At 38.9% G+C, this 113,049-nt stretch overlaps 6 protein-coding genes and 1 long non-coding RNA gene across 16 annotated transcripts; 4 read left to right on the forward strand and 3 right to left on the reverse strand.

Annotated features, from left to right (window-relative positions):
• Window positions 1–11,335: 11,335 nt before the first annotated feature.
• Window positions 11,336–63,372, forward strand: ano1a (anoctamin 1, calcium activated chloride channel a). 7 transcript variants are annotated; one of them, XM_032561459.1, is made up of 26 exons: window positions 11,336–11,456; window positions 21,667–21,821; window positions 28,531–28,896; window positions 31,267–31,365; window positions 31,508–31,659; window positions 33,969–34,023; window positions 34,560–34,611; window positions 36,248–36,303; window positions 37,168–37,209; window positions 38,701–38,765; window positions 39,097–39,231; window positions 41,428–41,588; window positions 42,907–42,992; window positions 43,827–43,838; window positions 44,987–45,058; window positions 46,016–46,090; window positions 48,752–48,953; window positions 49,398–49,509; window positions 49,656–49,713; window positions 50,283–50,383; window positions 51,575–51,717; window positions 53,470–53,622; window positions 54,546–54,598; window positions 54,784–54,959; window positions 55,430–55,535; window positions 60,766–63,372. In XM_032561459.1, exons 2-26 carry the CDS (start codon window positions 21,729–21,731, stop codon window positions 60,997–60,999), a joined length of 2,859 nt encoding a protein of 952 aa, XP_032417350.1. In that variant the 5' UTR covers window positions 11,336–11,456; window positions 21,667–21,728; the 3' UTR covers window positions 61,000–63,372. The 7 variants fall into 7 exon arrangements, with proteins under 7 accessions (XP_032417350.1, XP_032417345.1, XP_032417346.1 ...); XM_032561454.1 differs by lacking the exon at window positions 11,336–11,456 and adding an exon at window positions 13,604–14,143; XM_032561456.1 differs by lacking the exon at window positions 11,336–11,456 and adding an exon at window positions 13,606–14,143 and having other exon boundaries at window positions 28,549–28,896.
• Window positions 63,373–64,179: 807 nt separating this feature from the next.
• Window positions 64,180–69,574, forward strand: fadd (Fas (tnfrsf6)-associated via death domain). Its single transcript, XM_032561492.1, has 2 exons — window positions 64,180–64,551; window positions 68,431–69,574. The coding sequence occupies exons 1-2, from the start codon at window positions 64,251–64,253 to the stop codon at window positions 68,718–68,720; spliced, it is 591 nt and encodes a 196-aa protein (XP_032417383.1). The 5' UTR covers window positions 64,180–64,250; the 3' UTR covers window positions 68,721–69,574.
• LOC116719106 (uncharacterized) lies at window positions 65,487–66,440 on the reverse strand. Its single transcript, XR_004339073.1, has 2 exons — window positions 65,681–66,440; window positions 65,487–65,593 (listed from the first exon to the last, which is right to left on the reverse strand). It is a non-coding gene; the product is annotated as an uncharacterized LOC116719106 (long non-coding RNA).
• Window positions 69,575–70,123: 549 nt separating the features above from the next.
• Window positions 70,124–75,193, reverse strand: LOC116719092 (low choriolytic enzyme-like). Of its 2 annotated transcripts, none has more exons than XM_032561479.1 (9): window positions 75,015–75,193; window positions 74,695–74,698; window positions 74,532–74,609; window positions 74,257–74,412; window positions 74,021–74,141; window positions 73,611–73,789; window positions 72,727–72,808; window positions 71,960–72,084; window positions 70,124–70,392 (listed from the first exon to the last, which is right to left on the reverse strand). In XM_032561479.1, coding segments are annotated over exons 1-9 (852 nt in total). In that variant the 5' UTR covers window positions 75,120–75,193; the 3' UTR covers window positions 70,124–70,390. The 2 variants fall into 2 exon arrangements, with proteins under 2 accessions (XP_032417370.1, XP_032417369.1); XM_032561478.1 differs by lacking the exon at window positions 70,124–70,392 and adding an exon at window positions 71,234–71,406 and having other exon boundaries at window positions 75,015–75,192.
• Window positions 75,194–81,442: 6,249 nt separating this feature from the next.
• LOC116719095 (high choriolytic enzyme 1-like) lies at window positions 81,443–86,024 on the forward strand. The gene is made up of 10 exons (XM_032561484.1): window positions 81,443–81,572; window positions 81,725–81,755; window positions 81,899–81,964; window positions 82,111–82,263; window positions 83,683–83,800; window positions 83,906–84,084; window positions 84,208–84,289; window positions 85,111–85,235; window positions 85,433–85,494; window positions 85,856–86,024. The coding sequence occupies exons 1-9, from the start codon at window positions 81,525–81,527 to the stop codon at window positions 85,483–85,485; spliced, it is 855 nt and encodes a 284-aa protein (XP_032417375.1). The 5' UTR covers window positions 81,443–81,524; the 3' UTR covers window positions 85,486–85,494; window positions 85,856–86,024.
• A 2,730-nt stretch (window positions 86,025–88,754) lies between these two features.
• Window positions 88,755–102,231, forward strand: mtch2 (mitochondrial carrier homolog 2). The gene is made up of 13 exons (XM_032561477.1): window positions 88,755–88,892; window positions 89,547–89,631; window positions 92,550–92,656; window positions 93,273–93,299; window positions 94,157–94,213; window positions 95,005–95,062; window positions 95,157–95,208; window positions 95,288–95,347; window positions 99,494–99,587; window positions 100,683–100,730; window positions 100,812–100,879; window positions 100,947–101,022; window positions 101,851–102,231. The coding sequence occupies exons 1-13, from the start codon at window positions 88,806–88,808 to the stop codon at window positions 101,935–101,937; spliced, it is 906 nt and encodes a 301-aa protein (XP_032417368.1). The 5' UTR covers window positions 88,755–88,805; the 3' UTR covers window positions 101,938–102,231.
• A 2,465-nt stretch (window positions 102,232–104,696) lies between these two features.
• znf414 (zinc finger protein 414) lies at window positions 104,697–110,275 on the reverse strand. 3 transcript variants are annotated; one of them, XM_032561481.1, is made up of 6 exons: window positions 110,022–110,275; window positions 109,070–109,091; window positions 108,828–108,944; window positions 107,440–107,545; window positions 106,907–107,370; window positions 104,697–105,285 (listed from the first exon to the last, which is right to left on the reverse strand). In XM_032561481.1, exons 3-6 carry the CDS (start codon window positions 108,859–108,861, stop codon window positions 105,116–105,118), a joined length of 774 nt encoding a protein of 257 aa, XP_032417372.1. In that variant the 5' UTR covers window positions 108,862–108,944; window positions 109,070–109,091; window positions 110,022–110,275; the 3' UTR covers window positions 104,697–105,115. The 3 variants fall into 3 exon arrangements, with proteins under 3 accessions (XP_032417372.1, XP_032417373.1, XP_032417371.1); XM_032561482.1 differs by lacking the exon at window positions 110,022–110,275 and adding an exon at window positions 109,190–109,657; XM_032561480.1 differs by lacking the exon at window positions 109,070–109,091.
• Between the last annotated feature and the right edge of the window lie 2,774 nt (window positions 110,276–113,049).

Here is a 113,049-nt window from a genome sequence, read left to right on the forward strand (position 1 = left end):
CTAATTTCTTAACATATTGGTATGAGGTAAACCATACCATCACATCTTAAAGACTTTCACCCCGTTGCATTAACATCTATCATTATGAAGTGCTTTGAGAGGGTGATTAAGGACCACAACATCTCTATACTGCCTCCGTAATTTGACCCATTCCAGTTTGCATACAAACCTAACTGCCCGACTGAAGATGCCAGAGAAAAGAAACACCCATTTACGGATGCTGTTTTTGAACCCAGGATCTGGTATGCAAACTGGGCTTCAACACTCCACTGTGCAACTGGCTGCTGGACTTCCTCACCGACAGAACTCAGTCTGTCCGTGTGGGTAATAACACCTTCAGTGCCATTTCTTTGAACACTGGCTCCTCTCAGGGCTGTTTTGAGCGCCTAACCTCAGGGCAGCCAGTTTCTGACAGAAGTGAGGCTGCCGTGCACCAGCACCACCAACCCATCTGACCACCACCAGCTTTAAATTCTTTTAATAACATATTTTACACTTAACCCTCCTGTTATATTAGTTTATGAGGTACAGTAATAATGTTTCTGGGTCAATTGACAAGCTGATTTAAAATCAATACAAATGAGTCATGCACAGAGTATTTTTATGTTTCCCCACACACAGCAAATTCAAAAGTGTTAAATGTTTTGGTGCTAGTAGACTTTATGCAACAGCAGAGTTAATTTTACTCTAATAGAGTCACATTCTGTTTATGTAACTCTAGGGTGTATATTATTAGTAGTAGTTAAAATCCAGTGTTAAAACAAAGTGTTTGCGTATCAAATCTAGAGGTGTTCAAATGGAATCAGTAACTCTTGACTTCTTAACTCTGAACTCCTACAGAGGCTGTAACACTGAAGGAGTTCATTCACTGACCCACAACCACAAGTTCCCACCGAAGTGAAGCGAAGCCAAAGGAGCCAAATTATTTCAGGACAATTTACTTTCCACATGTCTGAGTTATTCACTGCGCTTGGTAAGTCATTTTTTCTGAGATGGTTTTTAACTATTATTTTGAGTTGAGATCAAGCTGTATGACAGACATCACGTTCGCCTTCACGGCTCGGTGTTAGCATATTTAGCTTAGCATGCCGAATGTTTGCGGAGTATAAGTGTTGAAAAAAAATCGAGCCGGTGAACATTCAGTCAAATTCTTGGCCAACAAACAGATCCGTAATAATCTGGAGTATATTTTTTCCTGATGTTGAACGTTTACATGAATATTGGTCAGATTCATCAACCTTTCTGATTATTTTTTTTCCTTTGAAAAACTGTAAAAGGCTTTTTCATGTTGAAAGCATTATTCCTGCTGTTGTGTCTTCTTATATACATTTTGCAGCATGTTTTAATCCTTTTATTGCCTTTTTCTATATATTAGTATCAGTATGGTTGCGGAAGAATCGCCAGTCGTCAGCATCAACCTCCTGAAGCCTCCATGGATTCTTCGAAGATTCAAGCTCCAAAAATGATTATGTACGTAAGTGTTAATATCTCTGAAACTCCACATTTCTGTAATTGAGGCTTGTTGTTAGAGTTGTAGTAAAAATGTATTCCTTCGTTCCAGTTTTCATTGTTATGTTTTTTGTTTGTTATGATCCAGAGACCAACACTGGTTATCGTAGGCCTACTCGGATTCTGAAGACTGTCCAGCGCAGTAGAGGAGCACGGTGATGTCCCCGGTCAAACTTCACCAACAGCCCAGCAACCCGAAGACAATCTGTGTTAGTGAGTGGACATAGAGGCCCAGTCTCTTATCAGCAAAAACATAAACTGGATAAGAAGTGATGGATCTGTAGTAGTGATTGGTAAACGAATCTACCTGTTAAAAGAACATTTACTCTATCATATTACACAAACTGCTTGCTTTACTTTCTTCACCTTGTACTTTGAACAATTTCATGCATATTGTATTGAAGAAAATGTATTAAGCAAACTGCATTTTGTATTGCACAGCTTATATGTCAGACCTTTTGATAAGCAATATGTGAATGAAAGAGACATTTGAAACATGCACATTATTCCACGTTGCAATATGTTTTGTAATTATGGTGCACGTTTTGAAATAAATGCATTTGAGAAAATCATTCCCTCTTTATTAAATGTGTATTTTCCAAAAAAAATTACAATTTCAAAACAATAAAATACCTACCATATTTAATATTAATGACAAATAACTCTTATGAAGTTAAAAAAAATACTCTGTGAGAGCTAATATTAAGATCTAACACTGAATTAGTTTTAGTAAGTGTTAAATGATTAACTCCAGCAGATTTGATATTTGACACTTAAATAGAGTTAAGGTACCAACTCTCCAAAAAGAGTTAAATTAACACTTTTTGGTGTGAGCCCAGATAGACATTTTAAAAGTGTTGAAATCAAATCTGACAGAGTTAATTTGGGCCTTCTGGATTTGCTGTGAACTCTGCTGAGTGTCCACTCAGTGTGGGTGGAGTTTGCCCACGGGAACAGAAAATGTTCCCATCAAAAGTTGTATGAACACCTGCTTTCTCACAGTTTTCTAGTGAAGTAAAGAGAATAGTGAGAAAGTGGGCTTGTGTGTGTGCAGTGCACATGTGCATGTATGTGTATGGTGGGGTGTGTTTGTGTGTGTGTGGTGAAATATGGTTCATGGCTGCAAGGAAACATAGAATTGGAAATTTTTAAAATCTTTTTTACCCTTCAACTTGACTGCCGGGACAAATTGACCCGAACATTATCTATGTAAAAAGTAGACACGGGGAGTTGCAAATGTGTAAAATGAATAAATGTTCAGTTTATATGTAAAGTGTACCTATTAAGTAATTTAAGTAATTTCCCTGCTGGGATGAATAAAGTACTTCTATTCTATTCTATTAAGACAAATAGAAAGTTTCATGCAAAAACAAAAATACTTCTAACAATTAAAAAAAAAAGTAAACTTTAAAACGGGTCAATTTGACCCGCAACATAACAGGAGGATTAATTGAAAAATGTATATAGACAGGAACAATTCAGCTTCTCCACTGCAGTTTCACATATCAGTTCTGAAGAACACTTCTGAAGTGAGTTGAAGACAAGGGTGAATGATGGTTCAGAAGTGGATGTTCAAGAGAAATTGAAGAAAGAGATGTTGTACCAGAAGATTGCAGTCATCTTAGCAAATGTGTTAATAGTAGGGTTATTGTTGCTGCAGTGATTCTACAGGAAACATGTATTTTACATCCAATGTGCATAAAACTAATGTTTTTTTTAATGAAAACAATCCTACAGCAGAACAATTTATTCAGTCATATAAGTCATAAAAGCTGCTGGACAGCAGCACAGAACAGTGACATTTTAGAAGGTTCTGTTGTGTGCGTCTTCATGTGGAATCTATAAGTCTCCACTTGATGGCAGTGTTCAGTTTCAATCATCAAGACACACAAGGCGGCATTCCGACACCCATACTGTTAAAACCTGCCTGTCAGGTTTCTTCCTCCGTTTTGAATAAACAAGTCTGTTCTGACATGGTGGTAGTTTTCCACTTGGCAGAGATTGCTATTAAAGCCAGCTGTCACTTGCATGTTACATGTAGAAAATAACTCAGTGAAACTCGACACAGCAACAATGACGTAAGTGCTCTCATCAACTGAGATACGGGTGAGACTTTTGAATGTGTGATGAAAACAGGGTGTTTCAAAAACTCAAATGCATCAGGGAAATGATTTTACTATATTCTTGTTCAGCTAAAACTAATTAATCAAAAGGTAAATATTACAGCATCATCTACAAAACAATGCTTCTTCAAAAATTTGTCATGTTGGCATGTATTACATTATATTTAACAGTTCTTGAGGCAATACCCCTCAAAGTCATTACCTGGAGAAATCATTAGCTTTGGTTAAGGCTTTAATGCTGAAAATGATCAAATATTATAAGTCATATACGTAGATGGAACAGATACAAAGTGGCATTCAGTGTCCAGTGCTGGGCTCCACTTAGCTCATCTTAAGAGTGACACCAAGTGAAGCAAAGATTATATATGAGTTCTGCTCTTGTCTCGTCATTCTGCTCCCTCTCTCAGAGATGTTGGCCTGCTTAATCAGTTTTTGTTATGTGTAACATTGAAGACTGTAGCCAGTCTTCAATGTTATGGCTATGTAAGCATGTGACCAGATAAAAGAGACAGAGGAAAGACACAAGATCAAATATCCATAACAACATTCTCAGATCTAACTGTCGAAATTTGACAGACTTTTAGTGGCATGTTGGTTTTGATGAGGTGATTTCTCCCACCAACTCGTGAAACTTTTCTGACAATGAAAAGACAATTCTTCTTCCTGTGTGTTCTGGCTGAGGTGAAATAAGTTCATGTTTACAGACAGTAATCTTAGGAGCCATTTGAGCTCAATGCCTAAAACTGGCTGTCTGCTCCTGACTCCTCCCTCTAGCAACGTGTCTTTAAAAGTTTTTTGACTTGTTATTGAAAGCCTTCTGGTTGAGGTCTTTTAAGCTGTACTTAGTTTGTGAGTCCAGTTATCTGAGGTGTGTATTTCCTGTCTTTTTTAACAGTAAATGTCCATAGAGGTTAGATTTTCAGGTTTCTTTGATTTTGCTGGTTAGGACCTTTCAGTCTGAAGTTTACCTATTTTGCCTTGGCTTAAGTCTCTTGTCTCACTTAAAGTTGAAATTATTGTTTCTGTTTAAGAACATATCAGCTCTTGAAAGGTAAATTATGATGTTTCTCAATAATTATTCATTCACATTTTGAGTCTTTTTATTGAATTTATGAAGTACTGACCGTATGCTAAGCAACTCAAGCAGCATTATTATGTAATTTGAGATTTATATTTAGTTTTATTGGGATCTTTTAAATTGTTGATTACTCTGTTAATTCAGATCTCTGTATTGTTTCCTTTTGAATTGTTAATGTCATCAATAAAAAAGGTTGCTTTTGCCTTTATGAACTCTTGTGTGACTTTATTTTGCAACACGACGAACAGATGTTAGTCATGTTCTTTTCTACTCTTCAGTGTTGTTTTAAGGGCGTCGTCTTTTTGATTCATAAGTAACCTTACCTTCTTACTTAACCTTGGAGTGACATATGTAGGTCAAATACCATTTTTTTGATGTTTTATTTGACTAATTTCAAGTTGTAGTTCTTAAGACAACATGAAGAACAGTATAGGTTTAGTACAGTTATCAGAGCGATATTTTGTAGCTTTATGCCAGAGTGTTTGTGACAGCAAGCTTCCACCATGCTACTCTGAGGTTTCATGAGGATATTAAACCAGGTGACAAAACTACCTGACAGGAGAGTGAGACGGAAAATATTTCTGACATTGCTGGTTTTAAAACCAGATGAAAATGGTAAGGCTCATTAGTTAAATACTTGGATAAAAAATAACAAATATTTCTATTTCAATACAATTCAACTCTGATATAGCAGGTAGAAAATACTAATATGTCACCAGTTCTTACTAAAGTTAAACAGTTTTTTATGGCTGAATGTTAACATGCTTATAAAATCAGTCAAGTTCTATCTCATCTATTAAGTCAGTGTTTGTCTGTCTGCATAAGGCTGTGAGAAAATGCCCCGAATCATATTCCTAGCTGTGGAGGGGTCCAAGCTAACAGGCTTTTTTAATTTAAGCCTTGTCATGACAGGAAGTGTGTGTGTGTGTGTGCGTGCGGGGGTGGGCGTGTGTGTGTGCATGTGGGGGTGCATGTCTGTGAGAGAGAGGAAAGAAAAGATACAGAAAGAGGGGGAGTGATACGGGGAGTTTGGGGGAGTGTGGGGACAACAGGAAATGGGTTGTTTGGTGCATGGGAAACAGAGTTATTTTGTGCAAGGGACATCATTTGACAGTGATCCTGTTCACACTGATGCTAAATATAGAAAATGTGTGCTAAAATTAATATTTTTATTGGAAATTAGTAATGGTCTAGGAGTACCACACCTCTAGGCCAATAATTCCTGGGGACATGTAGTCCTACCCTGTAGATGTATATACAGTATGTGGATATAAGCAATAGTTGGATGGATTATTGACTATGAAGTTTAACAGCCTAGAAATATGACAAATGTTATGAATAGAATAAGCAGAGTATGTAAACCTATCTATTAATAATGAGCTCATCTTTTGCATGTGTTTAATTCATTTTGATAATTGCTATGAGTGATAGTTTCTTTACTCGAATGAAGAATCATTGCTCAGGAGATGAGTGGTAAAAATAAGAAGTTTATTTACAATATTTAGTGTTGCGCAACAACAACTTTGGATATGAATAACTATTATTATTTGCTGAAGGCAAATACAGCAACATTGGTGATTTACATTGCAACATTCAAGTCAGAGCACCACTTGATTATCATAAAATAAAAGCCAAATAGTCCAGTCTCAGTCCGAGAAAGTCTTAAAATGATAGATAAAGGCATAAGACCAGCCCTGACAGTTTTGAACAATAAAGGACCACATGTGTGGAACAAGCACAAATAATTTTTCTAAAATGTGCAAGAGTTCATTAACAAAAGAATTCAACTTTCCAGTTAAAATATTTCAATTAACAAACTCACTAAGCTTGTAAAACTCAGCTAAACTAAGTCAAACTATAAAAAAATAATAAATAAAAAAAAACTACCACAATGTTAAACAGTAAAATATTTGCATAGAGTAATACAGAGTATTATAAATAAGAGCAGAAAAACACATTTATTTTAGAGTAATCTGGAAATTAGCCAAATTATTTTCCAACAAATTCATTTTTTTTCCCCAACACAATATACAATGTAAAATGTATAACACTGCCTATACCACAACCCTAGCAGCATTTTTGCACCCAAGCAGTTTGATCGATAAAAATCTTGCAAAGCACAACAAAACACTCTGAAATAGACAATCTCAAACATAATGACATTGTGTGACCTAAGCTGACTTATCTGCACAGACAATTAAGGATGACTCTTAATTGAGTCATCCTTCAGTACCTGAACGAGAGGAGCATAGCGGTGTGGTCAGAAGATTGATCTAAATATTGAAACTATCAATACCAAGATGAGTATTGGTATTAGATCAATACAAGATTGCTACTTTTGTTTAGTTTCTTTTCCATGTATCCACCAAATAACTCAAATTTCTACAGAGTTCATGCAACTACAAATGCAGGAATTAAAATGCCAAATACCATTTTCAATTTGAGAGAAAGATTTCAGACCTTCATAATGCTTGTGCTCAGAACATTGCTTTCTTTATAGTACAGTCTGTTTATTTCTTTCCTAACTGCCAATTTTTACAAACATATAAAAGCAGTTCACCCTTAAGAGGAATCTAAGCAGCAAAAGAGGAGATCAAAAATGTATTTTCCTCTGTGACAGCAATCACTTCCAAAGCATCATGAATGAGAGAAACGGTCTTAAAATAATCCAACCCACTGTTTGTAAAAACTGGCAACAGAAACTAAATGTATCTTAAGTTTTTAAGGACAATGACTGACTTTAATGTAGCATCCATGTCCTCCATTGTTGTGTTGTATTTGTGTCATGTACTGATCACCTCATGCTACTTTCTGAAAGACATCACTCTGGTCTCAGTAGGGAACATCCCACAAGTGATGATTCACAGAATCACTATGTGGGTCATAAAACATAATGGTAACTATTACTGAGAAGGTCCTCATAACAATTTATAAACATGGAACTCCCAACTCATGTCAGAGCATCAGGTGTCACATTATTGGGACATATTGGCTCATTTTACACATCCTTTTAAGCCATCAAGATTAAGCTTGATGGCTGAGAAACTGTCAGACGTTTTTCATTTCTGAGACAGCTGATCCATCCTTCTATTCTCCACAAAGTCATCATCACAGAGACTGGAAGGCAGACGGACAGCTGTGGAGCTGATAACAGATTCAATGATGTATGGACCAATGGATCGCAGAGTGAGTTTCATGGAGATATACTTGAAAGGAGCCATACCTTCTGTCCAGGTGAGTACTGGGTGCTGGGGTGCATTTAGAGTCAGTGAAATGGCTGCTTTGTTCAGCTGTTTGTAGGAGTGCAGAAACACTATTGCTTGCAGTGACATAAGTGGTGATGGACCAAGATGATTGAAATGTCTTTTTTATCTGCTGGGAAGAGAAGAGGTCGGTAACCAAGGGAGATCTCAAAAGGGGACAGACCAGTGGCTGCAGCGATACGTCCATGTATATATCTTTAGTTGCATTGATTACTGCAACAGTGATCAAAAAATTAATCCTCCAGCTGCAGCTGATCCAGAACGCTGCTGCTGATGTTCTCACCAAAATCAGGAAGATGGAGCACATTACCCAGTTCTACAGTCCTTCCACTGGCTCCCTGTAGCTCAAAAAATAGACTTTTAAATACTGTTCATAAATCAATGAACGACTTATCACCAAAATACATTAAAGATCTGCTGGTGTTGTTTCAAACTTCCAGGCCTCTCAGGTCTTCTGGTTCTGGTCTGCTCTGCAATCTCAGAAACAAAAAAAAATATGGAGAAGCAGCTTTCAGCTTCTAAGATCCACAAATCTGGAACAAACTTCAAGAAAACTGCATAACAGCTGAAATACTAAATTCATTCAAATCAAGGCTAAAAACCCAGCTGTTTGGAATTGATTTTTGACCATAATTAATGGAACATTGACCAATATACAGTATATTTGCATTTGATTGCTCTTGACAAAATGTAATGTTTACTGACTGCGTGGTGTCTTTTATGACTTTGTATTTTTGTGTTTTTATGATGTAAAGCGCATTCAATTACCTTGTTTATGGTGACAAATAAGCTGTGCAATTAAATTTAAAAGCAAATCTCTTGGAAGTGAAAATAAATTTTAAAAATGTGCAGCAATCAAGTTTAAAAACAGATCAGCATCAGAGAACTATTGAGTACTTGAAGCTGATCCTTTTGAATCAGTGGATCACGATCAAAGTCTATCACAGGTTAAAGTGGAAAAGGTGATTAGAACAAAAAAATCCACAGTTTTTCCTGTAATATTAGCTGTTCAACAAAAACAACACTAAAAGGTTTCATGACAATGTTGTTCCCTACACTGAATGAGGGCTAACATGAATGCTGCTAAGCCTGCTGGGTTGACTGTCCTTTGGATAATCAGAATAACTTCCACAGACAAAATTGAAAGTCCTTATCAGATTTATACGGAGGCAGGAACAACATTACATAACATTGCATTAATGAGGTGCATTTCATTTTTGTGGCCTATTTTTTTCTACTTGTCAGACAAAATCTAACACATTACAAGATCAGTGGGTTTCTTTTCATTATAGTTTAGTGAGAAATTCCTTCTTTCCTGATCTGCAGAATGAGTCTTAAGGTGTGATCTCTGTAAATCTACACCCAAGGCTATGAAAGTCTAGATGTTGCTGAGAAACACATTGTTTCCTGAGTTGTTTATTCAAATATACCTTAGTGATCCCTGCTCTTACTTTTGATTGCAAATCTGGAAAGGATTTCATTCAGCCACTTGCTAACATTTAGTTTTGCCACATAGTAAAGCCAACTTAAGACTTAGTTTTTGGAAACAGCACAATTTAAACCCTGTAGAGCATGAGACGGCAAACAGCCAACAGGCTTTAAAGCAGGTGCTTACACAGAACCTCCACTGATAGTGTAAGTCAGGTTTGCTTGCTTTCTGAAATGCAGTCTGTCTGTGATGGATTGACCAATGCAGCTCTGGTACCCATGTGTGTTTGCTCAGACAGGCATGCATTTGGACACGCCTGTTCACACAGGTAACCCCTTCCTTACAGTTTTTCTCTGGTCCTTACATGTAAAATTCCACAGTCATTTGACACCCACCCACTGGCGGCCAGCAGCCTCTGAGTATTGGTAGACGTAATGGCAGTCCATGGCTCCAGACGGGAGCTTTCAAGGCAAATTCTCAATAAAGCTGAATATTTCCGATGTAAACTCACGGAGACTGAGAAAGGTGAGGTCATGGAGTCATAGGGTGAATTCACACCAGCCATGTTTAGTCTACTTTAACTGAACTCTAGTTGTTTGCCTAGAAAGTCCGGTTTGTTGGTGGAGATGTGAATGCGCAATCGAACTCGGTCTTGGTTCGGTTGAAGTGCATTGGCATTTCGAATGCCAATGCAAATGCCAAGTAGACCAGAGACCACTCCAAAAGAAGGAAATGGACTACAACCTAGGGCAGGGGTGGGCAACTCCAGGCCTCGAGGGCAGGTCTCCTGCAACTTTTAGATGTGTCTCTACTTCAACACTCCTGAATCAAATAATGAGGTCATTAGCAGGACTCTGGAGAACTTGACTTCACTTGGGGGGTGATTCAACTGTTGGATTCAAGTGTTTTGAACCAGGGAGACATCTACGAGTTGCAGGACACTGGCCCTCGAGGACCAGGATTGCCCACCCCTGACCTAGGGGATTCTGGGTAAATACAACCAAAACAAATGTGAGAGTCTAGTGATAGCTGGAGAAATGCCAAAGACAAAAGTAAAATCCTCCAACCGCTACAATCTGACACCACTTCATTTTTGTTCACATTTAATGAAGACGGAAGTTGCACTCAGTGTCTTTTTTTAATGTAAATTCTTTCATTTGTTCTTGGTGCAGCGCCACCACAGGTGAGAGTGGGAACAGATTGCTCAAAGGGTTTGGTTGGTTTGGTTTAATCCAGAGTGAAAGAGAACCACAGCAGCTGAAAATGTTCCAACTTTAGACCCCAAACCAATTGAGTGTACCAGACTAACAGGTGTGATAAAACCCTCAGCCCCCCAGAGACATGGATGGATGAATGGATAGATGGATAATATTGTATATTTGTTTTATTGTTCATCATTGTCTTCTTTAAATCCAGATTTATGATTTAAAACCTGATTTTAGTTACATCTAAATGGAAGGGGATGTAAAAATGCTGTTCCTCGAAAAATAATTTTTTCCTCCTGACCTTTAGCAGCTGAAGCCGTTCTGACAGAACCACAGGACCAAAGTTTGGTCTGAAATTCTTTGTCCCACTGAATGCCTCTAGTGGTGCTTTTTCCAACTGGTAATTACCCAGCAGCCTACTACAAGTCCAAACATGTTGTCTTGGGAATGTCGGACTGTTGCAATGCGGCTGTGTTGTGATTACCAGGTAGTGTGGTGGGAAGCATGTGTCTGTTTCTCAGATCATGTTTCTCAGATAATTCCCGTTTCCCAAAAGGAAAACAATAACTGCTGCCAGACCAATAATCCTTTATGAGCTGGTTTGGGTTTATAAAAGTATTGTTCCTGGCTTCCGGTCATCCAGCAGCCCCGGCCCTGTACCCCAACCTCTAACATGATCACCTAATGACCTGACGGTGCTAACCTGGGCAGGCGAGTGGGCGGAGTCTTTCCTGTGGATACCATAAGTGCTTCCTCTTCCACCTTGTCTATGAACAGGTGAGCACAGGTGAGAGGAGGAGTCCTGCGTTCACCTTCAGCAAAGAGCTTCAGCGCACCTGAGGACTGAAGGTAAATATCTGGAGTTTCTTTTCTTCTCTTTTCTCTCTCTCTTTTACCTTCTTATTGTGTTTTAGATAATCGTGTCAGCTGGCCAGACTCCTTACTTTATCCTGCTAGTTAATTATTTTTTGAAACATTTTTTGGATTGTCTGTGCTGCGCGCTGATTGTGTCACGCATGCCGCTATCGCCTTGTAAATGAAGCGACTGTACATGCTGGTGGCTTTGTGGGACGCGGTCACTGAGCTGAGCAGGTGTTGGAGCTTTGGATCCACCATCATGCGAGCGCTCTGCTGAGCTCTGAGCGCCGGTGGGCGGCCCCTGCTGGCGCACCACAGCTACAGCTCAAGCTGCCTTTATGCGCAATAGGAAACCAGGCTTACGACCCCAGTCTTCAGTAGATTGTCTCTCCTCTCACAGTTCACTAGAGCGTCTTGTTTCCTTTTCATGTGACTGGATAAGGTTTTTAGGAAAGAACGTTCTGTCTGTCAAAGAGAGAGAGAGAAAATCCAAACCAGCTCTCTGTTAAACTGTGATTACTGGTAAATTTGAATAATTGAATATGATAAGCAGGGATTCTGTGGGGAAAGCAATAATTTTGATAGCAGCTCAGAAATTCTTCCTTCAACTCTCTTCACTTCATAGAGTGATATCTGGTTTGTATCAGTGGATTCTACAATACAGAACATGATGTCCATCGATTTCCTGTCCCCATGTAATCCTGTCCCAGAGTTGGGGTATTTTAACCAGCAGGGGGTTGGTTGCTGCTTGGTTTATATAATCAGACCAGTTGCAGGCAACTGTGGCTCAATAGGAAGAGTTACCACTGGAATTGTAAAATTGAGGGTTGATTCCAGCTTCCTTCCAACACATCAATAAGTTGCAACCCCAGATTGCCTCTGATCTGAGTGGCAGTGCGTGAATGTGACTGATGAAAAGAGTTTCAGTTGATCAGTATGTCTATGAAAGATACATCTGACCTTTAAACGGTTTTATGTATTGTAAGGTTAGATTTAATGTCTGTAGCAGCTGATGAAGAGCGTCTGGTCCTGCTTTCCATGCACTCGGCATGCTTCAGCCCTGGGGGAAGAGCTAGTCCTTCAACACTCAGAGTAAAACATTCTGCAATTATTCCTTAGAGGAATTTGAAGATTACATTTAAACTCAAATGCTTAGAAAATGTCTTCAGCCTGAGAAGAATCCACAACTTCTAATTATTCAACTTCCATCGAATAATTGTAAGTTGAATAATTACAATTACAACCAGTGGACTGTAGCCTAGATGTGTATTGTCTTATTTTACTGATCTCTGCTTTGTTTTTCAAGGCGCTCCCAGTAAAACAGGAGACAGAAAAGAGGAGCAGGCTTTTCTGAGGAAGATGCTATGAACTTTATGTTAGCTCTGAGGTGATTTAGTCATTATTTTTTTTACATTTGAGTTTGTGGAGGTTGATGCTATGACTGGTTACTGCTGCTCCCAGCATCAGGGGTTCACTAAGGGTTTTATCAGCATTCCAGTCCAAAAAACTATCATGGCATGTTGAGTCAATATATTAAACTACTAACAATATTACCCCAACCACTTCAACACCGTATTGTATTTTTTAATAACAGGAGGAAGCCTGTTGTTTTCTATCAGTTGGAAGTTATTAAATGAAATAAAACAGTGAGAAGTTCAAGTCTTCCTGGATCTTGTGTCTGATCACAGTGCTGCTCAGGTTTCTCATTGACCAGGATGGGAGGAAGCAGTCAAACAGATTCACACCAAATGCTGTGAAACTGTTTGGATCTGTGTTGGCTGACTGGGATATTAAGTGATCTTTGAATTGGACATATTTTAAGTGTTTTGAGATTATGTTTTGTTGTGATCCAATGCTAGATTAATGAAGTAAATCTGACTGAATTTTAATTAAATACATAATGTTTAATCCTAATAGGAGTGATCAGATTTAGTGATGGAGATTTATTGCTCAGTGAAAGAGTTCCTTTATGCTGCCGTCTGCTCTCTGCTTCTTTATTTGACGTGAATTTATTTTAAAATGAATAACTCAGGATATGTAGAGGGACATTCCCCGCTCTTGGGAGACAGACATTAGCTGACGTGTGAACAGTTTCACATGAACTGAGACGTTGGGAGCCTCACAGTTCCGTCGTTCCTCATTTCTCCCTTGGGAATTGAATGCAACACGTTTTAAGAGAGTTTCGGCACGATTTTCGCGGCGCTTCCCCCAGCGCAGAGTCGGTGCGCAGCAAATGTCGATTTAAAGAACAGCGTCCTTCCATGCGGTTAGGAGGCGTGTTAGCCCGGAATGCCCGCATCCTGACAGATAATGCCATCCGGGCGCGTTTTCCTGAGCCGCGCATCATTCCCACTGACCGTCTCCTGGAGAAATGCAGCCTGCTGTGTTTAGATGCTGCCTCTCTGTCATTAATTGGAGCTTGTGGTAAAATCAAGCAGCAACTGGTTCCTCGGTTGTCTCCGCTCGGAGCTCCCGAAGAGATGGGAAGCTTTCCGTGCAGCCTCTCCACGCTGCAGCGCTGACTGTGCTGGCTGTGAGGAGTGGATGCTGCTGCAGAGAGCCGGAGCTCCGCTGATCTGCTGGGGAGTCTTCTCTCCAGCCAGTCCCCCTAATCCCAATGGAGCAGCAAGAGGAACAGGTTGGGGGCTTGTCCCACCATGGCAGTAGTCGGGAATTCGGTAAGATGATTTCCCTTCATTTGCGGAGAGAAAAAAAATCAGGCGCTTATTTCTGACCTTAAAGTCCATTTGTCTGATTCTAGACAAAGCTTAAGCTTTTTGCATCAGAGCAGCCACGAGGTCAACTTGTTCATGTTTTTACAAGTCGTTGCTCATTTCTTCTATTGAGTATTAATAACATTCAGTTAATGCTTCTGCTGCAAAACTGCCCAACTCCCATCATATTGTAATGGTTGTCTAGTCACTGTTTGGTCTAAACTCTGTGGTTTGTCTGCTGGCACCGGGGGTGAAAGTAAGTACGTCCATAAGATAATGTCTGACCAACAACCTGCTTACTCTCAGCTGGCCTGGGAACACCTGGGGATTCCCCTGGAGGAGCTGGAACAAGTGGCTAGGAAGAGGGAAGTCTGAGCCTCCCAGCTGAGGCTGACACCCCACCACCTGATGAAGTGGAAGAAGATGGATGGATGGTTTGCACTTTGCTTTTAGAGACACAGAGAGAGAATATAAAACAAGTTACTAACAATTTTTGTCATTGTACCAGCAAGAATCTAAAACTCCTTCCACCCGTAGCTGGACCTGAATTCAGTTCAGTTCAGCTGCAGGTGTTAGTCCTGAAGGGAAACAGTAGAGCTCTCATTACCCACCTGTCTTCAGAATTATTCTTCATGTTTGGAGCGAATGTATGGCTTTGAATGACGGGTCACATATTTTCATGAGTAAATAACTTTATTACCTTGTTGTTATGCAGACCAGAAGTTGAAGTGATTTGATGCAGGCAGGTTTTTCCTCTCCACCTCCTGTTTGGTCTGATTTTATTTTTCACACCCTATGCTGCTGTGCAGTTTACATAGACCCAATAAAAATACACATACACATTTTCCTCACGGTCTAAAGTTAAATCAATTATTTTGTTGTAGGTCAGTTAGAATCAGCAAAATTGTTTCTATTTGATAAATGCCACAATAATGAGAATATGTCAGATTAAGTTATTAACGTCATCAGTTTATATCCAGAATTATCCTTGTCTCTTCCTACAAAGAGCCCAGATGATGATGATGATGATGATGATGATGCTTTGGGAACGTCTGACGGGTTCTGATCTAAAACTTGAAACTTTGGAGCTCGATCGCAGGACAAAAGCCAAAGACCTTGTGAAGATGCTGCTGAAGCTGTTAGGACAGTGAAACATGTTCTTACTGACAGACTGTTGGCCTGGGAACACTATGCTAACTGCGAAGTGTGGCAGCATCATGCTGTGGGACCGTTTAGCTGCTGGAGGAACTGGTCCACTTCATAAAATAGATCATGAGGAAGGAATATTATGTAGAAATATTGAAATAAGCTAAAAGACATCTAAAGACATCAGTCAGGAAGTTGATGCTCAGGTCCAACTTCTAACTATGGGGTTATTCTAACCCCATAGTTATCCTCTTCAGGATAACAATGTTTTGTTGTAGCCGTCACAAAGCCCTGATCTCAGGCTAGAGAGAATTTGTGTGTCTGGGAGAAAACCCAGAAGAGTTGACCCAAGTTATCCTGTTCAAAGGCATTCCTATAATAAATAAATCTCTGACATATTCTCATAGAATTGTAGTGTCATTTACAAATAGAAATCATTTTGGTGATTCTAACTGACCTGGAGCCAGATAAGTTTATTCTTATTTAACTTCAGACAGTGAGGAGATGAAGGAGGATGTGTGTTTTTATCCTGCGTATGTTAACTTCTGGTTTCACTATGGGCTCCGTCTCAGGCGGCTGTCTGGATGATGCTGGGATGTGAAAGTAACTTTGTGGCACATTGCAAAGCAGAAACGCCCACTGTGGTCAGAGTCTGGTCCTGCAGATACCGTCTTCCCGTTTCCACCAGCCCACAGCGATCCCTCTCTCATCCTGGGTGCTTTCTGTCCAGTCTCCTCCATTCGGACTCTGTGTTCCTGACCAGTGCAGAAGAATCTCTGCAGCATGACGTCTTCATGGTAGAGATACTTAGCAGGCAGAGCACTGGTTGTATTTACTTATCAGAGCAACAAGGAAGGAACAGATTTATGTCTTTGCTTGATGATTTTTTTTAAACCTATAGTGATCAGGACTTGTATCATCAAATTACCTGGTTATTGTAGTTCAGGTAAATGGAGCCAGTGTGTTATCTGATGGCTTGACCATGATAGCTGCTAACTCCTCATTCTTCCTGATGTGAGTGAACGTAAAATGCAAACTGGTTGCTGCGTCTCTACGAATCTGCCATGATGTCTGGGAGATAGCATGAAACCAGCAGCATTTTGTTGCTTTGGATGATGTTAGAGATGGAAGGAAGTATGAGTGACGCAGACTGCATGGAATGATTGAAATGCATATGTCACATGTTGAAATGCTATACACAGTAACTTCTGGTATAATTTGCTTGAAAAATCAAACATATTCTCATTATGTCTGAATATTGTGGCAATAATTTGCTTTTCTTAGATTAAGCAGTCAAAAATCATCCAGACTGTAATTTCTGGTTTGATGGTCCATAACAACTTTATCTGCATTTAATACAACCCCAAATCATATTTCCATAAAACACTTTATTTCATTTTATTATATCATATTTAGATATTTAAACCAACCATATTTAATAGATAATAGGGATGGACAATATGGCTGAAATCACAACATAAACATTTCATATTGGTTGAAAGCAATAATTATTGATTAGTCTTTTATTTTAAATATCTGAAATACTGTCAAACTGGTGGCATGGTTTTCGTGTTTTATTCACAGTTTTAACTCCACACTGTTCTAGTTTTTTATTTTTAAGCAGTCATGAGGCGCGGTGGCAAAACCTGAAACTGCTGCTGCTTATTGAGCAGATTGTTGCTAGGTAACCAAAGAGTGAGTGATTTAGTTATTGCCACCAATCTTTCTTAGCTGGTTGTTAGAGGTTGAGCGGCTGAAGTCTTTCCTCTGCCTACATCCCCCACAATGCTGTGTTGTATATTCGACTAATTCAATGACGAAAAGGAGTCGGATGGATTATTCAGATGAACTTTAGTGAATAAAAAAGGATGAACGAATCGTACATAATAATATACGACAGAGTGTAGGCATTCAGCTAACATAGCTCTTTTCTCGTAAAACCAATGGTCCTCAATTCACTTCTTCCTCTAACCTCAAGTTCTTCTTCTCCTAGTTCTAAAGCATCATGGGATATAGAGTCCATTCTGTTAAAGGTCCACAATAGTCAGTTTTGAACCAGATACTAACTATCAAATGCTAACTAGATTTATGAAACAACTGCAACTAAAATAGTTACTTATATTAAATTATAATATCCCAAATAATAAATCTTAAGCAAATCCTGCTTAAACCCAAAACAAATTCTCAACATGCTGTGTGATTCTGGATCAGAAATCTGGGAAATTATTTAAAATTCTATCAGATGTATTATCTATTGATATTCATCATATGTCTATTGCGATACATATTGTTGTTGATTTATTGCCCATCCCTAATAGAAGCACAGCAGCTTATTTATCTGTTATACCAGTTCATTTATAATCTGGTAAAATATACAGAAAGTTAATCAAATATTACATAAGAACGATTCAACCTGAAAAACCAAAGAGATCTGTTGTGGTATTATTGATGTGGAAAATGACATGCAGCACATAAAGGCTGCTTCAGTAAACATGATCAAATTTGCCATGTGACATCAAGTCTGTCTTCTCAGGAATTTGAATCAGATTAAGTCTTTGTCATGGTTGCTGCACAGATCCTACCAGGCAGAATCCTGTCTCAAGTGACACAGGACACATCAAGGGACGTTAGCTTAAAACAATTCTGTAACCCTAAACAGAGCTGCAAAGAATATAAACTTAAAAATAATATCTGTTTGTGCCTTTATTCCCACTTTTAGTATCTACTTAGTATTTTATTGTCATTAAATAGCAGTTGCCTTAAACGAAAAACCTCCAAAGTGGTCAGAGTAAAATTTCTCAGTTCTCATATCTCAAAAGCAAAACCTTTGCTAACTTGAACATTTCTTCTGACAAAGGGAGAATATTTCAGGTGCAGCAGCACTGAAAACTATTCCAACCCCAGTGCAAGTAGGCTACTTGACACAATACAAACATGCAGCTGCTTGCAACACAGCAGCTTCATACAACCAATATTAAAATTTAGTTCAAAAATACTTTATTCCAAAGAGAAGTTAAATATTGTTGAAATTCATATTCATGTATCTTCGGAGTCCCTGTGGATGGTGACCTTGTGGAAAGGAAGGATCTCCAGTAGCAGTCAGTATTGCAACAAAACGAGAAGGCCTCTAACTGAAGACTGTTGCTGTATGTTGTGACATGCTGAGAGTCTGGGATATGATCCTTGATCATCATGATGAACGGAAGAGTTGCTCTGAACTTCCTCCGTCTCTCTCTCTGGTCCTGCTCTGTTTCCATGAAGCCTCAAATTCAACTCCTTTGGGATTTGGGGTCAAAGTTCAGGCTTAATCTAAGCTTTTGAGATGATGATCAACTGCTCCCAGCTGTAAAAATGATACACTGTTGTTATATTTACACATCAAATGTTTTGCTTTACTTTTTTTACTCAGAAGGTAAAAAAGTAAAAACAAAAATCCTTCAGGCTGCACAGGATCCAGGAGGGAACACTCCAGAGGAAACACTGTCCACACATTCAACACCTCAACCAAAAAATTGTAAACAAAAAGAACAAATGCTTCATAATTTCAGGATCCTCTATCCTTTCTGACTAAATTGAATTGAATTTGTTCACAACCGTAGAAATTAAATTATATAGCGCCAATTCACAACAAATCTCGTCTCAAAGTACTTTACAAAAAGGAAAATTCAAGCTAGCTGTTCTTTTTATGCTTGTGGGTCAGTAGGTGCTGGAGTTTGAACAACAAGCCCTTCAGCACTTAGTTTATGTTTTACTTTGGAAAAGAAAACCTCAGTGGTGGGTACAGACGCCATGCCCCAAGTTTCCTACTAGGAACATCCTTTTCAGATCTTTCACCTTGTTGGTTGCATCAGGTGGCATAAGACCTCTCTCTTCCTTTGAATATCTTTTTCTTCTAAAGAGGTCTTATGTCAGATAGTTATTTATTTTTTTCAAACTGAATTTAGCGTTGATTTGGAAAAAATGACAGTTATAGAGCGTCACATGTTGCAAAGATGAGAGCAGCGCCCCATATACAGAGGCTACAGACCTCAGCAAGGCTGTCCTATCTAATAAAGGCCACTAATGCCAAAAAATAAATACAAATTATTATAGGCTTCCTTAACTATTTTTAAGTGTTTTTGTGTAACTGAAAACACCCAAACAAGTTAAAATATGACTAATAAACTTAATTAGCGTTGGAGGTTGAATCATTTTATGTGCATCTTTATCTAAGTTACAAGACTTATTTCCAGTTTTTTAGTCCCTATGTGTTTTTTTGCTGTCTGGCCAGTAAGTAAACACAATGATGGACATCAGTGGTGGAGATTCTCTTCTGGCTACTCTGCCTTCCTGTCTTTCTCCAATATCTGCATGATGGCTGGATTGATTGGTTGTAGTATTGAGTGTGACCCCCCTGTGACCTGTGGTGAAGTGGAGATCCTATAAGACTCTTCCAGATCGTTTGCCTAATAGACCTGCTGAAGGATCTTCAGTGTAGAGAGTACAGGAAGATGGAGAGAGACTGCAGGCTTCGGGATGGAGCCGCAGCTCACTTCTATCAACTGGTGCATGGTATTGGGATCTTCTGGTCAATTTACTTAGCAACGTTTTTGAGCATATGACAGTTATAGTTGTACATAATTTATTTTATTGATAGAGATGAATATATCTGCTTTTCACTCTTATCACTCATATTCCATTTTTGAATATGTTAGCTATTGGATACCTAACAGCCTTTGGCTTTTAGTGACTGTTTAAATTGTTGCATTGCTTTAACAAAAAAGAGGACGTTGGCATCACCCCATTATGAGCAGCTTCTTCATTCTCAGGTTCCCCCTTGGAAAACATTGTAATTTTAGTTGAGCCTGAAAATTTGTGAAGTAATAACAATAAGTTATTAGGAAGTCTGTTTCAGTGCAAAAATAATGCAAAAATGCCAGTGGCTCCCAAAACTGAGTCAGATGTCTTCTTTTTACTGCAGGGATTTTTTCCATGAAACATTATGTCCATCATGTTGGGGAAGCAGCATCAGAGCCGGTGGCTTTAAGAAGCAGCTGATGGAGAAGCTGGTTCTGTTTTAAACTGCCTCTGATACCTTCAATGACTCTGGAAGAAACTTGTCTAGTTTCTTCCCCTAGGAAGAAAAAGTATTTGGCATTAAATTGAATGGAATTTACATTTATTTGGTACATGATTGAGCACAACTTTAGATCTTAATGACGACAGTCAAGAATCATCACCAGGAATAGAAAACACAAGAAAGTCCAGTTATTGTAGATACTGATGGCTGTGTGACAGTCTGTATTACAGCAAGTAGGAAGGTTTCATTTGTTCAGAATTTGTTAGGTTAATTGAATACTGTAAATTGGTATTAGATGGTATTAGCACAATCATGTCCAACTGTGCTAACATCATCAGCCAGACAGATGATGTTAGCAAATAATGTGGAAATTTCCTAATGCTTCCACACATCTGAGTCTTCCAAATGTTGAGGTGTGGAATCGTTTCCAGAATTTATCCCAGGTTGTGGTCTGAGATAAACAGCTTCTGTGAGTAAGGTGCAGAAAATACTCTGATTGTAACGGGAGGTTGGGATCTTCTTGAGACAATGTAATTCATCTAATCCAAGCTTGTTGTGCCATATCTGTTCAGACATGCATTGAGAGCATGGACTACTAAGGCATGGAATTATTAGGATAGCCCCAACCTAGCCAATGAGCACAACTGATTTATCAAAGCATAAACCTCTACAGATTTGCTGTGGCATCTGATGTAAAGCATTTGGCCTATTAGTGTTGGGATTAGACTTCATCGGTCAGCAGATGCATGATTAGGTTGAAATCTGGATGATTTGAAACTGAGACAACACCCCAAACTCATTAGTCTGTTCATCAAACCATTTTAAAGCCTCTTTATTATGTGGCAGAGATCATTATCCTGCTGAAAGAAGACACTGATAGTTGCAGGGGGAAGAGAAGTATTTATTCATTAGGGATTTAAGGAGTAAAAAACGTCAGCAGCAACCTTCAGCTGGATAGCTTTGGATATCCAGCTATTAGCTATTAGCTACAACACCACCAGTTGGCCCATCATACCTTCTACTTCATTGTCTGTGGTTTCGCAAAACCACATTACACACCATTTTTCTGCTATTTATCTTTGTACACCATGCTGATTTACAAATCAAGACTTCTTTTGCTGAAAATGGGTAAAATATCATATTCATGTCACATTTTGGTTTGTGGAGGATTTTTTTCTGCCTTTAACTGAGGAGAACAGGAAGCTACGATTTGACTTCTTGTCTTCTGCACCTGCACAATTATTTTTATTATTTCTAAATTCATTGTTTGTTCTTCTGCTAGGTTCTCCATCCATCTCCTCTTTTGAGCCCGGAGAAAGCTCTCAGCAGGAGGAAGGTACAGTAATGATGAGGAGTGAGAACTACCTACCAGTCCCTGGTGAGGACAAAAACCTGGATGGAGACTTCAATGGGAAGACCACAAATGATAAGTCCGTGGTAAGACTCTTCTGGAATCCTGTAGGCCAGGAGTTTAACTCTGGAAGGTTTCAGACTCATCTAGAAGGGAAGTCTACCAGGTTAGGACTGAGTCTTGTGTTGGACTGCAGGTGTAAAGTTCTGGTCAACAGAACCGTCTGCGGGGCTTGATAGGCTTAGAGGGTGTGAGATAATTAGAATGAAAACGGATTTAATAATGATTGATGTCAAAGTCATTCGACACACATCGCTGTGCACTGCTACAAATTAGTTTCTTTAATATTTAATTTTTCCTTCCCTGTATATTGATACAAAATCTGTCTATGATACAATCTGCTTTGCACATTAGTGCCAGGATGAAACTAAACTTGAGCTCATGGTTTAAGACACCTTTAGGATTTTCCTGTAGTTTACTGTTACTACTGGTAGAAACTAGGAATTATGCAGCTGGGAATTCACTGGTTCCAGGCTCAAAGGGAAGGCTTGTTTCCAGCTGTAAACCTGCTCAACTAAAATGAAGGCAGCTTTCTTTTCAGCTTGTTGGGTGTGACATTTCAATGTTAGACATGAGTATTTTTGATCCTGAAAAAAGAGGCTTACTGTACCAGATAAAATGGCACATCTGTCACTGAGATTTTTGGATTATCTAACATGACATGGTCACATTTGCAGCAGCTGTTTTAAAATGATCATTATTGTCTGTTTGATGAATGAACTGTTGTAAAGTGTGGTAGTTTGTACCTCATTACAAAGTCTCCATGTATCAATAGTGACAAATAGACCATTGAACATTCATATATTGAATAGTGGGAGAACAAGGGGAAACTAGTCAATTATTAGAGTTTTCTTGGTAGAGGAATGTAATCCAAATTGCAAATATTCAACTAGTCCTCATATTTCAAGCTAAAATGTACCACAAGAAGAACTACTGTAATGACATGTAGCTTCCTCTTTGTAATGGAGGCTAACTTGTATTATTTCTTCTTTTTCTGTAAACATCAGGCTCCTGAAATGGTGTCATTTTCCGAGCTCCATAAACACACAGCTGCAACTACAGGAGATGTAAAATTCTAAACATAAAGTAACATATTTTTAAAACTGCAAGGAGCTTTGATGAGCCATTGATTTAGCCATTGATCACCCGATGACAAAAAGTAGTCCCATTTTGTCAAACTTAACCTGAGCCGGTTTGATGCCAGATGATCTTAATGTACGCAGCACGGAGATCCAGAAAGACCAAGACCGAAGTTTAATGGTTAAGATTTCTAGCATTTTAAATTTCTATCAAGGTCATCTCAGTGCTTTGCAGGGGTTTGGTACAAAGCAGATTTGTTTCATCAACGAGGAGTACAATTATTGGATTTATTAAAAATCTGTGGAAAATGACAAAGAAAATATTTATTATCTGCGTCATGTGAGGTGGAACACAATGGAAGAGCATTAGTCACTGGGGGAAAAGAAAATTCAGATTTTAATCTCAGAATGCTTTTTTGTCTTTTTGTGGCCCTAATCGTCTTTCATTCAATATATCCAACATTTTTTCTGTCAAAAATACACAATTCAATAGATAAAAATAAAATGAATGCATAAACGTTTCTAAAGGCACAGGAGAAATAAACAAGCCACTCAGACTGGTACCACATACTGTTTATTTACTCAGTATTGATACATTCAGAATGTCAGAATTACAGAATTACATAAACAGACTTTTCATTGTTAAGGCATCATTTGTATAAAGTTGATGTGTGTTATTACAGAAGCCTTTGAAACTTGTAAATTTCTTATGAATTATTTATTCAGCCTGCTGCAGCAAGAGAGGGACAATGGGTAACAGCAGCTATGATTATAGTATGATATGATATGAAATGATGATGATGTTGAAAACCCCAATGTCTGAGTGATGCACAGATCAGGCCAGAGGGAGCTGGAGGGGAATAATCAGGGATTTTAGAAAACACACACAGCTTTGATGAGTACAATCACCAGCCTCTTTATTAGGTACATTTTGCTAGCGCTACTTGGAACAACCTTTGCCTTCAGCAGAGCCTTCATTTTGGGTCTTAGATTCAACAGGAGATCAGAGATCTCCCTCTCCTAGTTAAACTTACAGAAAGACATTTGTCCTACTTCACATGTAGCATTTGGTTTGGGTGTTATTTTTAAGGATCATTGTTTCAGGTGTGCTCTGCAACGTGTTCCTCTTTTAGAGAGGGACTTTTTCACAATAAGGTGTTTTTGCCATCTTGATGAATTGAGATTGAAATTTTAGGCCAATAATTCAATCATTTTTCGACTACCATAGAACTCCAGTACTTTCTAGTATCCAACTCTTCAGTGTTTGGATCGCATCAAATCATACACACACTCAAGGTAATGCATCATTATTAAATTCATTTCTGTACAGAAAGCAGGTGGGTTTAGTGGGAAATCAGAACACACTTGTGATGATAGAAAATTGGGTCATTACTGGTCATTATTTAGAGAACATGTGTTCTCTAAATGTGCTCTGAGCAACATGTTCTGTTAGAACTGACACACACTCTCAGGTCCTGTTAACATGCTTCCTAAGTGGACAGCTGTGAGCCTACAAACACATCCCATTAGCTGTTTGTTTTGACTTATGTTTGGCAGACGTATTGACAGTGTTACTGAGCCGGATGCATACATCAGCTCCTTGTGAAAATGTTCTGATTTCATATGCATACCATGACAGCTGCAGCTTCCACGTTATTTCAGAGAGGCTGTGAAATGCAGCAGGGAGCCGGAAACTGCTGAGCTGATGGTGGCTCAGAAGCATTTGTTTGTGTGTGTTGTTCACATATGTGGGGGCGGTTGTGTGTGTGTGGAAGCCCGAAGGATAGGAGAGGCTCATTTCCCGACAGCTTTGTGAGAAAGGCTCTCCTATTGGTGTGTGTTGCATACACCACAAGATCCTCATCTCCCCTGTGAGATGTGGCCTGTGACCTTCGCAGCTATGACTACTTCCTGTTTAAAAAGGGCTGAATATGCGTGTGAATCTGTGTACATCATACAAATGCAGGACATGCACACAAGCTTCTCATCGGGTAATAATGGTAATTACAAAAACACAACAGCAGGAAGTTTGGGTCTCAAAGAAGTATTTTTTTTTTCGGTCATCATAATGTCTGCTCTTTCAATGCTGGTTTAGATTTTATTGCAGATCCACCACCTGAGTTCCTCAGCCTCAAACATACTGACTCACCTGTGGAGGGCTTCTAATGAAAACCCATCATCACTTTACAGCAGGAAACATTTCTGACTTTTGGACTAGGGCCGGGTGATATGGTTGAAAAATGGTCCGTGATATAAGCATTTCATATCAGTCAAATGATTATTATTGATTAATTGTTTTGTTTTGAATAACCAAACTACTGTCAAACTGCTGACGTGGCCTTTCCTCTTTGGTCCACAATTTCCTCTTAAGCAGTTATGAGGGATGGTGGTGAAACATGGAACTGTTCCCTCAGACTCAGCAGCAGTGTGTGTATTCTGTGAACCTTGCAGTCCCTGTGTGCACTGTCTGAGGGCTGAGATTTTATAGTCAGGTGTACAGTTTGCCTACATTTCTTGTGAGAAATTCCTTCATTTCTCACAATCTGAATGGATACTAGCATGTGTGATGAGCATGTTTGTGCTTTGCCCAGTTTTTCTCCACCAGGGCAGCCACCACATCAACTGCTAGTGCTACACAGAGAGCGGAAGTTGCACTACGTGTCCTTGCGACTGGTTGTGCTGACTCAACATTATCAGCTCAGTGTTGCATACTAAACAATGTTTACTGCCGAGCAGTTTCCTGTAAGTCAGTGTGTCACCGATTATGCGTTCGTACAGGTTGACCTTTGTTGACCTTTGTGCAAATGTGACCTGCTGAAGTCCGCCTCCAGTTCACACAGACCAACAAGGAGTGAAATATGACAAAGTATGTTGGGGACAACATAAAACTGCTACTTGTTGCTCAACAAGTTGCTGCTAGGTAACCAATGAGCGAGAGTTAATTGATGCCACATACTTTTCCTGGCTGGCTGTGAAAGGTTGTGCGGCTAAAGCCTTTCTTCTGCCTACATCCCCCAGAAGGCTATGCCCTTCTGGATCAGAGTTCCTGAAATTATTAACATTTATGAGATATTGTCTGTTGTCTAAAATAATCATTATTATTTTATCATTCTACCTTATTTTTGTGCACAAACAGAGCCCTAATATGAAACATGGCACAAATCAAAATCATCTTTGATCATTTTGCTAGGCTAGATTTAGTTTGGGTAAGCCACCACTAATGAGGCTTTGAGTTTAACTGCTGTGCTTCAGTTTCTAACCAAATAATGCATCTATCAAAACAAGATGAGGCGATGCTCAATGTTAGGATCACAAGTCTACACATATGGGAAAGCTAAGAATCCCCATTTTATTTTACATGAATGGTGTCGATGTTTAGAAACAAAATAGTTTAAAAGAATTTGGAGTCTGTATGATGATTCAGTTTAGTTTTAACAAGTCACTACATTGAAGTTCTCATGCTTGTTAACTCTTGGGTAGTCCTAATTCTCTAGAATTAGGACTATTGAAAATGAAAATGCTATTGAAAATGCTCCCTTTTGTGTTGTTTTTGTAAAACAGTGTCGTAAGGAACATGAGTGCATGAGCCTGTTCTGTTTGGATCATTTTAAGTGTTTCATATTTTGTACCCGAGAAGATTAAATTCTGTTCTATCTCAACAAAATTTGAAGCAACCCTGAAGCGTCGTTTTGAAACACTCTAACACCAACTTCAGCATCACTGGCAGCTATCGGCTGGCTGACTGTGGGATCCTCACAAATCTTGTTTCTCACTCTGTGCTTTTTTTTTTTCTACAGTGCAGCAAAGCAGGTAGTAACATCAATGTAAGGGTTTTAAACTGTATAGTTCCAACAGGTTTCCAAATAGAGTCGCACTCCTTCGTACCTGGCACACACTTACCAGGCAAAGTCACATACTGACAGCAGCTGAAGAATGTTTTGCCAAACTGTCTTCACTTTAGAGAGAAATGACTCTAACCTGGAAACCCTTTACACCCGTCTCACCCCCCAAAAAACTGCTTTGGTGGAAATTTGTGCAAACCGGCAGCTATCAAATAAATAACTGTACTTTAACTGTTTGAGTCTAGAATAACTTGGTATACAGAGAGGTTAGTTGTTAGGTTCACAGGTCCTGTGATTATAAAATGAGCCAACAAGCTACCTTGAATGTTTCCTACTGTAATTATTCTCATTTCATAATGATGGAGTCAACAGACATTGGAAACTGCTTGCAACAGTTTGCATTTGCGTTACACATAACAGTTCACCAAAGCCTCAAGCTAATAAAACTTTAATCAAAACTTTTAATACTTGTAAGTTAATCCATGAATTTGATGAACAGGGTTTGTCTGCTAATTAACCTTCTTTTATGGAGTCTGAACACTGATTTCTTTTAATAAAAAAAACATGTTGATTTTCAATAATTTTATGTGGGTTTGGTATCACCCTATTTAAATCTACTGTCATGAGTTGACTTCTAAAAGTTAGTCTAAAATTTTAAGAATTTGAATTAGGAGAATTTCTTTTTCCTAAAGGCCATCAGTTTTTAACAAACCAAGATGTTCCGCATAGTTTCAGGTGATCCAGTGATGCATCACCCATCTTGATGAGCTCACCCTGGAGCTCATCAACGTCACCCTGTACTGCATCCGTCACTTCTAAATCATGTTGTTTTCGTTTGAAAGGAATTATACTGGTAATGAGATACCAGTCTCATTACCAGTCTGTTCAACCAGAGAACTCCAAATAACAACATCCTTCATGTTTACCACATAGAGAATATACTGTACATGATTGTTCAGATGAAACAATAGACAAAGTTAAGAACCATGTCGAAATCGGTTTTATTTCCCTCCATTCCAAAAGATTTTTCCGCTTCTTTATAATTTAAGCTAAAACTGCTAAGGGAACTACTACAGGAACATGTTTAAAACATATTATTTACAGGCCTTTCAGCCTTCCATTTGCTGAGTACTGTAGCAAAATGGACCATCGAACATTTTGACTTGTTTACTTGCAACTTTAGCATAACTGAACTTGGATAAAAAATGGCAGATTCACAAAACTGATTAGCCGGATTAGCCATGTCCTTGTTTAGCAGTTCCACAGCAAATGGGGTGATATAAAGAAAAAAACATTATAGGTAATAGAGAATAAACAGACTGAAAAATATTACCCTACCCTAACCCTAACCCTATTACATTATTAAGTTTATAATGATAAACTTTAATCTTCCAGGAAAGAATAAATGTATATTTCTTACACTCCTAGACACTTAAAGTATACAAAATATATATTTAAAGGCTAAAAAAGTGAATTTTGCATGATATGTCATGCTGGTGTTTGTTTTGAAGTATTTACTAGAATTTTATTGAAACCTGAAATCATCTTGTGCAGTCTACATTAGCTGGGCAATTCAGATTTTGTTTGAAGGTTTTTTCCAACTGTCAACAGTTGCTGAAAATGTAGCTGATTTAGAGAAGTTAAAAAAATTAGGGAAAAAAATCAGTATTATATGAATTTTGAGCAACTCTGTGCAGGAAAAATCTCTTCCTATTTCATGTTTTGTGTGAGATCAAAATGAAGGTATGTTTGTGAGTCTGATGGCTTTCTTGTTATTAAATAACACTTTTGCTGAATGTGTCTCTGATATTCAGCCTCTGTCCTCTATCCAGCCAATGAAAACTCTCTATGCGAGCGATGGCTCGCTCCTGCATCTGCCCCTTGGTCCGTACTTCTCTGATGGACAGCGGCGTGTGGACTATGTTCTGACCTACGGCATCCAGAAGCCCAGCGCCGTCCGACGCCAGTCATCCAAGCTGAGTGACAACGGCTTCTTCCATTGGCTTCGGCACAGCCTGTGCTCCAGGAGCAGCCGAGCACCGCTGCAGCCAAAGGAAGACCCAGAAGTTGCAGCCACAGAACAACAGGCTAATTATCATGAGGATGACAAGCGCTTGAAGCGGGAGGAGTTTGAGCAAAACCTTCAAGAGATGGGACTAGAGCTGGAGAAGGACGAAGGGGTGAGAGTGGTTCAGCTTTTATGTAATGGCACATTTTTTTATGATATTTTTTATGTTTTTAGATGAAGTACTTGTTCCACTGGTAGATTTTTTTCACCTATGAGAAAAATGTCTTGTCTTAAGTGAACAAATCTACCAGTGGAATTAGAAGTTTTTAAAAAATTTATGCTAAAAAATTATTTACTTGAAACAAGTTCGTATATCTTGCTGAAAAGTTACTTTTATGTTAGTTTTGTCTTTTTTCATGTGTCCAAGGATATTTGCACTAGAAACTAGATAGAAATACTTGGTAAGATTTTGTGTTTTTGCAGTGTAAAGAGGCTTGCTGCTGCCAGACACACACTTTGATGAGTATAACATAATGATGATCATGTCTGCATTCCAATTTTCTTCAGTATAAATTGGCCTTCGGGACTGTTTTCATCAGGGGCAACATATGCTCTATAGATCGGATTTATCACCTGCTGCTGCTTCCTCAGGATGGATTAAACACTCTGGTACCACAAAGACATGGATGCTGCTAGCAGCTTTGTTGTGGAGTTCTGAGTACAAAAAATGTTTTGTATTTCAGAATTACTCCAATTGATATTTCTAAGATTTTGCAATGAGTCATTTGTTGCTGCAAAAAGTGTGTGCTGTCTTGACAAGATTAATATATCTTGTCATAGGCTATTTTACGCAAGGGAATCAAAGACAAACTTGAACCTTCAACAATGTTAACAGTATCTAATATCAAAATATTAGGAAACGAGTTACCAAAAACAAACATAAGAATTAGTAGCTGAACATCAGTAATGGTTATCCTAACTGAAAAGCAGAAATCCACCATGACAGGAAGAGGATCGGAAATGCAGGACATCTTAGTAGCTGTAGACTGATGAACTGAGGTTGATATTTGAAGCCTTTTTTCTTATACATATTACCTAGAATAAGAAGTGTGCTGCATGAATGGAGTCGTGGATCCAAGGTGGTTTGTACCTATTAATGCAGAGTGTAAAGATTTTCAGAAAATTTCTGTGCAAAAGATGAATGGAGTTGAATCGTCTTCTTGTCAAACAGCATTAAAATCGGCATGAGTGACCCTTTGCAACAGGGCCATCTTTGTTCAAAATCGACTTCTGGGAAAGGCTTTTAGCGACTCGCAGTGATATGCAGCCTGTCTTCAGAAGTCACAGTAAAAAGCCTGAGACTGTATAATCATCTTATGGTAAAGTCTGTGATCTGGACAGACCTCTTGCTGTATGGAAAGCAAGCAATGGGATTTCTTTCCAAGTACATAAGCAATTATTATTGTTATTATAGAACTTCTTACACCCTCATATTTTATATAAGTTAAAATAAAGCTGATAGGACTTTATATTTTTGGGTTTATACAGGTTCAGTTTTTCTATCAAATCCTTTGCATTCCTTATCATATAAAATTGGTATTTTTGCTCTATACAGTGATGTTTGCATTTGTTATAGAGTTTTAGTGCAGAACTGTTTTATTATTCATCACTTATCTCCTAGAAAATGTTTTTTTTCACAGATTGCACACATAGCAGTTCTCCATCTCTTCACCAGACAGGTCAGAGGTCAAAGGTCAGAACTGAGGGGCTTGAAGTACGTCTGACTGTGTTAGTGCTTTTATATAACATTACAGGCTGCAGGCCGTTTACAGGCAGTGAGACAGACGAGTGTTTTACTCAAATAGATGCAGATGATTTTCATCAAACTGAAGAACTGATCTGATGCTTTTAGAAGCAGAGTGTTCATTTTGTATTTTTTTCCTCCAGAAATCCTGCCACAATGTGATCATTAGTGAATTTTTCAAAGCTACATTTAACATTTATTGCTAAAATTTAATAAAGGATTAAAGCAGGAAATGGTCTATAACAAACTGTTTAGCATAACAAATGTGAATAAAAATGAAGGCCATTATTTATGTGTTTATAAAAGAAAGTTTTATCATTCAGGATGTTGGGAAAATCATCTATGATGAGACTGAGCTGGAAATAAAGGAGATCAAGGCTCATTTTAGTCAAGAGTTTGACTAAAACATTTTTAAAAACGTATTATTATTAAACCTGGTTCAATATTTTACTATGGGGATTCAAGTTTCAACTTCTTTGATAATAAATGTGGCATTTATTGGTTTAACAGAGTCATTAAAGTCCCTTTAGGCCCCTGAGTGTGAAAAGGTTTTGAACCCAACAGTTTCAGCACTGATGCAGCCTCTTCATCACCATGTCTGTTTCGGTATAGTTTGAAAGGAACTAAATAGTAAATAAATACTGTAAGTCACTGGATTATTATTATGATCATTGATTAGATGGGCAGGTTGGAGCACACAGAATCACACTCTGTTCTGTCTAATCTCCTGTGTCTCAGGGTAAAATCGCCGGAATTGGCTTCTTAAAGATCCATGCTCCCTGGGCCGTTTTGTGTCGAGAGGCTGAGATCATGAAGCTCAAGATGCCAACAAAGCAGGTATTCAACCCAACATCCACTAATTCCATTCAAAATTTCATCTGAGGTTTTTTTTAACCATCAGTTCCATATTAATTCTGTCAGTGATCAGTGGAGAACAACAACTCCCTTCAACAGCAACAATCGTCTTTCATTTCCGCAGGTTTATGAAGTGAAACAAGGCAGCAACCTGGTGGAGAAAATCCGACTGTTCATTCACAAAGTTACTGATCCTCTCCACCCAAAAGTGGGTCCCAAACGGCCCGGAGATGCCAAATCGCTCTCCCTTCCTTTTTCAAAGGAGAAGCAGCACCTGTGAGTAAAATCTCTTTTCTTTATCATTTCTAAAGACACACTCCAAAAAAAGGTCACTTTGATGATGAATCACTTTAATGAACTTTTTATATCTAAAAGCAGAAATGAGAGCACTATGGGATGAGATCAGGTTCTGATGATTAAACCTGGTCTGAGCTTGGGTTCCTTGACTCTCAAGCTGTTTGATCTGAATTGTGAACCTAATATAAGTTGTGCCCTACAGTTTCAAGCTGCAAAGCAGAATGAAAACTGGACATTGACCCTGAACTGCAGTTCATGTAAACAGCAGGGGAACCTAACTGTGCAGGTTTTCCTGATGGACAGGATACCTTCAAGAGAACATGATGTAGGGAACAGCTAATATTATAACTAGGGGATTGGAATAAGCAAATATATTTAATTATTAAACACAATGTGGTAAAAACATTAACAATGTAATGGAAAGAAATGCCAGCCAGCCTGCAGGCTGAGGATGCCAGGAACGATGCAGAGTGATTCAGTCTTGGTAATGTGAAAGCCCCTCGCCCCCATCCCTCAGCTTACTGCACGCAAACAAACACAAGTCTGACTCATTGAGGTCATCTACATCCTCTGAACAGTGACTGAGGTTTTAATGTCGCAGTCTAAGCAGACATGGGATGGATTCTGAACTTTGAGACTCATGACTTCATGGACACTCTCTTTGGTCCCAACCAGTCAGCTGGTTTTCACATCCAGTGTTTGCATCAGAACATGTCTTCCCCTCAGCCTGCTGGGATGTATGGAGGAGCGAGTGGGCAGCAAGTAGCTAAATTTATGCTCTGACTAACAGCTAGCAGATCTCCCTCCACAGCTTCCACATCTCATCTGTTCTGAAAACGATCTGGGGCGGATCCCTGAGATAAAGCCTGATCACAAAAGCTCGTTTAGTGAGGTTTTCAAAGCAATCACCCTTTTTATTTTTGTGTTTTTGTTTTTCTTCTCCTAGATTGTGAAGTTGTTTTAGATTTGGTTCATGTGCAGCCAGCGCCTCTTGTCTAAAAGTGTTCATACGGTCGTTAAAGTGTCCCCAATCAAGAATGAATAGAGATTTTCTAGGTTCAGTTTGGACAACCTGTCAGAACCAGAACTTCAAAATTAAATTGTCAGTCATCGGATGATGACTGACAATTTACAAGAACTTCTTGTTGATCTATCAGCTTTGCTTGTTTGTTGTATTTTTGGTTATAGTTCAGTTTTGTGTGAACACTCAGCAGAAAACATCCAATCCAGTTTTTTTTTTTTTACATTTTATTTTTTGTAAATGGATCTCTAAAGCAATCTTCCAAACATAAAAGCATGTCTTAGAACAACATTTGTCTGGCATCTGAGTGCATTTGGAATAATGTTCATTCCCCATCCATTTGAATGGATTTCCATCTGATAAGTTGAAATGTGTAGTTAGTTTCCAGTCATCCAGTATCTCTATTAATGCTGCTTTCACTTTTCTCTTGTTTGCTGTTCTTCTACTTGGCTTGATGCTAACTGCAAGAAGGATCTCTTCAGACTTTCATGACCATTTCAATGAATGCCAGGTGGAATGTGCAGCTATAGTTGTCAAGTTCTCCCACCTGAACTCTGTTATTCTGTACATTATAACTAAGCAACAGTTTATGTTAGTTTGTTGCACATGATCCCAGTTCAGTCTAACAGTTTGAGGCCTGACATGCAGACAGGTGATGGCGTCTGAACCGTTACTGGTGCTGTATGGACAGAACCTAACGTTCATCTTTACTCTACATCCTGCACTTGTCATTCATGTTTTTGCTAGCGTACAGCTCAATTGGATTAACTATTTAACCAGTAAGCTGGAGCATTTTTGTCAGTATAAGCATGCACCCACAGTGGTTAAATCATGAGAAATGGGACGCTCTTCTAAGGGTTTGGGACATAAACCACCTGCAGAGGTCATCAGTTACTGATACTGTACATTTTCTGTTATACCAAATGTAATTCCTATACAATGACTAAACGTTGCCCTTTTTCAGTTTTTATATCCTATGAACATATGTTTCATATAGAAACCCCATGTCGTCATTTTTCTCTTCTGTTTTGTCCTGCTTGTGTGTAGAAATTAGAAATGAAACATAATACTGATGCACATCATTATGGTTGGGTTAATAATAATTGATTTATAATGCATCTCAACTTCCTTTCTAACTCTGGCATCTCTAGCCCATTTTTTTTCTTTTACAGCTTTATATCTTATCTCTCCACTGGTCTGTGAATATTTATTTTTTCCGTTCCTGCATCTTTAAATAAAACTGTCTGTTTTTCTTCTTTTTCCCCAGTTTTGACCTCTCTGACAGAGACAAGTTCTTTGACAGCAAGACAAGAAGCTCCATTGTGAGTATTTCAGTAAGATCAATGTTGGAGGGGATCACTAGACAACAATCTGTTTAAAATAATAACTGTAAACCATCTTTCATAAGCAGATGAACATGCTTCCTCTAGCTCAGTGTGCTTTTGTCTCAGTTGAACGTCTTGGTTTCGGGCAGAGGAGCGATCTTTGTATTCTGTTCTATGCTGGTTCTTCGCCTCCACATTGACTCTCTTTCTTTACACACACACATACACACACACACGCACATACCAATATATACACCTCCACAGAACTGCCCAGAGCTTCACTAATGACTAGATAATGTGATTGAAGTCAGTATTGGATGGAGGCGCTCATGAGCACATGAATTAGACTCAGTGGAATTGTTTTTACTGCTGCTCTGAAACTCTGCAGTCTGTCTGCTTCCATTTTCCCTTTGCATTATTTTCATTTTGTTATCTAATAAGCAAATAAACATTCCCTCCAATCATGTTGTAGTATACATTTTCAAACATGCTTAGTTTTCATATTTTAATGATGTCTGTTCTTGGATTCCCAGGTCTATGAAGTACTGAAGAGGATACGATGGACCAGACCCAACTACTCCTTTGGTAAAGGCAGCACACAACTTAATATGGAATTTTCTTCTGGTTTAGATGATGAGCACAAACAACAGACATTACACTTCAAAAACATCAAATATCTTACTTCTTATTTCTCATATTTTTTTGTCATTTTTACTTGGTATTAATATAAAAAGGTCTTAACATGTGGACTTAACATGACTTAACATGGACACTAAAGTGTTGGCACTTGGCAGGCACTAAGTCAAATACATATGTAATTGTTTTTTTCCCCTTTGATACAGTAATAAGTTTGTTTATATGTTTTAATGGCCAAAAGAAGAGATATTAAAACATTTCATACACTGCAAATATTTTTATCAAACGCATCTAATTTATGTGAAGAGTCAATATCTTCAGTGTTGACACTTATTTTAGAAACTTTACTGAATGTCGCCAATGTAGACCCAACCTGGACCCATCTTATCTTGTCTCTTTATGTATTTTTGACAAACAGCCACTGGTTCTCTATGATGTTTGAAATTTTCTGACTCCTGATTCAAAATTTCAGTTTTTTGTTGGTTTGTTTTGTCAGTTTTGACTTTTGATATGAAGTTCAATTGTGCTGGAAAACACAAAGATCATCACCAGTATTGTTGGAAAAAAGTTACTCTTGGATGATGGGTAGTAATGCCATTTCTTTCAAGGTTAAGACCCAGCTCCACATATGGGTTATAGGAGGAGGCTTCCATGTGTGCCCACTACGTAGAACTGTGTGTTGCTATGGATCTGGGGAAAAAATAGTTTTCCAAACAATCGCAAGGAGAATTCATCAGTGAAAATAACAGCTCCAGTACTGTGTTCATATTTTCCTGCAGAATTCCAGTTTGTCCTTGACATTTTCTTTAACCAGAAGTGTCTTCTTTGCTGTCCTTGTGTCACAAAGCCATTGCCTCAAAGTCTTCATTCCACACTTCCAGAAGGAGATAGTCACTGTGCTTGTTGCACAGTGCATCCATCAATGTCTTGAAAACTCTTCACTGCATCTGAACCTCTCACCTCAACGTTTAGATGATCCAAAAGACCTTTCTTTCACTTAAAATGTACTTATCAGTAATTGTCCTTTTTGTGAATCTGTTTTAATACAAAGGGATAATGGTTGCACTCTTCTTAAAGGTTATCATTAATAACACAAGCAGTCAGCAATTTCAAGCCCGGTTAGGTTGTTAATGGATTTAGCAGAACTCTTCCACAGTGGGTTTCATCATCAAGACAAACACATTTTATTTTTTAACATTATGTGCTTATATTTCTCTGCAGTAAATTAAAGTGCATTGATGTAAGTTTTTAAAACAAAAACTGATTTGGATCATGTATTCATTACTCTGTTAGCTGAGGCAGGACGACATTAGGACTGCTAACAAGCCTGTCAGAAACCCAAATCATTAAACATGACTCGTGGTTTAGAGCAGAAACAACAAAAAATACCTTTCATTTCTCATATATTTTTTGTCACTTTTCCTTACTATTATTATAAAAAGAAACAACTATAAGTTTAATGCCTCTATAAACTTGGTATGCCACCCTGGCCAGGCTGTTAAAGGGTTTTCTCTCAGCTCTTTCTCTGGGTGTTGCTGCTCTGGGAGTGTCTCATTTTAATCCTGGTGATTATTCCTCCTTATAGGGATCACCAGTCTGCTAGCCAACGGTGTCTACACATCTGCTTATCCACTGCATGATGTGAGTATCAACTTCATCTTTCTCCTTTCATGTTGGTGGGCCTCCTCCCTCCTGCAGGCCTCCAGCCATCTGTTGGCACAGCCACAGCAAAAATAATTCTGGAAGAAAGATCATTTTATCATTTTTACCATCGCTTGTTTGATTTGTAGCCATTTAAGTCCAACATTTTGATATGACACAAAGCAGCAACCCAGTTCATGGCGAGCTTGGAACAGATCCATCTGATGATATTAAAGTGATCTAAGAAATATGTTGATCTGCAAAATCTGATGCAATAAAAATATTGGACAACCATAGTTTCCTCTTCGCAACCATCATGATAGCTGTGACACAAAGCTCACCCAGATATAGCAGGAAATTCAGACACACACACACAACTTCCTGCATCCCGATTCTTTCAAACTTTATTCTTTCAAACCATGTGCAGACTTGTCCTGCGGTGCTGAATAACTCCTGAGTCTGAACAAAGTGTCGTCATTCTATTGAACTCAGAGAAAGTCTGTTCAGTGTTCTTGACTTCATTAATGGAATAAGCCAGATCAGACAAATAAGAACTTAAACTTTAAGAGTTTCTTTTCATTTGTGCAGGTCTTTAACATCGTTACCTCCATGTGACTGTAGGTAATGATGTTTAAGATTTTAACCTATACTACTGTTTCTTTAAGTTTCTATTATTTATTTCTAAAGTTGTGGAACTATTACAGAAGTGGTTTTAAGTGAATGTAATATGATGATTATGGTTTTTGGATTATGCAGCAGTCAGTGTCTGCAGTGAAGACAAATTTCCTTTGGAACAATAAAATCAATCTAATCTTGTATTCCTCGTGATTAGGGTTAGTAAACACATCTCCATTTGTCTTACAGGGAGACATTGAGGGGGTTACTGCAGAGCCCAATGACAGGAAGGTAAGTGGAGCAACTCTATTAGTTAATCTAACCCCAGCTGTAACCATACTGATACCATTTTGCCATGGAAACCCTCCTAACAGCAGCCTTTATGAGTTGGTCCACATAAACCATGTCAGAGGCTTTTTTTAGGAACATCATTTTGAACTTCTCATCCCTACTCTATCGGAGGTAAAAGTTCAGTTTAGGGTCAGTCACACCTGGGATTTAAGAGCAGAACCAACATACCTCTCATGGAATATCAAGTTGGGCATTTTGCTCTTTATCTCTTGCCGTCTAAGTCCTTGATACTTAACATTGGATCAGCCAGCCTCTCCTGCCAGGATGGAGTTACTTTATTCCCGATTGATTTTCCTGAAACCAAGCTGATGAGAGATGAAACTCCAGATCGTTGTTCGACACTATGTAATGTGCCTTTTGTGACTTTATATACATTCAGTACCCTTCTGGTAGAATAGTCTTAAGAGCTTAATTAGAAACTGATCTCTCCAGCTAACCGTCACTGTGACCATCTGGACATGTCTGGGTCTGTTCCTCCTCCTATAGAAGCATGCAGTTGGAAATCAGAGTTCATGCTTTTGAAGTCACATCCATCCTTGCTTCCACTCTACATCCATAATTATATTGTGGGATGTGAGTCACTAAGGCAACAGCTTAATAAGCCCTCTTATGTTCTGGAGGATCAGAAAAGCAGCTCTAGTCGGCTTCATTCTCTCATGGACCTTTAGATGGAGAGTGGGAACAGGAGTGTGGAGAGTTCTTGTTAGTTGGGTGTCGCGCTCAGCCTGCCATCTAGGCTCTTCACTGGGCTGCTGCTAGCTCATAAAACGACTTTATTTGTTGCTTGTTGCATTGCCTGTAGATGGAGGGTGTAATTACAGTATGTGTGAAAATGTTCCACTGGCCCCTCCAAGTGATTTGTGATATTCGCCTACCAGTAGTGGGATCAGAACATGCACACAGAGCACTGCCGCTGCCAGCTGCTCTCTTCTGTTCAGCATGAGGACAGGATGGAGTTCTGCAGGATTCTTGTGTTAGGATGTTTTACTGCAGGAAGCTTCCATCAGAGCGTGATGAGGGCAGCTCTGATGCATTCAGGTCAGAACTCAGTAGCTATAACTGATGACACTTGTGAATCAATTATGAGTTGTAATAATTACTATGATTAAATTAGTTATGGTTAATAAGACAGTTTAGAAATAAAATGTCTGTAAAATCCATACAGACATTGTTTTAAAGAAGCATTTCCTAAATCGTACCGATGTAGACCAAGACCAGAAAGACTGTATGAGATCAAAACAAAAAGTAACTCACATCCGTTTGAATGGACATGTTTGCATTAGTCTGTCTGGTTTTATTGTCTTCACTAACAAATATGTTCAAGAAATGATCATTGTGCTTGTTTGCCATCCAGTTCTTTATTTGGTCGGCTCGACTCTTCACATCTGTAGAAACCTGACAGTAATCACTGACTCTGACTTCTCTTCACAGTTATTGTTCGAGGAATGGGCCAGCTACAGTGTTTTCTACAAGTATCAACCTATTGGACTGATCAGGTCAGAACCTTCTGAATGAACCCATTAAGTACTGGATCATGTCCCTGTAAGCTCAGGTTTTCTGGAAACATCCAGTGTCTGGCCAATGAGAGTCAGGACCAGATCTGATAGGAGTCTCCATTTATTTATGGAGCTGAAGAAGAGCCAGACTGTAGCACCAGTCTGACCAGTTACACGTAGTGATGAAGCTGTTCCAGTCAGAGACATGTTGAGTCAGCAAAGAAAGGTTGTTGGACTCCAAAAAAAAATGAAAAGGACAAATTTTTAATATCTGACTCTCTAAAGTCACAGATGACCCCAGTCCTTTAAGCATTCATGTTTCTTCCAACAGGAAGTACTTCGGAGAAAAAGTTGGCCTCTACTTCGCCTGGTTAGGAGTTTATACCCAGATGCTCATCCCAGCTGCCATCGTTGGAGTCATTGTGTTCCTTTACGGCTGCGCCACAGTTGATGATGACATACCTAGGTACACAGCACATGCATAAAATGCCATATTAATGTTAAAAACACTTTGCCGATCTTGCTTTTTGTCTACTTTCATTGTTTGTTCTTCATTCATATAATCCATTGCAATGGTGATTAAAAACTTCCAGAATGTAAGTTTTTCATATTGTTGGTCTTAGTTCATTAATTCTAATGAAGTGATTTTCAGCCTCAAGCAGTCCCACATGTTAAGGTGTGGCTTTGCAAAGAGAGCCAACTCAGTGAAAACATCTTGCAGACTAGAGTCCGTCTCAGCATGCACCGAGCTTAGACCAAACCCTGGAGAAATATGGAGCTCAGCTCTGTGCTCTGTTGCCACACAGTCACTTGCTAACATGCATGACCAGATCATGTTGGCTAATGTTGGGCAATGCTGTGAACTGGCCTTAATGGGAGAATTAAGGTTTCAGAAAACACACACAGTGAGGGAGCTCCTGCAGGACTGGGAGGGTGTGCTCCAATAAGATGCAATCATTTTTCTCACAACTCCTGGGCAGCTCTGTGTTCCTACCGTTTACTGCTGGCTCTTTTTCTTTTTTTTAAAAATGGTGATTAAAAATGTGATTCTGTGGCAATACTGAAATTTCCCATACTCTTTGAAGGCAACACAACCAAAACCAACTTAATGTGCATAACATACCAGTGTTCTAACTATCTGTGCTACCCATATGGCAGGAAAATCTGTCGAGGTAGCACAGATACCTGTTCTGATCACATGGCACCGTCAATGCCGTGCGCACCACGGTGACGCACAGAGTGGCAGGTTCATGGATTTCAGATTGGAGCAATTTATCAAGAAAAAAAAGACAGAACAAAAGTGAAAAGAAACAATGACTCCTCAGAGTTTAAATTAATGACAATATTTATTATCGTTATAATAAATGTGCGTCAGACCCATTGTGTATAACCTTTGAGTGAGTTTTAATTAATGCGTCATATTCAAAATATTTAAAGGTATTAATGTTTGAATATTGGTGTTTAAATTAAATGCCTTCTTAAGAAGCAGGGATGTAACCAGGACGTTTTTAAAGAGGACACCACAACCCACAACTAAATACATCCAAATCTGAGACACACAAGTAAATTGTCCTACGTTTTAAAATTGTCCTGCTTGAGACACTCCCAGCTCGGCCAGCTTGGCAGAGGGAGCTCATAAGTTTTCTGCATGAATAACTTCTTACTACACTTAAACATTGTTCAGTTCTTACTGACATATGAAAGAGTTGATACAGAGTACAGGCCACACCTAAAGACACTTAAAAATAAAAACCTTAGGGACTAGGAAAAACACAGTTTCTTTATACCACTGCAATGTGGTATAAAGCTAATCTTGAAATTGCTGTCAGGCTATTTAGAGTGATGATGAGCTTAATTTGTTAATTAATTAATCTTAATGCTGAACTGGTTCACCACTCCAGTTTCCAGTTAGAGAGACTGGTTCCATGCAAACATGAAGCCTTTTTGTCCTTCCTTATGCAGAGAACCACACCTGCTGTAAATAACCATTAATGTTTCATGTGAGAAGAAACACCAGTTTGATTTTTAGGTTTCATTCACACCAGACCTCTTTAGTTTGCGTTAATCAAACTAGTTTGTTTATTTAGAACCGGTTCATTTGGGAAGGTGAGAATGTGTTACTGAACTCTGACGCAGAACAAACAAGTGATTTCTGGGCTACAAACCTCGATCTCGGCTCAGTGGAAGTGAACTGTGATTTGGGTCAAATGCATATGTGAACACCAAGCAGAAGTGGACTACAGAGCAGGGCATTCTGGGTAAATACAGCCAAAATGAACACGAGTCTATGACTCCTTTTCTTTTACCAAAGACAAAAGAGAACTCCTCCAACCATTAAAATTTGATGCCACTCTACATTTTGTGAAGAAGTTGCACCCAGTGTCTTCTTCTGAGGTGATCATGTGGTTTCCTTCAGTGGTTCTTGGTGCAGCGCCCCCGCAGGCGAGGGGGGAGCAGGTTGCTCAGTGCAACATGAAAGAGAACCACAGCAGCTGGAAATGAAACAAATGTTACAACTTTGGTCTCCTATCAAACTGAGACTATGAAGTGTAAAGACAGCATTAACAAAACCTCTCCTCCCTCACCATCGTCCCCTCAGCGTTAATGAAGCAGACCCTTCTGATGAACATTCAGTAATCCAGGTTCTCCGTCTGTTTGTCAGCATGGAGATCTGTGATCCCAGGAACAACATCACCATGTGTCCGCTGTGTGACAGTGTCTGCAGCTACTGGAAGCTGGAGACGGCGTGTGGCACAGCCAGAGCCAGCCACCTGTTTGACAACCCAGCAACAGTCTTCTTCTCCATCTTCATGGCTCTTTGGGGTAAGTGTGCACAGATAAATGGTGCAAATTATAACTCATCTGCATCCGCAGGCATGTTGTGAAAAAAAATCTTTTTTTTTTCTACCATTCAAGGTAAGATTAGAGAAGACCTTTAGCTGCAACTTGAGTCCTGATTAGGAGAAATTTCCAAAACAAATCCATAAGGCCAACACACAGACTGCCCTCCTCTGATGTCCTGCCAAATCTTCCAGCCATCTGTCGGCAGCAGCAGGGCTTCAGACTGCAGAAGTGTTGTGTTCATATGAAGCTGGTGTCTGACAGTGTCTCAGCACTGCAGCAATCTGGAGCTGGCCTCTCGCTCCAGATTAATTATGGAGCTAAATAACAAAACCTGCATCTGATCTTTACACTTAAACTGCAGCAAACATGTGAATAAATCAGAACAGAACTGGAGCTCCAGCTGGACATGGTGATGAACCTCAGTTAAGTTCGCTGGGAAATTGCAATATTGACAAATATGGTTTTTGTGGGTTTTTTTGTTTTTGAGGGTGGGGGGGGTTCGGGTCAGACATCCAGACATCTGAAACATGCATACAGATTCTCAGTCAGTTCAGGTCAAAATGAACTTTAAGAAATGACAGCTGGATGGCCCACCAGAGATCTCTTCTTTAGTGTCATTACACTCAGCTTAAAAATCAGTTTTAGTTGGAAGACAAAGATTTAGTAGTTTACGAACAACAAGAAAGAGCTTTTGTATTCATGGGGTTAAATTACGTTAAATTAAATGAGGAATTATAACAAAGTCTAAATGTAATACAATTTAAAAGGAAATATAAAGAGGTAATTTTCACAAGATAAAGAAATATGTGTGAGTTAGTTTACACATATTTCTGTGGGTATGGATGTGTGGGTACACACACGCATATGTGTGTGTGGGTATGGATGTATATATTTAGACATGTAAGCCCAGATAAAATGGAAAATTAATTAACCTGTTTGTTTTTACGTTTTGATTGGATTTATTAATGAGGGTTCATCTGAAAATATGGTATGAGTTTAGGGGCTAGCAGTTCATAAGTTTCTTACTTCTTCCTACTCCTTTTTGAGCATGTTAAGATTACTGTGGTACAAAAATATGTCTTTTGCATTCCTTGTTCTTGTGTATTATTTTATACTTCTGTCATGTTCAAAATATAGTTTCATTTCATTTACACAGTCCGTGTTTATCATGACAGTAACATGTCCTTCACATGTCATTGAAAAACTCAGATTTATGTTCAGAATGCTGATAATATTCTGATGTTCAGCTGGAGTGAAGTGTGTAGTGACTGTATTGTGTTGCTGCTCACCTCTGCAGCTGTTCTCTTCATGGAGCACTGGAAGAGGCGCCAGATGCGGCTCAACTACGTCTGGGACCTGACGGATTACGGAATGGAAGAGGAGGTGAGATTACCCGGAGAAATTGCTAACCTGTCCTACACGATGAGGGAAATTTATGCAAATGGCTGAAAACATGAGCATTTTTTATGGAAAATAGAATTGAAAGGTACCCTGAGTCTGTCAAAGAATTTTCATTCATCTAAACCAAAACTTTTATAGCAAATAATGACTCTTTCACCCCTCAAATAAAGTTTGATATTAACTTATGAAATAATTGCATAATAACCACTCATTTTCTGTTAAATCAATTTTTCTGTTTAAGAAATAGCTTTAATTTCATGTTCATGGTTCTTTAACCAATTAGAGCCAGCCTTCACTCTGTTGTTACTGATTGTGATAACAACAACCGAGTGTGGTGAGACATGAACTGGCAAACTGGAAGGACATGAGACAAGAGGACAGAACTGAACTTGAATGAAAATGTTTTAATATATTCATGCTTATAAATACATGAAACATTTTTTAATGTTGTTCTCATAAAAGTTTAAATAAATCTTAATATTAGAATAAATGAATTGGTGTCAGTAGAAACGCTAAGATTACAGAATGCCCAGCAGTAGATTTCTCTAGACATGTTCTGACATGAAGAGTCAAACTGACTCTCAACATGAAAACCTGCAAGATGTTCATGTACATTTTTTTCAAAGCAGTAACAAGATGTTTGAGCTCTAACAGGTGAAAATGTCACTCTTCTATAAATGTTCTGTAAATGCCCAGTGATGTTCTGGCTCAGATTGTGCCTGCAGCTCTGCATCTTCTGAACTTTAGAACAGTTTCATCTGCAGACACTGACTTGTGTTTGTGTGTGTGTGCGTGTGTGTGTGTTGTAATTCACAGGAGCACTATAAGGTTTGGATCTTATTCCCTTTATTTCTTTTTAATCTGTGCCTCTTTGTAAGCAGCTGCTGTTGCCTTACCCCCCTCTGGCTCTTGGGAGCCTAACCGTCTGTTTGGGCTGGCCCCTGTTTTCTGGCCCTGTAGAGTTTCAGCCGTGGCTCCTGGGTGTTCCTCTGAGGCTCACGCTGCAGCTGGGCCTCTTGCTGCTCACGACTTTGTGCAGACTCTTGCTCTTCTTTGTGCCTTTTTCCATCACTTTGGTTTTTAGATCAACAGTTTCTTATTAGCACTGAAATGTCTCAAATGACCAGAAAGGTATCTTGATCTACTAAGGAACCAGCTAACTGTACCTTTTCTAGGTGCTTGTGTTGGATTTCCGCAGGTTATTTTAGTCATCCAAGGAAAGTCATTATGAGTAAAGCTCTGCTGGCTCATATAGAATCACATGTTGGATCCTAATGAGGAATTCCACAAACTTCTCCTAAGTCTGGTCGTCCCGCTTCCCTTTCCAGGTTTGTCATGGGTGCCACTGGTAATGACCAAGCCAATAACATTTATTGACAACAAGGTTGATGATTTTATTTTGTCCGACCAAATACCTAAAATTGAAATTGTGTAGTCATCCCATGTTGGTGAACAATAGTGCTCATGTGGTAAGAAGAATGTCCAACATCTGCTTCCACCTTTAAACAAAAAAACAAAAAGTTGCAGTAATCAGAAGACACGGTAGGGGATGGAAAAGACCAGGCAAACATTAAACTTAAACAGAGTTGAGTTTTACTTCCATCCTGTTAGCTGTTATCGCTGTTATCAACCTCGCCACTGACGTTGATGCTGACAGTGAAAATCACAGATCAAATCTCAGATCAATAATGTTGCATTAAAGCTGCAGTATGCAACTTTTTTACATTTAGTTCCCATCAGTTAGCTGTAGCTGCAGCTTTATTTTGGATGTGCTCCTCTTCATCCCTGATGCTGCACTGTTCTCTTTTACAAGCGAAGCCTCAAACACACATTGCTTATGATGCTCATTTCCAAAGCTCACATGCTTCTTAACATTCCTTTTTCCAGTTGACAGTCCTTCCAGGACATTCATCTTATGCTTGCTCAGTAAATTTCAATCTGATTAAATGTAGCAGGCTAACTGCTGTCTCTTGCAGGACCACAACAGAGCTGAGTATGAGCTCCGGGTCGCAGAAAAGACCATGAGACAAGACCAAGAAGCCCCAAAGGTAGGACTGAGGTCAGACTCTGGAGGAGTCTGATGAAGCGGATCCCCTCTGGAAAATCACTTTAGTGATGTTTGTCCATAAGCATACCTTCTGACCAGTGGGGACAACAGCAACTCCTTGAAAATAGGAAATCTAAGAAAGTACTGATATTGAATCAAGAAAATTATGGACTATCATACAACAGCAAAGTGTCTTCAGTCAGAGGCTTCTTCAGATTTGCTGTAATACAGACTGTTACAGGAGATCCTTCCTTTGCTCAGCCGTCAGCACTGCAACCTTTTTGAAGGATAATTTATTTTCCCTTTGGGATTAATAAAGTATCTTTTAACTTTGAATTATTTTTTTTGATTATTATATTTACTTTTTGGTTCAATCAGAAAAAAATCCACCTAAAACATGAGGCCTCTTTTAGCTGCAGAAATCATCAATGGGAACTTTTAATAATTACCCAGTTTTCCTCATGATGTATTAATATGATCACAATAAACAGCACAATAAGGACCAGTTATTCTCTAGCAGCTCAGACACATGTAATGATGTTTAGCAGCAGCTTATTCTTAAGCAGGAAGTGATGCGGCGAGTAAAGAGACTCATGTTAACACATGGTAGGCCGACAGCTGAGGCAGTTGGTTAGCAGCCCTCAGCTCTTCGCCAAGGTTACATCTTCCTTCCCTAACACACACACAGTGGCCCCAGCACCCTGACCTTGTTCTGTGGGCTTAGATATGACATGATGGCTCGGGGTGGCATTAGCTGTGCTCCACTGCAGCTGGAGCTGCAGCATGCACACATTTATGTTGCCTGATGTGTGCAACTGTTGGGCCATTCTGAAAGGAGCTGCTGAGAACAGAAAACATGACAAACACACAGGTCCAACACACAGTGAAGAGATTTTATGTATTCATACTTTCTGTTCTTTTGCTTATGCATGTCTGTGTTTGCTTTTGTGTGTTTTAGGATGAGAAAGTGAAGCTAACGTGTACAGACAGAATGCCAGCTTACCTGACCACTGTGGTCATGATGGGCTTTATGGTGAGACTCAGTCTTCCACATTCATCCACTGCTTCAAGACAAACCAGAAAACAAATCATTCAGATGGGTTTTTAACAAAACATGGAAGTCCTGGGGCGTGCTGTGGTGGCGCAGGGGGTTAGCAAGCCCCACGTTTGGAGGCCTTAGTCCTCGACGCGGACGTCGCGGGTTCGACTCCCGGTCCCGACGACCTTTGCCGCATGTCTTCCCCCTCTCCTCACCCTCCTTCCTGTCTGCCTACTGTAGAAAAAAATGCGAGCCACTAGCGCCGCAAAAACTCTTCAGAGAAAAGAAATGGAAAAAAAAAACAAAACATGGAAGTCCTAACATTTAGAGGATATGTATACAGTTTAAATATTAAGCAGAAATGGAAGAAACTGTTTCATGTTTTGTCTCAACTCAAGTTTAGTGTCTTCCAATGAGAACAACACATAATTACAATCTGTGATTATTTATAGTTAAGCTCAAAATTGTTTGCACTCCTAGAAGATTAATTTTAAAATTATTTGTATTCAACTAAGAATGTTTTCTTCTATTAGGAAAATATAAAAGTGTCTGAAGGCAGTATCTAAAAATAGCTTTGTTTTTATTTACATTTTATTTAGAAAATGGTTTGCTGAAAACTTTTTATGCTATTCTTATTAATCACTCTAGCATTGCAGTCAATTCACATGAATTAATTTAGTTATTCATATAAACCTCCATTCTTTAGGTGGATCAGAGGTTTGGGGTTGAACTGCATGTTCTGTTACAGCTGATCAGTGTAAAGTTGGAGATATAAAACTGCGCCTGGGGTCTGTGTGGAACTCCATTAAAGGGGTCTCGACCTTATGAACATGAAAAACATTCAGCATTTTCCTAATTTTAAGGTGCTTAAGTGTAATTATTATTGTAGTGCCTTAGTAATTCATGTTTTCTGCTGGTATCAGCCTGTTTGAGCTGCACTCACTGATAACCTTCAGCAACAGAATACAACAGGTTGATATGTAGCAGAACCACTGAGCTGCTGCTCTCTGTGTATGTATATTACACTGCCTGGCCAAAAAAAAAGTCGCCACCAAAAAATGGTCACACTCTCTAATATTTTGTTGGACCGCCTTTAGCTTTGATTACAGCCCGCATTCGCTGTGGCATTGTTTCAATAAGCTTCTGCAGTATCACAAGATTTATTTCCATCCATCAATACAAGATCTTTCACCAAGATCTTGTATTGATGATGGGAGACTCTGACCACTGCGCAAAGCCTTCTCCAGCACATCCCAAAGATTCTCAATGGGGTTATGGTCTGGACTCTGTGGTGGCCAATCCATGTGTGAAAAAGATGTCTCATGCTCCCTGAACCACTCTTTCACAAGGTGAGCCCAATGAATCCTGGCATTGTCATCTTGGAATATGCCCGTTCCATTTGGGAAGACAAAATCCATTGATGGAATAACCTGGTCATTCAGTATATTCAGGTAGTCAGCTGACCTCATTCTTTGGGCACACAATGTTGCTGAACCTAGACCTGACCAACTGCAGCAACCCCAGATCATAGCACTGCCCCCACAGGCTTGTACAGTAGGCACTAGGCATGATGGGTGCATCACTTCACCTGCCTCTCTTCTTACCCTGATGCGCCCATCTCTCTGGAACAGGGTAAATCTGGACTCATCAGACCACATGACCCTCTTCCATTCCTCCAGAGTCCAATCTTTATGCTCCCTAGCAAACTGAAGCCTTTTTTTCTGGTTAGCCTTACTGATTAGAGGTTTTCTTACGGCTACACAGCTGTTCAATCCCAACCCCTTGAGTTCCCTTCACCTTGTGCGTGTGGAAATGCTTTTGCGTTCACAATTAAACATACTCCTGAGTTCTGCTGTTGTTTTTCTTCGATTTGATTTGACCAAACGTTTAAGTAATCGCCGATCACGATCGTTCAGGATTTTTTCCCGACCACATTTCTTCCTGGAAGACGATGGTTCCCCACCATCCTTCCAGTTTTTAATGATGCGTTGGACAGTTCTTAACCCAATTCTAGTAGTTTCTGCAATCTCCTTAGATGTTTTCTCTGCTTGATGCATGCCAATGATTTGACCCTTCTTAAACAGACTAACGTCTTTTCCACGACCACAGGATGTGTCTTTTGCCATGGTTGTTTAAGAAATGAGGAGTTACTCATTGCATCAACTGGGGTTAAATAACTTGTTGCCAGCTGAAAGATAATCGCCTATGCAGTACTTATCTTGTACCAAATAGGCTTGTACCTATTTGCTTAGTTAAATCCAGGTGGCGACTTTTTTTTTGGCCAGGCAGTGTAAATTCAGTTCACCTCATCTATTTAGCTCCAATTCACGACAAACAAAAAATTATTTCAATTCAGTCATACATACACATAGCTATCAGAAACTAAAAAAAACCAGCATGCATAATTAATTATTATACATGAAACAAGTATTGTGAATTTTTCAGAAGTCCTTCAGTTTTTTTCCATAAAACTCAGAAAATATTTTACATGAGTGATGCACAGAAATAACCTATGATGTTCTATTGGGTTGTGAAGCATGTTAAAACTGTATTACACTGTCAGATACCTGGTTACCCTCCAAATTGCTGAGGCTAGAATCGGTCATCTCCAATGATTTCTGGTTGTCATTGATTTGTCTCCCTCCTTCCTTTCAGATTTTCGTAACCCTTGTGATCACCTTTGGGGTCATCCTGTACCGGATCAGCATCAAGACTGCGCTGCACCTGAGCACCTACCCTGCTGCACGCTCCAACATCCGAGCCACCGTGAAAACCACCGCCGCCATCATCAACCTTGTCGTCATCATCATCCTGGATGAGATCTACGCTCTCATCGCCCGCTGGCTCACCACTCTGGGTGAGCAGCCTTCAGGAACTATTACGGTTTACTGGGAGTAAACTGGAAACATGACTCCATCCATTAAATATAGTACATTATGTTTGCTCTCTATATTCTGTGTGTTTTTATTTTTTTATTTCTGATTCTTGGAAAAAATCCGCAAGCCATTAGTTAAACTTTAGTGTGGCACATAAAATATGGAAATACAGTATGTGACTTGAATTATTGGAGGTCCTCTGGACAGATGATCACTGATCATTCAAAGCTTGGTCAACAAGTTGAGACATTGTCAGCTTATCTGAAGTGCTGTTTGTTCTGTCTTAGAAAATCATGGTAGCATGTCAGAAATGGCATTGAATGACTTTTATTGCTAATATTAAAAAAATAATGATATCACTGTAAAGCATTCTAAATTCCAGCTGAATGTGTTGTTATCCAGTCCAATGCGATCCTTTTTTCCAGAGGTTCCAAAGACAGACAAGAGTTTTGAGGAACGCCTCATTTTCAAAACATTCATCTTGAAGTTCGTCAATGCCTTCACACCCATCGTCTACCTGGCTTTCTTCAGAGGAAGGTAAAACACCACCCTCTCCTGCTTCCTTGTTTTGGCTCTTGTCTCTAACTGGTGGTTTAATTCAACTTAAAGCATTACAGCATCAACACCAGACTGGATTCCCTATTCATCCTAAAGTGTCTGATGGATGCTTGTTTTGTCCACAGACTGGTTGGGAGACCTGGAAAGTATCTGTATGTGGTTGGCTCCTACAGGATGGAGGAGGTAATTCACTTTATCCACATGGTGTGTGTGGTAATGTTTATACTAAATGGAGTAACAATCAGATTTGTTCTTCATCTCCTTCCTGCGGTTGCAGGTTTTATCTCTTGAGTCTCATGAATTAGATGAACAACAGTTTTATCAGTATACAGTGAGGTGTGGAGTGGAGTCATGTGACTCATGACTGCTTTAGACTTGTGTTACCAATTTAATGACTTTAGGCTAAACTTGATAAAACCACAAAGGACTTTGAACTTACAGTGTGGACAAAAAGTATTCACCCTGTTGAATTTTTTACATTTTTATTGCCTTTCTAAAAATCAATGATGGGGGGAAAAAAATTAGAAGACAGCTCTTTTTGACCAGAAGACAAAAAAAAATCTTCAAAAATATGTTGCGTAAAATGAGTTATTATAGAAGCAATAAAAAAGTAAGGAGCTTCCTGTGTGGGACTAATCAGCCCCCCTGAGGAGACTGGATCACCGTTGCTTTGTTTGCTTTTCTGCCTTCATGATTCACTGTGAGATAAAGTTTTTCTCTGCTGTTTGGTTCTGACTCGTCCCTTTGCTCAGTGTGCTCATGCAGGCTGTCTCATGGAACTGTGCATACAGCTGTGCATCACCATGCTGGGCAAGCAGCTCATCCAGAACAACCTCTTTGAGATTGGCATACCGTGAGTACACTTCTACCTGAGACGCACTGAACACCAGCATAACAGCACATCCTCCCAGGTCACAGTGTGTGGGCTGAGCAAATCACAGAATACATTACGCACACCTACTCAGCTGTACTTACAGAAGTCATTTGAATGTCTGCTTTTCAGACACCAGTATTCAGGATAATTGCAAAAGCAAATCCATAAAAATAATCTGACTGACGCTAAATGAAAACTAGCCGACAACCTGCAGACAAAACATGAAATGTGTCCACAGTCATCAAAGCACATTGTTTTCTCCTGGGATATTTTTAAATTCTTTGTTTTTTTCTTTATTTCTCTGGGGAACAATTAAAACAAGTTTCAAAAGCTTTTATTGGGAAGTCACTCAAACATGTGCACACCATCATACATGGATGTGCAGATTGGCAGATTAAGTGCCTTGCCAAAGGGCAGATCAACATGTGGCAGGAGGAATTAGACAATGATATTTAAGCACATCTGCTCCTTTTTTCTACTGAGGTCTGATCAGACTGAGTGTTTTCAGACTCACAGCTCCACCTCCCTTAGTAAAACACTACTTGAACGAAGTTAGCTGATAACTTTTCAATATTCTAAATTTTCAACCAACAAAGATTACAAAATCTGACAGATATATAACTGCAAACACATGCTGTCAATATTCACATTTGACATAAGACCAAATCTGATCAGATTTGATTCCAGTTTCTTTCCTCCTGTTTCCTTTATGCTCCATTAGAAAGCAATGTCCTCCTCAGATTTTAATTTGATTTATTTCTTTATGGCCACCATCAGTCAACATAATCCCCAGAGTTTGATTCTGACATTTTTCTTTTTCTGCTTTGTGAAACGACTCGCTCCTGTGACGAAATGTGGGGTTTTATAAGTGATTTCATGAGTAAGATATTCATGCAGCTGGTTTTCATTGGTTTGACAAAAGATGTAGTCCATAATTCCTACTCAGGAATTACATATGTAATATGTCATATTTAATGTGTAATATAGGGATTACCTGTTAGATATGCCATGCAAAAAAATCTGCTGGAACCAGTCTGTTATTGGGAAAGTTGTGTACCGTCTGGTCACCTTTAAAAGCTCTGACCTCTTCCTTAGCTCTCACTATGTATCCTCAGACTGTTGGCCTCCAGCCTGAGGAGAAGTGTTGAACTTCTACCATGGTTTGTTCAGGAAGCTAAAGAAACTTCTCCGGAAAAGGAAGTCAGAACTGACCTCCAAGCAAGAAGAGGAGCTCCACAAAACTCTGAAGTGCTATGAGAAAGATCATGTCCTGGGTCCTTTTGTTGGCATCAACCCTGAGTACATGGAGATGAGTGAGTATATATATATTTTTTTGCAATTTTATATTTTACATGTCTTTATTTAGATCAAAATGTATCTAAAGTCTTTTTGTTTGCTCAAGCCAGAGCAGAAAAGCTGATTGTGTTTCATTAAATTTCTTTATTTGAACTTGTAGTCAAAGTAAATATTGAATCTGATCTAATCATCATATTGTCTAGTCTCAAACTCAAAATCTTCTTATTTCTTCAGAGTGAGACGTTTACAAACAGTTCCTTGGTATTTGTTAGCCTTGCCTCTGAGCTGGATGACTTTGCTCAAACCTTTTGGGTTTCCTTCCAGAAGGTATTTGCTGGGTTCTGCCCTTTCCTCCGGATGGAACTGGAAGAACTGGGTTAAGTTTGGAGACCAACTTGCTCACAAATCAGTTTTCAGCTCATCTGACAAATTTTAATGAGACTGATCAGGGGTCTATGACTACTACGATATATTCATTTTGTTGTTCTTTAATTCCAATTTCCATTTACAAAATCTGTTGACGTTTTTAACCCATTCGTTCCTAGACTTTAACTTTCTGGCTAATATTAAATACAATCCATCAGAAAAATGGCTTGAGAATTTGTTTCAGTTTTTCCACATTATGTTTTTTTTTCATCATGCCATCCATTCAGAGGCGGTCCTAGCCTGTTTGGTGCCCTGGGCGAGCTACCCTCCGGTGCTGTTCTGTTTTTATACAGTATATGTACTGTAAATGTTCAGTTTCAACATTAAATGTGTTGGACTAAATATTCCAGAGCATCAATATAGTTTCCACTTGGAAGTTGTTCAATGAATCCAGAGTTACTGATCATTCGTGTTCCATATTTAAAATAAGAAAGTTTAACATAACACCTTTCAGTCAGCAGCTAGAAGGAGTCAAGTCTACAGGAAACTGGAGCATCAACATTTTTGTGAAGAAGGTCTTCTGCAGGCAGATGTTTCTGCTGGAGTACTGGACTGGTTCTGCTGTGAAGACACTTTCCATAATCAACATTTAGCTAAATGTTTCTGACAACCCACCAGTTCAAAACCTTGAGATCAAGACACCTTAAAGAGACAGTACAGCCAACCTTGGATCCATCTCTTTAAATCAGACTCTCAGAGCTGGAGTGAGACTCAGTTATGTCATTGTTTCAATGCGGGGCCTCTTCTTTTTTCATTGTCTCTGACAATAATAATCCATGCAGGAAATCTTTGCAGTATATAGGAACATAGAAAATGTGCTCAGATTTCCACTACCTGAAAACAAAATCACAGCATAAATCGACACCAGTCGCTGTTTTACACTGAATCAGCCTCACAGTCACATTATTGAGGCTTTTTTCCAGGTTAGATGGGAAATTAATGTGAGATTAAAGTGGAGCTTTTTAGCTGCTTGTTTTTTCTATCCAGTGTTGTTCAGATTGAGCGGGATTAAGATGAAATAATCCCCAGGATGTCTGAAGTCGTAATCCTTTTGTTCATTCTAAAAATATCCTCCTTGTTTATAGATGTGAATATTCACTTTTTTGTTTTTACAGTAAACAGAATCTGTCAAACAGAACTTTCAGGTTTACTTTATCTAATGATTTCAGACCTGATGACATTTGTGTCCTTTTTCTATAGTTTGCATGTTACCCAGATTGCTGCCGACAGGCCTGTGGCCCGCAGTACACGTCTTTTCCACTTCCTGTCTGCAGTGTTGGAGTAATACCTCAAAATGACATTTTGGACATTTCATCCTTTTCACCCATCATTTGTCTCCTCAGTTATCCAGTTTGGCATGGTGACTCTCTTCGTGGCCTCCTTCCCTCTGGCGCCGCTCTTTGCTCTTCTGAATAACATCATCGAAATCCGACTGGATGCCAAGAAGTTTGTGTTGGAGCTGCGGAGGCCTATTGCAGCCAAAGCCAAGGACATTGGTACGTTTCTGAAACATCAGCTGACTATGAGGCGGGAAATCCAATCAGTGCTAACAGGGGTTCATGTTGAATATGCAGTTTGACTGTAATATTAAATACAATCCATCAGAAACATATCTGGTCTTCTATGCATGTTTGTTTAAGCAGATCGGACAGATTGAGAGTGAGCTGCTAAGGGTTAAAAAATTCTTTATAGATAAAAAAAAAAAAAACTAACACCAACACATCTTATGTAACTTTGATTTCTGGAGGGCAGACAATTAACTGAAACAGTCCAAGTGTCCATCTACTGGATGTCATAGTTTATGTTTGTGGACCACTGAGTTCAGAAAGCATTTAACAGTCAGGGAGCTCTGCTGTGTCATCTGCAACGACAAAACATTAGATATCTTCATATCTAGAAATTTGACTGAAATATTGATGTGCATATCCATTTCTGAAATTGACTGACTTTGTAATGCCATGAAGCTTCACCATTCATCCTGGCGATTAGTTCATCTGATATCTGATGAAAACCTGAGTAAAGTCAGTCTGTGTTGTCATATATTACCCAACCAGAAGTTTTGCTCATATGAGTGCAGTGATACTCATAATTAAATTACTCTACTAAAAGTAAAAATTACAGCGTAGTAAAAATAATCAAGGATCATAAAGATGATATGAATTATGAGAACACTTAATTTCCGTTTGAGGGAAATAAAAAAAAGTTTTACTCATTTTGAATTACGTGGAATTCTAGGGGTAATACTAATTTTCTGAAGGGTTATTAAAATGATAAAATAGTTGAAATAGGATCCTAAATTCCCCAGCTTTCTAGCATCATGTTCATTCTCCACTCTGATGTAGAGGGTACTTCCACCGTCTAGTTGTGAGTTTTCTACGTGTGCTGTTCGCAGCTGAATAACGGTTCTTACTTTCTCCAGGTATTTGGTACAACCTGCTGAGGGGCCTCAGCAAGGTGGCCGTCATTGTTAATGTAAGTCTTACTTCTCTTTATTGGTGAAGTTTATGCTGCACGTTGGATTTAATTTGGATAAAGCTTTCCTGCGATGCATATGATGGTTCTCATAGAAATGAATCTTGTCATCAAACTCTTTGCGGTGTTAATGGAGGCTGCTCATTGAAACAGCAAAGTAGCTACAAAGCGTTTCTCTTTCCCAGGCTTTTGTCATCGCCTTCACGTCTGACTTTGTCCCTCGACTCGTCTACCAGTACACCTACAGTCCTGATGGGACTATGCATGGCTTTGTCAACCACACGCTGTCATATTTCAACGTCAGTGACTTTCAGAAGGGTACAGAACCAAGTATCCCTAAGTTTGATGTAAAGGTCTGCAGGTAAGGTCTCACAATATCAACCTTATTTTAGACAGAAGTCCAGTTCCCCACCTCTAGTTGGTTTTAAAGGAGAACCAGTGGAGGGTGTTCAGTGTTATAAGAACCTGACTGACAGGATTACTGGGAGTAAATGACCTGATCTAACAGAAACAATCCCTGTTCCCCTATTCACTCACTTCATGAAGAGTTTGAGGAATGAGATTCAGAACCTGTCAACAGATGGAAAGTCTTCCATTACTCAGATTATTATTCCGATAAATTCAAAATGCGCTTGTTATTTTCTGATCTTGTTAAACCAATATTTGTACTGATCATTATCCCTGAAGTTTTCTTTAACTTGTTGTAGTGATTGTTTCTGCTTTATGGTTTTCATTTTGCTGCAAGGAAAGTTGAGTCTCCAAAGAGACTCCAAAACCTTCAAACAGGGTGTGAAACCTTTAGTAATTCACTGTGTGTGTTTGCTTGTGTAGGTATAAGGATTACAGAGAGCCTCCCTGGTCCAACACACCGTACGAACTGTCCAAGGAGTTCTGGGCCATTCTGGCCGTCCGCCTCGCCTTCGTTATCGTCTTCCAGGTTTGGAACACATGAATAATGCCATCAGTGCATATGCAGCAGGCTTTCAAAAAGCCAATGTCCTCACTAATGTCATTCATATTTAATGTCAGCAAATCAAACCAGTCAATCACAAGGTGTTTACAGCTTCCAAAGAACACAGAATGATTGAGTTGAATGTATTAGAAAAGCCTTCTCAGGATTCAGACTGTAGAAGTCACCAGAACATTGCAGATTTCCTTATCTTTTAAATGAGCAGAGGGGGATGAACATGATAGTGCAGAATCCACCCAGATTCCAGACTGAGACTCTTTTTAGAGGAAAAACCTCACAGTGAAAAGAAACCCAGCTAAAGGATAAAAGTTAAACATTTTTATTGGTAAATTGTACTATTTTTTACATTTCTTAAATCTATTCTCACTATTGTTGCCATGGCGGCGCCCTGTTTAGCTGCGGCTGTAACAGCTCCTGAAAACATTGAACTTAAGGCATGAAAAGACATTTATACTGACTAATACTACAGAAAACCTCCGGCATAATAATGGTAGGGTAATATATTATCGTCAGTGTATCCGTAAATCTATGCATATCCTGCGTACTACAGACAGTGGACACTGAAATTCTGGAAACTCTGGACAGCCTCGGACTGTTATGCCAGCCAGACCCAGTGGCCAACGAAGCAGTGAATGCCACCACCAGCCAGCTCTGCACCTGGAGGAGACTCTGCAAGCGCGGCAGCCAGGGAGGACTAACAGTGAAGCTAAAGTGTAACCCTTGGAGAACCTTACTTCCACCTATCTTGCTCGCTAACGTTCAGACTCTGGGGAACCAAAGCTGGATAAAACATCAAATCGTGAGATGAGTAACTGCTGTGCCATAATTCTGAGACATGGCTAAACTCCTTCATTTCTGATGATGCCGTCAACATTGTGACAATGACAACATTCCATTTGGTCAGTGGTAAAACCAGAGGGGGCGGTGTTTGCATCTACACTAATAACAGCTGGTGTATACCCTGTCCTGGGAGGACCATCTGATTCATCTATAGGAGGTGCTACACCACATCAGACTTCCTGGACTGACTATTAACCCCAAGAGAGTTCAGAGAGAAGTGGAGTATTTGGGTTTTGTCATTGGTTTTGGAAAGATAAAGCCTCAATTGGGGAAGATGGACACAATCCAGTCCTTCCCAGTTCCAACCACAAAGAAGAAAGTGAGAGGATTTCATGGTTAGTTGGACCGGTACCGGAAATTCATAACTTCTTTTGCTGAGCGGTCAGCTGTAAGGAGGACATGAAATGAAGAGGTTTTCTATCTGGAACTATTTTTACTTAAGTCACTGTATAGCACTTTAAGAGCATTTTTTGCACTTTATTAACAAGCACTTTATTTTGTACTGCATTTTAAGCACATCAATAACAATTTGCACACAAGAAATTTTAACTATATTTATGGAGTATTGTTAGAGATTAGCATGTATCATTTTGTTCTGGGCTCTGAGCAGCTGCTCCTCATTGAGTAGTGAGGTGATTGCCTTTGAAGGGAGGATAATTGTTACTCAGAGCAAGGAGCTACTGGTTTGTAAAATTTGAGCAAATGTTAGTGCATTTGTGTAAAGGTGGTTTGGTCTTTCACAGCTGGGACTGTTTAAGGATGCAGTTTCACCTGTAGTATTGTTCTCACTGCTGTGTTCTGCAAGAATAAACTGTTGCTGTTTCCACTTTACTCTGCCTCAACTTTCATCTCCATTGTAAATCCAGCCGCAAAAGGCCGCCTTGTTTCAAGGCTCAAATATACTGGATAGAGCCTACACAAATATGCACCCTTCCCCACCTTGGGTCATTAGACCATCTTTCTGTAATGTTAATTCCTGCATATAAGCCCCTGCTCATCAGAGGAAAACCTCTTGAGAAGCAGGTGAGAGTCTGGCCTGCAGGATCCGGGTCAGCATTACAGGACTGTTTTGAATGCACAGACTGGGATATGTTCAGGGAAGCTGCAACTGCAAACAATCACACTCATGTTGAGTAGTATGCCAAATCAGTGTCTGAGAACATTCTGAAGTGCATGGAGGATGTCTCTGTGACTAAGATCATCACCACAAGGGCAAATTAGAAACCCTGGATGACAAAAGAGGTGCATAAGATGCAGAAGGCACAAAACTTTTAAATGTGGAGACAGAGAGATGCTCAGGTCAGCTAAAGCCAATTTAAACCGTGCCACCAGAGTTGCAAAATGTACCTGTGCTCAGAAAATTCAGCAATTTTTCATTGAATCAGCAAACACCAGGCGCATGTGGCAAGGCATCAGGAGAATCACAGACTACGAGGCTTCTCCTTTGTCTTATGAGGATGGTGCAGACTTTCTGAATGCACTTTGGTCATTTTGAAGCCCTCAACTACACTACTGTGAGAAAATCCACTCCTCAACCAGGTGAACAGATACTCAGCTTGGAGACAGCTGATGTTTTGAGGACCTTGAGAAGACTCAGCATGCTTTGTGCATGTTGAGTCTTGATAACATACAAGGTCTGGTTCTCAAGAACTGTGCTGGCTCACATCCTCATTGGCATCTTGCGAAGCTGTGCTGTCATTCCATTATGCTTCAAGACGGCCATCATCATTCCAATGCCCCAAAAATCCACGATTTCATCACTGAACGACTATTGCCCTGTTGCACTCACTCCCATCATGATAAAGTGTTTTGAGAGGCTGGTGAAAGATCACATCATCTCAAAACTTCCCTCCTCTTTTGATCCGCTCCAGTTTGCCTACCGCAAACCCCTCTGTGAAACTGGCTGCTAGATTTCCTCACAGACAGACCCCAGTCTGTGAGGGTTGGGAAAAATACTTCAAGGGTCATATCCCTCAGCACTGGCTCCCCCAGGATGGTGTACTGATCCCACTGCTCTTCACCCTGATGACCCATTAGGAACCACATCATTAAGTATGCAGATGATGCAACAGTGGTGGGTCTCATTAGGGACAACAACAAACTGGCCTACAGAGAGGAGGTGACACATCTGGTGGGCTGATGCAAACCATCTAATCCTGAATGTCAACAAAATAAAAGAAATTGTTGTTGATTTCAGGAAAAATCAGCCAAGTCACACCCCTTCTTATCAATGATTCTGCAGTGGAGCAGGTCAGGATATACAGATCTCTGACGCTTTGACCTGGTCCCTCCAAACCTCTGGTTCTTGAGCTTTCTTCTGGTGAAGAAAGCTCAGCAACGTCTGCACTTTTTATGTCAGATGAGAAGAGAAAACCTTCCTCCTCCCATCCTCACCACTTTCTACAAAGGAACAATAGAGAGTATACTCACCAGCAGCTGCATCTCTGCATGGTTTGGAGCATGAAACACCTGTGACTGGCAATGTGTAGAGAGAGTGGTGAGGACAGCTAAGAAAATCATTGACACTGAGCTTCCTTCCATCCTTGACACTGATCACAGTTGCCGCCTGTCCAGGGCTCGGGCAATTACAAAAGATCCCTTCTACCCTCAGCATGGTCTGTTCTCCCTACTGACCTCTGGAAAAAGTTCCAGCACCTTCAAATGCAGAATAACCAGATTCTATAATAGCTTCATCCATCATGCCATAAGACTACTAAACTGACATTAGTTTAATCTTTTACTGTATATATTTATATTAATACTTTTATTATTATTTATTTATTTATTTATTATTAGAGCCTTGCAACGAAATTTCTTTCAATTTGTACATTTTTAAACAATTGAAAGACAATAAACTGTCTATGTCTATTAATACTGATATTACAGTCATACAGTTATCTCACTTCATTCATCATATAACTCACACAAACACACTCCCTTCTGGATGATGTAATGGTTGGTTTTAGCTTTTTAAATCAGGAATATCTTCCAAATGACACCTGGTGTTAACATGAAATGATCTGGATAGAAAAGCTGTGAACAGCTTTAAAACAGTAAGAAATGAAAAAAATGCAGTAAGGACAAAGATGAATAAAATGTGTTCTTGGGACAGCAGCAATAATCTTTAGAAAAACATGGCTCAAGTTTAAATTTTTTAAGCAAGTATTTTTTGAATGACATAAAAAAATTAAACACATGATTCTGTTGGCTGCAGGAGAAGACGTAGGCTTTTACTGAAAGTAGAAGAACAGTTTTACACTTTGAAGTCCATCAGGTAAATTTGAGCAATGAAATCCAACAAATTTAAAAAACTCAATATTTTGTCCATAAATTGGACCCAAATGGGCCTTTATGATCATAAACTGCACTTGTGAAGGAAAGAGTTCAGTGCAGTCTTTTTGTTTTGCAAAAATGTCTTACACATCATACTACAGTATCTAAAGCTTTACTGCTGTAATCATGTCAAAACCAGAGAGAATACAAATGTTCCCTCTTCAAATACTCATAATTCTTCAGCTGTTAAAAGACTGATGGCTACATAAGGCTACATAACCAAAAAGTTTGGACACAACTGTGTGTCCAAACTTTTGGTCTGTACTCAGTTCAGACCAAAAGTTTGGACACACTTTCTCATCAATGAGAAAGTGTGTCCAAACTTTTGGACACACTTTCCAAAAGTTTTGGTCTGTCCAAACAGACCAAAAGTTTGGACACACTTTCTCATTGAATTCAATGAGAAAGTGTGTCCAAACTTTTGGTCTGTACTGTATATCACATTTTATTACCATTAATGTCTGCGTTGGTGTGTTTGCTTTCTGCTTTAAATAGAAAACCTTTGTAATAAAAAGGAATTAAGCATAAGTTTAATGAATAGATTTTACTATAATGATCCATGAGCTTATTAATGGGTGATTGAAAACAGTTTAAGTTTGGGTTCATTTTTTGTTGGCTTATATATCAAGCTCTGGAACCTTAGACATATAAGGCCTGTAAAAATGAACAGATAGAATGAATTCATTAGGAACAAACATTATTATAAAAGCTTTGATGTGTCACCGCAACAGTCGCAGAGAGAAAAGCCCTTCAGAGGGTCATCAGGTCAGCCAGTCTAACTCTTCAGAAAAACTCTACAGCTCCTGGAGAATCACTAAAGGTCTCATCTCACTATCCACAAGAAGTGGACGCCACTAAGAGCATCATAGTGACTTAGAACATATTTGCTAAAATGTTCATTTCAGAACTTTCACATTGACTTTATTTGTCCCTCATGTAGTCTGTGGCAGCTTTAATATTGGGTCTCGCTAAGAAACCTGAAATATCTTCAGTGATGTAAACTTTGGTGTCTGTGTTTATGCAGAACGTGGTGATGCTCATGAGCGACTTTGTGGACTGGCTCATCCCGGACATCCCCAAGGACATCAGCTTCCAGATCCACAAGGAGAAGCTCCTCATGTTGGACCATTTCATGAAAGAAGAGGGGAGAAGACGAGACAACTACAACCATGACGACTACACCAGCCCCTCGTCGGGTAATGCCAGCCCCCATCAGTTCCATTCACGCCCCTCTTTCCATGCTAGAGCTGGCTGGTAACGTTTCACCAACGAGTCCTTAAAGCATGGCTTCCTTTTTATCATCAGCAAGGCTTCTGTTGCATTTCCATTGACTGGGAATTTTAAAATATCCCTGATGTGTTCCTGTCACAATTCTGTCCCTGGATTGTTTCCCAGAATGTTCCATCTTAGATGTTTTTCAAATCACACATCCTCAGTTACTGAACAAGAACTCTGTAAATGACATCCTGTTGCCGATGCACAAATCTGCCAAACTTATTCATTAGATGTAGTAGAGGAACAAGCCATTAAGGGTCACTGCGGGACCGAGTTCATGTTTACTCAGATGAAGCCATGCCACCTCTGCCATGGGACCAACTCCTTTCATTTTGAAGACAATCTGAAACTCCGTCCAAACAATTATCAGCTTTTTCCTTATCTTATTTCTGGGGAACGGTTCCAAAGGAGATATCCTGATATGTATCCAACTTCTTTGTTGCACATATATGTACAAACACAGGTATTTATTGGCTTACTTTATAAAATATTCAGAATTAGAAGCTGGTATCAAATGGCTCTTGGCATCTTTTCCTTCAATAATTACTCATATGTTACAATCACTTTGTGTTGTTGGGATTCAATTACAGCTGTAGATTATATGTACCAGAAGAAAAGGAACCATCAATACTGAGATAGTTGTGAATAGTTTTAATGCCTGATTAACTTTAGTCTGTAGAGAGCAACACGTTTATAATAATTAGTGTTTTTAACATTTATCATAAGCAATTTAGCAGACAGTGAGAAACCATATGATGCATCATTAATATTCTACTTGTTTGTGATTGTTTTACTTGAAGAGCACAAAATGAATGACTTCAGGACCTTTAAAGTTGCTAACTTTGGGTGTAGAGTTTCAGACAAAAGAAATAATATCAGAAGTTAGTCAAGAGTTTTCTCTATTAAGATTCAAAGACTTTCTAGAAAACAATAAAAGCAAAAGAAAAACAAGCTTCTCCAAAGACTAAACACCCTCACATGAGATGGCTGTGTTTTATGGCCAATTTCCTACCTTCAACACTAGTAAAGATTTATTGAAAATAAAATTATGGAAGAACTGCATATTGGAAAAAACACAATTAACTTTTTTTAGATTTAACTTTGTTACAATGGATTTTCCATTTGCTCACCTTTAAGACTTTTGTAACAGAAAGCTAAAAATAGAATCCATCTTTAAGACTGCAGAGAAACTGGAATTTCAACTGAAAAACATCTGAGTGTTTTGAAGCTAAAAATTCTTAATGTATTTGAAATGGTGTTAAAATGATATTTGGCTTTGTGATGATATTAAACGTGTGTGTAAAGTAAACCAATATTATACATAACCAAAAGGTTGATTGTACCATAAAAATGTTGTGCTGTTGCAACTCTTCTTGTCCGATGGCCTTCAGTCTGAACGCAAAGCGAGGATCACCAGAACTAACTCTGCCTTATAATCTACAAACTGGGATTGAAACAGTTACCAGATTAACTTATTGTCCTCCCATCCAATGTGCTGCTGTATACCAGTGAACCCTGATGAAGCAGGGCTTTTTCATCATTATCTTGCCTTATTTTCACTACTTAAAAGAATTTTTGATTTGACTATACTCTGCATCCTTTTACCTGTACTTTCTCAAAGACAGAATAGTTTTGTTTTTTTAACTGCTAAAGCGAAATGTGTAAGTGACTGGAAATTGCATTGAAGAGTGGAAGTGGAATAGAGTCAGTGTGTACTGTCAGACCAATTTCTAACTGAGGGATTCAACTTGTTCTCATTTCAGCTCCCACCTCAGACTGATGGAATGTATTGTTTTTTTTTTACCAAATTATGTAAAATACATTTGAAATAGAAATGTCTTTTTGATTAGATTAGCATGACATTCCACATATTAAAGGGACCAGTGACATAACAAACTTTTATTCTTCTCATTTGGTGTTAACATTCAAGAAGAAACCATCAGATGAACTGTTTGCTGTGTAGAAAAACCTGGACAAGCACATCGTTTTCAAACATCTGGTCAGAAGAAGTGTTCCAACCTTTTTAATAAAATATTCTTCTTGTCTTTTTCCTACATGTTTACATATTTTGAGGCTGTTATACAGTGATAGTATGAACAGGAACAGTATCTAAGAGCCTCGTTAAACACAAGTGCTTCTGGTCAGATTCAACCCTGCCCCATGTCCTTTTCCTTGTCTCTCACTGGTTGTATTGAACAGTTGTTGTGAAATGATTGTCTGTTTTAGTGTGTGCCGAAGCTCTTTTTCAACAGGGGTGAGTGTGTCTGCATGTGAAACCAACAACTTTGTCTCTTGTATTGTCTTTCTTGTTTGGTCATATTTAGGATGTGCAAATAAACCATGGTTGAATTCCCAATGTTGAGGTTTGTGGACTTTTTTCTGATTGTGGCTTTATTCATATGATCAATTCTATTTTCTTGGTATGTATATAGTTAAACATTTTCATAAACAGTTTTGCCAAAAGTGGTTCGCAACTCTGACGGGTGAGTTGTGATGATGGCAATAAGGCCTTCTGACTTCCAAGGTTTTGAAGCTGAACACTAAGCCATAAACATCTTGTTTATGGCAGTATTTAATCAAAGCTCATCATTGTGCCATTATTGGAAAAGGTTTTTTACAAAATTGATTGTTTGAAATCCATGAAAGAAAACTTGGAACTAAGATTCCCAGACAAAAACCAGGATGGTTAACAAATCATTGATTGTCAGTCAGTTTATTCACTTCATTTAACAAATGTCATCAAGTCACAAACACTAAAAAAACATTATTTACTGTACAGAACATGTACAGGCATGCAGTGTGACCTCTCAACCTTTAGCCAACCAAAACTCAAATCAGTTTACTTATGTGGTGTAGTTCACAGAAAGTGCTTGTTCAACCATTTCAATCACATAGATTTCAGTTTACTATTTTAGATGGTAAAAGGTTTTCTATTTTCAGGGAAGCTACTGTTTTAAGACAAGTATATTCAGGTATTAGATGTGACTTTGAAGGGCCTACTTTATTGTCTCCTTATTCAGACATATAAACAGAAAAAAAAAGTTTTTCTCCTCTATATAAGAGGCAAAACATTGACTAAATTATTAAAAATGCCTCCAATAAAAAGTAGTCGGAGTGATTAGGCAGAAAAGGCTCCAGCTTGGAGAGGAACGCCCATCCCTGAACCTGAACCAACCACCAGGCGGAAGTGAAAGGAAACGACCTCCGTCAGGAGCTCCAGGCGGCAGCGGAGACATGAGCGCTTTAAACTTTAACTCCGTTCTGCTGGACATTTCAAATAAGCTCAAAGCGGAAAACCTAGAACATCTCAAGTTTCTAGTTCGAGACCACATTGGGAAACAAAAGTTGGAAAGGATCAAAACAGGACACCAACTGTTTGAGATTCTGACGGAAAGAGGCCAACTAGGAAAGGACAACGCAGACTATCTATGCCAGCTTCTGCGGCAGGTCCAGCGAGATGATCTGTCTGAGAAGCTAAGCAACTGGGAGGTCCAGCAAGAAGACCCCAAATACAGCTTGAGCGACACCGAGAGAGGTAAAGACACTTGGAGAGCGCGGTTTCACTTTCTGTCCTGGTCAGGGCCGGTGTTCTGTCAGATAGCCATGCGTTGTCAGATCGTCATACGCGTATGACAAACTGATGGCTATATCTGTCAGATCAGCATACGTTGTCAGATAGTCATACGCTTAGCTCAGACATGTATACGTTGTCATTACCATATGATTTTATTTAATCAGCAACATAGAATCATGACGTAGATCATCATACACTTTGTTATTAACAGTTATATGGCATCCTGACTTAGCGGTTAAGTAGGTTAATGAGTTTTACACGGGCCTGTGTTGTAATTGACTGCAGCTGCAGCCAGACCTGCTTTAAATACACTTTGAAACCATGACAACGCATGTATATTTATCTAGTTATCATATTATGTCATATTATAAACAATTTAATGACTTATTTTCGTCATAACTTGTTGCGTATGCTGAACTGACAACTCCACTGACGGTCGGACTTCTTAATGCGCATGCGCGGGCATGCGTACTGACTGCATGTGTGCTATCCTGACAGCGTATGGCTATCTGACAGAACAACGGCAATTTCACCATATTTTATATTTAATCATCTTTATTAAAACGGTGTTAGATCGTCATAAAGCTGCTAATGTAATAACACTTTATTAGCCACTGTATGACTTCCTGATGCATCCCTTAACCTGTCTGATTGCCATACACTTCATTAGCCACTGTATGACTTCCTGATGCATCTCTTAACCTGTCTGATTGCCATACACTTTATTAGCCACTGTATGACTTCCTGATGCATCTCTTAACCTGTCGGATTGCCATACACTTTATTAGCCACTGTATGACTTCCTGATTAATACCAATGACATCAGTTGTATGATGTACTATATTTAATGTAGAACATTTTACTTCTGTATTTTTAATAATCCACACTGTCACTGGTGGGGTAAAACTGTTTAATTTAAGTTACACTTTTTACATTTGAACATGTCACCCATGTCTGTGGCACATTCTTTGTGTGCCCACCTTGAGCAGCAGTCACACTGTATCTGTGAAGTGGACAGAAAAAGAAAACAGTTATGAGTTAGCAAGTGTAATGTGTTTGAAGCGTTAAGTTGTACAGTTTAGTTGTTTACCATGTCAATGATGTTCTCTGAAGCATTACAGTGAAGCATATTGCATTCCACACAGTACTCTTCCACCTTGTCTGGGAACAAATAAAGGCATTTAGAGTGTACTTTACCAAAAATAGTCAAGTACTACCTCTTTATATTCTGTTGACAAGCCATCATGTTATACTAGTACATAACAGAAAATACTGCAATTTAGTATGTCATATATCTTTGGATTTTTTTTATGCTTTGGACTGTTCCGGTATAGCCTAAGGGAAAATTTGTTCCGTTTGGAATGAAAAATTCGGTGATATGCTCCTAAGCCATCTTGTGTTTTTGATTGTTAGAATATTAACAAAACAGATCAACAGGTTTCACACAGACTTCCACAGTTCCCTGAACAGTGGAACTGGTTCTTAATACCCAACATTAATAAAATTTCATGTGTTCTGACCAAAAACTTCTTAGAATCATAGCTGTCCAAAGCTATAAATCTCCGAACATTCAGCCAGTGGTAAATTTTTCGGCATACTTTCTTAAAGTTTGCCTCTGCCCTCTGTTGAGTGTCAATGGGTAGGAGCCTTCAGAAATAAAACTGAAGACTTCCCCCCATTTGCACTCCATGTTTGCTATAAATGACACAAGAAAACATGTAAATTGCATCAACAAGCATTTAAACAAGACAATTCATTAGACACTGCAAATTGTTCAAATATATAATAATACCCTGCTGCAGCTGCGTACACAACAAAACACACCTACTCCTGCTACTAAACACGCCAACTGGTGCTGCAATAATATGACATTTCTGTGAAATATCAGCTCTTAGGACAAGAAATACAAAATTAAAATAAATTAAAAAAAGTTTGTAGTGAAAGCTTCTTCATATCCATCCTTTTTTATTCCGATTTAATACAAAAAAACCTTGTAATCAACATATTTATGCATGTGCATCCAACAATGCAATTCTTGAAATACTGCAGAAAACACAACAGCGAGTTTAAATGCAATTGAGAGATCCCAATTTTTTATTGACAACACTGGTGGATGCCATGTCCTTCCTGGCAACGCCTGGTGAACACAGGGACTTCAAGTGACTCAAGAACATCTCCTGTCTTTTATTAATTGAGGCAAAAGTCACACTGACAGTGACTAATACATAACCCAGGTGGCTGTACTCGTGTATGTGATCTGTTAATCTGAAAAGCCTTCATGTTCCAAAAACAACCTCAATTTGCATAAACTAAATATGTGTAAATGTAAAGCACATATAAAAACAAAATTAACATGAACGCTTTTCATATACATTAATGAAGATAAGGATTTGTTTCAAAAGTGAAACACTGGTTTTGCCCCAGTTTCAGTGTGGGTAAAAATTGCGTTTTCATACGTCTGATTCATTTAATGTTGGTAACGGTGGATGCCAACATTAAGTTCATCTATGTAGATGTTAAAAAGGTGAGAGGACAGTATACTTCCCTGTCTTACTCCGGAACATGAAGGCTTTTCAGGTTAACATATCACATACACGACATGCTATCCAAGTTAGCAGACATGTTATCCAACCCAAAAATATCAAGGAACTGGGGGACGTGAATTTAAACAGGGCGTGTTTTGTAGTTTACTGCAGCTGCAGCAGCATTAAATTTAATTTATTTACTTACTTTTTATTGTGTCTCTTCTCGCGTATGAGCATTAAATTTAATTTATTTACTTACTTTTTATTGTGTCTCTTCTCGCGTATGACAAGCTGACGACTCCTCTCAATATCGCGGACCTCCTGCAGAATGCGCATGCGTGCGCATGCGCTCTTACCATATGTATGCTATTCTGACATGTATGGCTATCTGATAGAACACCTGTTTTGTTGCACCTTCATTTACTGTAACACCAGAGGGCGCTGTTAGGTAGCTGGGCTGCGAAAGAACATTTAGCAGAAAATGCCTTTTAAGTTAAAGCAAAAAACATAAAACCTTTTTCATGTGACTGACTTTATTGTCCAGTATATGAATCATTTTTACCACCGAATGACGTAGCAGGAATAAAATCTTGACAGTGTGTTATCTGGGAAAAAAAAAGACCAAACTGGAACTTAAAGGAACCTTCCTGGGATTTCCTTACTGAAGTCATGTTAACACCAAGTTACTGTTGTTAAATTCAGCGTAAGACCCTTTATATGTGCCAGACAATGACATGTCTGTCAGTGTGTCTCAAGACAGATTACATTACAACTATAAAACTGTGTTTTAGTCCACTGTGATGATCTAAAAAAAATTGTTCTCATAACCAAGGAAATCTGTCCAAGTTGGGTTGAATCATGCAGGAAGAGTGTCGGTATCGGATCTGAATATGGTACAGATCTGATAGTAACTAAACTATCGGATCTGTACAGGTTTGGTTGGATGGCAACAAAAACATTGGATTTAATTAGAGAACATAATCATTATAACACTAGCAAATTGGTTTGGACTTTATTTGTAGCTGTAGTCTAAGTATTGCTTTCCATTGGAGTAAAATGTGGAAATATAAAGACATAAACTGGGAAGGAATTTGTAGTAACGTTACAACAAAGTAAGGAAAAAAATAATACGTAGGTGTTACTGTCATATTAATGTATCTCTAAAATAGTTTGTGTAAAATCAACTACAGAGCTTTAATGTGTCTTCTGAATTGGTTGTTCAAAGTTCCTACTTCTACACATAATACAGCATTTGGAGTATACTGTAATCAACTATTAATCAATATTAGCATTAATATTATTCTTGTCCCTCAAGACAAACTGGACATCGCCACGGAGGTGATCAGAGACAATCTGGGGAGGAACTGGCGCAAACTAGGCCGCAAACTACGACTGGGGGAGACCAAGCTGGAGTCCATCGCCACACGGCATCCCACCGATCTGGAGGAGACCGCCATGGAGCTGCTGAAGGAGTGGAGGAAGATTGGAGGACCTGAAGCCCAAACAAAGGAGCTGATAGCAGCTCTGAGGGACTGTCAGCTCAATTTAACTGCTGATAAAATCCAGGAGAAACTTAAACAGAAGGGATTATCCAGCTCAGATTAGACCAGTATCACCTTAGAAGCACGGAGGAAACCTGGGACTTTATGAAACAGATTATGTTTGAAGAAATGAACAAAATGATTTTTGTAAACATCTGCTTCCTTACTGTTGTCTAATGTTTACTATACACCAGTGTTGCACCTTCATTTACTTAAACACCAGAGGGCGCTGTTAGGTAGATGGTTTATGTAAAAACATTATTACCGTTTTTACATAAACATAAATTAATTTCTTGATTTCCAATAAGGATAGGAACAAAAATACAAATATTTCTATTGTTGTAAATTTGCATCCCCATTCAGCAACATAATTCATCAGTTTAGATTAGTTCAGAGAAATGTTCCCTATGAGCCGTCATCAACAACAAAATGGATGTAAAGATGGATGATTTTTCCTTTCCAAATGGCCAAAAAGCATTGAAATGCTATTGTTTCACTAATTTAATAAAGATTTCAGAAATATCCAACTGTGTTTTGAAGAATCCTCAGTTCAAACGACAATCCAGTCCACCTCTTTTAGATTTTGGACTCCTGGATTCGTTTTCTCAAAGATTCTTAGTCCTCCCAGAGAGCTGCTATCTTAGCCTAAAAATTTCTGCAAAGGACTCGCAGATTCAGACAGATTCAGTCAGCTGCCAAGAGACACTGGGAGAGGAGTTAACAAAAAAATGCAATTGTAATGAGGAAGGAGTGGTTGATCTTGTTGCTAGGCGTGGTTGACCCTGTTGCTAGGTGTTTTTGACCCTTTTGCTAGGTGTATCATTGTCTTCTAGGGACTGTGTTTGGTTGATACACGAAACAAAATGAAATTTATAAAAAAACTGCAGCCACTCAGCAGTTGATAATTTACCGATCACACAATCTAGACTGAATTTACAAAAATTGAGTCATGATAATGTAACAACGTAAAATAAAATGAATTGCTGCCCAGCATCAATATGTTTGATCCCACCTTACATTCACATCATCATTGTCATTTGTCACATTGTTCCTTTTTAGGTTAACTAAAGCTCCTCCACTCTACTCTTAACATTTTGTCTTGTTAGTAGCTCTCATAAGGCCTAAGATGCTCTGTGAATAGCTTTTATCTTGGCAAGCTGAAGTTCTTCAAAAATTCTAAGAATTTTCATCGTAGAGCTAAAAGTAGAAGCTATTGTTAGTCTTAGAATACAAGCCCAGATAATGAAGCATACACCAGATTCCCTAATAACTGAAACAGCCCTTTAATGAACAAGATGATTTTATATATATATAGTATATTTAATTATGCAAGTCCAGGTTTTCTTAGAGTGAAATCTGCAATTCAGACTAAACACACTAACGACTCATGACATTCTGACTGGACATGATCCCTAGATTGACCTAATATGAAATAGAGTTCTTTTATCTCTGCTGTGAGTTCTGTGAATATTTCCACCTTTTGGCACACTGCTACAGTAAATTTAAAAATGTACATTTTAAATGGCATGAATATGTTTTCATGTCCCCTTTTTTAACACCTAATACATTTCAGTACAACCAACTAGTGAACGTTTTGGCCTAGATGCAGAAATCCCCCTGAATACCATGGTGATGGTGGTGGCAGCATCATCCTGTGGTGATGCTTTTTGTCAGCAGAGATGGTGCAGCTACTCAGAGCTGCTGGGAAGATGGATGGAACCGAATAAAAGGCAATCCTGGAAATGAAACGAAGAGCCTTGATAACAGAACAGAGCGTCAAGACATAAACCTGAAGACTTTCAGCTGTTATTGCAATAACACATGGTTTCACCAAACATCAACTCCTTCAGGCTGAATACAAATACATGCCACACTTTTCAAATTACTTAAAAAAAAGAAATCCGTGTATTATTGTTTCATATTTATGTACTACTCTATGTTTTCCTAAAAATAAATCCTAATAAAATAAACTGAACTTTGTGATCTTAATGTAGCCACAGTCTGTTTGTTAGTTCCAGTTTCTTGCTAGTTAGAAAACAGCTGATTATTGTTTTGGCCATGCTGTCTTTGGTTTTTATTATACTATATTATTATTGTAATCATTTGATCTCTATCAGTGATTATTTATTGTCAAATGAATCCCATTATTAGGTTATTAGCAGGACTCCAGAGGTCGACTGTATGCTGAGGGTTTTGCAGTTATGAGGAGCATGAAAGTAGGAATGCATTAAAACATTGGTCATCAAGATCCGGAGTTTGATCCCTCTGTTCTAAAGGCTTACTAATGCTTATTTATGTGAAGATATACAGTACAGACCAAATGTTTGGACACACTTTCTCATTGAATTCAATGAGAAAGTGTGTGGTCTGTACTGTATATTTCAGCCAGTGTATAATTTTGATCACTCTAGAAAATGTGTCAAATCTCTGATTAAAAGTCCAGATTTAATGACATTAAATCCCACAATGAAGGGATGTTGGCTTCTCACCTCAACGACTGAGTATTCAATCAAACCTTCTGCGCTAAATAGAAACCTCATTATTATCAGGTTGTGAAGAATGCTTCAACAGCTCTAATCATTTTGAATTAAACTTTATTTTTATTTCAAGTAATTTATTTCTTCTCATTTTGCTTCACATTCACATCAGCATTTAATACTTTTGGAGTTGGCAACCAAAGCGCACAAATCCATGCCTCTTTCCTTGGTGTGTTCTCATGTCAACAGCTTTGTAGGACACAGCTGAAGTTTCTGCAAAACAAATTCACTTTAGTGATGGAGTTTTGTTGAACCAATGATAATAAATGTAGGCCGACTGGTCTCTGACCATCAGTAGCTGCTCAGTTAGACGCTAATGTTAACAGTATAGGAAGGAAACAGCAGCCCAAGGTGGTAAAACACTTCTGCCACCTCTTTGTTGTGGTTACTACATTTCTAAGGGTCAGAATGACCTCAACACAAATCGAACAGGTGACTGTTATTGTTGATGGCAGTCTTTAGATGTGTGTAAACTATTTGTTAGGTTTGGTCAAACGATGCAGGAGACCCTCATATTTGATTATTTTTAGATCATCCCCTCTCCCCCAAAGCCTCAACAAATAAACAAAAGTCTAATGTTTAGTTATCATCTGGTTTGATGTCAGTTTAAAACTCCTAAAGAACAGCTTTATAAAAGTTTTAAGATAAGCTGAGAGTAGACAGGCTTCTTCATCTCATGTGAAGAGGAAGATCCACTTTTTTCTTCCCCACCTAGAGTACAGTGAGAATGATATACTGGTAATAGTGTACAATTTATTACACTTACAACAATTGTAGAGTCTGTTCAGCCTGTCAATATCATTCTGGCTCATCTGTGTGGCCTTGCCAAAGGACACGTTGCTGTCAGGAATGGGCTCCATGGTGGGAAGGTTGTTCTTGGAGAAGGCATACCTGAAGAGAGGCAGGTCCCACACAGACAGGTGATCATGCCCAACACTCCCACTCAACTCTTTAGTGGGTAGAAATATCATCAAGGCTAAAATGCTACAGCTCAGCCATGAGTCTTCTTATCAATGCCTAAGTCAGAGTTAGATGTCAGCCCTCCACAGACTTTTGTTTCTGCAAAACTTCAGCTGTTTTCAAGGTCTCTTCGATTAGGCCTTGAATCAGCTGCTACACTGATGTATTCTAGCCTACTTTGCTGTGGAGAATTAGCTTTCTGTAGTATGCATTTTCATGTTGTGCCAGTTTATAGTAGCAGAAATTCAGCGTAGTGTAATGCGTGTGCATGTGGCAGAAATTTCTAATGTTTTTATATTTTTTTTATTAAAGATCCAACCAAGGACAACATCAGCCTGTGGCTAGAAAACCTATGTACACAACAATGGTTGCTCTGTTTCTCACAGGTAACATGGTTAATGTGCCATCCTTGATGAAATAAATTTGAATTGGAAAAAATAACCTGCTGATTTAAAATCTACAATTAAAGAATCAAAATTCACCAAATATCACCAAATACAGCACAAATGAAGCAAGACTGGTGAAGGGAAATATTTTAAGCATATTTAATAAAAAAGCAAATTGTTTCTTTACCTCTCATATTGCATGACAGAGTTGTAATCATAAGGAGTTCCCTGGTTCAGAGTGTTAATCTTATAGAAGTTGTACTCCATGCCTAAAGAGAATAAATGAGAAATGCATTGTTTTAGGTTTGACTGAAACGGGTCTCTGTGCCTCAGTGTAGAACTGGTACGGTCCAAACTATGGATCGGTTTGAAGTTCAGAGAGAAAAAAAATAGTATGAATACTGAGCATGCTGCTCCTTTGCAGCAGCACAGCCACTTCTTTACATCATCCTGCTTTAAAACTTGTTCTGCTAAATGAAGACGTCTGCATTCATAGTAACAGTGTCTAAGAACAGTCATTACTTTCATGTTTGCTCCATGTTTTTCCCATAAGAGTCATTAACAATGTGGAGGTTTACAAATTTAAACATTTAGATTTTATGAAAATATACATCTACATACAGGTTATGATTAATTGTAGCATAATGCAAGCAAACATAGTTAAAAATATAGTTAAAGAACATCAGGTTGAATTGCACCCTGTGTTCTAATCTGCCATCCGCTGGTGAAAACTGGAGAACAGGTTAGTTTTCTAGTTTGTCTTCATACATCCTGAAAACCTTTCCTTGGTAGCAAATCAGTTTAGTTCCACTGGTTTCAATATCTCAGACTGATCAGGGATTAGGTGCAGGCCGCTTCCAGTTGGTGCACAGGGGGGCAATGGAGCTAAAAAACCTTTACAGAGACCTCACTCAGTCACAGTCAAGGTGAAGTGAAATAAAAAGATTGTAGAGCTCATCTCAACAATCTTTAAAGTATTGTCCCATCAGTGTATTTCAACCAGAGGACTACCAAGTAACAACCAAGCTCTCATGAACCAATGATGGGTGGTGGATGATGGAAGTGTGTCACCTTCAATGATGTTGTCCCAGTGCACCAGGATGTGGTTGTCCCTGTCGGAGCGGGTCTGCTCGTGGTTGAAGCCCAGGGCGTGCAGCAGCTCATGCTGGACGGTGCTGTGGTACAGGCAGCCCTGGCTGCTTAGAGACACCGTCTGACCTCCACCCACACGGCCCACGTAGGAGTAGCAGCTGCAACCACATACTCAGTTCAGAAGTCCATTGCAACAGAAGCATCCAACATCCAACAATGCAGCAAACCTGATTTTGACTAACCAGTTTTATACCAGCCCTGTGGACCCCAACCACTAGGCTGATTAGCCAGTCTTTAGCTCATCTGAAAGTGTGGATTTTAGCTCAGCATTTAGAATTACCACTCTGAACTAGCATTTAATGTGGAAAAAAGCAAAAAATGAGACACACCCGTTCCTAGATTCAATGCTCAACCATTCATGGTCACCGTTCTGGTAGGGCCTGAAGCGGATGCAGGAGACCGTGGAAAATGAATCCAACCCACGAACAATAATCTCTCTCTCTCTGTCAGCTGTCACCATCAGGAAACATTGAAATTCCAGATCCATCAGGTACAGGTGGATTCAGATCAGCTGTTCATCTTTGTGTTCTCAGTTCAGTGGGAAAACCAATGAGCTGCTGCTTACAGTAATGGTTGGCGATGTAGTAGGGGATGTAGACCTTCCCATCAGTGTATTTCAACCAGAGGCAACCATTGGAGGTGCAAGGGTCAGCGTTTCTGTCCGCTTCAGACCGTACAGCAATGTCTCCTCCGATGAGGGTTGGTTCATCAAAGTCAGGAGCTGCCAGACACACACAGCTACAGTTTACATCATCTGGTTGCATGACCAGGTTTTTCCTTGGAGTGGATATTTTGTGCAACAGATAAATGTGAGCATTGTTGACTGGAGTGTTGACCTACTGCGGTCTCTGTTGGCTCTCTCCAGCAGCTCACCAACAGACAGCTCCTGGGAGATGTCCACCTCCAAGGTAGCAGTCTCTGTACGAAATAAAACATTTAGATACCGCTCAAGATTCTTTCAGCTTTAAAAACGGGAAAAGAGTGTTGTTAATTTCTAACCTACCTTCCTGTCCTCAGTCACCACAGCACAAAAAAGAAAAAAAGGATTGTTATACATGCATATCAGAGACATTCCGCTGTTGAAACTAGCTTTTGTACAATCAGCTGAAAAAGTTGTGTTTTAATAATTTTATTAACACATCTACATCCAAAATATTTTAATAAGTGTTTTATGTATTTATTAAGATATATTTTGTTGTTTCAAAACGTTAAATGTCAAGAATTCTTCCTGGCATTAGGAAGATTGTCACGTACAGTATATTAACCTTTCTAATCTACTACAGAGCAACAATTTCCAGTTCTGCCAGCACTGGACATGTTTACCTCAGCCAAGGAGGAAGACAGAAGCACCAGAACCACAAAAGACCAAGAGAAAACCTGCATGGTTGCAACAGACCTGTGAGAGATAAAAACATGGCCATAAAACATGCAACTGCTGCTTCTGTGTATGCGAGCTGTCAGCGGTACACAGAGGCATGTTGCTGTTGGATTTGTGGATCTTACCCAAGAGCCAATAACTCTCTGCCAGCAAGGGAGACGTTTTATACTCACCATCCAGCCAAACACAAATAAACATTATAGGAAAAGTGCAAACATTGCAGCACACCTTTATCAGAGTAAGCTGAAGTTTCTGGGATTTCATCTGGGGTTATTTGCACAGGTGTTTCCAGAAACAGGCCATCAGTGTGGAACATCTGACCCTCCATTCATCACTGACTAATGGTTGATTATTGCTGTTCACACAGCCTCTGCAGCACCTTTTTTAAACTTCTCATCAGAAGTTACCGAAAGACAGTTTTATTTGATGGACTCTTTCAATTATTCCTTTTTTCTGTTTTACTTCTGTCAGATGTGGTGATACTGTGATGATACCAACTGCTGCACAGAGGACGCTGTTTCCACCACACGGCACCTAAGCCTGAAACACCTGGAGCAGAAGAACACTCATGTCGCTCTTTGGGCTTCAGCTCACGGATCAGCACAATCATCCCCCAGCAAACCAGCTCCCCTTGGGCTCAACACCCCCCTGTGAAACTGGCTGCTAGATTTCCTCACAGACAGACCCCAGTCTGTGAGGGTTGGGAAAAATACATATATGTGGGGGGGGGGGGGGGGGGGGGCGTGTGTGTGTGTGTGTGTGTGTGTGAACTAAAAATTACCCCAAACACACAAAGATAAATCATGAAAGCATACGGAAACATCCACAGATGGATTATAGGAAGGGGAAATAAAGAAGTATGTTGGCACATTTTACTTATTGACATTAAAGAAAGGTATCAATCATTTTTGACACATCATTTTTGTATCAACTGTAAATTAAAACAAACATCTCTTTTTTCCCCCAAAATGATCCATACTTTCCATCACTTTTTTTATCTTGATTTCCTATCAAAAACAAACTTCTTCATGAAACATAAACAATTTAGCATTTTAATCAGCCAGGCGTATTAATAGTTTTGTGCTTATCTATATGTAAATATTATGTTCTAAGCATAGTTCTATGACTTAGTATTGTTATATAACTTTATATTTTTGTGTCTTTACTATGTAAAGCACTTTGAACTGCCTTGTTGCTTAAATGTGTGATACAAATAAACTTGACTGATGTTTCTGTTTATTTGTTTTTTTAGTTTAATTTTTCAGAAAAATTCTTTATCATACCACTTGTGTCTACTTTCTAATGACTCAAACAAGCACATACTAACAGCATATGGTTTGGTCTGGCTGTTTCACAGTGGGTGGGTGGGTTTGTGTGGGTGGGTCCGTCATTCAGAGCTGTGTTGAACTGAATGTTCCAGACTGATAAGCCCTGTTTTCTGCAACAGAGAATCAGATGTTTAAAATTATATATATTATAAATGTTTATAATTTATTTAACAGATGAGCTAGTAATTAAAAAAAAGATTCACGTTAAATGTTAATTCAAAAAAGGTTTTATTTTAGAACATTTTGAAAAAGTATGCAAAAATATGTAATGTGCTGCATGTAATAGTAGGATCTGTTTCAGTGATTCAGTATAACAGAATGGCAGGAAAATATTTCCATTGCATTGTCTTTTTTTTTCTTTTTAAAGTGTTTGTTCTACATAGTCCAACCATGTTTGTTTGCTTCATGCCTTGATTTAGATTTGTGGTTTTGAAGCCGGTTGATTTATTTGTTAAAATTATGAGTTTTACACAACAATGTGACTCCAGAAAACATTGCACGCACCAGACTTCTGCAACAGACTCTTCCTCCTTTTTGTTACAACATACAAACATTATACCTCTGTTTCTGCTTGCTGCGTTATGAGAAGTTGTTGCAGCAGACATTTTCAGAACACCAGAATTTATTGCCTGTGAATTGGTTATTGCACTAAGCTCTACAAATGAATCACATTGCCAAACATGTAATCATTAAGTCATTTGTTTTGGCGCTCATCAATATTTTTTGTTTTGAATAAATTCAAAAATGTCATATGTATTTTATTCTCTTATATTTAGCTTTGTTTTACAATAAGTATATTTTTCTTGAAAATGTATCTCTAGATTTTCACTATCAGATAGCAAGTATGAAAAACTTTAACCAATCAATCAACATTTTGGTATCTGACATTTTTTCTGGGATATTTCTAGAAATTTAAGCTCTGCACATTATCAGTTAAACTTATTTTACGCTGCACATCATGTAGAGTTTGGGCTTAAGTGAGGTATCGTTCAGTTTGTTGTTATATTGCAGCTGACTGATTTGAATGGATAATTGTATTAAATAGTTGACATAGTGTGTAACTTTATTTGATTGAGGAGGATCATACTGAACTGAATATTTATTGGACTCACTTATTGACTTAGAATAAATAAAATTATAATTTTATGTTTCTGCTTTCATTTGGATGTATTCTGGTTTTTCTGAATACCAGATTATTTAACTGGCATCATATAAATGAACTGAACTGTCATCAGATCTTATCCTTTACTATTGGGGGACTGTATATATAAAGTATGCAATGTGCAATAGAATTATATAATTTCTTCCTTGGCAAAAGCGGCATGGTACAGAAAACAAAATGCTTACCTGACCTTCATATCACACTAACAGTTCAGTATCCAGGCAACAGAGACGATTTGCCATAGTCCTTGGCAGCTCTGCTAATCCACCTCTTTTGCTTTCAGAAAAAAGTCGGCAGAGAGATGCTGGAGTCTGTGATATGATCCTTGATCATCATGATGGAAGAGATGGTTTGAACTTCCTCCTCTCTCTCTGGTCCTGCTTTGTATCCATGAAGTCTCATTTTCATTTTCACCTGCTCTGGGGTTTGGGGTCATAATTCATGTTTCATTAGAGCTTTTGAGATGCTAATCAGTTTTTACCAGTTGTGAAACAATACCTTGTTGCTACAGTTATGCAACAAGTATCAATAATTATATCCAGTTCGAATTATATCAGGACCTTGTTGTTATTTGTTAATAAATACATTATTAGCCGAAAACAATACAAACATTTTCAAGAAAGAAATGTTTATACATGCACTGGGTCACTCTGACCTGAAAAGTCAATAAGAAATTCAGGATTTTCCAAGATGTGGAAAAACTTGTTGTGTTTTAAGTATTTAGGCCAGGGGTGGGCAATCCTGGTCCTCGAGGGCCGGTGTCCTGCAACTCTTAGATGTCTCCCTGATCCAACACACTTGAATCCAATAGTTGAATCACCTCCTAAGTGCAGTCAAGTTCTCCAGAGTCCTGCTAATGACCTCATTATTTGAATCAGGTGTGTTGAAGGAGAGATACATCTAAAAGTTGCAGGCCTGGAGTTGCCCACCCCTGATTTAGGCTGATAGGAAACAGGTGTTAAAGATTCCTGGAAACTTTCATATCTGTCCACCATGAAGTGAGCCAAGAAATCTGTTTCAACCAAACAACTTGGATTGGTTGAGAACTCTAGACACACGTAAAGCAGACAGGCTCTAGTGTAAATGCACCCTGCTCTATGTGAGAGTTGTGCTCCTAGAGATGTGTTTGACTATGGATTTTGTGTATGAAGCAGGTCCGCTAGAAGAACCCTTCACATTGGCCCCAATAAAACAAACAAAAACCAAGTCTCGAGTAATGATTTATCTTTGTTATTTGTCTCTTACAATACAATACGATAGCTACTCTCTACAATAGTTCTCAAAACTAATTTTACATAGGTTTTAATATACTTTATTTTATTGTGTGAAAGTTTCATCCCATGGGGATAAGAGAAAATTCACTATGATTTTAAACATGTGGATCCACTCCTTGTTTTTAAAAGTGACTGCAGACAAATGATTGCAGGTGATGTAGTGCAGAGGCGTTGCAGCATGCTGTGTGGTGGGGGGTGGAATGTAGAAGAAGAATGTGGAATGGCTTGGAGAGGGGCCCGGTCCCAGTGCAGGAAGAAAGTCAGGACTACACCGTTATGAATGCACAAAACATTTTCTTTGAGACAGTGGTTTTCTAGAGAAAGCTTTCAACATGTTCTTTTGTAATGTAGGTGCAAGGAATAGATAGTGCAACTGTTCCCACATTTTAAAGAAGTAATGCAATGGAAATACTAAGAAACTGTTACAAATCTTCAACCCCACTTTTAACCAAAAAGAACTTGTGTAAATTTTCACACCAGGACATATATGCAGAAAGAATAATGTCTGGTCCATATAAAACAATTCATTTCAGTTGAATTGTGTTATTTTAAAGCTCAAATTCACAACAGATGTCTTAAAAAGTTCACAAGACAAACCTCTGGGCCAAGACATGACCAATTATATGGAATATGGAATTCAGTTTGATTCTAATTTGGTTCACAGAGCTGAATGATGAAGATGAGATGGAAAAGAGGGGAAACTTGCTGTTATTCAGGATAACTTTCCATTAAGCAGGCATTCTGGGTTTATTACATGGAAGAAAAAACCCCAGAATATTTGCAGGTGAAATGGGACGAGGGTGTTTGGATTCCACCTGTTAAAACGATAAGCTGAGGCCAGAAGTTTTAATGGTTCAGCTAAAGTCTTTTTCCTAAAATATTCATTACTTCATAATACTAGAACTCTAGTTGTGCATTGTTAAATCCAACTGCAGTCAGGTTCACATCCTATTGCAAAATTACTGTTAAATTTTGATATATCTCAGGAAAATTGGCTCATTGCATCAAATATTTGACTTTGCAATAATCCCTAACGCAGCACACGTGATAACAGTGGAGAGGAAAAACTCTCCACTGTTTCACAAAAATAAAATACTTTATTTTAGCTCAAAAAAAATAAAAGACTTTAGACTTGATGCAGCCTGGTGCCCTCAGACAAGAGACTTAACCTGGACTCCTGGTCTGTCACTTAATCTCAGTAACAACTTTTAACTCATGTAACAAAGACTGAAAGGAAGCTGGTGAGTTGATTAGAAACCAGTCAGTAAAGCAAGCAGGTAAAGGGTAATAACCAAACACCAGTCTTGATTGGCTCAGCGTTACTCCTAGCTGTGTGAAGGTCTACTTATAATATTCTAAATGCCTCACAGCATCAGGGACAACCGAGGAGTCTTCATCTACTGTAGAAGCCTCATTCAGTTTTCTTCAGAGAAAGTGATGCTGCACCACTGAGCTCTCATACTGGTGTCAAACTTTTGTGCAAGTTTGTGCAGCACATAATTTCGTTTGTGCCACTATAATTTAAAAGGTATTAATAAATATTTCCAGTCAACCTACCCCCCATCCACACTCACCCAGACATTTACAAAATCAAACAAATTTAGTATCAATCAACTGTGCAGGAGCCAAATTCACTCAGGTATATTTTAGGCTTCAATAGCTCCAGCTGTTAGCACAACTTGAACACAACGGTAGCCTTTTCCAACGTTCCAGCAGATTATTTTTGAAGTAGAATTTAATAAGTACATTGCTGTACTATACTACTACTAAAGGTATGTTTTTTCAGAGAGTTACTCAAGAAATTTAGATAAAGTAACTACAGTTACTACCCACCATTGCAGATGACATGTGAAGGTCATGAGAAGACAGAGTGAGAGCAAATGTATGGCTATGAAAAATACATCTGTACTTAGAATGAAGGAAGATTGAAATAAATACCAAGTCGTTAAAAAGAAGTATTACATGAAAACTCAGGCAGAAATGTATCTTTTGATAGCTACTCAAAACTTTTCTCAATGTGATGGGAAAAAAACCTCACAGAACAAGATCAATTTCATGAGCTCTTAGATCAAACCTGATGCTCATGAGTACAACACTCAGAATGAGGTTCTGGGATGTTTGGATGCTGAAATGGGAAGAGAGGGCATTCACAAGGAGGTAAAAGAAGTGGTGAGGCTTTTTTATTTTGGGAGATGAGATACATATATATTTAAAACTTGTTTTCATTTTCTTTGAAGAAACAATAAATACTTTTTCAGTGTTTTTATGGATATTTTGTCAGTTCCATTTAAGGGATTTTCACTTTAAATTACTTGGCTTGTTACATCAAGAGGTCCACCATGCCAAAACATCTTGCCACTCTTAAGACCCCCATGTCAAATTTTTTGGGTCTGCCACTTAAAATGTTTTATCAAAAGATTCATTGAGTCCCACTACGCTTGCATTGGAAAGCAGTCATGGATTGTATTTTGGGGGCTGTGTTTGGTGTTTTGAGAAGACAAGAGGAAATTTCATCAAAACTGCAAAGTGTGTCACAGTTTACTGATACCACAGAACCTGTTGAGTAATAACTGTCTTTGTTGAGCAGTTTCCCATTTTAGGATCAGAATAAGTTGGCTTTCCCACATATATATAGGCCTAAGCTCCAGCTCTTTGCTTGAGTGTTGAGTGAGTCACTGCTATCCAACAGCCATGATGCTCCTAACTGCTCTCCTCTGTGGGCTTCTGTCCACATCACAGGTGAGATTAGAGTCTAATTATTATAAGGCTTTTGCTGTAACAATTAGTTCACTCTGCTGAAAAAAATGACTTCTACTAAAACTAGAAAACTTTTGTGGATTATTTTGTGTTTGACTTACACTGTCTCAGACTAATTGACTGCTTTTTTGCAGCCTTTATTTGTAAAGACTGATGACAACACTGGTAAGACTTGACTTGTATTGTGTAAATATGTCTCTTAAAACATTATCTTTAATGACATTTTAATTCTTGATTAGTTCATATGTTTTGTTGTAATCACAGCTACTCATTCCCTTACTTCCCTGAATCTGTGTTTTGTTTCACAGGCAACAACATTGAAGACGATGACTTCAGTGTCTCCACCCTGCTGGAAAAGGCCAATGCTAACCTGGGTATGCATGTCATCTAGAACTTATGCTGTAAAAGATTTGAATATAAGCACCTCTACATACTAACAATACATCAAACCTGCTAGCCTTTATCTCAAATCTGATGACAGGAAGTACACAATGACCTTTCCTCTTCTTATATTTGACAGGGGAGAACTTGGATGACCCTCTGGTGATGTTTGGAGACATTGCCGTGCCAACGGGTCTACAGAACGCTGATCCCTGCACTGCTCGAGGCTGCCTGTGGAATAAAGACCAGGACGGCAACGTCTACATTCCGTACAGCATTTCCAACCAGTTCTGTGAGTGGTGTAGCAAGCTCTTCAAAAGTGTGGGAGTGTGAGTGGACTGGGAGTGGATTGTCACTGTCAATGCTCAAGCAAGAGGCGGGGGAGGGGGCAGGAGATATTTGACTCAGTCTATCTCTAAAAGTCTACTGTAAAATTATAAAATATATTTCACATGTAGCTCAAGAAACTGAAACATATTAGTTAAAATGTAATGAATATGCTAAGGCCACAGAAGTGTTTATTTGATCATGTTTTATGGTGTTTTTCATAAATCATACTGTTCTGTTTTATCATTCCTGCTGCTTGCTGCAGCAGTTTTGATTTGCTGGTAGTGATTGGTTGTTTTCCATCTAAGCATATGCAGTAATAGCTAGAAATACTCTAATTGGAAGAAAAAGATCTGATTGGCTGGTGGTTACGTTGGGAGAACAGAACAGTCAGAGCAGGAGTTTGTCAGAGTGGAGAAAGATTTATTAGTTTGTTTACATGTGCATTCACATCATTGCACACTCAGGTTGGTGACACAAATATAACAGCATACAGTTTGAAACAGCTCATAATCCCAACATGGCTTCAAGTTATTGAGTAATGTTCCTCCTGGACTATCTTTTGGGAGAGATTGTCTCGAATAACCAAGAAAACAAAGTTAGAATCAACAATACAATTTATTACCGAAAAATATACAATACAATGTATAATAAGAACAGATAAATAGTTTCTCATTTCAGTGCTGGACCACTGATGTGCATCAATAAGGTAACAAACATGTTGTGGCACCAAACAATAGGATTCAACTCCTATTAGGCATCTAAACTAAGCTACGCCCTAAAAGGGCGTTTCTGTCTTCAGTGCTTCAGCAACTGAATTCTGCTTTTCTACTTGTGTAATGTAACGTGTATATGAGTGTGTAGATAAAAGAAACAGGAACTTTTCTGTTACAACTACCAGAGGGAGACAACCTATCTGGCCTAATCAACACATTTTAACACATTATATCAATAAAAAGCAATCTGATTAAAATAATAATAACTCAAGAATTTAAAAGCCTTAAACATTTAAACATAATCCTAGAACAGTAAGCATATACTCTACACTACTTTATAACTTTTCATCATATCTCAATATGAAATGTTTATGGTCTTTGGGACATATTAAATAGAATGTAGCTTACCTGAACTTGGTACCTGCATGTCCAACAGAGAGGAGCCAGCGGCCTGAGTTTTCTTTCTTTTACAGTTTTATCTAAACTCCTGATAGCTGATCGTAGCTCAGCAGTAAGTGTGTTTGCTTCAGGGCTGTAGGAAGCTTCACATCCACAGCCCCTTTGCTTGCTCCCGAGAGCATACAGAGTAATGACAACAACACATATCCTTGCACACAATTAATTGTTACAGTTACAGCAGTAATGTTTCCTGTCATATTTTTTCCAAGCTCAAAGAGAAAGAAGCATCATCGTCAGAGGTCTGGAGTCATTTCATGGCTCTACTTGCCTCCGCTTCAGGCTCCGCCAAAGGGAAAGAGACTTTGTGGACATCCAGTCCCGCTCTGGGTAACAACCACACACCATAAAACCAATGCAGTGCTCTCCCACGTCATCAGGTCAGCTGGCCGATAGTTGTTTGTGGTGTGATGTAGTCATGTTGTATCAATCCAGGTGCTGGTCTTTTGTTGGCCGTATTGGTGGCGGTCAGGTGGTGTCGCTGAGTCGCAACGGGTGTGTTTTCCACCAGATCGTCCAGCATGAGCTGTTACACGCTCTGGGCTTCAACCATGAACAGACCCGCTCGGACAGGGACAGCCATGTCCGCATCCTTCTGGAGAACGTCATCCGTGGTGAGCCGCCGTACACACTCCTTTATAACTGTGTTCAAATAAACATGGAATAAGAATTTTTTAACTTAACTTGTCTAAATATATAATTCAGAGGAATCATAGAGTTATGTTCCCCGCCTACAGGACAGGAGCATAACTTCAGGAAAATCGAGACCAATAACCTTGGCACTCCCTATGACTACAACTCTGTCATGCACTATGGAAGGTAATGCCTGCATTCATTATCCTAACCTCTGAAAGGTTTTCATCTTGTCTTAGCTTGCTGGTTGGGTTCTTTGTTCAGGGAAATGACAACTTTGTAAAATCAAATATAAGATCTAAATGTCACTTTGGCCCTACAAGAACCTTTGGAGGAGTGGGATTCTTCAGGAGAGAATGTTCCTAAGCTGTTTTTTTTCTTGTCGAAGTACCATCATTTTTATATAATCTTCATAAATTATTTGAACACAGTTCTACATGGAACCCTGAATGGTTGTACATGCTTGTATGTCAGTCTGCAGTGTTTATGATGAGCTAGCCTGCTCTGTACATTCATCCTGAGAAACAACACATTGAAACTGTTGTTTCTTGTTGATCACTGATTTCATTTTCTTCAGTTTCCTCTGAATAAAATGCTAGGGGGTAGTAGTAGTGAGTGACTTGTGTGTGTAGGACTAGCTAGGTCTTGGCCTGTCACTCAGCTGACACTTTTTCTTAACCTGTTCAAGACTTGTGCTACAAACATTGTCAGCAGCAGCAGAAAGCCAGACTGCCTGAACAAAGAGCTAGAGCGAGAGTAGGAATATTTTTATGGCTGTCTTCTCAAAGATGGAGAACAGGTTATCCAATATTAAGTTATTTTATTTCTGTATTTTTTATTTATTTTTTGTTCTCCAACTGCCTGAAGAAGTCTAAACCTCCTCAGTACCACACCATTCTTCACTTTAGTTTAGACCTCTAAAACTTCATCCTGCACAATAGGAAGCAAGAAGTGATTCAATAAAGTGGCTGAGAAGAGAAATAAAATTTCTGGTTCTATTCTGGCAGGTTTGCCTTCTCTAGGAACAGAGAGCCAACCATTGTTCCCATCCCCGACCCAAACGTAGAGATTGGAAGAGCCACCGAGATGAGTCAGAATGACATCCTCCGGGTGAATCGCCTCTACCAATGCAGTGAGTATTTCTTCCAAAATCTTGCCTTCACCTTTCCTGGACGAAGGGAACAAAATACCAGAGGTCGTTTTTAATCCCTAATGAGCCGCTCTGCCCGAATCTTACAAGTTAAAACTGTGGAGTGATCAGTTAGTCCAGTGGGTTTTATGACAGGAAATCTATCAGCTTTTACTGATGTCTCTTTTATTTCATTGCAGATTCAACTGTTCTTAAGAATAAACGATTTGCGTTGGGAATGCAGTTCCTCTGAGAGTTCAAAGTAAGCTCAATGTTTCATTACACAGCGGTACCTATAACATTCTCAGTCACACGCAACATGTGATAATTTACAATAACTGTACATGAGCAGTTCTAAGAATATTGTACAATATTTTACTGATGATACATGAAGAAATATTTTTTGCACTTCCAAAATATACAAGCTAAAAACGTATGTTGCTTCATCAGCATTGACCTACAGAAATGTCTTATTTTATCACTGCAGAGACTGTAGGTGATGTTAGTTGTTAGTTTCACACACCATATGATTTAAAACTGTTGTGTGTGTCCTTGAACTTAGCTTTTAAAATATTCTGGTGATAACTATTCTTTTCATTGCATCTTTTTCTGTAACCCTACAGGACGAGTAGCAGACATACAGAGGAAGCTGCTTGCTTTTATTGGCTTCTTTGTTGACCTAGTGAGAAATTAAAACGACTGAACTGTCGCTGTCATTTTACCACAACTACACAAGAACGGATGCTTTCCAGCTTGATGCAATGCAAATATTAATAAAACTAGTCAAAGCGACCTAAATGTTCATTGTGCTTATTTCTTTCACTCAAAATACAACATCAGATTCAGCAATGTGTCTTCTGTATGTGGCCCATATCAACTCTGACGAACACAGGTGATCAAACATAGGAAATGGTGTCAGTGATAAGCCTCAAGGTGGAACTGATCCGAAAGCTCAACTCAGATCTGTGAGAATGTCACATTTGGTACGATTAGAAGTTTAAATAATCACTATCAATAACTATTTTAGCTTAGGTTTTGGTAAGTTCTAGTTTTTTTTTCATAGAACTGAAGACTCTTATGTTGAAGTTTGTGCAAATTGTCACAAAATAGAAAGACTTGCCATTATGCTATAAGAAACAGTGTTAAAAGCAAGAGAATATGGTTTAGGTTGTAATATTTGTACTAAAGTAAGAAGAGAATAAAAGACTTGGTAAAGAAACTGCTCTGTAGAGTAAAGTGGGGAAACGTGACATGAATACGCCACAATGAATACAAGAATATTTGAATACATGAGTATTATAGAAACAGAGCTGTATGACATTGTTTGACAGTCACCTATAACATTCCCAATCACATGGAGGGGAGGGGGCAATAGGGTTACTTGTCAAAGTATGGACAAGAATTTTTATTTTTTTTTAAATAAGCATTCTTGTGAAGAAAACATATGTCTAATATTAAAGTTACAAAAAAACATTTTTCATTCACATTTTCTTTGTAAGTGTCCTTGCAGTTGTAGTAATATGCATTTACCATCACATGGCCCATCACCATGTGATGGTTTATGCTCTGGGGCAAAGCAGCCACAGGGCATAACCCAGCCTCCTCCAAACCTTACAGAATAGGAGCGGAGTTCTTTTCTTGGTAACTCCTATGAACAAAGAGCAGATGTGTCAAAAAGCTCCAGTTTTCTCACGTCTTACCAGAGAACATTCTCACAGAAGCTTTATGACAGCTGTGGCGCTAACTATAGGACCCTCCTCAGTTTAACATCTTCATGTAGTCACATTATCTTCAGTCTTTGAGGTTTCATAATTTTTCTCCAGGACTTTCATTAGTTCATTTTTAAATGATTCTGTTCAAACACATTTCAATCTCAATATTTGATATTCATTAGCTAATTTTCAGTATTTTTTATTTTATTTATTATTTCTTTTGTGGTCAGACACACACAGAGCTGCTGCAACACACTTAGTCTGGTCATGGAGAAATATGGGTTTGTTTCTGAAACACCTGAACATAGACCTGGGTACATATGGTTGAATAAACATATAATTTGGTAGATTCTACCAAAAATACAGCCCATGTTAGAAAAGAAAAACAACACTTTCTTGCTTCAAATGTGTCTGTGATTTATCAGTTTCTTTTTGTTTACCTGACCCACCAAGTGGCCAGAGCTGATCTGGGCTGTCAGGGCCATGTACTCTGATCAAAATCAATCTTTCTTGTTGCATGTATGAACAAGCAGTCCATCATGCTGTCTGTACCAAATGCCACCATCTTTTTATGTTGAAAATGTCAAGAAGCAATAATGCAAAACTTCACAGGCTCTAAAGTTTCTGGAAGCTACATGTCAAGTTTTCTTTGTGCTGCTTCCCTCTGACACGATCCACTGTTAGAGGAAGCTTATCCACATGTGACAACAGGGAAAACCGCTTCCCCCATAGGCATTCTCAGTTTAACTATATATTCTGTTTAATAGAAGACATTCTGTTTCTATTTCTGTAAGGAAATTACTTAACTTAGAAAATATATTTTCTAAGTATCAAAATTTTAAAATAGGCTCTTTAGTAGATTCCTGCTGCATACTCTCTTTTATTCAGTAAGCAGAAGTGTTGGCAGAAGTGTTGCATGCAAGTTCAGGCTCTGCTTGTGAACAACACCTACTGGGGAAAAAGTAGTGTAGTGTGTTTCTAAAACGCATTTATGCCAAGTGGAAATCCAATTGCATTAGAACTAAAACTAAAAGAACGTCTGTTGTATAAGCACACCATTAAGGAAGAGAACCTGTTAACTAAATATGAATACTCTCAACATATTCCTTAAAAATAAAATAAATGTTTTCTTTTCACAAGCAAGATGTGTCATCAAATAAAAATGTTGTAAACTATTGGGAAATAATAATTTTACAATGTTTGCTTTAGATTATTTGTTTAATTAAGGAAGTTTACTTTGGGTTTTACAACAAAAATACAGTGTTTGGTCAAATGATGTTTTATCCACAGAAACCTTTTGCAACCATATTTTTTATTTGTTTACTTTTTGTTGTTGTTGTGGGGAAACCCATGCATCATCTGCATGCAGTTTCAGTTCCTTTTAATGTGTGCAGGGAATCATAAAAACAAAACAGAAACACGAATCGTTTGAATTTGAAACAATAATTAATTTCTATCAGAATGTGTAATCTACTATCTGAAAAAGTGTATTTGTAATACACTTAATTAGTTAATGACAAACTGCACTCTGAATATCTGAGTGCTCTTACTTTCTCCATCTGTTGGAGTGCTATATAATGCAACAAAGTTAGCATTTCAACTTTGTTTCATTATTTATTATTTTATTTACTTTTATACATAATTCTGAAACATGTAAAGCAATACACATCCTATCACCTTAACTTTTAGATTCATATTTGTGAAGCAATTTCTGTCTCGAAGCCCAGAGAAAAGGCCTTCTCCTCCCACTGCAGGGCGTCCTGTCACTTCTAAACACTAGATGGCGGTAGCACAATTCTTCGATAAAATAATTGCTATTAGTGTTCCAAAAGTAAGAAGAGAGTATCCCGTCTATTCAAAAATGGCGGATACATGCGGACAGGTCCTGCTGGGATCAGGGCTCACCGTCCTGTCTCACCCTGTGATGTACATTAAAGTCCTCATCCAGGTAAGTGGGGCATGTTCAATGACCAGTTGTCGGTCCAACACGGTCTTTCAGTAGAAGCTCCGCCTCAGAGCCTGGCGATCCGAAGAGCGAGCCGGCTCCTCGATCTAATAACGCAGCTAAATATGTCTTCTGCAGTTGGAAATGAGCTTCGTCGTGTAAAAGCTGATCTGTGAGGATTTAATAAAATAACTGTTGGTTATGCTGAAGCTAACATGATGTGTCCAGGAGAAGCTCCAGCTCTTTTCCTGTGGTGTCCGCGTGACCTTCTGTTGTCAAACTCGGTGTTCTCTGCGGAACCCTGGAGACCGTGGGTCGGGTTCGGAGTTCCTCTGCTTCGTTTTGGTTCTGATGGAAGGGAGGGACAGACAAACGAGTGAACGGTCGGTAGGACCGTTTGTTTTAGAACAAACCTGCCAACACTGGAGAACTAGCTTTGACAGCTAACCTGGCCGTCGTGTTGTCCTGCTGTCCCCCAGCAGGGACATGTCTGTCAACTAACCAGAGTTGGATTCAGTGAGGAAGAACCGAACCAACCTCACAAGGTTCTAGTGTTTTTGTGGAGTGAACGTAATATTGAAGCAACATGTCAACAGGTTGGGAGACTAAAAGAAGGAAGTGTGTACCAGCTAATCACAGTCTACTTCCTGTCCGCAGGTCGGACATGAGCCGCTGCCTCCCACTCTGGGCAGGAACCTGTTCGGCCGACAGGTCCAACAGCTTCCGGGTTTGTTTGCTTATGGTAAGCCTGTCTACTCCCTTTCACCTTTATTACACTGACTCTGAAGACTTATCAGTATAATTATATAATCATGTGTCTTTGCGCTTATTACAAAGCCGGTGAGTGCTCAGGTGTTTCTCCAGGTGAATTTCTGAACATTTCTGCTCAGACGTTCTTCATTTAATCAGCCTGAATGTGAGTACGGTGACGTTCTGTCTGGAGGGTTAGATACTGTTTCCCCAGCGTCTCCTCGCCGCTCCTCACCGCCCAGGAGGCAAAATACGCTTGATCAGCGCGCATAAGAAGCACGCGCTCTTATCCAGAGAACTGACACCGTGTGTGTGTGTGTGTGTCTGTATATATATATATATATATATATATATATATATATACATATATATATATATATATATATACACCCCTGACATTCCTGCAGATATTTAAATATATCTTTTCATGGGACAACGCTGACAAAATGACACTTTGACATAATGAAAAGTAGTGTGTGCAGCTTATATAACAGTGTAAATTTATTCTTCCCTCAAAATAACTATATACTATATACACCTATTAATGTCTAAACCACCAGAAACAAAAGTGAGTACACCCCTAAATGTCCAAACTGAACACTGCTTGTCATTTTCCCTCCAAAATATCATGTGCCTCGTTAATGTTACTAGATTTAAGATGTGCATAGAGAGAAGATGTGTTCGGTTTTGTAGTAGGCTACAGATCTCACAATCTTTTATACTGGTCACTGAAAGTTCCAACATGGCAACTCATGGCAAATAACTCTCTGAGGATCTTAAAAGATGAATTGTTGTGCTACACGAAGATGGCCAAGGTTACAAGAGGTTTGCCAACACCCTGAAACTGAGCTGCAGCACAGTGGCCAAGATCACCAGCGTTTTAAAAGAGCAGGGTCCAGTCGGAACAAACCTAGCGTTGGTTGTCCAAAGAAGCTCAGTGCACGTCCATCACATCCAAATTCTGTGTTTGAAAGATAAGCACAAGAGTGCTGTCAGCATTGCTGCAGAGATTAAAAAGGTGGAGGGTCAGCCTGTCAGTGCTGAGACCATACGCTACATACTACATCAAATTGGTCTGCATGACTGTCACCCCAGAAGAAAGCCTCTTCTGAAGTCTGTACACAAGAAAGCCTGCAAACAGTTTGCTGAAGACATGAATTACTGGAACCCTGTCCTATGTTCTGATGAGACCAAGATTAATTTGTTTGGTCAGACGGTCTCCAGCATGTGTGGCGGCAATCAAGTAAGGAGTACAAAGTTAAGTGTGTGATGCCTACAGTCAAGCATGGTGGTGGGAATCCCATGGTCTGGGGCTGCATGAGTGCAGCAGGTGTTGGGGAGTTACATTTCATGAACTCCAATCTGTACCGTGAAATACTGAAGCAGAGCCTGATCCCCTCCCTCAGGAAACTGGGTCACAGGGCAGCGTTCCAGCAAGATAATGATCCCAAACACACCTCTAAGATGATCACTGCTTTACTGAAGAGGCTGAGGGTAAAGGTGATGGACTAGCTAAGCATCTCTCCAGACCTAAACCCAATAGAACATCTTTGGGGCATCCTTAAGCAGAAGGTGGAGGAGCGCAAAGCCTTGAAGTCAGCTCTGTGATGTCATCATGGAGGAGTAGAAAATCATTCCAGTGGCATCATGTGAAGCTCTGGTGAACTCCATGCCCAGGAGAGTTAAGGCAGTTTTGGGAAATAATGGTGACCACACTGTAGGAACTGTCAATAAGGGGCTCACTTTTGTTGCTGGCGGTTTTGACATTAATAGCTGTATGTAGAGTAATTTTGAGGGTATGTGTGTATATACAGTACAGACCAAAAGTTTGGACACACCTTCTAATTCAATGGGTTTTCTTTATTTTCATGACTATTTATAAGGCAAGAAATCCCACTTATTAACCTGACAGGGCACACCTATGAAGTGAAAACCATTTCAGGTGACGACCTCTTGAAGCTCATCAAGAAAATGCAGAGTGTGTGCAAAGCAGTAATCACAGCAAAAGGTTGCTACTTTGAAGAAACTAGAATATAAGGGGTATTTTCAGTTGTTTTACACTTTTTTGTTTAGTGCATATTTCCACATGTGTTATTCATAGTTTTGATGCCTTCAGTGTGAATCTATAATGTCAATAGTCATGAAAATAAAGGAAACTCATTGAATTAAAAGGTGTGTCCAAACTTTTGGTCTGTACTGTATGTCTGTATGTGTGTATATGTGAATGTGTAGATATATGTATATATATGGGAGTGTGTGTGTGTATATACTGTATGGGTGTACATACATGTATATCTCTATCATCCATGTCACATTCACACACCTACACAGTTCTCCCTGTGTTAAACTGGGGGAACGCATCCTGATGACTAAAATTCACCCATCAGGTCCCGTCACCCCAGTTTAACAGAGGGGAATCAGTATCTGATGGGAAAATGCGAATCAAAGTAACACCTGATCAGCTGCTGGAGCTGGTTCTGTAACGTAACAACTCCATGAGCTGGAGAGACATTCATGACAAGATTTAGATTTGCAAACCAGCCATTTTCTCTCTATTTCACAGCTATTCTCTGCTTTATGTTGCTGTATTATATAAAATTCACATAAATTACATTCAAGTTTTTATTCTGATAAATGAGCCTGATCAGAGGCCATATTCCAATTAACTGACATACTGTATATCCATAATTACGTCCCTAAACATATCGAGTAATAGATGTGGTCCTGTTCTAAGCGCAGCAGGACTATAGCTTAATAAAATTATCAGAAATTAGATTTTTTGTTTATTTATTAAAGTTTACATTTCATAATTTTTAAAGCTCAGTCGTGTTCATGTTTTCACATGAAGGTTTCTGCACATGTCTGATGTGTTTTCTAATCTATTATAATGTCATTTTCTCTATGTTGCAGCTAAGCACATTATTAAGATAGATGGGAAGGCTGGACTCTACAACGGACTTGCTCCCAGGCTGTGTGCCGGAGCCATAGGCACCGTTGTTCACAGCACAGCTCGACAGGTAGGCCTGAAGACTTCAGCTGCACAGTAAAACTCATTCTGGTCATCTAAACCTTAAACTGCAGCCTGTCACCATAACACATTTTGCTGATAAATTGTGCCAGAAGTTAATGTGATAAACAATATTGTTATTTTGAGAGCATTTTTAAATTCTATAATTGTAAGGGCAAAACGGTGCAAGAACACATTTTCAAAGATCAATAAACTTTAAATTCAAATGAACACTTAGCACTGGAAGACATGTTAAATATCCAAAATGAATAAACACCTGAAAAATAAAATAAGTTATAAGGTCTTTGGAAACAAAATTGTTTTTCAAGAAAAGGGCTAGTTGAGACCACAACACCAGACTGAAGACTTTTGTTACCCAGTTTTTGGTAGAAATTAAGAGAGAAAAGAGGAACAATAAATTATGCAAATGGAAATTATTGAGCTAGTTTTATTTTATTATGCGATTACTAGATTTATTGCTTATTGCGACAGACCTAACAGCAATTCAGCCTTTTCTGTCACTCATCTTTCATCTGCTGAAATTACTAATGCCACACTTTACTAGGTTGGAAAAAGCTGTAATTTTTAATCTTTAGTGGTGTTAATGATATTTCATGTTCTTCTAGATATGTCAGAAAAAGAGCTCATCTCAGGTAAGACTGCCCTGCTTTCACTGACTAGCTTTAAATTAACCAAAGACTTATAAGTTCACCTGCAGTGTTGATTATTATGAAGAAATAATAACAATATTCATTCTAGAGTTTATGCCTCTGATGGTGGCAACATGTTGGAGCAGCTCTATGACATTTGTTCTTATGTGTCTGGTGGAATCATTGAATGTTTGGACAGTTATTCCCTCTGGTTACGCATGCTGTTCAGCTGGAAGGATTTCTGTTCTGACTTCTGGTTTCAGGCCGTTATTATGATGTGTAACCATGACAATAATGTATGGGTTATACAACTGGGAGCAGCTGATTAACAGCTCAAAAGTTCAAATTATACCTGAACTCTGACCCCACCCCCAGAGGAGGTGAAAAGGAAGCATCTAATGGCGTCATCCCGGACATGTTTCTGTTTAACATCAACTCTGTTGCCTGGATATTGAGCTGTTGGCATGACATGAAGGTCATGAGACTGAGATACAACAGTAGTCTTCAGTAAGAGACTTCATCAAATTTGGAGATCCTTCCAGCCCACAGCATCACCATCCACAACCACTCTTTGAAGATACTTGGATGATACATTTTCCCTCTCAGATAAATGAGATGTCATTGTATTAATGTTGCGTTTCCAGACACATCCATGCTGTGAGTAGAGGTCACAGTGGTGATAAACCTGGAGGTGAACCAGTTTCAAAGTGCTTCTAATATGCATGAATCCCAGTAGAACATGTGCTTTACCTGGATGTTAGCACTTATTGCTGATCATATGTCATTAAATATTCTTCCCTGCATAACAATAATGCTTGGTGTGTTGTGTTTGTGTGTGTGAATGTGTGTGTGATGTACAGCTTCCAGGTAGCAAGCCGAAAGCAGATGAGAACGCTCTGAAAAGTGTTGCTGAAGAGGTAAGACTTGGATTGTTCTGTCCAAGTTCTTCATTTAACTGACTCAGTTTAGTTTTAATTATAGCCCAGCTCATAGTTTCCAACATTGATGGTCAAAATATGAAGGAGCCACTCACTGAGAGGCAATCATCTCCATAACAACTCCTCTGTTTCCACCTCACTAGACATCAGTCTATATGGTCAGGTTGACCGCTGACCAGCAGCAGTGATTCACTCATTTACCATCAGGCAGTTAAAGGACACCCCTCTAACTGTCACTGTCCATGCCACTTTCCATGCTTCATTCCCTCTGGGTGGAGCTGTTGATTGTACCTGTTTTGTTTTAGTTCAGCAGAGTCACTAAAGCCTAGTTGATACTGCAGAATCTTTTTTGTCCCAATTTCCCCATTCCGACAATCTTAAAACGTTTGGCATTCTAAGATTATGGCTTAAGTTAATGGTAACAATAATCCTGCCGTGTATGGTGTGTTAAGACTGATCTGGTCCAGTCTGTAGGACATCAGGACCGCTTTGATCTAAAATATTCATATTCAACATGTTCGATTATTTTGGCCTGATCTTGGCGTGTTACCAGCTGAGGCAGTGTGTTTGGTTGAACCTCTCCTCTGAACATTTTGTTGACTGACGTCTGGGAGTTCAGACTCTACATTAGCTTCTGCAAGGTGATGCTCTAGCTGTAGATTGAACATTTTTTTTAAGTATTCTTTGTGAAATAATTTACAGTAGCAGTGTTTACTGTAGTGACGTTCTCCAGTGATTAGCCTAGTGTTTTTGCCCTGAATTGTCCACAGACTACCAAAGAGATGATTGCTCGATCGTGTGCCACCATCGTCACACACCCGTTTCACGGTAGGTCCTGTTTCTCTGCTGGAACCAGCTTAATGCCCATAAGATGGAGGACTAGTCTGTATGTTGAGCTGACCTGACTGGCCGTTTCTTCCAGTGATCACTCTGAGGTGTATGGTTCAGTTCATTGGGAGAGAGACAAAATACAGGTAATGTCAGATTTTTCAGACGGAAACAGTCATAATAAGAAGATGTTTCTCCATGATCTTGTGTTCCTTCTGGTTTCAGCGGCATGCTTGACTCCATTGTTACGATCTACAGAGAAGAAGGCATTTGGGGCTTCTTTGCGTAAGTTTTACGTTGCTTGGTAAACCCTCTAATATTTGACCCATCCTTAACGCAGAGGTCTTTTATCTCACTTATTTTATTTATTATTTCATTTTATCTATTGTAGTCTGAACACATTGTACTCATACCAACACTAGAGTTCATTTAAAAGTGGAATGCAAACTCTTTCTGGATAGCCAGGAATGGAAGAAAAGTGACCTGGTGGTGTCAGTGCCCCCTGCCCTCCTGCCAACCACGCCGTCAACATGTTTTCTACATATTCATCTCAACAGGCAGATGTTGAGATGAATATCATAACACAATTTAGTTTTGGTTGTGAGCAATTCAAACTGTTCACAATCCAACATTGTGAACAGTTTGGATTGAAAAAGTGATCAAAATATGAAGTTATGGTTGTTTTAGCACAGAGTTCACCTGATGTGGGACATGAAATCTGTTTTTATTAGCTTTACTTTGAATTTTTGTTAGAATGTCCAATCAGCTTCTCATGATATGATCACTTCATGGTAAGGTTGTCAGAATAATCGATGTTTAGATCATCTATACAAAAACAAGATTATTCAAGATACCGATTTTTGCATCCGAACTGATATAAACTGATCATTTTTGCAGTGCTGCACTAACACTGCTGTGATCAATAAATAATCTGATCTGCAGTTGACCTTTGACCAGGTCAGAGGTAAAACGGTACAGCCCTGCCCAGTGGCCCTGTCCAAATACTCGCACCCTCGTTCCTCCTTATGTCCTTCAAATGTGCGTTCATGTTGACACATTTCAGCATTTCATGTTGAAATGTGTCGGGACATCTGGAATAAAGAATAAAGAATAGTGACAAACTAACTGAGGAAAGTCAAACAAAATGTTACAAATGCAAGGCAAATTTCAGATCTTAAATTAAGATATTAACATATTGATATATAGATTGGGCTTTTGTGATGCAATGTTTAAGCACTCTCTTAAATAAAATTATTTCACTTTAGAAATAGAGGTGATTTTTAGAAAGCAGCATTTGTGAATAAAAATTTAACCAGAGGATTACATTAATATAATTTAATCTTCATCCCCTGCCAGAAAACCACATTTTATTACATTAAAACTTAAAGATGGAATGGATTTCTTGTACAATATCCACTTCTGATAATCTTTTTAAAAATAATAATGAAGTTGCAATTAAAAAAAGGTGTATTGTCTCAAAATCTCAGTCACAAAACACACAGGAATTGATAGTCATTTTGAATTTCTTTTGCAGAAAGTCATATGAAAAACTTTATACACAATTATGAAATTAGCATAAGTTTTTTTTGTGGGAGTGGAATAGAAAGGTTTTTGGTTCTTATTTTCTTCAGAGATATTATCATGATTTAAAAAAAAAATGTTTTTTTCTCACAGGAGAAAAAAACTGATGTCAGAGTTTCTGGTGAATTTCTTGTAACATTTTTGGTCTATAAAATCACAACATTCATAGTTTATTTTAAAAAGGATATTTTAGTTCCATTAGTCTTTTTATTTTTGATTATACTGTATGTTTGTCCTTAACTTGATCTTTGTTAGGACGTTAGTCAAATGGCAGACAGTTAAATTGAATATTTGTACATTTTAATGTGTATTTTTTGCCATCTTCGAAATATGGCAAAGTTCACAGAGCAAGCTGTCTGTTGCAAAAAAATAGAATAAAATCAGTTTTCAAAAGTAAAGTATTGAAATAATTTTGGTTTCACTCTACTGAACATGTGATTATATAGAATTTTCTGTATTCAACAAGTCATAACAAAACACATAGCTCCAACAAATAGCTATGTGTAAATGTAGAGCTCCAACAAATACCTCCAACAATGACTTAGGAAAGCAAAAATACCTTGACTGTACATTTAAAATAATTTGTTTTGTTGTAGTTGTACTTTTTAGCAGCATAAATGCCTAAACAGTAACCAGACCTGCCATTTTGGATGTTGAAGTTACGACACAGGCGTACTTTCCCAGTTCTCACATTTTTGCACGCTTTTAAACTCGAACCCTTATGGGCACTTCGACTGGATCCACACTTCACAGAGGGGCATAGGGCAGTAGGGTGCACACTGTGCATTGGGACCTGATCAGTGTTGTTTTTTACCTGAACACCAGCTGAAGGTTAACACGGGGAACCACGAGCAGCGATGCAACATTCTGTAGGGAAGGTTTAAGACGTGACGCCAAAACAAACCAGAGAGAACTTCCTTCTGTCACTAACCTCTGTCTGGGAACATTAAGGGTTCTCATGCAGCTACAGTGGAAACAGGAAGGTGGGCCGAACCAGAGCTGTGTGAGAGTACACGTTTTAACAGTGTGTACTGTTGAAACGTGTGTTAGGAGCGGCTGCTCAGCTCCTAATGGCTCTTACTGCTGAAGAGTCAAGATCAGTAGCCAAGATCAGCTGAAGTCCAAATTGAACCATAGTGAGCTTTATGCAGAGAAAACATTATGGCGATGAAATAGCTGCCCTGAGCTCCAGTGCAGTGAAGAAGTCAAGTCATCTGTACAAGCTTGATCCTGTTGTTACTGATGGTGTGTTGAGAGAGGGTGGCAGACTGAGCAAAGCAGCAATACCTGAAGAAACAAAACATCTTGCAATTTTGCCTAATGAAAACCATGTTTCAAAGCTCATTCTTCAACATATGCATGAAAAGGTTGGACACAGAGGAAGAAGTCCGATGCTTTCTACCCTTTGATGTCAGTACTGGAGCCCTCATGCTAATTTAGCAGCTAGAAAGATTATCAGAGACTATATGGTGTGTCAAAGACAACGACAAAAGCCGATCAACAAATATGTCTCCTGCTGGAGGCAGGAGACATATTTGCTGTATAGAGAACAGCAAATATTTGCCTCCAACTGAGCCAAGTTCTGGAACCTCTAGCTCTACATTTACACTGATACTCATTTACTGACATGCTGAACATCTCATTTGCTACATAAACTGTTTTATAAACACACACACACCATGGACAAGAAGAACTTGAAGTCATGGAACATTGACTGTTTTTGCTTTTTTATTTTTTATCAAAGAGGACATATGGACTACAAAAAAATCTATGTATAACATGGACTACTGCATAAGTTGATGTTTTTAAATTAATATTTTGATAATGGAAAGATATTGAAGAGCTAAGTCTGCTCATGTTAATATTAATATTGCATTTGGTAATGGCCACTTATGCAGATATTAGATGTAATTCTTGTACATGAATTAGGGGCTGGGATGTTGTGGCCATTTATGTTAAATTTTGTGAATTGTAATTTCTACCAATTTTTAGTTTTCTTCTTTGGGCAGTTAGAATATGTTTACGTTAGTTTAGAACCAAAATCTGTAATTAATTTTTATATTTGGAATTGTTTGGATTACTTTGGTAACTGTTAGACCCTCCCATTAATTTGAGTAATTAAGAACACACTGGGTGTTTTTTGGAGATTTAACATTTGGGCAAATGTCCGGTGTGATGATGGGAGGTTTTTGTAAAATGATTTTTTTTTTTAACCACTTTTTGAACGTGAAATGTCAGATTAAGTTAACTTTTGTTTTCAACTAAGTTATAAGAGATTTTTAGTAATGATTTTGTAGATATTTTTACAAGAAATAAAGCACATATTTTTTTTCAAACAATCAAGTCGGAAGTTAGTGCAAGAATCAAATCACCTGTTGCCACCCACAGCCTTTGTTGTAAATGTTTGGTTTTGGAACCTAGAAGGCATCGTGGTTTTATGGGGCATTCAAGAACACCTGGTACACTTTAGCATATCAGAACAACTCCAAAGTGATTTACAGCTTTTTTTATTTTCAAAGTGAGTCAACAATCCTTAAACACAGACATTGAAGTGGTTTTATTGTTGTAGAATCAGTCAGTAAACTTGCTTAGCTCTTTTGAAAAATAAAAGCTCAGACCTAATCTCCAATCAATTTTATAGAATCCACTTTCTGTCCGTTTCACCTGATTGAAGTGGACCGAACCAGTACTTTAGTGGACCGTTACAGAACTAACTCAGCTCATATGTATACTTGAGCAGGTTTGATGAGCGTTTACGTTGAATAGCTCCATTTATTAAATTTGTTAATATGTGCTTTGAGACAGTGTAAATGTAATTTCAGTTGAAATGTACATTGAATGTGTCCTCAGTGGTCTGGTCCCTCGCCTGCTGGCTGACGTCTTGTCCTTATGGATCTGCAACCTCCTGGCTCATGTCATCAACACTTACGCCATCGATGACTCGGTAGGCTGCTCTGCATCGCATCAGCACATTATCTACAGAATCACATGCTGCGTTTACTGCTGTTGGAGAGGTTAAGGCCACCGAAGGGCCTGATTACAAGCTAGAGATCCTACTCACAAATACACAAATAATTCATTATAAGGACCTTTAACTTTAACCTTCGGCAAGTAGTCAAAGCTGTTTTTCTGGCTCTCTTTCTAGAAAAAGCTTAGACGTTAGTTAAATTGAGGCCTGTTGCAATAAGCAATAAATAAATCATATGATGTCACATGAAATTTAAACAAACTCAATAAATTCCATTTGCATGATTTTTTTGTTGTTGTTTCTACCAAAAACTGGATGACTAAAGTCTCCAGTCTGGTACAATTTTGTTTAGAGACTTTATAACTCATTTAATTTAGTTTATTTATTTTGGATATTTTAGAATGTCTTCCAGTTCCCGTGTTAAAATGTTTATTGACCTCTGAGAATGTGTTCTTGCATTACAATTATATTACTTAAAGATCTCAAAACAATATTACCATTTATTGCAATAACATCTGGGACAATTTATCATCCAGCAAAATGTATCATTACAAGCCTAGTTAAAGTCAGTGGAAATGAAATGTTCTCCTTTAGTGCTGCATATTAATATAAAGTCATAAACAAATTTGATATTCCTAATCTGAAAGCAGATCCTATGTTTATTCCTGACAGATAAAAACAAAAAGTCATAACTTCCTGTCAACATGTTCCTCGTCCTGGATAATATGATGGACATTTGTCCAGTTAGAGGTCTGGTGGAACATGAAGGCAGACTGTTGGTTTAGTTTGAACAGAGCTGTAGTTCTACAGGCGTGTCTGTCTCTATAATCCAAACATCTGAGCTCTAATCTTGGATTTGGAGAGCTTCATAAAACCTGCTTCAGGTTTTAGTAGTTAGTTGGTCATTTAGCGCTCTGAACAGACATGAGCAAGAAAACATGTTGTTGATGCACGTCCAATGGAGTGCAGCGTTGCACTGAGAGCAGTCGTGTCGGTTCCACATGGAGCTGCCATGGCTGCCATCAGCTGAGGTGGTTCTTTAAGTCATCACCCAGTTGTTGTGTTTTCCAGATGAGTCACACAGGAGAGATCAGGAACTGCTCCCAGGCGGTGACCGGGGTGAGTATAACACACATTGCAGAACATGCCTGCAGCATATGCAGAGAGTAATGTGCATGTGTGTGTTCTTCTGCCTTCCAGTTCTTCGCAAGTATGCTCACCTACCCCTTTGTTCTGGTGTCCCACCTGATGGCTGTCAATAACTGCGGGTAAGTTGGCAACTTGGCTGCCGAAATATCTCAGATCACATGAGATGCTGATGTGTCGTCCTGTCAGGCTGGCTGGAGGCATGCCGCCCTATGCGTCTGTATACCCCACCTGGGTGGACTGCTGGAAGCACCTGAGCAGGGAGGTAAGAGCTGTAACACAACATGCAGCAGCAGCTGGGGGCCCTTGCATCACAGAGGGCGCCGCACTCAACAACTTTTGAAATGCGCAGCTCACAAGAAAGAATATGTATATAGATAGATAGATGTAGATATATCTATATCTATATCTATAGATCTATATATATATCTATAGATCTACAGTGTATATATATATATAATTGTCTTCACCTATTCCGATTTACATGAAAGAGAGCACAGCTGCATGGACTGCACTGAACACATATGTAAAGTAGTATAAATACCCAGAATGCTCCCACCACATCCAAATAATCATGGCAAGCCATGATCAGCTGCTCCATGCATCTATCTCTAGGCCTGTCGCAACAAGCAATAAAAAAATGAATTGCATGATAATTTAGAGCTCAATAATTTTCATTTGCATCTACCAAAAACTGGATGACAAATTCTCCAGTTTGGTGTTAAGTCTCAATTAGCCTTTTTTTTAAAAAAGGACAGTTACAGAAACTTTATAATTAATTTTGTTGATTCTGTTGTTTTATTTATTTTGGATATTTAAAATGTCTTCCAGTTCCAGTGTTAAACGTTCACTAGTTTATTGATTGCTGAGAATGTGTTCTTGCTTTATTATGTCATTACCATTATATTAATTGAAAATAGTCTCAAATCGACAATATCATTTAACACCATCACTTCTGGTATAATTTATTGTCCAGCAAAATTTGCTAGCCATCGTTAAAACATTCAGCCTCCACGTTCTGCTGGAAGGAAAGCTTTCCTCCTGTTTGGTTCTGACCCAATGAGCAGAATCATCTCTCTGCTCTCTCTTTCAGGGGAATCTGGGCAGAGGCAACAGCCTGTTTTTCCGGAAGCTTCCTGCTGGAAAGAAGTACGTTGTTGATGAGAAGAGATTTTTTTGAAAACCCCGTTTCACATAGTTGTAATAATAAAATGAAACAAACTGTAAAAATAAAAAACATTGTCTAATCAGGACGCCCAACTGTTGGCACTTAATCTTGCTTTGTTTACTGTGGGTCTTTGCTTTACCCGCCTCTCACCATCTGAAGTAATGTCGTTCATTTTGACCAACCTTTATTTAAGTGATGTTTCTAAAGGCTGATTGTGGACGGATGGAGAGAAAAGCTTAACTCTGTAGTCAGGTGCTTGTATAAATTTCTTCTGATTGACCCAAATAAAACCCTTTTTTGACTTCAGCTGTTCTGTACAGTAAATAATTACATGTTAGCTAATGAGTGCTGGAGGAGCCTCTGAACACAGCAGACTCTGAATGTTCCACTCCAAAACATTCCTGTCCTCAATAAACTTGGGACATTAGAGCCAGATTATTATTAATCTCCCAAGGTGGGAGACCTTTAAAACTGCAATATGTGACTTTTATAAAAAAAAATGTTTGCTTGTTTAAAACTGTCACCATGTCATGACAGTTTGGTATGAGGCAGACAATCTGTGGAAAGATCAAGCTCCTTCACCTCCTGCCTGAGCTAAGAATTGTACCGTTCCCATGGCGCCCTGACCAAAAATAACCAATCAGAGCCAGGAGTGTCTTAATGCTGTCAGCCAATCACAGATACTCACCGCTAAATGTGCTAATGGCGAGAAACAACTTGCCAAACAGGAAGACTGTTACTCTGCCATCATCTGTGGCCATGGTAACTAGCCTGAGCCTTCATGGCAGGCTCTGCTGTCAGGGAGAAGCTGCAGCATAGCAGGGAGCAAAGGTGTGAGGGCAGAGGAGGTGAAGGAGGGATGAGCCCTGTACATGAGTGTGATTGACAGCAATAAGACCCTCCTCTTGGCTCTTGATTGGGAGAAGGCAGAGGAACTTGATTTTTTTTTTTTCCCACAAATTGTTTCATACCATACTGTCACAGCAAAGTGGCAGTTTAAATAAATAAAGCTGCAGTATGTTACTTTTATAAAAAAAGTTAAAGTCCTGTGTGAAGCTTAGCCCCGCCTGAGAAAAATGTTGAAAAATTCTAGCAAAGTGGGCGGAGTGAGGAGACACTGAAAGGCCCTCTGAGTGTCAGGGCTGTGGTCACCATAAAAGAAGCACCGTTTCTAACTTGAACTTTTTTGCTATATTTAGTGACTTTCCAGGCATTTTTAGCAACTTTTTCTGAAAAAAACAACTTGTCAAATCTGGAAATTATTTTTTCTGTTTGGAGATTTGAAGTGTGAGTGTAAACATGTGTATAAAATGTTTACACTCACACTTTATACACATAAAACACTGTGTCCACACCGCAAATAAATCACATTTTTAAAGCCGAGTAATGACATGAGCAATGCTCACCATGGCAACATTAACTCCTAACTAAGGCCACTCAAACAAAACCTGGGAGAAGTTGTCCAAATCTAACAAAATTGGTGTCAAACATTTGTGTTGGTTTGTGCAGTAAGACTTTGTGCCACTATCATTTTAAAGATATTTATAAAAAAGTTTCCAGAGATCATCAATATCTTCAAATCAAAAGCAGCACAAACAGAAACGTTTGCTACACAAACGTAGCTGAGTTATCCGACACCAAATTTGTTTCATTTTGTAAAAATGAGTGCGGAGTGGTTGACCTCTGGAAACAATAGCAGCACAAATGAAATGTTTTACTGCACATACCAGCACAAATGTATCACAATGTTTGACACCAATTTTGTTCAGTTGGGGTAATACGGGGGTGAGAAGCTGGTTGACGTTTTGACCTTTAAGCTTCCATTAATATTTTCAAAGGTGCTTGAGTGATATGAAGCCATGCCATTACAACAAATGCAATTCAACTGCTCAGACACCGTTCAACTGAAGGGAGTTTTTAGACAAAATAATGTGGAGCTAAATAAATTCACATGAAAACTAGAGCAGATTTCTCCTCCAGATGCAAACCAGGAGGAAGCTGTGAGGCTGTGTGTTCAGACCACAGCAGGTGAAGTGCTCATAATTTAAATGGATTCATTTAATTTCATTTATAAGTTAATGGAACCACAGTCAGTGTATTTTGTCACTGAGGAGAAAAATATGTGTTAATCTGCTTCATGTGTGATGGGATCTGCATTCACGGTTCAGCTGGTTGAATATTAACTAAACTGCATAGAAATTGTGGCTAAAGAGCCTATGTCAACATCAATTAGAATTTGACAAAACAGAATATGATGGATTCTCTTTTTGACTCTGTCAGTCAAAATGATGGGAACAAAATCTAGAACCACCTCTGGTACAGAGCATCATAAGCAAGCTAAGTTGTGCAAAACAAAGTCACTAACTGAAGCTGAAGTTCTACCATTGAGCTGTTCACAAGGATCCATCTAGAATTTTTCTCGATATTGGACAGATATCAGACAGATATTAATATCAGATCAGTGCATCTCTAGGTTAGAGCTCAGGTTTTAAGCTTTTCAGGTGCTAAAAAGCTTCTAATTATTGTAAAAAAACATAAACTTGTTTTTACACATACAAAGGAAACAAAAAAAACCCCTCAAGCTAAACTGCATCCAGAACCAGAGGAAAGAATAGAGCTGCTCCAACATGTGGATCTGTATAGTTAAAGCATCATGATGGGAGACAGACATGAGTACCAGCAGTACACACCAGAATGTACCGCCATGGTTCACACACCACAATGTTGATTATGACTTGAAAGAAAAGTGACAAAGAATAATAAACATGGAACAGATTTTAAGTCTGTTTTTACTGCCAGTATTTAAACATGTTTTCACATAAGAACATTTGTCTCATGCAGATGTTCTTAAAGGTATATTACACCTTCCTTTCACCAGACAATGCACTGCCAAAAGTAGAAGTTAGGAGCCAAACCAAGACATGTTATTTATTACCAGGAGAATAATGATCACAATATGTTGTTGCATTATGTATTAGTCAATTACTAACATTGAACCAGTTCTAATGCTAAATATCAGTTTGCTTAAATGTACATTTTTGGAGTTCAAGCAGTAAGAATTACATTTAGTCAATATTCACTGACTGATGTCAGCGTAGCCATGTGAACGGTGATCAGGCAGATGTTTAGGTTTTTGTCTGGATTAGTCCCGCCTCTCCTCACCCAGCTGTAGAACTGATGAAAACCTGAGCTAAGACTTGGGGACAGAATTTCCTGCTTCTTCTCCAGACTTGTTGCCATGGTGCTGACTGTTGATATGTTGAGTCATTTCCTTGCGGTTGGTTACGGTGTGACCACACTGGACACAGGTGTAGCGCCCCCTGGTGTGCTCCCAAAGGACACGTCTGTGGCTCGACACAGCTGAGGCAAAAGGACAAACAGTTAAAGGTGACCTATAATTCTTCCTTGAACAGATTAGGATAGATCTATACTCTACAAGACATGTTCATTACAGTTTGTGTACAAAACCATTCTCAGATAATGAGATTTCAGTCTGCTGAGTTTTGCCTATTCTGAGCTTTCAGAATGAGCCGTTTTAGTGAGCTGTCACTTTAAATAAGCTGCTGCTGGCCACGCCCCCTACATCTTTACACTTTATACACATAAAAATAGATTGCCTAGCCTCCTGCACTACTATCAAGCACGCAGCAGTGGTTTCTGGATGGTGTGTCATGTTCCACCTGCAGCTTTGTAACAAATGGTGGGACAGAACCTTCCTTCAGTCCTGCTGTGGACTGTCGGACTGACAGTTGGCAGTTAGTTTTCAAAAAAGTAAGTTGTGAAGTGATTTGAGCAAACTAGTTTTCTTTGGCAATGTGGCTGAACACTGTCAACAGACCCAACAGGATGGGAGCATTCACTTTTTCCATCTCCCCTTTAAGGCATTCTCTTTCAGAACAACAGAAATCAGATCAAGAGAGTGTAAAAGTTTTTGCAAAACGGAGAAGATTATTTTTGACTCTTGCCATTTGCATCAATGTTTCCTAATCCAACATTAAAAAATGTTGATATAAACACATTTTAAAAATAAAATGAAGCCATGTAGATCTGTTCTTCATGATTGGGAGAACACTTTCACTGTTGTCAACAACAAAACACCTCTTTTCCAGGAGCCACTGTACAGCAGTAAAACCAGCTGAGTCAACATGCTTGTCTTCCAATAATGAAGTGAGCAGGGCTCCGCTTGGTTTGCTGAGGGCCTGGGCTCTGCTGGGGTTGCCAGGTAACAGGGCAGTGACTTAATAATTGGGATGATTTTGAAACAGCTTGTTTTCCAGCCACCAAAAAACATTAACTTACACCCACAACACGGCTGGGTGTTTTTTTACGCTTGGACTGTTTCTAGACAGTACAAATACAGATGGAGACAAAAAACATGCAGAAGGAGAATTTTGTACAATAGGTTCCTTTTAAGGCCCTAATTATTCACACCCATGGGAGAAGTGGAAAGAAGTTATTTTCATTCAACCAAGAAGTTTGTAGCTAATAAGAGGCATCTCTGAAAATATAACAATGTGAGGGGAACAATAATTATTCAAAGTATTTTTTTACATTAGTACATTTTTTATGCATATTAAAAGTTATTTATTCAGTTTTAAAAAATCATTCTTTGCATTTCTGCCATCACACCTTGTTCTAATAGCGGAGCAGATTTTTGCCAGTTCCTGGTGTTTAGATAAATGATGTTTGGAGATGAGTTTGAAGCACCTCTGGGCCACCACCCTAATGCTCAGCTCTCTGGCTTGGTGAGACCAAAACATTCAGATTATTTCCAGTCAAAAGAAACCTGCTGGTCTCATTAATCTGCCAGGGTGTGAATAATGTTGGAGTTAACTGTTGGACATATGACTGGAGAACTATTGAAAACTTTCAGCACTAATCTAAGACGGAAAATGAAGAGAAAATTATTTTAGACACTCAAAACAGAACATGTGTTTTGAGCACAGTAGCTTTGTGTTTGTTACCATGGAGACAGGCTCACCTTGATTCTTCCTCCAGACAGCAGCGGAGGCAGGGTGAGTAGCTGATCCTGGAGCAGCCAGGTCTGCAGCCGCTTTGGGAGCTATGGGCCTGAAGCTGGCCGGCAGCTTAGTGGCTGAATCCCTGAGAGGGCTCTGTGGGGGGGCTTCAACGCGCTGGGGAAGGGGGACTTCCTGGAGAGTCAACATGGGGGGCCCAAGCACAGGAGGGTCAGCAGAGTCCGGCACAGGGACAGCAGAGGGGACTGATGTGGTCTGGATGGGAGCCTGCTGTGGAGACACCGACTCCAGCTGTGGGGGGGCCAGCTCAGAGGTCGTGGGGACCGGGTTGGAGGCAGCCACAGCAGCCAGCAGGGGGGCCACCGGCTCCGCAGCCTTTGGTTTGGCCCTCGGCACCTTGGAGCAGGTGTGCAGGTGGGCCAGGAGGCCCCGGTAGGAGCGCAGCTTGGTGCGGCAGCTCTCACACCTTTGCACACAGAAAACACTCTGTCATTTTCAACACACACACACACGTCAGCTGTTAGACTCAACTCACTGGAAGTAGATGTTAGGCTTGTAGTGATGCCTGGTGTGTTCCATCAGTTTCTGCATGCTGGGGAAGGAGGCACTACAGCCGCTGGAGGAGCACAGCAGCTTCTTACCTTGAGGGAGGAAACAGCCTTCAGCCACTCAGAGAACACTTCCTGGGTCAACTCAGAGAACACTTCCTGGGTCAACTCAGAACCACAGGAGAGAGGAACCGCAAAATGGCTGAGCAAGTAGACGCCTTCTTATGAGCTTGCACCCTACTGCCCCAGATTTTGCACATAATACCAATAATAATAATACATTAGACTAATGGAAGGTGAGTGTCTTCAAGAGAGTTCCTCCACTTTGTGCAAAAAAAAAAAAAAAAATTAGTAGTTACTCCAGAGTTACTTAGACTAGGAGAAGCAAGACATGGTGAGCAGAAAAGCTGGTGCTAAGCTAACCTCAAATCAAGCTAGTTTGGGTGACCATGATTATGCATCAATGGAGACTTCTAATCCCTCTGGTTAGAGGAGAAATCCCCGTTACTCCAATCAAACCATCAACTCCACCTATTAACATGAAAACAACCCAGGACAAGTCAAATGAGACCCTGGTTGAAGCAACTGAATAACTGACCGCAAGAATTGACTATTTTGAGGAGGAGTTGACAAAAACATCCACAATGGTAGCTAGCATTGCTAAGCTAGCGGAAAATGATACATCTAATATCACAAAGTGCAAAGCTACTGTAAGAGAAAAATAATACCTCAACTGACCAAAGAAAATAAAGAACAAAATGAAAATGTAACAGAGTTGGAGAGATGCTGGAACCTCAAAATACATGATCTATCAGAAAAACATAATGAAACATAATGAGAAGAGTTGTAAGGAAATCATCTGCACCCCATCAGAAATCACTCCACAATGGGCTCATCATTGTATGTTTGCTAATGCCTCTTGGGAAGATTTCCATCACTAGTTATCTAAATACATACAGATTCCAAATTTGGAAATAGAAAATGTATATGGCTTTATCAAAAAAACTACATGACCTGATAATTAACACCTTTGTCATTCTAGGAATGTTTATTATACACAAGAATAGTTTTCTTCAATCTTCATCAAACTTTATTGCCTTCCACAAAGAACTGTGCACTTTCTTTTTGTCGAAACATATGAAAAAAAAAATCTTGTGAATATCTTCAAGATGGTAGAGGGCCTGAAACTCATGGAAAACCTCTAGCACTATGCTTATGAATACTGAACGAACAATTTATTTTTTTTATTTGTTCTTCCTTAACCTTTCACTTATTTCATTTCCTCTTTGTTTAAACTTGCAATTGTATTGTTTAACAACAAATTAAGTTGTTGGAAAAAGAAGAAGAAACTGAGGTAGTCAGACCGTGGGCTCACCAGGCAGGGACTGAGCCGGGCTCTCATGGTCCATGATGTGACTCTCCAGAGCGCTCTGCTCCTTGTAAACACGCTTACAGCCGTGAATCGGACACAGAAGTCTTCTGGTTCCCAACGCTGACAAATAGAATAGAATAGACAGGTAGTGAAGTGAGCTGACTGTTTGGCACAGTTCAACTCAATACAGTCGGAAAATAAGTATCTGAACAGCCACTTCCACAGATGAAAGGTCTGATTTTCACCTCAACATTGAAGAGACAGGATCTACAAAAAAAATAAATTTTAAAAAATCAGTGTAGGATTTTTAAATAATTTGCATTTTATCGCAAGAAATATGTATTTACTGCAATAGAAAAATGGACCTTAGTATTTGCTCCAGAACCTTTTGTTTCCAGGTCAGAGGTCAGATGTCTCCTGTGGTTCTGGTCCACTCCTGCATACTGATCTTCAGATTGCTCAGGTTTCAGGGCCTGTTGCTAGTTCCCTCCAAATGTTCTGTTTCTGAACTGATGACCCGTCCAGCCTCTCCTCAGTACACTGCAGCCATCCTGCCTGCTTTACAGACAGTCAGCCCCTAAGCATGATGCTTCCACCCCCTTGCTTCACAGTTGGGATGCTTATTCCTCCTCCAAACACAGTGAGTGGACTTCATTCCAGAAAGTTCTGTTTTGGTCTCATCTGACCTCATGACCTTTCCAAGCCTAATCTGGTCTGTCCAGATGGTCATCTCAATTCAGATGGGGCTGGACACGAGCTGGGAACCTTTAATACACTGTAGGATTTTAACCCATGATGGAGTAGTGAGTTATGGTTACCTTAGTAACATGTGTCTTTTATACAGGTAACGAGTTCAAACAGGTTTAATTAATCCAGGTAATGAGTGGAGGGTAGGAAGGTTAACTCCTGCTGGTTGTTTGATGATCAAATACTTATTATTATGTAAAAACATTATCTAAAAATCATACAATGCCATTTTTTAGATACCGTCTCTTAAAGTTGAGGTGAAAGCGATAAAACATTGCACACCTACAAGAGGAAACTTAATCAATCTTCGGTGTATCAAATACTTATTTCCCCATGTTTCTGTGCTAGTCAGTTAGCTGCGTTGCTAACGACTGAAGCACAGCAAAGTTTAGGCCGAAGGCAGCAAAAACAGAACAGTAAAACCGTCTGGAGTAAAGTGAAATAACAAACCTCCGTCTTCATTCTTAGAGGACTGCAAAACAGTTTCGCCTGGAGACATAATTTCAGAGACAACAAAAGAAGTTGGAAGGAAAAACGAGAAAAAGACGATGGGGTGAAAGCCACAGGAAGATCGCGGATCTGGGATAAACTCCGAGTTTTCAGTCCCAGAACAGAAAATATTAAGTTCTATAAACCCTATGTTTCCCAACAAATGGTTAAACAGCTTCTTCTGCTGCAGCTTCTTCTTCTTCTTCTTTATTTATTTTTATTGGCGGTTGGCAAAAAACATTTAGTACCATTACCGCCACCTACTGCTATGGAGTGTAATTCATAAGGATTTAGTTCATACTATATCAGTGGTGCCCAAAGTCCTGGAGGGCCACCCTGCATCCTGAATGTTTTAGTTCAGTAGCTTTAGTAGCCCCTGCATCCAATGATGGCTCATTAGAAGCCCTAACAACACTGACATGCTGAGGAGGTTGTTACTACCACCAGGGGGAGAACTGAACATGCAGGATGCCCCACTGATCTATACGTATACTTAAATCCATCCATCCATCCATCCATCCATCCCTGTCTGTCTGTCTGTCTGTATCTCTGTATATCTGTATATCTATATACTGTACATATATAGAAATATACACTGCCTGGCCAAAAAAAAAAGTCGCCACCAAAAAATGGTCACACTCTCTAATATTTTGTTGGACCGCCTTTAGCTTTGATTACAGCCCGCATTCGCTGTGGCATTGTTTCAATAAGCTTCTGCAGTGTCACAAGATTTATTTCCATCCAGTGTTGCATTAATCTTTCACCAAGATCTTGTATTGATGATGGGAGAGTCTGAGTCTCTCTATATATCAATATGATATTGTTATCATTTTGATTAGCTTTTGCCCATTTACATGGATATGCAATATGCCTATATTGGTTATTATATAGCATGTGCCTAGATTGATCTCGTTGGTAGAAGTGCTGTGGGACTCAAATTTGGAGCCACTAGCAACTAATTCATTATTTTAATTATTTTCCAATTTCTTTCAATTTTTGTTTCTCTCCCTAATGTACAACAAAAAAAACCTCCAGTATTCTCTTTTTGCATTCTTAATAGTTCTCCTTACTATTGCATGATTTATTTTATAATCCATTAAATTCTTATAAATTGAATTACCTTTTAGTACTTTAAATGCTTTATTTCTTAACTTTACTGCTTCTTTACATTTGTTCGTCCACCATGGTACCATTTTCTTATCATTTTTACATCTTCTTTCTTTATTGAATGTTTAGCTGCTTCCACTATTACTTTACAAATTTCAAAATTTACATCATTTATATTCATTGTCATATCTATTTCTCCTAAGTTAATCCTACTCTTGTTGTAATGATCACTATTGAATTTCTATTAATGAACCACTCACAAACAACAGCTAGAAAATTTGAAACAATTGTTAAATCAATTACTAACTCATGTTCTTGTATTAATTCTTGTTCCACTCTCATCATTAATACATGAAGTACAAGATTTTTCATTTCCATTAATTCTTCTATAACTTGTCCATCTTAACCATTACATTTACCCAATAGTGTACTACTTGCATTCAAATCCCCACACCATGTAGCTTTCCCTTTCAAATATCCCATCAATTCCTCCATCTTTTCAAATGTCATTAATTTACATGGATTATAAAAATTAATTATCTTAGATTTTCCTTTTACTCGTCATAGTTCAACTACAATATATTCCAGTTCTACTTTCCCTAAAATCTCATATTGTATTCTCTGCTTTACAAAAATCCCACACCCTCCTCCACTTCCCTCTTCTCTGTCCCTTCTTATACTATCTGTCATGAAGTGGTGAGGTGAGGGATGGTGAGGCAGACGCAGCGGACCCAGGTATGATGAATACAGATATTTAATGTCGAAGACACAGTCCAAACAACGAACAGCAGGCACATGGAAACACTGACGACGACTAGACTAGACATTGACGTTGACGAGGAACAAGGTAGTGATGTTACGTGATGTGCCGAGGCTTCGAGGCGTGTGTCGAGTAATGGAGGGGGCGTTTCCGTAAAGCGCGTATCGAGGCTTGCTTCATTTAGGGGAGGAGCCGAAAACGATGACGTCCGAAGCCTCGCTGCCCGACTGTACCACGTGACTGCTTCGGGAAGTGGCTCAGATGTTGGCGCGGGGTTTGACAGCTTTAGAAACCCCACAGGCTTCTAAAGCAAGTTGCGGTCAGTTGAGAGAGTGGAAAGAGTTTTGATAGTTTGGATGGCAGAGTTTGGATAGTGGTTATTTAGTTTGAGACAGTTAGTTTGGTCTTTGGAGAGTTTAGGAGAGAGATAGATAGAAAGGAGATTTAGGAGCGCGAGGACAGGATAGGAGTAGGATGGAGCCGGCGAGAAAGAGGAGGATTTCCCCTATGTGGGAACATTTCGATTTGATAAGCCCTAACAAGGTAAGGTGAACTGAACATTTGCAGATGCATTATATTTGCTTATGAGGAACTGTATTTTTCACTGTTTCTTATTTTCTGTAAAGGTGAGGTGTTTATTGTGCTCCAAGGAGTTGGGGTACAATAATAACACATCATCCATGTAGTGTCAAAAAAGAGAACTCGTTTGAAACCAAAAACTGTGGAGAAATTGTTGTTTCTTAATAAAAATGCATAAAATCATCCAAGTTACACAAGCATTAGCCTATTCACTACCCCCTCCCTAGTTCCACAAGCACTTTCACTGTCCTCTGCCTGATTAAGCCCATGCCATTTTTCTAGAGTCACAGAAAAACTTTATTACACAACATGCCATATCACATGACACTACTATTTTGGGAATAATTACACACAGAGAATACATTCAAACAATATTTTATTATACACATATGTGTATACATAATTTATGTAGACAAATGATTTCGTCCTACACCTTTTGTGAAGTCATTCTCAAGAGCCATAATAGACAAAAATTCAATGCATCACACGTGTTAAGATACAGCTGGCTGTGATTATACACCTGGCCAGTAGGTGGTTTCGTGT

The sequence above is a fragment of the Xiphophorus hellerii genome, chromosome 4 (genome assembly GCF_003331165.1).
Source record: "Xiphophorus hellerii strain 12219 chromosome 4, Xiphophorus_hellerii-4.1, whole genome shotgun sequence".
NCBI lineage: Eukaryota > Metazoa > Chordata > Actinopteri > Cyprinodontiformes > Poeciliidae > Xiphophorus > Xiphophorus hellerii.

Coding starts and splice junctions, on each gene's coding strand:
- ano1a (XM_032561454.1), top strand. CDS start 14,083: ATGGAGCAGCAAGAGGAACAGGTTGGGGGCTTGTCCCACCATGGCAGT. Junction 34,024..34,559: donor GCAAGACAAGAAGCTCCATT/GTGAGTATTTCA, acceptor TTGGATTCCCAG/GTCTATGAAGTACTGAAGAG. Junction 41,589..42,906: donor CATCTTCATGGCTCTTTGGG/GTAAGTGTGCAC, acceptor TCACCTCTGCAG/CTGTTCTCTTCATGGAGCAC.
- fadd (XM_032561492.1), top strand. CDS start 64,251: ATGAGCGCTTTAAACTTTAACTCCGTTCTGCTGGACATTTCAAATAAG. Junction 64,552..68,430: donor CTTGAGCGACACCGAGAGAG/GTAAAGACACTT, acceptor TTGTCCCTCAAG/ACAAACTGGACATCGCCACG.
- LOC116719092 (XM_032561479.1), bottom strand. CDS start 75,119: ATGTTTTATGGCCATGTTTTTATCTCTCACAGGTCTGTTGCAACCATG. Junction 74,142..74,256: donor CTACATCGCCAACCATTACT/GTAAGCAGCAGC, acceptor TGATGGTGACAG/CTGACAGAGAGAGAGAGATT. Junction 72,809..73,610: donor CTGGGACAACATCATTGAAG/GTGACACACTTC, acceptor TATTCTCTTTAG/GCATGGAGTACAACTTCTAT.
- LOC116719095 (XM_032561484.1), top strand. CDS start 81,525: ATGATGCTCCTAACTGCTCTCCTCTGTGGGCTTCTGTCCACATCACAG. Junction 84,290..85,110: donor TCTGTCATGCACTATGGAAG/GTAATGCCTGCA, acceptor CTATTCTGGCAG/GTTTGCCTTCTCTAGGAACA. Junction 85,236..85,432: donor GAATCGCCTCTACCAATGCA/GTGAGTATTTCT, acceptor ATTTCATTGCAG/ATTCAACTGTTCTTAAGAAT.
- mtch2 (XM_032561477.1), top strand. CDS start 88,806: ATGGCGGATACATGCGGACAGGTCCTGCTGGGATCAGGGCTCACCGTC. Junction 92,657..93,272: donor TTCACAGCACAGCTCGACAG/GTAGGCCTGAAG, acceptor ATGTTCTTCTAG/ATATGTCAGAAAAAGAGCTC. Junction 100,880..100,946: donor ATGGCTGTCAATAACTGCGG/GTAAGTTGGCAA, acceptor TCGTCCTGTCAG/GCTGGCTGGAGGCATGCCGC.
- znf414 (XM_032561480.1), bottom strand. CDS start 110,070: ATGTCTCCAGGCGAAACTGTTTTGCAGTCCTCTAAGAATGAAGACGGA. Junction 108,945..110,021: donor CTCTAAGAATGAAGACGGAG/GTTTGTTATTTC, acceptor TCTATTTGTCAG/CGTTGGGAACCAGAAGACTT. Junction 107,546..108,827: donor CCCGGCTCAGTCCCTGCCTG/GTGAGCCCACGG, acceptor TCCTCCCTCAAG/GTAAGAAGCTGCTGTGCTCC.